The sequence below is a fragment of the Anopheles moucheti genome, chromosome X, assembly GCF_943734755.1.
Source record: "Anopheles moucheti chromosome X, idAnoMoucSN_F20_07, whole genome shotgun sequence".
Classification (NCBI taxonomy): domain Eukaryota; kingdom Metazoa; phylum Arthropoda; class Insecta; order Diptera; family Culicidae; genus Anopheles; species Anopheles moucheti.
In genome coordinates, this window is record NC_069142.1 from 5,496,876 (window position 1) to 5,636,403 (window position 139,528).

General features: G+C 45.8%; 12 protein-coding genes across 22 annotated transcripts in view; 10 read left to right on the forward strand and 2 right to left on the reverse strand.

Moving 5' to 3' along the window:
* The first annotated feature begins 586 nt into the window (after positions 1–586).
* On the forward strand, positions 587–16,698 carry LOC128307331 (syntaxin-binding protein 5). Of its 3 annotated transcripts, none has more exons than XM_053045110.1 (23): positions 587–2,961; positions 5,857–5,954; positions 6,018–6,206; positions 6,399–6,533; positions 6,628–6,691; positions 6,805–7,012; positions 7,094–7,169; positions 7,279–7,439; positions 7,509–7,974; positions 8,056–8,134; positions 8,222–8,338; positions 8,521–8,657; positions 8,747–8,933; positions 10,841–11,177; positions 13,543–13,659; positions 13,737–13,859; positions 13,940–14,065; positions 14,144–14,335; positions 14,413–14,521; positions 14,834–14,920; positions 15,529–15,624; positions 15,716–15,840; positions 15,915–16,698. In XM_053045110.1, exons 1-23 carry the CDS (start codon positions 2,815–2,817, stop codon positions 16,175–16,177), a joined length of 3,639 nt encoding a protein of 1,212 aa, XP_052901070.1. In that variant the 5' UTR covers positions 587–2,814; the 3' UTR covers positions 16,178–16,698. The 3 variants fall into 3 exon arrangements, with proteins under 3 accessions (XP_052901070.1, XP_052901071.1, XP_052901072.1); XM_053045111.1 differs by lacking the exon at positions 10,841–11,177 and adding an exon at positions 11,865–12,150 and having other exon boundaries at positions 588–2,961; XM_053045112.1 differs by lacking the exon at positions 14,834–14,920 and having other exon boundaries at positions 588–2,961.
* Positions 16,699–18,513: 1,815 nt separating this feature from the next.
* On the reverse strand, positions 18,514–24,056 carry LOC128306339 (dnaJ homolog subfamily A member 4-like). 2 transcript variants are annotated; one of them, XM_053043807.1, is made up of 4 exons: positions 23,890–24,056; positions 23,058–23,383; positions 22,203–22,992; positions 18,514–19,849 (listed from the first exon to the last, which is right to left on the reverse strand). In XM_053043807.1, the coding sequence occupies exons 2-4, from the start codon at positions 23,354–23,356 to the stop codon at positions 19,727–19,729; spliced, it is 1,212 nt and encodes a 403-aa protein (XP_052899767.1). In that variant the 5' UTR covers positions 23,357–23,383; positions 23,890–24,056; the 3' UTR covers positions 18,514–19,726. The 2 variants fall into 2 exon arrangements, with proteins under 2 accessions (XP_052899767.1, XP_052899766.1); XM_053043806.1 differs by having other exon boundaries at positions 23,058–23,386.
* An 880-nt stretch (positions 24,057–24,936) lies between these two features.
* LOC128306351 (contactin) lies at positions 24,937–29,952 on the forward strand. 2 transcript variants are annotated; one of them, XM_053043828.1, is made up of 4 exons: positions 24,937–28,416; positions 28,560–28,962; positions 29,039–29,122; positions 29,359–29,952. In XM_053043828.1, exons 1-4 carry the CDS (start codon positions 25,042–25,044, stop codon positions 29,451–29,453), a joined length of 3,957 nt encoding a protein of 1,318 aa, XP_052899788.1. In that variant the 5' UTR covers positions 24,937–25,041; the 3' UTR covers positions 29,454–29,952. The 2 variants fall into 2 exon arrangements, with proteins under 2 accessions (XP_052899788.1, XP_052899789.1); XM_053043829.1 differs by lacking the exon at positions 29,359–29,952 and having other exon boundaries at positions 29,039–29,315.
* Positions 29,953–35,267: 5,315 nt separating this feature from the next.
* LOC128307270 (high mobility group protein DSP1-like) lies at positions 35,268–77,760 on the forward strand. Of its 4 annotated transcripts, none has more exons than XM_053045030.1 (6): positions 35,268–36,088; positions 67,806–69,753; positions 73,978–74,187; positions 74,530–74,693; positions 74,803–74,977; positions 75,095–77,760. In XM_053045030.1, the coding sequence occupies exons 2-6, from the start codon at positions 69,178–69,180 to the stop codon at positions 75,353–75,355; spliced, it is 1,386 nt and encodes a 461-aa protein (XP_052900990.1). In that variant the 5' UTR covers positions 35,268–36,088; positions 67,806–69,177; the 3' UTR covers positions 75,356–77,760. The 4 variants fall into 4 exon arrangements, with proteins under 4 accessions (XP_052900990.1, XP_052900992.1, XP_052900989.1 ...); XM_053045032.1 differs by lacking the exon at positions 35,268–36,088 and adding an exon at positions 56,487–56,647 and having other exon boundaries at positions 67,801–69,753; XM_053045029.1 differs by lacking the exon at positions 35,268–36,088 and adding an exon at positions 59,477–59,522 and having other exon boundaries at positions 67,801–69,753.
* Positions 77,761–92,155: 14,395 nt separating this feature from the next.
* Positions 92,156–112,377, forward strand: LOC128306831 (protein kibra). The gene is made up of 8 exons (XM_053044453.1): positions 92,156–92,280; positions 104,616–104,917; positions 105,000–105,159; positions 105,381–107,587; positions 107,658–107,940; positions 108,255–108,415; positions 108,490–108,814; positions 108,897–112,377. The coding sequence occupies exons 1-8, from the start codon at positions 92,156–92,158 to the stop codon at positions 109,243–109,245; spliced, it is 3,912 nt and encodes a 1,303-aa protein (XP_052900413.1). The 3' UTR covers positions 109,246–112,377.
* A 1,560-nt stretch (positions 112,378–113,937) lies between these two features.
* LOC128306935 (uncharacterized) lies at positions 113,938–116,990 on the forward strand. 3 transcript variants are annotated; one of them, XM_053044610.1, is made up of 5 exons: positions 113,938–114,010; positions 115,273–115,495; positions 115,575–115,913; positions 115,998–116,312; positions 116,384–116,990. In XM_053044610.1, the coding sequence occupies exons 2-5, from the start codon at positions 115,319–115,321 to the stop codon at positions 116,498–116,500; spliced, it is 948 nt and encodes a 315-aa protein (XP_052900570.1). In that variant the 5' UTR covers positions 113,938–114,010; positions 115,273–115,318; the 3' UTR covers positions 116,501–116,990. The 3 variants fall into 3 exon arrangements, with proteins under 3 accessions (XP_052900570.1, XP_052900571.1, XP_052900569.1); XM_053044611.1 differs by lacking the exon at positions 113,938–114,010 and adding an exon at positions 114,966–115,158; XM_053044609.1 differs by lacking the exon at positions 113,938–114,010 and having other exon boundaries at positions 114,966–115,495.
* Positions 116,991–117,644: 654 nt separating this feature from the next.
* On the forward strand, positions 117,645–120,175 carry LOC128306515 (sodium-independent sulfate anion transporter-like). The gene is made up of 3 exons (XM_053044047.1): positions 117,645–117,960; positions 118,470–119,192; positions 119,280–120,175. The coding sequence occupies exons 1-3, from the start codon at positions 117,645–117,647 to the stop codon at positions 120,173–120,175; spliced, it is 1,935 nt and encodes a 644-aa protein (XP_052900007.1).
* Positions 120,176–124,737: 4,562 nt separating this feature from the next.
* Positions 124,738–127,116, forward strand: LOC128306516 (putative fatty acyl-CoA reductase CG5065). Its single transcript, XM_053044048.1, has 4 exons — positions 124,738–125,280; positions 125,347–125,662; positions 126,240–126,372; positions 126,456–127,116. The coding sequence occupies exons 1-4, from the start codon at positions 124,738–124,740 to the stop codon at positions 127,045–127,047; spliced, it is 1,584 nt and encodes a 527-aa protein (XP_052900008.1). The 3' UTR covers positions 127,048–127,116.
* LOC128306401 (BLOC-1-related complex subunit 5) lies at positions 127,109–135,841 on the reverse strand. Of its 2 annotated transcripts, none has more exons than XM_053043911.1 (5): positions 135,651–135,841; positions 133,049–133,484; positions 132,717–132,982; positions 128,008–128,196; positions 127,109–127,923 (listed from the first exon to the last, which is right to left on the reverse strand). In XM_053043911.1, exons 2-5 carry the CDS (start codon positions 133,404–133,406, stop codon positions 127,708–127,710), a joined length of 1,029 nt encoding a protein of 342 aa, XP_052899871.1. In that variant the 5' UTR covers positions 133,407–133,484; positions 135,651–135,841; the 3' UTR covers positions 127,109–127,707. The 2 variants fall into 2 exon arrangements, with proteins under 2 accessions (XP_052899871.1, XP_052899872.1); XM_053043912.1 differs by lacking the exon at positions 135,651–135,841 and adding an exon at positions 135,256–135,284.
* On the forward strand, positions 131,393–132,723 carry LOC128306402 (uncharacterized). Its single transcript, XM_053043913.1, has one exon. The coding sequence runs from the start codon at positions 131,752–131,754 to the stop codon at positions 132,595–132,597; it is 846 nt and encodes a 281-aa protein (XP_052899873.1). The 5' UTR covers positions 131,393–131,751; the 3' UTR covers positions 132,598–132,723.
* LOC128306400 (uncharacterized) lies at positions 134,310–136,598 on the forward strand. Its single transcript, XM_053043909.1, has 6 exons — positions 134,310–134,832; positions 134,899–135,162; positions 135,226–135,323; positions 135,425–135,547; positions 136,152–136,272; positions 136,336–136,598. The coding sequence occupies exons 1-6, from the start codon at positions 134,310–134,312 to the stop codon at positions 136,596–136,598; spliced, it is 1,392 nt and encodes a 463-aa protein (XP_052899869.1).
* A 338-nt stretch (positions 136,599–136,936) lies between these two features.
* Positions 136,937–139,528, forward strand: part of LOC128306705 (paraplegin) — a 3,033-nt gene continuing 441 nt past the window's right edge. Inside the window, exons 1-3 of the mRNA XM_053044291.1 lie at positions 136,937–137,370; positions 137,436–139,454; positions 139,525–139,528. The exon at positions 139,525–139,528 is cut by the window's right edge and continues 441 nt beyond it. Of these exons, the coding sequence (XP_052900251.1) occupies positions 137,463–139,454; positions 139,525–139,528 (1,996 nt within the window). The 5' untranslated portion in view covers positions 136,937–137,370; positions 137,436–137,462. The remainder of the gene's footprint in view (positions 137,371–137,435; positions 139,455–139,524) is intronic.

Here is a 139,528-nt window from a genome sequence, read left to right on the forward strand (position 1 = left end):
AAAAACAGATTTAATCAAAGGAAAAGAAAAACGATATCCAGTGCAAGGAAAACCCCATCAAGCGCGGTGCAAGTAGAAGCAAAATCAAACATAGTTAAACTGTGCTTTAAGTAAAAGTCGCAGGAAAAGCAGGGAACAGAAGAATAAGAAGAAGAATAAGGAGAAAAGGTCGAAAACCCCTCTTACATCATCTCAACTTTACGAACCGTAAAAGGAAGAAGAAAAACACTTTAAAGAACCACAAAAAATACAACCACCGTTAAAAAAGGCAAGGAAACGAAGAAGCGGAAAAACACAGAAAATTCGCATTAACAAAAACAAAAAAACAATTATTTGCACTACTTTTATTTTGTTTTTCTTTTACCTTCCCTTTCCTCACGTGTGTGTAAAAGTGCTGCAGTGTCCGACAAAAAAAATCATTCATTCATACAGCCCCACCCTTTTCTTTCGTCCTTTCAGCAACCACCCCCTCCTCCACCACCCCCTCGTTTTCATTGCCTCTATGTGCATACGTGCACATACCGATGCGGACGCATTTCACGAATTTTCTTCATTTTCCTTTCTCTCCCTAGTGCGCAAGGTGGAAAAAAGTGCTACTAATACTGCACAGGTGTGCGTAGCACCAGTGACTTTCAGTGTGTGCTTGTGGGTGTGTATCCGTGCGTGAATCCGTGTTGTTTCGAAATTGACCGTGCGTGCGTGCGTTATATCTCGTGTCGTCCGTATATGCGTGCGTGAAAAGTAGGCTGCTCGTTTTCACCCTCTCTCACCCTCCCCCACCCCCGCGCATTTCCACCATTCATATTTTCTCTTTTGTGTGTGCACACACGCGCGCACGCAGGTGAACGCATACAAACATACGCAGAGCGAGCCGTCACCGTCATCACACGAAGCCGATCTCGCTGGAGAGCGCGAGCACGAGAGCGAACGGTCGCTCGAAGCGAAAGCGAGAAGGGTGTACTGCTGGTGTTTGCGCCCAAAACCCGTGCCACTCTTTCATCTAGCGCTGTGCTACCAGCCTGAGGGGGGGCTGTCACCATGCGCCATGATGGGGAAAGCGAAACAGCATAACGCATTGCTCACCTGCCGAGCAGACTAACAAGAGAGAAAACACCCCCTGAACGATAAACGAGCGACCGAGTGAGAGCGAATAGGTGCGCGCGCAGGTGAAGGTGAAAAAGAGAGATCACCTTTCGCTCGCACACGTACTCAATTCCACAGCCGACCGAGAGACGAAGCGCTACGCAATATAACGCGCATTAGCAAACACTCTCTCCCTCTCTCCTTCTCTATCTCACCCTCGCCTTCTCTCTCATACCCACAAACTAGTAGCGCCACAAATTTGTTGGTTGGAACGAGCGAGTAAACAGCGAGCGTGAGAGTGCGCGCGCGCGCTCTCACACACCGCTTGCGCAAGAGCGAGAGCGGTATACTTTAATACCTTCACGGGGGTGAAAGAACAAAAAGCAAACCCTAGAGAGAGAGAGCGAACAGTGATGGCGTACGCAGCAGCAGCGACAGTAGCACCCGACCAGTATTAGTGCACCGCACGGTCCGTGACAGCAACACACTGGCAAGGCAGCGCTGAAGCGCAACGCACACGGGGTTTTTTTTTGACACGCGGGGAGTTTTTTTTCGTTGCGAAAAACGCGACCCGTTTTTGTTTTCCTCTGTTTGCGTGCACTCCTTTATCAAAAAAACGCGCCGGGACATGTAAACAGTGCCTATCAGTGCTTCCGGTGTTGTGAAACGGCGCGGGTGTCTGTGTGTGTGTGTGCACGCGTGCGGTGGTACGCAAAACACACGCAGCGATAATCTACCACAACGCCCAAGTGCGCCCACCCCTTCAAAAGCGGTTAACTGGGTCGCCACCGCCGTGTGTTTATAAGGAGAGATTAAAAGGCGCGCTTGAAAGGAAGACAGGGGGAACGCACAACACAGTCCCCAACAAACAAACCAACAAAAACAAAAGGAAAAAAAAAACAAACACGTAATGATGTACTTTGCGAGGCCAACGATTGATTGCTCGAACAAGAAGAACAGCTGGTTTCGCCCATTTTCGATGCGCTGATCGTGACGGCTGCCGAGTTCGATTAGAGCACACTACACACTACACACACACCACAAACACACCACACTTTCATACATACACACCACCCACACTCGGCTACACCCCGTATCTTCGACATCTCCTTGCTACAGTGACACAAAACACACACACACACTTACACGCTCGCAACACAACTCGCCACCTGGAAAAACCAACACCCCCCCCAGAGAGGCTTGAGAACTGTTTGGCGAAATTGTCCGTATCTGTCGTATTTTCCGACTGCAAAACATTACGTGGATCAGAAAGGAAGAGGTAGTAAGGTGAGGAGAACCCTTGCTTCAACCCTTAATCCACACAACATCGCCTTTCCTTCTGACGCTTTACGAGACAACAAAGCCCCCTCATCTTGCGCCTCAACCATATCCTCATCAAGCGGAAGGTTGTAGGACAAACAAGGACCCAAGGACCCCCAGGACGACCAGCGCAGTGCAAAGCCCGACACAAAAACAAAAACCCCCAGAAGCCAACAACAGCAACAGACAGACACATCCTAAAGAAAACCCGTCGATCAACTTTTCCCGCCCCGTCCCGCTCCTGTAGGCAGCTCGCCCGACATCCACCAGAATTTCCCATCCGGCGTCCATCTTCAACACACGCACGACGCACACACGCACTCACGACAACGGTGACGCACCCGCGGGTGTGTGTGTGTGTGTAAGTCGGTGGGGGGGCGGAGGCGGCATTGACACGGAAAGGCGGGAAAGATGAAGAAATTCACCTTCAAGGGCGTTTTGGACGGGTTTCGGTCGTCGGTCAACCAGCAGACACCGGCGGGTGGCGGTGCGGCCAAAATCTGCATCGAGCAGGAGATACAGGAAACGCTCCGTACGGAACACTTTCAGCTGAAAAAGGTAAATCTTTAACACCCTGTAGCTTTGCTTTGCAGTATTCCATTGTGCTTTGATTTCCAGCCGACATCGATACGGGAAGCGGTATTGTGTTTTAAAACTCGAAATTGATTAGATTTTTTGTTGTATTTGGGTGTTCCAAAGGGGGGGGTAAAGAGAGGAAGTACAAATAGCCTAAAAGGTGTGGAACGTCATTTGGGTGTGGTGAGTCTTTTTTGCTTCCTTGGGGTGTGTGCGGGCGCTAGAAGAGATTTGTGGGGTGATGCTGCTTTTAAGGGTGGTCAAAAATCCCCCACCCCCCATCCGCTGAACACACGTACACGGTGTATGTGTGATACATTCCTGTGTGCATCTCGACGCGGCGACTTGCCGCACCCGGCTGCTAACGTCATTTAAAACTGCGCATTCGCTCACGTACAACCTGATGGGGCGGGTTGTACATATTCTTCCTTTCCATCCCCATGATGTCATCCTAGCAAATCCGAAATAGCGTCAAGCGATAGAGAGCGACAGGTAGAGTGAAGAAACAAGCCGGAATCGTTACGGTGGTGCAACATTTTCGCAATCAAACAAAGAGAACCGTCGTCTTCTTCTACAAGCAAACAAACGCAGCCTCGCACAGCAGCTGGAACAATGCACATCTATCAAACGAAAGGCGAGCTCTCTGTTATATGCCCTCTCTACCGTCGGTTTTTTTTCTTGTTTTAGCTGTGCAACTTATTGATTTCTTCCTCCCCAATCCCCTTTCGGACGGATAGTATACAGCTTTGGGGATGAAAATTTCAACCCCGTAAACTTCGGGCACATGCTGAAGCTGACTTGCCAACGTCAATCATCCTGTTTTTGGCTCTGTGCACAATCACATCCTTTGCACGAAGACGAACCAGTTTTGGAAAATTTGAGCGCGGAATACTACACAAAAAAAACTGCATCTCTATGCCATTACGGATCGATATTTTTCCTCGCGGATGAAAGCGCAGGGGGCGGAAAAGAAAACGCGACTCCCACCCTCATATTGCCACCACACGCAGCATCTGGCGGTATAGGAGTTGGGGATAGAGGTGGTGTTCGGTGACAAATTCCGATACATTTTCTCATCAATTGTTTGATGAAACCGTTTGATTTAATGCCTATTCGGGCAACTAAATATGGATAATTGTTTGGGAAGCAATGTATTACAACATTCCATTATTTTTTTTTGTAGGCAATTGGCAGAGGGTGGTTTTATCGGAAAGAAAGGAAATCATTTTTTTCCACGTGAATCTGCTACATCATCGACAATTATAAGACATACGCAGATCCTTGCAGCCGCCTGAATGCGCATGTCCGTTACCTCTGGTGGTGTTCACTTCTACAGCACTACCCAAGATTGGGAACTCTGGCAGCGAAGGAGAGAGTGGGAGCGATGGTGTGTACCGTGTGTGGGTGGACAGGATTTAATTTTATTATTATTGCTTACCCTGCCCACCTTCGCCAAATGCAGACCCCGCAAGTGGGTTTGCTGTGAATATATATGTATATATATATATATTATGTGGGAAAAAGCTGTACACGAGTACACCCTTTAATCGACCCGTTCAGATTGGCGGAAAACAGCCAGCGTTTGTTTTATTTGGTATGTTACTGTATTAGCAAGCTATATCATAAGACACACGCGGCTATTTTCCCCAATCAAGCACCATCCGGCGAAGGTCATCATAATACATCATCCACACTGACTGGAACGCTGCACGAGAAACCGTTTTCTTCAACATATGGTTCAACTTCTCTTATACTCTGCAGACCTGCGAATATATCAGGTGCCAACTAAACACAATAATTTCAACGTCGTCCGTCCGTGATTAGAGTAGAGCGAAAGATAGAGCAGGATAATCAGAAGGGTCAGCAGTTGTTATCCGCAAAATAAAATTCCGTTTACACTCCGTCGGCATACCATTCATCCTCAACCTTACCAGAAAATGGCGAGCCAAACATAAAATCGATAGCCTGACTGGATGATGGGCCCAGCACGATCACACGAAGAAAATTTTGTCCACGGTCATGTGAGCAGCATCCCCCTCACACTTATCAACACCGCTGTACCCCTCCCTCGGGTTCCCCCCGTTGATGCACCGTTGGACATTTTGTTTTTCCTACCCCAACAACGGTACGAATCAATAATTCTTGCAGTTTTTTTTTTTGGCGTGCCATACTAGGCCCGCGCGAGTTGCGCTTTCCCGTTGCTGCCTCGCCCGACGATATTGGAGCAGCTACCCAATTTTCCAGCAGCCTCGCGCACTGCGCAGATGTGCTTTTGAACTCTCCCGCTCCAGGTGGGGGAGTCGTGTGAGGGAGTAAAACAGTAAGGAGGGGAAGAAAATGTCCTCCCCTCAGTTCAGCTTACCGTTACCACCCGGAGTAGCTCCCCTTTTATATCATGAGTGTGCGCACAAGATGCACCGTTTTATGTCCGTGCCCATGTGGTGTAGTTTTTGCTAGCAATCATTTACTACATTTATAAAACGTATAAAACGTTTTATGATGAAAATTGTACAATACTTTCGAAGTATAAGCGATGCACTTCACAGGGCTATTGATTTAAAATCGTTCGGAATTACGATTCTTATCGAAACGGGTACCTTGGGAAGGGGACGTTTTAATACCTGTATATTATGATAATCAATAGTTGACATATTAAGATGATAGATAACAGGTAATAGCTATAATATGTGTTGGGGCTATCGTCGTCCGGAAGATGTCCGGAAGACTACTATACTGATGCCATATGGAACCGGTCGGCAGAACCTCCTGCTATATGCTTTCTCGATATACATGTAAAACTATACACATCTACAATTACTCGTGCAGTCTAGCTCAAACCTTAATTATCTCCCCTGCCTTTCCAATTTTCACCAACAGACCTTTCGCCATGGCTTTCCCTACTCGCCCACGGCGCTGGCCTTCGATCCCGTCCAGCGAATTTTGGCCGTGGGGGACAAGTTTGGCTCCATGCGGCTGTAAGTATAGTGTAGCAACCATTCCCTCAACCGCTGTTCAATAAGCGTTTGATTGTTTTCCAGGTTGGGCAAGTTCGGTGTGGATGCCTGCGTGAAGCACGAGGGTGAATCGGCCTGTGCCGTCAATCTGATCGAGTTCCTGGTAAATGAGGGGTGCCTGGTGACGGCCACCGCCGACGATACGCTGCATCTATGGAATTTCCACACCAAAATCCCGAAGGTGGTGCAGAGCCTGAAGTTCCAGCGGGAAAGGTAATTGTACGAGCGTTTGTAGTGTGGTCTGTTGGAACGGGGGAGATTTACAGTCAACGAGCTTTTTAAGGAAATGTTTGACAACTATTTATTTATTTTTGACAACTATTTGACAGTAAATCTCCCCCCGAAGCTTATCGAAGAAACAAAGAAAGAATCCTCAATGATTTGCTCAATTGTCCATATTCACAGAATATCTCGGCTGCATCTGCCCATCGGTACCAAGTGGCTGTACATTGGAACAGAGAAGGGCAATACGCACATCGCCCACGTCGATTCGTTCACCCTCAGCGGCTACGTTATCAATTGGAACAAAGCTATCGATCCGTAAGGCAATCGCGCGTAGATGTTCCCCGTAGAATGATCCCCTGGTCGCTAACGCTGTGTGTGTGTGTTTTTTTATGTTTTGTTTTCATTCTAGCATTCGCAAGACGCACCCCGGCGCAGTGGTTCACCTGTCCGATAATCCGCTGGATGCAAACAAGGTAAGCTCTGCCCCGGGTGGCATGGGATGTACAGGAACGGGCGCTAATTTTGCACGTGTGCTAACATTTTTTGTCATTCGCTTTCCGTGGTGCGGACTCTGTTCTGAACACAGCTGCTAATAGGATTCGAGTCCGGTCAATTAGTGCTGTGGGATATGAGAGGAAAATGTGCGGAATTTCGCTGGCTGTCGCAAGAGCCGCTCAGCTCCTGCTCCTGGCATCACGAAGGGAAACACTTCATAACATCACACACCGACGGTTCTTTATGTACGTGGCCTTTGAAACTTTCACCAAAACCCTTAACTCATAGTTTTCCTCACGGTAAGTGAACTTGATCAGGGCGGATAATCCCGATATCTTCCCCGAAGCATTCCCCTATAATTGAACCCTCTTTATCCGCAGCTAAAACGAACAAGGAAGGAAAAACGGAAAGCTGTAACTCTATTCAAAAAGTCGAAGTGAAAACGAATAGAATAGGGTAAGGAAGGGCCACAAACTGGTCGCTACCATCAATTGTTTCGAGTTTCGTTTTTACTAATCGACTTCGTTCGTCTTTTCGTTTCTCTCGCCTCTACTTATATCAACAGAGATCAATTTACCATTTTCTCGGGCGGTCTGCCGACGGAGAAATGCAGTCCCAAGTCGCACTGCATCACCGTCATGGTGCAGGGCAAATCGACGACCGTCCTGGAGATGGAGCACAGCGTAGTCGACTTTGTGACCATGTGCGAGAGTCCGTGGGTCAGCGGTACGCTAAATCTACCCAACGCTCAGCTTCATTGAACCTTAACTGAATGCACCCATTCTTTTTCCCCAGACCTGCAAGAACCGTACGCCGTGGCGGTACTGCTGCAGAATGACCTCGTACTGATCGACCTGCTGACGCCCGGCTATCCCACGTTCGAGTCGCCTTATTCGATGGACCTGCACGAGTCGCAGATCACCTGCTGTACCTACCTGGCCGACTGTCCGTCCGATCTGGTGCCCGCGTTCTACTCGGTTGGACGGAGCGCGGCCACGAACCGGCGCTCCGGCTACTCCGAGCGCGAGTGGCCGATCAATGGCGGCGAATGGCAGCCGACCTCCTGCAGCTATTCGGAAATTATCCTCACCGGTCACCAGGACGGTTCGATCAAGTTCTGGGACTCCAGTGCCGGTACGCTGCAGGTGCTGTACAAGTTGAAGACGTCGAAGATCTTCGAGAAACCCCGAGTGAGATCGCTGGACAGCGGCGAGGAGGACCCGTTAGCCATTTCAATGCTGTCCCTGTGTGCGGAATCGAGGTGTGTGGCTGGTTTTGTGATTATTATTATTTCGCTTGTTAAATATATTGCAAGTTCACTGTTTGTTTTCAAACGTTGCAGAAAGCTTTGTGTTGCCTGCAACTGTGGTTATGTCGTTCTGTTCAAGTTCCGGAGAGCCGAAAGCACCGGGGACATTGTGGTGAGTAGCTTGCCCTCATTAAGATACGCAGCCACCGATTCAGTGTCAGACAGTTTATGCGCCGTGTTATGTGCTTTACTTCGGCAGGTTTTGGACATTCCGTTCACCATGGAAACTTTTACCGAATTTGAAGGCAGTCCCGAATGTGAGTTCATACCTAAATCACTGCCAAAAACCGTTGACTCAACCGAGAGCGATAAGAAGGTAGGTACGATGAAGTGCTTTGAACTGAATGAATCAATCTGAATCAATAATTTAAAGATACATGAATCCCCCTCCTACTCCACCGTTAGTAAGCAATGACTCCACACTAAAGATTCATATCTTTCATATCTGATTCTTCTCAAAAGATTCATTAATCATCTCATCTTCTTCTCCCTTAACAGAACTGCAGTTTATTGAAGGTGAAAACTGGACCACAGCGAAAGCCACCCGGGTTTCAAGCTCAGCTGGTATGCGTTCCGTCGTGGGCGTGTGGCAGTGTGCAGATAACTGCGCTCACCATCAACTCCAACTACGGACTGTAAGATTCTCGTACCACATGCCAAACAACAGATGGGTTTTGCAAACAATATGTTATTGTTTTTTGTTTTTTTGTTTTTGCATTTGCAGTATGGCGTACGGCAACGAGTACGGCTTAACGATAGTGGATATTGTGAAGAAAACGTGCGTGCTAAACCTGTGCACCCAGGAAATCTATGGCGCCCAGGACCCGTACTCGCGGACGCCCCGAAGTCCGAAGCGTTTGGAAAATAGTCAATCGAAGGACGATTCATTGCGTTCCCCTAGTATAGATCAGGTACGGTACGGGATATGCCGGCGCAACCATACAATCGAACGAAGCCCTCGTTCTGTGTATTAACCAATCTTCACATATACGCACACATACATACACACCAACACATAAACGGCAATATGCTCATGTACTATATTCAAATGCATCCAACTCGGTAGCCAGTACGGGAACCATTGTATGTGTGTGTGTGTGTGTGGGTACGTGTGTATGTAACGCGTTTCTTGTACAGATGTGTGTAGGTGTGTGTGTGTGTGTTGTTTTATTCACACGCAAGGAAGGGAGCAGAGAGTCGAAAGGATAAAGATTCGGTACCGTACACACCTGACGTTTACTAACCCTCCCTACTAAATCCCGAGTCCGGAAGGGTTGGGGGAGAGGGGGGGGGGGGGAGTCTCCTCATCCGCTACCTTCTCACATTAAACGGAGCAAGGGTTCTAACACTCACACTGGTTGCGCGTCCTGGTACGATCGCATCTCAACCATCTCGTTCATCCCCGTTGCACAGCGCGGTTCACATACACACCCATACCTTCATGCACGTACGCGGGTGGCAAGGGGGGATATGGGGGCATGTACAGTAGCAAACGCGCGGAAAGGGAAAACCTTCATCGTCTCCTCACACTGCCATTTTGTTCGTGTTGATGCTTTGAACGCGGCTGCCTAATAATGCCTAAGAAGCAGCGAGAATACGCCTAGAGTACCAGCAACACATCCACATCACTATCGCCTAGGTTCGTTCATTCTCTCAACCTCCCTTTATCGGCGAATACATCCGATCGGCTCGTATTAGCTAGTTGTAGGTGAAGCACTAACCCAAATATGGCTAGATTAAGTGTCCGTTTCGGGAGCGTTGGTTCCCAATGCGTTGGTGTTTTTATTTTGTAATAGACCTAACGTACTGGAGATCATGGAACGCAAAGAGCAAGCCACGCAGGTCTCAGTTTTGCTGAGGCACTAGGAACTTTACGAATCTTCTAATTGGAGCGGAAAAGTCAAATATCCCAGTCCAAAACAGTTCTCAAACTATCAAACGCTTTGCGTTTCCTGATTCCGGGTGACGATCAAGATACATACGCCTGCAAAAAGCACTATCGACTCCAGTAAGTCAGTACATCGAACACTCATGTGAGGTTGTGCTCTTTCGTGCCCGTACATTGAGAGGGCCGGTGGACAGCACGGTCAAAATTCCTACCGAAGGAGACGGAACCACCTGTTACGATGCCCATAAACAACGCTGTTTGGTGTGCGTCTCCTTCGCCTGCCTTTCACTCTCTCTCTCTCTCTGTTCCTGTCTGAACACGACACGTAAATTTGTATAACAAAAAAATAGAGTGTTGACCAATCGCACCATTTTGATGAACCGGAATGTACAGCAGCGGAAAGTGCGTTTTAGCGTTGGTCCCTGTAATGCGCATATACCGTAGTTGTGTTTTGTTAGCTGGTGTTTGTCACACGGCAGTGTCACGCGTGGGCGTCGTGGGCTACTAGAGCGCTCGGTAGTATAACACGCACCATTGTTTTGTTTTTTTTTAATTCTCCATATATATTTCGTTTTTTTTTCGCCAACTACCAAACCTAGTCGTGCGTCGTATGTTTTGTGCCGTTGTCCTTGTTTGCGTTTGCTCTTTTTGTTTTCCTTGTGTTGCGATCCACTAACCCAATTTGTCCACGTACTCGGCCGCGTACGTGTGCTCCATTAGCCTCTATACATATACTACCGAACCGAAACCTTCCATCGTAGTTCAGCCACTAACCTCCCAACTAGGCCGAATACGGGCGTGGCCAGATGCGCTTTTTCTTTACGGGGAAAACCGGTAGAAACCCCACTGTTTTGTGTGCGTGTGTTGAGAGCGATAGTAGATATGACGAACGAAGATTACCGAAACAAAGCTATCTGTGTTTGACTCCAGACCGGCCACGATGAGCCGGCACGACCGGAACAGATGGGCGAAACGGTGGGTCCCTCGGTACCCTGTCCGGCCGTTCCGCCTTCCACCTTCGCTACCTGCGCGTCGAGTGGTGCACCGGGCACCACCAACACCGTGAGCAGGGAGCCGGCCACTATGCCGGACTGTGATGTGGAGGAGCCACCGCCGGTGATGGGGGCGGTGGCTGGGGTGCCGGGCCCAGCGCAGATGCAGGCACCACCGGTCGACGAGGCGGCTGCGGCGGCGGCGGCGGCGGCACGGCGTGCCAAGAAATCTTTCATAGAATCCCTCCCACTGCCGAAGTGGCTGCGGAGTTTGAGTAAGTACCGTGCCTCTCGGGGGGAGGGTGTGTGTATGTTAACCATCTCGGTAAACTATGGTCCACCGTACCACCGCATACCATCGCGTATATCTCTCATGTGCATCACCCCATCATCATCACCCTCTTAATCTCCACCCCAACCCCCCCCCCCCCCCCCCTGACCTGCCCAAGCCCATTCCCTTCGTCTGGTCTATTCGTGCTCTGGGTCTTGGCGTCTTCCTCCACCTCGATAGTGTCGTGTTCTCGGCTAGCTAGGGCAGCTCTGAACGCTGAGCTCTAAGGTTCTTCCGTACACAGGTCCGCATACACGCAACACAAGAATACACTCACCAACCCCAGGATGTTGTAAGGGTCTCTCTCGGTCAGGTATTCCGCACAATTCGGGAGACTTCTACTCTTACCTCGGGACACGGTATCTGTAGTGGCGTCAATGGTGATCGCTATCATCCACCAGCTGGGCTAGTTGTGCGTGGCACCGGTCATCAGTTGATCAGTCTCTTTTTGTTTTAGTTTTGATAGGTGCCACCAAAATGCCTCATATCACGTTCTGCTCTCTCTCTCTCTCTCGTCATCTTAACATCCCTTGCCTCTCACCAAAAAAAAAAACTACTCTACCTCCACCCCCCCCCCCCCCCCCATTCCCCCTTCCTCTATTCCCCAACAATTAACTCCCACCCCGTACAGATAAATGGGCTCGTCGGTGGTGGCAGTGGCAGCGGTGGTGGAGGAGGCGGTGGCGCCGGCGGCGGTGGCAGCGGCAGCGGTGGCGGCGGTGGCGGCATCGGAAGCGGCACCACGTCCAGCTCCGCGACGACACCGAACGCGGTCAACTCGAACATGCCGCTGTCGATGTACGAGCGAGGCATGAGCATATCAAGTGCCGGAAGTCCGAGCAAGCGCACTGGAGCTGGAAGCGGATCCACGACAATAACGGGTCTGACAGACTCGGTCAGGAAATCACGATCGCAAGGTGCCCATCCAAAATCTTCCACAATTTTGCGCACACTCACACACACTTTGTTTCGGTTGAGTTTCTTTTGTTTTTGTTTTGTTGTTGCTGTTGTTGTTGTTGTTGTTTTTTGTCTTTTCTTATTCCTGCTCTCCTGTTTCCAATTTTCCACAATTCACGATTTCAACATGACACATCACACCTTACACCCACTAGCTTTGTTTTTTTTTTCTCATGTGCTGCTGCTGCACTACGTTTCACCCTTCACCTCCTTAGTTCGTTGCGATTTTAGTAGTGTTATACCTCATGAATCATTTCTGAAGAATCATGCTTAGACATCTTCAGTGAAGTCATTCCAATTGTGAGTCGACATACGAAAGACTCAGTAATCTCCAAAGAGAGATGCATCTTCAAAAGTTCAGTTTTAGAAATTCATGAATCTCTAAAGAATCAACGATTCATATGTCTTCAAAGACTCTTTTGTTTCATAAGATTCATGAATCTCCAAAGAACTTTATAAATAGTAATGGAGAAAAGATTTTATTGCATCTCTAAAGGCAACGATTGATGTATCTCCAAAGATTGATGAATCTTCAAAGATTCAACTCACTTCTAGAATCACTTTTATCGCAAAAGATTCATGTATTTGTGAAAATCATAATAAATAGCTCACAATTCTTCATAATAGAGCTCCAGTATCATTCAATCGGCTGAAGGATTCATCTTGATTGATGAAGTAGAATCGGGCTTCTCGCTGTCACTCCCCTGGAAATAAGTTTGCTTTTTTCTTTTTTTCTTCATTTAGTCCATTCCGCCCATTTCTTAGCGTCTTTTTAAAATGAGTTCATATGTTTGTTCGTTTGTTTTTGTCACCAATGCATTTCTTCTCCCGGTTTGTTTTGACCACAATCGTTTGTTTCTGGGTCTTATTATATTTTAGTTTAGCTGTGTGTTATTTGTTTCTGTTACGTAAAATTTTATCGAACCTTCATTCGTTAATAGATGGTAGTTTTGTTGCGATATAGCAAATTAACCGAACAACTCCAAGCAATCGAACAGTTACTTAGTTTCGTTAGTATATGCCGGGAAAGATAATTTTGTTATGCGCATTGCATACCTTGGGGCGCACGACAAAATTACCTTCTGGACAGCACTATTTGCCATATATCCTTCTTCGCCTCTGCCCTTTAGAACTGGTTTTGTTTGTTTCTCTCAGCACGCTTTCTCCGGGATAAGTTTTTAGTCACTCTGCCACTCCTACTCCCCACTCTTCTGCCCTATTTTTTTATCGTTCACCAAATATTTCGTTGGTAAACAATTTTAAAACAATTTCTAACGTACGGTAACCCGTATACATCGCGCGCATCTCGGGCGGGTCATTCGGGTTGTGGTTTTCCGCTTCTCTATTCACAGATAAATTGGATAACTCATTCTCGAGATCTCGTTCATCTTCTATGTCAAGCTTAGAAAATAATGCAATGGAGGCTGTGACTTGTTTGGCTTTTGCCGATAGTTATGTAAAAAAAAGCGGTAAGTAAGATGTTGTAAGAAGCTGTTAAATCGAATGATGTGATTGTTTTCCTGGGATTGTTTCCTGACATTTGTAGATCCCTCAATGGCGTTGCCTACTGCATGGTTAGGAACCAGTTTAGGATCGATCCTAACCATCTCTCTATCCATTCCGGAGAACGATCTGAGAAAAGCGAACGTGGTCCAGTCGGCACCAACCGGTAAGTGTGTGCTCATGCATGCTGATGGCATGCCCGCAAACGGCGCAGATTAATCCCAAAATCATTCCTTACCCTTGCAGGAGCTATGTTCCGGCTGAAGGGGTCCATCCTTTCGATGTCACTGCTTGACTGTAACGGGGCACTCATTCCGTACTCGTTTGAAAGCTGGCGCGAAGATTCGAAGGACGGCAAAGAAAAGCGGGAAAGTATGTGCAGACAATGCCCGCAACGATCGGGCCATTCACTCACCTTAACGCTTCTCTTCCCGTGTTCCGTTTCCGCAGGGACGCCAACCAAGACATCATCCACCAAGATGAGCCCTACCAATCCGGACGGTTTGTGCGATCGGCAATTCATAGCGATCGCGAGCGAGAAGCAGGCGGGCGTGTTTGCACTACCCAGCCAAAACTGCGTCTACCGGAAGAAGCTGGTCGATTTCGATTTTATCGTGAAGGCAGAAATCATTAGCATGAAAGGTGGGACATACTTTTCTGGGAGCAAATTCACGCTCAGGAGCTTTAACTTACACGCATGTTCATCTACCGTTTCGCAGATAGTGTCTGCCTGATATGCTACGCTTCTAACGGGCATCTGATGGTGTTTACTCTACCGAGCCTGAAACCGCTGCTCGAAGTTGATTTTCTTCCATTGGCCGATCTAAGGTATGTGGGTAGAGGGGTACCGGCAGCCTGCCATATGTAATGCGGTTCGGGTCTCCTTGTCCATGTAACTAACCCCACTAACACACCGGGCCGGCACGTGATACAAAAGATGGAGCTAATGAACAACACCCCCATCATTCATGTCATCTACGCTTACTCCACACTTTTAATTAAACACAAACACACAAACATGCACATTTATATAAATATATATACAAACACATCCTTGTTTCCATCTAGTTCCTATTCACAAACAACCCGACACCCGCACGGCACCGTTCAAGCTAAATAACTCGTTCTCTTCACACACAGTTTCCAAACCAAGTGTAAACAGGGCGTGGTGGATCCAATGCTGTCCATTTGGGGGCAACAACTTATAGTCAATGAAGATTCGAATGTGTAAGTGATGCTTTGCCAACGCACGATCCTTGAACTTGAGCTGCGCGCTTAAGGAAAACGGTTAAAACGAAAAATGCGCAGCCGGTTTCGTTTGTACGTCGGTTTTTCTTCTACGTCGAGTGTTAATGCGATATCGTTTCTTCGATCAGAACATACCACAAAGGGGGTTTTTGGGGAGTTTTTTTTTTCCTTTGCTGGGTTATATATTGTGGGGGTATGAATGTAAAGGTTGTTCGGGGGGGGGGGGATGACTGCTCCTGCTTTATGGAGCAACATCCGCCAAAATGCGTTTGTGTCACACATTGCCAGATCTGCTTCATCTATCATCTCAACACGAACAGCATTCCGGCGTGCGGTTTTGCAAGCTATATATGTATAAAAAAAAGAAATAAATTAACATTCTGGAACGCGGAAAAGTGTTCCAACTCAAACTAACTCACCCACTTACCCACAGCCACTGTTGTGTACCATGCCAAACTAAAACGTTTCCTTTATTTTCCTTCCGTTCTTTTCACCCTTTTCCGGCGACACTCGGCTTTGTTTTCACGCAAAAAAAAAACAACCCTTTCCCTCCAACACCGAAACGTCCCCGTTTTTGTCACCCGCAGGATTTCACGGACGTTTAGCTTTAGTAACAAGGGCCACGGATTGTATCTAGCCACACCCACCGAAATCCAAAAATTTACCGTTTGCCAAGAATTCAGGTGAGTGTTCGTGGTTGGTGTGGAGTTGAGTTGACCTAATATAACCCCCTGTCGTACTACCGAACCTGCTGTACTTGCTTGTGTTATGCAGCCACCAATACAACAATATGCTTGGCGATCTCTACGTACCTCATGAAATGCCGGAAGCACCGAAGGAAAGCTTCTTCAAAGGACTGTTCGGCGGAGGCATGCGCAACCTCGACCGAGAGGAGCTGTGTAAGTAAACCACCCGGCGCCATCCGGCTATTGCGTAACGCTCACCATCATTAACCTATTACCCTCACCTTCAGTCGGTGAATCGAGCGGCAAGGCGAACCGATCGGTGGCGAAACACATTCCCGGGCCGAACGCCAACATCCAGGAGCTGAATGCCCGGACGACGTCGGTAACGTCGGAGATCGGTAAGGCGCACCAGCTCATGCTCGAGCGCGGCGACAAGCTGAGCCAGCTGGAGGAGCGCACCGAGCGGATGGCGAACGAGGCGCAACAGTTCTCCAGTTCCGCTCATCTGCTGATGAACAAGTATAAGGACAAAAAGTGGTACCAGTTGTAAATCACCCCCTCCCCCCTCCCAACAAGGGGTGCTTTTTAACACGGCGTGCGGATACGAAGGACACGCAGGATTTGCGTTATAAGTGTGCGTGTGTGCGCGTGTGCTTCGCTGTGGGGTGCATGGTTGTGACCATACGGTTTTGTTTGCCAATGCTGTTACGGAGTGAAAACCCCTGCACGCAACCATGCACTACCGACACTCACACATACACACACACATCTATATTCACATGCGCGCCCACACACGCACAGGAAAAGAAGGAGACCGTTCCAACGCATCTGCCGCACACCGGTGGAGAGCTAAAACATAATGGCCGGTTTTTGCTTAGTGCCACACACACACCTGGCAACCCCTTCGTTACGGAAGGGGTGTACTGGGAATGGAAGGGGGTGGGTGGTGCAACATATTTTTTTCCACCGGCTAACAACTGGGTGGAAATGAGGAAAGAGTAGAAAACAAACCAATGTTCCGTGGGGCATTGTGTGGGAAAAAATGGGGACACAGACACACCATCACCACCACCACCACCACCACCAAATTACCCTCTAAACCAAGCAAGCACACACATGTTACACAAAGCAAAAATGGAACGGTAAAGCAGCGAGGGGGGAGGGTGGTGGTGCGATACAAAAAAAAACAAACAAACAAACAAACAAAAAAAGCGAAAAAGCAACAAAAAAAACCACAAGCAGAGCAGGGAGCCCAGGTTACACCGTAGAACATTATGTTTACTCGTTGAAAATTTTTAGAACATAAGCATTAAAAAAGGAATCAAGAAGCTGCGGTAAAGCAACAACAACAACAACAACAAAACACACAGAGGGGCAGGCAGGAAGACAAAAGTGAAAGTGTGCAACTAGAGGGAAAGAAAACCCCCGATTGGAGTATAGCTGAGAAATGGCAGCAGCAGCTAAAATGGAAAGCAGCAAACATGTTATATTAAATTATTTTTTAACTTAATAACGAACAAAAGCAGCAACAAAAAAAAAGAAGAGAGAAAGTGAGAGCAACAAAAATCGGAAGAAAAACCAAGTCATTACTCAGTAAAGATGCAAAATAAAGCAGAACAATACAAACGAGAAGACCAGATGAAGAAGAAAAAAGAAATAATGAAGTAGTAGCAGAATAAGCAGATGAAAAAAAAACACGTATAGTGAAAGTGTTTGCCAGGCAGTTTTCGGATCACAAGTGGTGACGCGCCAAGCAGAAAAAAGACAAGAAACAAAAAGCTAAGGGGTTTTTTGCCAGCATAAGATATATAAAAAAAAAAAGCAGAAGAAAACCCGACAAGAACAAGCGGCGGGGGAAAAAAAACCAGCAAAGCCACACCCGCATGTGGCGCTTTTACACAAAACCACACACCCACACAGCTACACAATACACACATACCAAAAACACACACACACACATTCGTCTCCGGATTATGCACGGTGTCATCCCCGGCAAACCAAACCAACACACACACACACACACAGACCGGGTGAACACGTGGCCGGAGAAGAAGCAAAACGTGGAGCAGAAGAAATTACAGAAATTACTGCGCGTTGCGTATCATTTGTACATAGAACATTTTGATATGACGTGTACTGTACATATGTTGAGAAAAATAGCTATTATTGAAGAAAAAAACAAACAAAAAAAAACCCGGATGTAGCGTTTTCCTTCATTTTATGTTTATTTTTGTTGATCAGGTTAAACATTGAGAAACAAAAATAACGAATAACCAAATAACACGAAATACCAAACACAGACGCGCAAGATACATTATCAGACATTTATTTCGAACACTTGTACCGTGCAGGATTCACAGTTGTATCCCTAAATAATAGCAGCACTTGGATTTTCTGTTTTGTTTTTTTTTTTTTACTGTGTGTCTCACGATTTTTCCTTTCCACTATTACTCTCACGTCCCACTCGAACACGTTCAATACAAGACCGGAACAAAATGATCCATCATCATCACCGGCCACTGATCGTTTTTCCATTACATCAAGTTTGGGTCGTTTAAGACCAAGAAGAAAACATAACTCTATAAAACCAACATCATCATATTCGTCAGCGTGCACAATAACGAAAATCCCCTCTATAAACCATCTCAACGATCTCAACGATCATCTCTCATCGGCCGAGGAAAGCGTCTGCGAGCACCCTCTTCTACTAGCCGACTTGTACAAAAAAGTGCCTTTTTGTTCCGACTGATGATTGAAGTCCGGTGGGCTGACCACATAAAAACATGGTTTGCACATAAAAGATACCATCATGTCCGGCTCAATAATTTAGTTTTACCGTGGAATTGATGCATAATAGCAATTCCGGAACTAATTGTGTATGTTCAAAATCCCCGTCCGGACCAAATCCTCTGTACACAGGCCTGACTACGGGAATGGCAGGCGCTAGACCTCTTCAGGTTTTTGGGCCGATAAAGCAGAACTAATTGTATAACCGCCGAAAGACGCATTCGTCATTGCTGTGTACCCCCGAAATGCCTTCCTTGTTCGTACAGCCTTTGTCTTAATAGTATATATTTCCCTGAAGATCCTCCTATCTTTGCACAGCTTTTTGTTAAGCTGCCCTCCTAAAATCCTCTCACTATTCCTCTCCTTCTCTGCGCCCTTTAGCACTTCATACCTAATAAAGTCTTAATATCTAATGAACTTCGAATAATGTTAGGTGCTTTGCTTGAATCAGTTGCAACAACAACAAACAAACAAAAAACTGGCAAACAATACTTTTTCCTGTCTTCATGCTAATCGGTCAGACCGAATTGCTGGCGATTCGTTTAATATAATTGATAAAGAAGCAAGGAAAATCAAAGTTAATGCAAATACCTAATACAAAAACCTTACGATTCGGTTGCACAATTAGGAACCAAGTTGTCGTGCACTAAAGTAAAACGAAATTGAGGAAAGAAAAAAAAACTAAACAGCTGCTGCAACTGACCGAAAACTAGCGTGTGTGTATGCGTCTCGAGACTGCACGATAGCTTTTCTCCTTTCCCTGGGCAGTGTCTTGTCCTCCATGGGGCGAACAGACAAGCTAGTCTGCTTTAACCTTTCCATATTACATCTTACCTAACAGCACGCAGATTATACACGCTGATTGCAGTAACTTTTCTAGAGTGCTATTGGTTTTCATTTTCGATAGCAAAAAAAAAAAGGAAAAGATCCCAAACTAAATTGTAAAAACTTGCACATAGCAAACGGTCCTTCGCGCTGAGAAACACCACGAACAAGCTGAGAAACAAGCGTGGCAGTCAATGTAGGTGTGTGTGTGTGTGTGCGTGTTTTACACTATTTCTCGAATGATCAAAATTAATTTATTCTGTTCGATAAACATCTATAGAACAAAATACTAACGTGAACCGAATTCTGAAACAATTGCTTTGTTTCGGAAGTGAACAAACCCTGATTTGATACAACCAATTAATTTTACCAAAACGTCTATACTGGTTCGAATATGGCTGCATAAATTGTACTACAGCCCCATTTACGATACGAAACATCTATGCAGTATATTCGCTATAGTTAAAAAAGTAACAGTGTGAGCGTTTTAACTCGAGTTGCACGATTGCACGTGTACTCGTTCGTGGCCACCTGGCAGCCGGCCGGAATCTTGACTGTCCTCGTCATCTTCAACGTACAACGTTTGGTGCTGGGCCTCTGTTAAATCCATCTGCAAAGTAAGAGACGTGAACATTAGTTGTGTGCATGTGAGCATGTTTTGTCACGCTTTATCGCTTCATTTCTATCATTAGCTTCGCTGCAGTGGAAAGACAAACAACACTAGAACCGACTGTGAATGCCAAACCCTGCTAGTTGTAATTATGCGCCGCCAAAGATTGAGTAACAGTAGTATGCCTTCTAATTTCTCTCCACTGCACAATTGCTCTACGATAGATTGATAAGTTGCCATATCCTTTCGTTCACACAGGTCGTTAACGTTGACAAACCGTGCAATCACCACGAATTATCGCAGGCCACGTCTGGCCCCATTTACTTTAGAGCCTTTATAGACTTTTAATATAAGAATAAATTATTGTGGCACGGGTGAAAGTAGTCTATTCAAATAGAGATTTGAATCAACTGTAGAATCATGCCCGATAGTCTACGCATTTTACGTTGGGCTTGAACCAATGATGTATGATATTCAAGCCCTGCTAGTTGTAATTATGCGCCGCCAAAGATTGAGTAACAGTAGTATGCCTTCTAATTTCTCTCCACTGCACAATTGCTCTACGATAGATTGATAAGTTGCCATATCCTTTCGTTCACACAGGTCGTTAACGTTGACAAACCTTGCAATCACCACGAATTATCGCAGGCCACGTCCGGCCCCATTTACTTTAGAGCCTTTATAGACTTTTAATATACGAATAAATTATTGTGGCACGGGTGAAAGTAGTCTATTCAAATAGAGATTTGAATCAACTGTAGAATCATGCCCGATAGTCTACGCATTTTACGTTGGGCTTGAACCAATGATGTACGATATTCAAGCCCTGCTAGTTGTAATTATGCGCCGCCAAAGATTGAGTAACAGTAGAATGCCTTCTAATTTCTCTCCACTGCACAATTGCTATACGATAGATTGATAAATTGCCATATCCTTTCGTTCACACAGGTCGTTAACTTTGACAAACCGTGCAATCACCACGAATTATCGCAGGCCACGTCTGGCTCCATTTACTTTAGAGCCTTTATAGACTTTTAATATACGAATAAATTATTGTGGCACGGGTGAAAGTAGTCTATTCAAATAGAGATTTGAATCAACTGTAGAATCATGCCCGATAGTCTACGCATTTTACGTTGGGCTTGAACCAATGATGTATGATATTCAAGCCCTGCTAGTTGTAATTATGCGCCGCCAAAGATTGAGTAACAGTAGTATGCCTTCTAATTTCTCTCCACTGCACAATTGCTCTACGATGGATTGATAAGTTGCCATATCCTTTCGTTCACACAGGTCGTTAACGTTGAGAAACCGTGCAATCACCACGAATTATCGCAGGCCACGTCTGGCTCCATTTACTTTAGAGCCTTTATAGACTTTTAATATACGAATAAATTATTGTGGCACGGGTGAAAGTAGTCTATTCAAATAGAGATTTGAATCAACTGTAGAATCATGCCCGATAGTCTACGCATTTTACGTTGGGCTTGAACCAATGATGTATGATATTCAAGCCCTGCTAGTTGTAATTATGCGCCGCCAAAGATTGAGTAACAGTAGTATGCCTTCTAATTTCTCTCCACTGCACAATTGCTCTACGATGGATTGATAAGTTGCCATATCCTTTCGTTCACACAGGTCGTTAACGTTGAGAAACCGTGCAATCACCACGAATTATCGCAGGCCACGTCTGGCTCCATTTACTTTAGAGCCTTTATAGACTTTTAATATACGAATAAATTATTGTGGCACGGGTGAAAGTAGTCTATTCAAATAGAGATTTGAATCAACTGTAGAATCATGCCCGATAGTCTACGCATTTTACGTTGGGCTTGAACCAATGATGTATGATATTCAAGCCCTGCTAGTTGTAATTATGCGCCGCCAAAGATTGAGTAACAGTAGTATGCCTTCTAATTTCTCTCCACTGCACAATTGCTCTACGATAGATTGATAAGTTGCCATATCCTTTCGTTCACACAGGTCGTTAACGTTGACAAACCTTGCAATCACCACGAATTATCGCAGGCCACGTCCGGCCCCATTTACTTTAGAGCCTTTATAGACTTTTAATATACGAATAAATTATTGTGGCACGGGTGAAAGTAGTCTATTCAAATAGAGATTTGAATCAACTGTAGAATCATGCCCGATAGTCTACGCATTTTACGTTGGGCTTGAACCAATGATGTACGATATTCAAGCCCTGCTAGTTGTAATTATGCGCCATATCCTTTCATTCACACAGGTCGTTAACATTAACTCTTCTTTCATCGGATAGTGATAGAAATCGTGAACGAAAGAAAGGACAGAAAATGTAAATGCTAACGAAACCTACTACTAGCATACTCACCATGTCAACTTCCTCGAAGTCCTCGGGGATCGGTTCCGGCGGCGGAAACGGAAGACACTTGCGAAGTTCAGGCACTATTTCTGGCGGTACCGTGTCCGGAAATTCGACGACGAACTGTATGATCAACCGTCCCTTCTCCGACGGTGTGCGCAACAGTGGCATACCTTCGCCCATGACGCACTTGGTCGAACAGTGCTTCACCACCTCGCCCGGAAACGTTTGGATGACAATATCGCGCCCATCCAGCGTCTTTATCACCTTCCGGAACCCACACAGCGCTTCGGACAGCTGCAGCTTCACATTCGCTAGCAAATCCTGTCCAGTGCGCTTAAAAACAGCGTGCGGTTTCTCCTCCAGCACTAGCACAATGTCACCCGGCCGGTGGTCCGGTTCCTGGTCACCTTCTCCTTTCAGCACGATCCGTTGCTCATCTTTCATGCCCTTATCCACTTCTACCTCGAGCAGTTTGCGGACCCGCACCGTTTTGCGCCCGTTGCATTCCTTGCACCGGTCCTTGTCGTCGATCGTTTCGCCTAGCCCGCGACAGTTTCGGCACCGTTCCTCGCACTGCTGAACCAGCCCTGGGGCGATTTTCTGCACCTTCGTTATCACACCCGTCCCCCGGCAAGGGGCACATTTCTGTGATGCACCCCGCTTACCACCGATACCCTCACACGTTTCGCAGATAACGTTCTTCTGTAACGCCAGCTTACGCTTTGTTCCAGTGTACAGCTCCTCCAGGGTGACGCCAAGCGTGTGAATCAAGTTCGACGACTTGCGCTCGCTTTTGCTAAGAAAAAGGAGCAATTTTATGTAACGAACGGTCGCATACGCATTAACACAACGCAAACTTACCGTCCGGTAAAGCCTCCGTTGAAGAACATGTGGAAAATATCCATCGGGCTGTGGAAGTCACCACCACCACCGGTTCCCTGCTTGATAGCAGTCTCGCCACCTTCATCGTAGATGGCTTTCTTCTCCGGATCGGACAATACCTCGTACGCCATCGAAATTTGCTTAAATTTCTCACCCTCGTTCGGGTTCTTGTCCGGGTGGTATTTGAGTGCCAGCTTCCGGTACGCTTTCTTCAGCTCTTCCGGTGTGCAACTGGGCGGTACGCCCAAAATGTCGTAAAATGCTGTCTCATACACCATCGTGTTGCTGTATTATCTGTAATGCTGCTGCTGTGGGCGAAGAGATGGCAGTACAACACGCATTTAGTATATGAGTGTAAATGAAGAAACAATAATGCAGAATACGTTATATTCCGTTGCAGCAGGTGCCACAACACATTCGAGAATGTTCGTCGCTACGTTACATCGCAAAATGAATGCTCTTCACGACGGGTAGAAGCCACCATACGTTAGGTAAGCGATACAAACTCTTTACGTTTTAATAGACAACACATCCGTCTTTCTTAAAATGTAAAAATTTCGATGAAATGCTGGTAAATTTGAAAGTTTCAATACAGCTTTCTAACCTACAAATGATGCACCTGCTCAGGGCAATTTTTTTAGCGGAAATTATCGCGTCGGGCCGAAATAAAATTAACTGTACAGCAACTATATTTCCACGGTATGACCGTGTTTGTCAATTCTAATTGGCTTTATGTACCAAAGAACACGATCTGCACTTCCGTGCAGTTATCTGCTATCTTGGCACATTGTGGTTCCGAATTCTCACTTACCTTTGCTTTCCGTACTCAAACGATGCCGGTGGCTTTGATTGTCGCAAACCGTACTAACAACCGCAATTGCTTATAAACCAATGCCGTTTAACTACAAATACAACTCACAGCCTAGCATTACAGTTGACTATTTGTCGGGTTTTTCTTAACACTAGAACCGCCTTGATGCACACTCACCCATTAAATGGTTCGATTGTTCTGGAAGCTTCTTCCTACTCTACGCAGCAAAGGCACAATGGGAAGCTGTGGTTCAACGCGCGAGAACAAAATCTGACATTTCCTGTGACATTCGAATCTTCTGATATTGTCAAAACACTGTCTTGGTCCTAGGACATTTTACGCGATAAATTTAATTGGCCATTGTTCTTCCTTTCCTACGGTATGTTTGTCACTCGCTTTTGCTAATGCTTTTTGCAGTTCTGAGGAAAATGACTCATAAAGTTAGAGAATATTAAATTACCAAAACAAAAAAACAAATGATTCCTCCGGCCTACTGTCATTTCATTTCGCCCTGACAGTTTTCGGTTCCCGTGGGGCGAATTGTTGTTCATGCTCATTGCGCTTCACGCGCCACATCCAAAAACCTATTTTTATACAATTTCATTAAGAAACTTTTGAAGGACGAACTGAGAAAAATTTAAGAGTAGTTTTTCGACGTAAATTGGGAACATCGCTTGAATATGTGACGGAAAGAAAACCGTTCTAACTAAAGTATGTGGACAGAAAATAATTTAAATTGTAACTGACAAGCGGTATTGCATTCATTAGCTTTTAAGTTCTACTCGTATTTGCAGGAAAACAAGTTAATTATGTTTGAAAATGTACCCTTTATGATAATAAGGAAACACTCAAAAACACTCTGCTCAAGAAACAAATCAATATGTATCCTTGTTTAAAATTTAATTCTTCATTCGTTTTTTGCTTGGAAATGTCATCCTATGTGTCAGGGGTGGTATAGCCAATATGGCGTCACGCGAGCTAACCTTTCCGTCGTAGTAATGGAAACAACAATTAACGGTGAAACCACACCCCAGCAAATAGCATAGCAGTGAGTCGCTGCATCACAAAGCGCCCAATAACGCGAGTGTGTTTTGTGTACTGCCGCGCCCGTAAGTGATTTTTCCCGATGGTTGACTGGATGCGCACAGAACCATGGCACCTTTATTTTACCCACTTCTTCGGATTGTACTGATCGGTACCGTGCTGCAACTGGTGGCTGGCCAGCAGGGTAGCGGATTGCTGCGCAGCGGCAACAATCCCTTCTACGACGAACCCGATGACTACCTGCTGCAGGCGCAGCAGCAGCGCACGCCCAATAACGTTGACGATATCTTCCTGCGGACGGGCGATCTGCGCAGTGCGGAGGATTACTTCTGCCCGGAGCACTGGACCGCATTCCGGGGCACCTGTTTGCGTGTGCACAAGTCGCCGCGCAAGAGCTGGTACGCGGCGCAGAAGATCTGCCAGGCATACCAAGGCGAACTGGTGAGCGTGGACACGATCGAGAAGCATTCGTTCGTGGTGAAGCTGCTGGATCGGGACGTGAGCAAGCTGAACAGGTACTACGTATCGGCTCGCCAGATTTCGCCCGGTAACTGGGTAAACGCGGACAAAAGCCAGCTGATCGCGATCGAGGATGCGATCAATTACGAGCTGCTGAGCTCGGACACGAACGAGGAGTTTCAGTCGTACTTCGAAGGTGCGAACGTGCGGAACACGATCGAGCAGGAGGAAACGGACGATCCGAGACGGTTCTATCAGTCGGAGCGTTACCGCAACCGTAACTATCTTGTGCTGGGTTTCAACATGCACAAAGAGAAATGGCAGTTCTATCCGGTGACGGGCGAGGAGCAGTATCTGTTTATCTGCGAATCCCGCCCACTGTACAGTGCGGATAACCTGAACACGATGCTTGAAGATCGGCGCCAGTTTGACTACGGGCTGGAACAGACGGATGTGGAACGTATACCACGTGGGCCGTACTTCATTCGACAGCCGGTTGACACGACGTATGATACGGGCAAGGCAAGCATTACGCGTGACGTCACGCTGAGCTGTCTGGCGGGTGGGTACCCGACGCCCCGGTACAACTGGTACAAGGAGGAGTACGTCAAGGACAACCTTACCGTCATTCAAATCGATCCATTGCGCAACGCTCGGCACACGGTCAGCGGCGGTAATCTCATCATACACCGACCATCTCAAAATCTGGACCAGGGCACGTACCATTGTACCGCCCAGAACAGCTACGGCAAGGTGATCTCCGAAAGTGTGCAGCTCAACTTTGGCTACATACTCGAGTTCAATCTGCAGCGTGCACCGGAGAAGGGTGAGGAGAATTGGGGCAAGGCGTTGGTGTGCGAGGAACCGCAACATTATCCGGACGTGAAGTTTTACTGGTCCCGCAACTACTTCCCGAACTTTGTCTACGAGGATCAGCGCGTGTTTGTCAGCCATGATGGTTCGCTGTACTTCAGCTCGCTCGAGGTAATGGATAGGGCGAACTATTCCTGCACGGTAATGAGCACGGTAAGCGATACCGGGCGTAATGGGCCATTTTTCGAGCTGTCCGTATCGCCGTCGCCACATTATCAGGACCTTATCTTTGCGAACTCGTTCCCGAAAGCGTTCCCGAAGGTGCCGCTCGCCGGAAAGGATGTGCGATTAGAGTGCATGACGTACGGCTATCCGGTCGCATCGTACAATTGGACGCGGCGAAACGGTAACCTGCCCCGGATGTCACGGTTGGATAGCTACAATCGCGTACTGCTGATACAGAACGCAACGGTGAACGATAATGGCGAGTACCTGTGTACGGCACGGAACGGGAAGAAATCGATCACGCAGAGCATCTTCCTGAACGTGCAGATGGAACCAAACTTTACCATACCGTTACGTGATCGTACGAAGGACTTCCAGAGCTCGGTATCGTTCCTATGCGAGGCGTACGCAATGCCGGACGTGAACTACACCTGGTACAAAAACGGTGAGCTGATGGAGGAGGACGGTGGCGGTGGTCGGCTCAACCGGGACAAGTACACGGTGCAGGACAATCTGCTCAAGATCAACTATCTCGACCCGGAGGAAGACAACGGCATGTACCAGTGCAAAGCAACGAATCAGCTGAAGGGTGTATACTCATCTGCACAGCTGCGCGTACTCAGCATGAAACCGTCGTTCAAGAAACACCCGCTGGAGTCGGAAATTTACAGCATTGCGAACGGGAACACAACGATCCGTTGCGAACCGGAAGCTGCCCCTACGCCAAAGATTGTGTGGAAGAAGGATGGTAATTTGATCGGTAGTGGTGGACACCGGAAGATCTATCCAACCGGCACGCTGCACATTTCGCCCACGTCTCGTGATGATGAGGGTACGTACACTTGTAGCGCGTCGAACACCCAAGGTATGGCAGAATCGAAGGCACGGTTGATAGTGCTGCAAGAGTTGCGCTTTATCGAGCAATTGCCACCGAAACAGATTAAGCAGATCGGCGAGATGTTGTTTATGCGATGTGACGTCACCTACGATCAGCTGCTGGATGTCGCATTCGTGTGGACACACAACGGTCAGATACTGACCGGGTATGATGACGAAAATGAGCAACGGCGCTATCAGCAACCGACCGGACCGGCACCGGATGGTGCTCGCATCCGCATCCACTACAACACGCTCGAGGTGCACAATCTTACGCTGGTGGATGGTGGCGAGTACGAGTGTATTGCAAAATCTTCCGTCAACCGTATCGTATCGAGAGCGACCGTCCTCATCCAGGGTCCGCCCGGTGCACCGGGTGCGGTGAAGGTCATTGATATCAAGAAAACGGAAGCACTGCTCGAGTGGACGAATGGGAATGATAATGGGCGCCCGATCCTCTACTACAACATACTCGGCCGTACCAACTGGAACCGCACGTGGACGAACGTTTCGATGCACGTGGTGGCCCAGGAAGCGGATCGCTACAACGGTCGTCGCCAGGCAACGGTGACAAATCTCACACCCTGGTGCGAGTACGAGTTTGCGGTCGTCGCCGTCAACGATCTTGGTCTCGGTACGCCCAGTCTCCCCTCGCCAAAGCATAGCACGAACAAGGACCGTCCGTACATTGCGCCCCGTAATGTGGGCGGTGGTGGTGGTAAGATCGGTGATCTGACTATCACCTGGGATCCATTGCAACCGAACGAACAGAACAGCATCAACGTGCACTATCGCGTATTCTTCCGACTGCACGGACAGCGCGAGTGGGCCACCGAAGAACTCCAGCGGCAGGGCAATGTCGGCAAAGCGGTCATACACGTCCCAACCGATAAGTACTTTACGCGCTACGAGGTGAAGGTACAGGCAGTGAATGATCTCGGTGTCGGACCGATCAGCGAACCTGTTGAGATCTTCTCCGCGGAGGATATGCCACAGGTTGCGCCACAGCAAACGATCGCACGCAGCTTCAACTCGACCGCACTGAACGTTACATGGGTTCCGGTTTCCCAAACGCGTGAAACCATCCGTGGCAAGCTGATTGGACATCGGGTAAGTTGAAGGCTGCTGCTGTGGCCAGTGGATTCATTTCGATAGCGAACAAGTACGGTGATAATGCTAGCCGGTAGTCAACGCAGTAGAAAAATGTCTCTTATGTTTTGTTACGCATGTCTTACTCATTTTTTTTTTTTCAGCTCAAGTACTGGAAAAAGGAACACAATGAAGAGGATTCGGTTTACTATCTGTCGCGCACTACCCGACCATGGGCGCTCATCGTTGGCCTCGAGCCGGATACGTACTACTTCGTCAAGGTGATGGCGTACAATGCGGCTGGTGAAGGGCCGGAAAGTGAACGCTACCTCGAGCGTACCTATCGAAAAGCACCACAAAAACCACCATCCTCCGTACAGATCTTCGGCATCAATCCGTCCACGATCAAGGTGACCTGGCGTTACATCGCACCGTCACAGGACGAGGAACCGGTGCAGGGGTATAAGATACGCATCTGGGAGATAGACCAGGACATGTCCAGTGCGAACGATACGGTCGTGCTGATCGGTCGCAAGCTGGAGAAGTACATCGATAATCTAACACCCGGTAAGGATAGTGCGCCGCGCACATGGTGAGCGGGAGTGTTAATCGCTAACCACCATCTTATACTCCAACTCCGCAGGTAAATCGTACAATCTACGTGTTCTCGCATACAGCAACGGAGGAGATGGCCGCATGTCCAGCCCACCAATCCAATTCAAAATGGGTAAATAAACGCGTACTTTTTCAAATTTCACGTCCCATTTTGTGCCACCGAAGTGCAAGTAACGTACCATTTACGCACATTACTACATTACAGTTGAAATATAAAATTCTATACGTATCTACCTCACAATTCGCAACACATCCACGCACGCATCCACAAATACGCACAGTTTTCATTTTCCAATCAGTCACAGCGTCCACGCAATATCGCTTTGTTCTTCTCTTTCTTCTCTACAGGCATCACGCAAACGCCCCTGAACAGTGCCACCAATCTGTCCGTATCGATCGTAACGCTGATCGCACTGTTGGGCGCATTGTTGTGTCTCCCGTAGCCGGCCGGCGGGCCTCTATTCCAGCATTTCCCCCAGCCATTCCACAGCTCCGTGACCTAATCAATCCCGACCCTTGGTGGAATGTGATGCAGGGAGTATTGATCCACACACGGTTGCCTTCAGGGAAGGGCCTCCCCACGATAGGGCCATGGATGCCTAGCTTTAGTGTAGATTACTTTAGTTATTATCTGGAGAAAGAATTTCATGCTAGACAGAGAGTGAGAGTGAGTGTGACAGAAGGAAATGAAGAAGGGAATCAGAATGGTATTTTGACGTGCCGGGTAGGTATAGTGAAACATAAGTATTTACACACAAAAAATTATCAACATCCGTCCGTAGATGAGTAAGGGTAAAGAGGAGAGAGAGAAAGAGTTACGAGAGACGATCCGTCCATAGTGAAAAGCGCAGCGAGGATGACAATGTTTACAATTTATTAATTTACAAACAAACAAAACAAAACTGCTGAAATAAACTAATCATGCGAGCGATGGAAAAGGTACTTATAACACGCAATTGTTTTTACTTTCTTAATTGTAACCTTTGTACACGAATCAACAGTGAGCAACCAACAAGTAGTAACGCAACACAACTTTAAACTGCGCCTAGATGTATGCAAACGCATGGATTCAATGGTTTCCATATTTTACCCTAGCGTTTGGTTAGCGCTCACCTAGCCGAATTTTCCAATTGCACATCAGAGAGATGCTTACAGGTCAATGAACTCGGTGTGCAACTAGATAAAACGTTCAATAACAGGCGCCATTTGATAGTGTGTATCGTTTGTACAATAATGCATTTGTTTAGTAGTAGCATAAATTTACTACAAATAAATTTTTCATAAAATTTTCTTATAATATGTGCCATAGGGGGTGAGTTGAAACAAAGGAGAGTACGGTAGGAAAGGAAAGATATATTTAGGCTCTCTTAATCGTCGCGTTTACACGGCAGCTGTAATAAACCAGGCTCTCGATAGGCGTGTGTGAAGGGATGAGAACAACACGCAAACAATCATCACACGTAGGATAAACAGAGAGAGCGAGAGCTTACAGAGATAGGAAAATGAAAATACCCTCGCACACATGCACATGGCGCGATTGTGCGTACGCTTGTTCTATTGCGTACATGTACGCATGCAACCGTCCGTGGAAACGTGACATTCCGCATTGTTCCTGCAGCAGTCGAAATGTTGCAGAGCGCCAACGTTGCGTGCGTGCGACGAGACACCGTGATGATGCGATCTGTTATTTCGCTCTAATTCGGTCGGTTCGGGACGGCCAATAGACAAATATTTCACCTGCACCCCCAGCATAGTGCCGGCAGTGTATGTGTGCATGGGGGTGTTTCTTCATCCCCGCAGAAGCGCTTGTTGCACGACATGGCACTGTTGTTGCGTGTGCCGTTTGACACACAGCAAACAACCCTCCCTCCCCTTCCGATTAAGGGATGCAGCATCAGCAAATGAGCACCACTTTTCCTAGGGGTTGAAGATGGTTTTTTGTTGCTATATAAAACAGGCATTTCTACTACTCTTAAAGCATTTACGCAAGCCACACACAAAGCGGAACCACACAAATTGTTTGCCGTTCATACATGGATGACACATACTCTCACACACCCGCTCCCTCCCACACAAGCGTGCATACAAACTCGAACCGTCCGTTGGTCAGTGGGGTCGAAACAGATAGCAATACCAAATGGCAGCAGCAGACCAACGGCAGGTAAGAGAGATGAACAATGTCTCCTGTTATTCCAAAACACTACTGCGCCGGTGTATACAGATAGGTTACCGTGTGCGTGTTTAGGTGTGTGTGCCGAACTTGGCATTAAATGATTATGATGCTTTTCGAAAAACTATTCCTCATTCCTACCAGTGGGGTTACCAAAAGCTATACCACCACTAAAGGGTATATCTAAGCGTCGCCGGCCATTTTATTAAGCAAATTGATAGGATCTGCCAGAACAAATAAACTGATGTGCAAAATTTTCCTGCCATTGCAATAATATGATAAAGTTGATGCTCGTCTGTAGAATGAAAGAAGAATGTCCCCTTTGATGCATTCCGACCGTAACAAAAGGAAAAGAAGAAAAAAAGCATACGCATACGCAGGTCAGCTATGAAGCTATGTGACAAGCAGCAATATTGCAGGGGTTTTCATACAAGCTTTTCAATTCTTTCAAATATCTTCAGTATGCTTCAGATGTTGGCGTCTTATAGTAAGTTAAAAGCTTTGCTGTCTTATAATTGTACATGAAGTCCACTCTTACGATGTCCTCAACCATTGAACAAGAAAACAAATTACATCGGGAAAACCCTGCAATACACCCCAGCACACAATTACACAATACCAATTCGCTTCATATTCGCTGTTTCGGTCTCACCTGCTGACCTTCCGTATAAGTGCGTCCTTGCCACTTCTACCCCTGCGTTCTCTTCTGACCAAAAACCAACCCTCTTGGTTTCCTGCCGCCCAAAACAACATTCAATGGCGTTGTGTGCGTCGTAGACCCAACTTCTGGTACGATAAGCACGTAAGAACAACAGAGAGAAGACATGCCGAAACAAGATGGATCATCATTCACAAAAACGGAGTGCAAGCGAGAAAATGGACACAGAGAAAAAAAAGAAGAAGAAATCACACACAGTCACAGTCACACAGCCATTCAAACGAGGCAAGCGTAGGTAGATGCGTATGATGCTAGCGTTACACTCTCATGGGGGTTGAAAGTCTTGCTGCTCGGTTCACTCTCATGTGCAATGATTGTGAGTGGTACGCGAGACGGCAAATACATTGCAACCGCATCACGCAACGTATGGCGTCACGCAACGTGCCTTTTCAGCCCGGGAGCAATATAGCAGCAGTAATGTTTTTTTTGCTGTTGATGTTGTTGATGTTGTTTGTTAAATGAAGCAGCTTCAGAGCAAATAGTAGCTAGACTGGTCAGAGGTGGGCGGGGGGTGAGATGTTCAGGGGTAGTAAGCAAGGGAGCCTGGGGAAGATGCTATCGATCTCGCTCTGTACGCGCGGTCCCCGGTATGGTTATATCACCTTTTTGCGCGGTCTTTCGGTCAGACGGCCGTGTCACGTCGCACGTCACCCGGCTGTCAAGCGCAAGCCCAAACGCAACCACATGAAATGAAGCTGTAAGGAAGGGGAGAGTGTGCCTTTTGAGAGGGTGTTTGAGGCACCTATCATACCCCCTCCCCCTTCGTCCGGACCACATGCACCCCCTTCCCGCCTTCCCAGGGGTAGACCGTTCTACCCTCGACCAAGCGCGCGCTGTGGTGCGACACGACGCGCCGACCGTACCGAGAGCAACGAAGCACTCGTTTTGGGTTTTTGTTGCCCTGTACGAAGCTGAAGCGCAAACGAATAGATACAACACAACAGTGTCCTGTCGGTTTTCTCCCTGGTCCGGTCGGTATGTGTGTGTCTCTCCGAGCCCATTGAGTCTAAGGTGAGAAGCAAGCAGCAGCAGTAGCAACACCAGTAGCAGCAGCAGCAGCATCCAAAAAGCCATCTCAATACAATCCGCAGCCAACCACCAAAACAATTTAAACAAAAATAGCAAGTGAGCAAACAGTTTTACTATTAAACACAAAACAGTGAGAAAAAAATCAACAAACAACATCAACAACAACAAAAAATCAGGTGGGAAACCCTGCAATGCAACAACGCACAACCGCAAAAAGGGAAATAAAAGCGAGAAGCAACAACACAACACAACAAAACAAACAAAACAATCACAAACCGACAACCACTAGTGTACACGATAGCGGTGTGCGTGTGTGTAAAGTGGTTTGAATGAAGAAAAAAAACACACACACATACAAAAAACAGGGGTTGGAGAAGGATATAGGTGAAAACCAACAATTGTGCAACATTGGCGCACTGTAAACAAGCGTTCACTGCAAGCAAACAAACAAATGTGCAACAATCAATTCACTAGCAAAATTACAATACATCACAAAACCAGCAAATAATTAACGTTGTGCGCTTGTGGTGTTGTCGTACGTACGGCGTCAATGCCAAATGCAAATGTGTTCGATATTGGTTTAATTTTAATACGAAAAAAATACACATTTCTTTTTCCGTCGCGTTTTTCATACAAACGTTGGGTGTTTTTTTTTGTCGGTGAAACGAACAATATTTTCCTTTTTTGTTTTGGTTGTTATTGTTATGTTGTCAATTTTCTTTGCAATTGGATTTTCTTTTCCGATTTACGGATCATTATTTGAGGGGTCAACTATGGCGAGTTGTGACAAAGGATGTACAATTATAGAGAGAGAGTGAAAAATAATCATCCTCCACCCCCGAACCACATGTTTACCTCTCTCACTTGCACCACTGTTGCAGGCAACAGTCAGTTCTCCCTGTTTTTGCTACTTTTCTTCGTGTTACAGTTTTCTATCGCTCATTTTCCAATGTTGCGTTGCGCGGGTGGTATACAGCGCGCACACACACACCCCACACGCAAGCAACGCTTCATCATCCAACCATCATTGCGCTCATTAGCAACCCGCCGATCAGGCAAGAATGAGATCGGTAGCATCAAACAGAAGGAAAAAACCCGCCGAAAAAAGCTGCTTCTTTTGCCTTTAGTATTTCCCACCCCCAACCGGTGGGAAAGGGCGGCGGGTAGTTCGTGTTGCAATCCGATCCTCGAACAGGGAGAGAAGGGAGGATAAAGATTTTGGGAACAGCATTTTTTCTTCATCCATGCCATCCTACCTACGCCTCCCCCCCCACCCCCTCTAGCCCACCTCCTTCTCACCCTTCACCGCACCCTTCCAACATACACCCAAAATTACACATTTCAAAAACCGTGCCGTGTGTACCGGCGCCAACCTCTCCCTTCTTCTAACATCTCGTGTTTTGCTTTCTCCCTTTCACCCACTGTCTATTTGGTGTGTGCGTGTGTGTGTGTGCGTGTCAACAGCCGACGAAAAAGGAGGAAGTGAAACAAAACAGAACAAAAACACACAAACGTAAAGAAGACAAGCGAAAGTAGTAAAAAAAACAGTTACGTGAGTGTGTGTGTACGTTCGATTCATCCCCCGACAAACCCTGCGATAAGGGAAAACCGAAGGCGCGTAGCTATTGTTTTTTTTCTTCTCCTTTCTCCGCGACTTTTCCGAATTTTTCCTTTCATTCATTCGGCTGTGTGAGTGGATTGTGTACTACACAATAATAAGCCGTTACGTTAAGAACACACGCATACACCGATAAACGCTAAGTGCGGGCGAACCCTTCCTTTTGCTGTGTGTGGGTGTGTAGGTTGCGTACGCGCGTGACAAGCGAACGGTGTGTCAAAACAAGTGATGCCAAAAAAGTAACAAACGCAATAAAACTACGCTACAACACGGTGTAAGAAAGAGAAAGAAGATAAGCGCGAGAGCGAGAGAGAACGAAATAAAGCGTTCAAGTGCTGTGGTGTCAAAGAGAGCGTGAGAGAGAAAGACAACGTCGCGCTATAGCGCGAGAGAAGCCGACGAAACGAAAGTGATTTCTGCAGCGAAAGCGAGAAAAAGAGAGAGAAAGAGAGTGAGCGTACCACGCAGTTCATCTCATTTTCGCTCGTTCGGGCTTAGGAGATACGCGACCAGTGTGTGTGTGTGTGTGTGTGTTTAAAACCGAAGAGACATCGAAGTCCACATCCCAGCCCGCGCGCTCCCGTGTGTGTGGGTTTGTGCATGTGTGTATGTGGTGTTTGTGCACGGTAAAGTGCTTTTTGTTTTGTATCCGCGAACCCAAAGGCATCATTTTCATTGCTATCGGATTCTAATCGAGGATAAACGTGTTTTTCTCTAGGCCCCGTGTGTCACTCCGCTTGTTGTGTGCCGTTCTACAGACCCGTGCTTTCCCGCGCGTGTAACTGTGTGTGTTTGTGTGCGTTTGTGCACACACACGAGTGTTTATGCACTCGGCATTTGCACAATTGTCGCGTGCAAATAGCTCCCCCCGCCCTCCACCTCCCACTCAATCACCTTCTCCTCTAAACCCACCACCCTCAACAATCCCATCATCTGCCACCCTACCAACCCTGGTTCGTAGCAGAATCGTTCCGAAACATATCACCGGTCGATAGTGTGATTTTTGTGTGTGCGTGTGTGTGACTATGTGTGAAGTGTGCTGAGTGCAACTTTGATTTTGATCCTGGCAAACACACGGTTGACAATTAAAAACACGGCCCGCAAAAGTGCGCAACCAAAGTGACAGAAGCAACAGCAACAACAACAACCACAACGAAAAGCAAAAAAGAGAACCCCGCAACAACATTCAACTGTCCGCAACCAACAACAACCACCTACCACCCATCCAACCTAACCCCTCGTTTTTGACCAATCATAAAAACACACATACGGGCAAAGCGTGCGATACGTCATACGCGTGTGTAATCAACCTTCCCGTTTTGCGTGTGGAGGCGTTCGGCGACGCGCTATCATCTCGTTGATAGCGTCCACTACACAGTGTGTGTGCGTGTGTCAAAGCTTTACGGCAAACACAGCACAGGCCCGGCACTAGAGACGACGACCCCCGGAGAAACAGCGGAACCAGAGACAGAGGACACAGAGTTCTCGGCATATACTATACGGCAAACGGCGCAAATAACAACCAAGCTCCAAGATGATGATGGTAAGTAGCGGTAGCAAGTAGTATGGGGCAAGCATTTCGTGTTTGCCCCAATGTAAATGTTGCTTTTTTTAAATTAAATCTATATTGAGCTATATTTTTAATTGTACTATACCGCAAACATACTACTAGCGCATTTGGGGAGAACTATTATTTAAACCACTATTCTACTTATTAGCGATAAAGCTGTCATAACATGTACTGTTAGTAGACCAAACGTCAAACAGCTGTCAAAAAGAAAAACAAACACATGAGTGTATTTATTCTGACCATGCTGAGGTTATTCTGACCGTCGTATTGAGGTAAACAATCAAGAAGTTTTGTTATTAAAGCCAGTAAAGATGCTCAGGGGACTCCCAGCTGACTGAGAAGTGAGTTCTAACTTGAAAAATTTGACACACAATGATAAAGTACTATTCGTACCCACTAAGACTGCAAAGCGGTCTTCCCTTTCTTAAGAAGAAACATTAACCGTATTGACAAGGAACGAACTGTCAATGATGTTCACCTTAAAGATAGTGGCCATCTTACTGTGGTTGGAGCTCAGGGTGACTGTACTAGCCTCTATTTAGGCATCTTAAAGCAGTCCCCAAGATCCGCATATTGCGAATGTCCGAGTCTGTCGAATAAGGGTATTTATAACATTTTAATAAAGATATTGCATCGCATTCGAAGGCATTACAATCTTTAATTTGAAGAATACACTATCTTGAGCTGTCAAATTGCAAAATCTGAAAATTCCCGTATAACGGATAACAGTTATCTCTCGAGGACTCTATGTATATGCGATCCGTATCTGTCAAAGCCTGTCAAACGCAATTTCTACTGAATCATATCTGTCAAAAAATCAAATACTAGCTACTTGTTGCGAAAAGTAAGACAACAACTTTTTTACTATCTTATTCCGAGATGTCTGTTGTATTCGGCGATTCTGAGATGCCATTTTGTCCTGCACGTTCAGATTTAATTGTGCTTTGTGTTGCTTTTATTGTTCGATGCTATTATTATTCAACATAAAAGGTTTAGTGTGATCAATTTTCAACATTTTAAATAGTAATCTGCTCTGAACGGAAGCAATTCTATAGGAATAATAGTAACTGTACTAACAAAAAAAACAGTTTATTTTTCCTGCTGGAAACAGTAGCAAAATGCGGTTTAGAAGCCGAAAAGGAAGCATACGGGTGATGGAAAAACATCCCCTAGTCGCAGGAAAGGAAACTCGTAAAGTTTTTGAGGGGAGAGGGAAGAATATGTTTATACCCTCGAGAATGGAAATATAAGAACGAGCGACAAAGAGCGCAAAAGAAAAAGAGTGAGAGAGAGAGAGAGAGAGAGCGAATGAGAGAAAGAAAATGGAAAACAGCGAATGAGAAGGAGAGCGTGGTTGTTTCGCATCTACCGTGAAGGTGAAGGGCTTCCACGCGGTGGAAAACTCGTGGCATTCTTCTTCATCGGTCATCGGTCCGACAACCTGGCCCACCCACAAACCACCCGCCCCAAACCAAAACAAGAAAGAAACGCTACTAGCACCGAAAGGCAAAACCATCTTCCGCTAAGCAAAACCCCCCGCCATCTTCCTTCCTCACCCACCAACCTTCAACCATTTCCCTTTCGTGCTCAGGCCGGTCTTATGCTACGGTTATTGTCTTTAAGATTAAGTGTTAAGCAGCGGAAATGGAAACGGAAACGAAGAAGAAACAGGACTTGCGCGCGCGTGTGCTAGTGTGCGTTTTCACCATCCTCCATCCCTCCCCCTCAGCTTCCTACGCTGGGTTTTCCAGAAGTGTCTTCCATCCGGTGAGTTTTCCCCCATCCCACTGCCCTGAACTTTCCGGGTGCTTGGAACGGGCGGTTGTCCTTTCGCAAATATTTCTGTTTGCATGTATGTACGTATACATAAATACTCGGTGCACTTGTGTGCGTGCGTCTCTTATAGGCGCGTAGAATGGCACAGAGGGGCTTGCAAGCCTTGCACAACCGTCTCTGTTTGTCTTGCACTATTTGCCCTGCTTTGCTACCTGATAGCTAGATGTGTGCGTAGGGTGGCCCAAAAGGGAGGGGGGGGGGGTGATTGAAGAAAGTGGAAGACTGTTACTTCTTGTGGTTAACGATGGTTCTCTGTGGTGCCTTTGTTTTGTGCCGCTACCGTGCTAAAGTAGCAAATGGTGTTTTCGTTTATTTTTGTTTGAGGGTTATACCGTTCGCCTCTCTCGCTCTTTTTGGTCACCACATACCCACGCTCGCTTGCGTTTTCCTTGCCATGTGTCCTTTTGCGTTATCCTTTTTTGACAAAACCCGGGGAATCACTCTACCGGGTCGCGCTTTACTTGCTTTCACTTTCTTTCCTGCAGAGTTTGTGCGGAGGGTGGCGAAAAACGGGGGTTGCGACTAGGGGAAGAGACATTCCACTGCTTGTTATGTCTCGCTTTCCTTGTGTTGACTTTAATGCGTACGTGTATGTGTGTGTGTGTGTGCATGTAATAACGGGGGTAGTATCCTTTTCGCGTAAGTATTCTTGCAAAGAAAAAAAAAACAAGTTAAAACCAACCAATAGCCCAGAAGATGAAGATTCGCATGAAAACCTCGCCGAGAAGAGAATGTTGCTCATTTCATCCCTCTTAAAATCAGCCCTTAATCTTCGGTCCACAATCGCAAGGACATACAGCCAAGCCAAAAAGGGGAGAGCACCTAAATTTCACCAAGGCGTGCTCTGGTTGTCCCGCACGCTGGACGGACTATTCCGCTACGAGGTAAATAAAGTCAAAGTAAGCCAGAGATGTGCAGGCCTAGACCTCTTGTGGTTGCTGAGCCCATGAAGAAGAAGTGCTCTGGTTATGTTGGTGGCCGTTGTTGCTGCACAGTAGAGAAATGTCCGTTCCTATTGGCTTGCTTACTCACCTACCAACCGACCAACGCACACCAAGCCTCGACCCAAATTCCCCCCTCTGGACACGATGGTCCGCTCAAGGGTAGACGTCTTTGCCATGGAACAGGTCCATCCGTGGGGGGAGGCGGGTCTGTTTTACTGGGAATTGTTTGTCGCACGCAAACTTAAAGGACAAAAGCACAAGAGCGCGTAGTAGCACGGCCCAGGCACGGTACATAGTTCCGTTTCGCCCATGGGGTTTCCTCTTGTGCAGAGTAAATGTGCGTCGCTTTATGTTGAGTACATAGGCTCGTGGTGACTATCATCCTTTCCGCGTGTACCATGGTATTCATCTTTCGAAACGTCCATCTGTAGCCATTTTGTAGCACCAGAGTTCCATAAGCGCAGAAGGCAAAGCACACACACACACACCTTCTTACGTACCATGTTGGAAGGTCCGGTATATTGAGAGGTATCTTTAGGACTGGTAGACGAGGGTACTCCAAGACATTGGACAAGATGTCTTGCTAATGTCCAATAAAATGTTTCATCATTACGTAGACTTATGAGCATAAAATAAGATACATCTTCAAGATTAAACCTTCGGTTGTTTAGGTGCGTGACTCCAAACCAAATTTATCGCTAAACCGGGAGATTTGAACATTGCACCACGGCTTTCAACTATTTCCTATTATTACTGTAGTGTGAGATACAGGATGATCTCAACACTGATTGATATTTCAAGTCCTTACCGAGAATCGTTATAAATGACACAGAGAACGCGCAGAGTAATGGCGTTCCTTGGTTCAAGAGTGAAATGTCAAGATATAAAACTAAAATGAAAGCCTTATGATACACTATATCGGGTTGTATGTATGCAAGCATTAGTTGCTAGGCGATACCAGTAGTTCTTGGCAACACACCAGGCACCCATAAACCCTACCGCATGTACTTTGTCCACCTAGGTGGGGTTTGCGTGCGTGTTTGCCGAAGAAATAAATTTGCTGACCGGAACATCCTTTTTACCGGTCGGTGGTTTTGTGAGCAGTACCTACATAAAATTGAAGAGGTGTATGTGAAGCCAGTATGACTAATGCCTGCCCTGTCTCACCGTTTGTTGTTCAGCCCTATTCCACCTCATAGACCATCGTCCATTTCTGAACGCAGTAACGGACGGTATGTGACCGTAGTATATGCATTAGCAATTTACACCTCAATTCTCCAGCATTCCACCGCCATTCACGGTTATGGAGGGGGGCGATGTGCAGATTAAAATGGACAGTCGGGAATGGAATCGTTTGTTTTAGACTTGCTTTGGACGCGCGCTTACTGTGTGATACAGGTTCAAGAGAATTCACACCTTTCCTACCGTGTGCGAGAAAATGCCAGTCGGAAACCCGTCAATACCCTTTTGTACTGAAGATGTGCGTGGGGACAGAGTTCACATGCTGTCTCCAAAAACGAGCACCAGATGCTGTGTGACAAATCTTGTTTTCCATAGTTTACTGTGAGCATAACATGATAACCATCAAATAATGAAGTTTAAGTGTATATTCCATGATGCCATAGTTTGAGGGACATATGTTCTAAGTACCACTCTAATATGAAATAGTAATAGTACTATTCTAGTTCTGTGGGTAAAGAAAAGTCTATGAAAAACAGAGTTGTCAGATCAAGGTCGCCGAGGTTGTAGTGTAGCGTACGTCTAGATCATTATAACCTCTCCTCATTATTTGGATTAACAGTCTGCCAGGTTTTCTTCTTGGTAGTTTGGATAGAATTGAGTATTGTTTTTGTCATGTGTACACTTCCAGGCCACCCTCATATCTCATCTGGCATACAATTCAATATTGGATGAATCTAAATGAAGTTTAAAAGACCGAAATAATCTTGAAACTGGATTTATGACTCTGGATCTCTACTATAAAGTTTGATTAATTTTGGGATCACCACAGATTCAGACATCTCTTCAAGATTTTTGCTCGGAAAGACGTGGAACAAACCTTTGTTTTAGCTGCCATTCGCTTAATTTTGCTGTATCTTCGATTTACGAATAAGAATAGCAGCCAAAACAAGTAATATCATGCGATTGCGGTCTATATAGTTGGTGGGTAAGCATTATTTGAGATATACAACCCAAAATTGCTTAAAATCTGATATCTTTGGTGATTTATCTAATGTTTTTTAAACTCTTTTATGGATGCACCTTATGATTTGTACAATTCTAAAGGTTCCTAGGAATAAATCTTCTCTGACGATTCATTAAACACAACAATATTAGAATGACTCCAAACCCAAAGGCCAATACTTGCTACGAATAGCAGTTAGAAATGCGTTTTTCAACACACGATCACAGAGATGTATTAAACCGCACGCCGAAGCAGAAACGCTTGGTTCCCCGCACAGGAAAAGACATTTACACACAAGAAGGAGAAGAATTTCAACAACCCTTTGGTACAACCCAATCTCTGCCACCTCTAACGCTCCTTTCGCTTCGTGCTGCACCGTTGCCGTTGCGGTTTTCGGTATCGTTCTAGCCGGGGACAGAGACCAGCAAACACCGATGTCGCCTGATCATGGGTGTCCGTACGGGTGGCAGTAGTGTGTGTTCTATGTGTTCTGTGCGCACTTCTCGACCCAAACGACGGCCGGTTTTGTACGCTTTGTGTGTAAAGCATCATTTCATACCTCACAAGCGTGTGGGTGCGTTTTTTGGTGAGTGAGCAGAATGGAACTGATGCGCAGTTTAGGCTGGTTACACATGTGTGAACATTCGATACAGCCACAAATACAAGAGAGAGAGAGAGAGAGAGACGGAGAAGGATGGAATACAGGGGTACCAAAGACCGTGTAGAATTGATCATTATCGTACAACTTTTAACCACAGTAAACCCAGTCACTTTATCTTTCATTTTCGCTTACGGCTCTGACAATATTTTATTGTGAATACAACAAAGTAGAGCATCGGAATGGATCGAGAATTCAAATCTTCACTAGGTCTCTAGAAGTAAATATGTATTCTCAAAAGTTACAGTACCATTGAAATTCCGAAGTCATTGTGTTTTTTTCTTATGTTTTCTGTTTTGGTTGATGGATTGTAGCCTCCTATGGGATTGACATCCCAAAACCAGAGAAATAGAATGGTTTTTAACTGAACAAGTTATTTAACAGATGTCATGCCGAATGTGTTTAGTTTTTTACAGTTTATTCGAAATCAGAATCAAAATGAAATTTGGCATTTCGAATATAACTGAAATACTATTTAAACTCAATTTCTTTTCGGTTTCATCTTCTAAATAGTCCTTAATGCACACTCTGCATCAACTCATATGCAGTAGACGTTGTTGCTTTTATTAATCTTTTTTTAGCTTTAGCTTGGAAAAACTGATGGTGTCACGCAACATTAAATATGCTACGTATCATCATCATCATCATCATCATGCTTGCAACATGGTTATTGTTTTATTTTCGTTTTATTGGAAAACAATGGTGGTTTATTGGTGATAAAAAGAGACACTCAATATTTGTTTATTATGTATTAACCACTAATTTTTACTACTGAAAAGTCGTTCGTGTAAAAACGAATACTACAATTTATATTTGGCGTTTATTTGTACTTGCACTTTTGCACGTGGGAAATGTAAAAAAAATCCTAATTGGCAACATTGGCAGAAGTCTCAGGAAAACATCAGAATAACAATTCGACCACGTGCACTGCCGCTGCAACGCGTTTTTGTATTGCACTCCGCCGATGCCGCTCTCTAATGTTTCATTTTGCTGCCTCCTACCAATCCCTGTGCGCCATGGTGTTGGGTGTTTATTTTTTTTTTGCTTTTTGCCCCACACACAGAAATAAACATTCTCGGCCGGCGATATGGCGGTGTGAATGCGCGGCATTTTGCGCGCGCGTTTTTTTTTTTTCGCGTTTCTTCTGCCCGTCTTCTGTTTTGCTTTTATGCCGTGGAGAGCTACGCTACGGAGGAGACACAGGTCTCCATGTATCTGCTGGATGTATTCCGGGCATTCCGAGGTTTCGGCGGGCGATAGGAACACAAAAATACACCCAAAAAGAAGGATAAAAAACTTACCCCTGCTACACACATACATACTTGCGCAGGGGTTAAATTTGCATCGTAAGCAGTAGGAAAAGATTAAATTTGTGGAACAACGGTTTTGGCGGGAAATTGCTTTGCCATTCGCAATCGGGCAATAGTAGGAAACCTGCATGATCAGCAACCTGCTGTTATAATTGCAATGCAAGGATTTCTCCATCATTTTTTTTCGTTACCCTTTAATTGAATTTGCTGCATAAAATGTGTATTCCTAAGTGGTATTTTTATTACCATAATTTATACAATTATTAAATAAAAATGTGGAATATTTCATCCAATTGTGTAAGCCCTGCCTGAGAGTCAACGCACAGCAGTAATGCTAACCAGCAGGTTGTTTAAAACTTTGTACCAAATTGCACAAAATGGTGCTCGCTCTCCCTCTCTTTCTCTACACAGTTGCGTTAGTTTTACAGGTGTGCGTTAAGATACAACGACCGTTTTCGGGTGCTTTACACACAAAGCGCGGCGCATTTCTAGCGACGATATCGATTGATTATCGCCTGACCAGAACTTGTTTCTCCTTTTACTGGACGATTTCAAACAAGCACCCCCGGCCCCTCTTCAGTTTTATTGGACGACGTCCAAGTCTCTTTCACTCTTGGCGGTCCCGGACTCAGCGAGCCTACATATTGTTAGAGGAGGACATCCCTTTTATTATAGGCGCGTGACGTCACAATGCCGGACCGTGAAGGACGGGAATGAATGGGTACACACAGGCCAGGAACACACGCAGATTCTCTTCAGCTCACACATACGCGCACATAATTGAAAGGCGTCGGGAGAGTTGTGGTGGAGGTATAGAAGAGGGGAGATGTGCAGACTAACCAATAATCAAACTGATCAGGCAATCGATTTTTGGACGAGTATACACACACACGCACACACTGTACGAATCACATTACGCTACCCTAGACGTGATCCACCGTCCTCTTTGGGATCGTGATAGCGTCCAGCAGTAATGCTATCTTCTTCTCCATAGTACCAGGGATAAGACACCTTACACGAAGGAACCTTTTCGAAGTAGGAATTACGTGAGGAGGGTGAAGAACTGTTTGAAGAAGAAATTGAGAAAAGATGTACACATCTCACACACATTTCAGACAGAGGAGATTATACCAGCAGTTTTCGTGAAGGGGGGGGGGGGGGCGAAGCTTTGTCCTTTGGCCAAGGTATCGCTGTATGTATTCCTCACCTGCTTCAACGTACGAAGATGTGCGGATGATGGCATTGATGTACCACCCATCCTACCGTGGCGTAGTAGTCCATCCCTCTACCCTAAGAGACCGCTCTAGAGCGGGACAGAGTAGCAAAAAGGCATTCGGTTTGGTGCATTAATTATTGGACGCGCTCGCATGCGCGCCAAGAACAAGACACATCTCCTCCTCCACACCAAACCCTTCATACGAGTGTGTGTATGTGTGCGTCTCTAGAGTGGTACATTCATTGTGGAGTCTACCAAAAAGGGCAAAGGCTTCAGCAAAAGCAGCACGTTTGAAACAGTTCTCATGAGGGACATTGCGGACTTACTCTGATAACTGGACCTTGTTCAGATATGATGCACAACTATACATCCCTTAGAGTTACTTAACTTTCAGATCATCCAATGAGCCTAATAATAATTAATGTCTAAACATTCAATGTTCAAACTCTTGGAACTTTGAAGTTTGGAATAACCGAAATAGAACCTTTACAGATCTAGAGCTCTTGGGCGACGAAAAGCATACAGGAATTCTCAACAAGTCGCAAACTTTCCAAAGCTCTGCAGCATCCCAAAAGCACTCAAATACATTTCAAGCTTTCATCCCGGATTCTGTGGCAAGAATGGCCATGGTAGGAGAATGGTTAAGTCATACATGTCGCTGGACTATCATAGACCAAGAAAAGACACAAAAATATGGGAATAAAACTGCCGCAAACGTGTATTGAACGTGTTGTTTTACGCACACGCATAATAAAGCACCATCCCACTGAAAGCTTTAAGCTTCTCGACTAGACCGTGAACCCAACCGGCAATTGGACTCCTCCCATTCATTTTTTACTCGGATCTCTCGTTCTGGCCTACATGCGACGTGTGAACAAGACGAACATACACGTGATACACACGCGCTTTCTCAGCGACGTAGGCGCTTTACCCAGCGACGTGTGCTCTATCGATCTTCGCATCGTACTACGGAGTCCCGTTTCATGGTAAACCTTCGGTTGTAAAGTATTTGGCAATATTTAAAACAAACAATTGGTTAACTTTTTCGTAGATTACTTTGAAAGTCAAATACTCAAATTCAATGATGAAAACTAGGTATAAATTGATACATTCCTAGGCATTGCTTTGTGGCGATCTGTAACACATGGGGGTATTTAATAACCGCAGGAAAAGTTCAAGTTATAGATACATACATTGTGCTACAAAGTGATTATGATTTAGTAATCTAGTTTTCTTTAAATATCAGTGATGTTTTTTCCTATAATTTTCACAGATTTTTAAGAATAACAAACAAAATAGCAGATATAGATAAAAATGATGCTCTACAAAAATGTGAAGAATAAAATGTTATTATGGTGTTTGCTAAGTTTTAAAACTGGAATAAATTTATTTTTCTCAATATTTTCTATACCCAAATTTTATTAAAATGCCTGAAAGTTTAAGTTTTATTTTAAAACAGCCAATCACTGTCATTTAAATGTTTTTCAATACTTTCAATGACAAAAATCCTTCCAGTCACACATTGTTTATTAACCGCAAGCAGCGCACGTGAACCAGCTACTCGCGCGACCCTGAAGGATATTCCTATTGCTGCTGCTCGATCGATTTAATCCAATATTCTCATTCATTACAACACTATCGCCACGCAAATAGTACGGGAAATAAGAGTATCATTCTCTGATGACGGCTCTATCGAGAGAGCCAGGGAATGATTCTTGCTCACTCCCACTTTGCATAGGATCATATTTTTGCTACTACCCAGCTACGACGCTGCAAAAGCCGCTGGGCGACCTAAGCGGGCGTGGTTACGCGGGGCTTTATATAACATCTCGGTGAGCGTAAAGGTCGAACTCGTCTGACTACCGGTGCTCTATTCGTAGGTTGAATTGACCCATCTTTGACTATGAGAACAAAAGAAATTTGACTGCCTTTGCATGACTGGGAAGTTTACTCACATACCTGACTGAAAGCTTTCTCATTGCAACTGAAGCTTTACCCACACGCAACGGCAAACGGATGAAAGCACGCGGCATTTTCAAATCCGTTTTCCGTTGACAGATCCTTGTGTGGGGTTTGAATTTATAAAGGGACACTGCATTTTGTGTTCGCGTTCATTTACCTTTTTTATAGAATTACCTCTCCTGCAGTGTGGCGTTGGGACTTTAAAATCGAAAAATGTTATTAATTTGAAAATGATTTGTTATTTGGGGAATAATGATTACATAACAAATTATTTTAACATTAAATATTAATTTTATAAGTAAGAGACAGCTTCTATTTCACATTAATGTTTTGTGACCTTTACTTTATTCGAGCGTATGTGTTTCATCTTCTTAAAGAGTCTTTTATTTTGATCATATTTAGTAATTTCAAGTTTGTTTTATTCCGGTTTCGAAGGCACAGTTTTTCGGATACATTCCCTTCTAGCAAACGATCGTTTTAATGGCAAAAACCAAAATAAAGACGAAAATGAAAAAAAACTTTCCTCAACATAGTTCAAGGCGTGCCCAGGTTGGGTATTGCGAGGCCGGTGTTTCGACACGTTTAAGGGTACAGAGGAAAGGCCCGAACTTCAAGGTTTTTTTTTCTACCCTTCGCGCGTTTATGTCTTTCCTTCTTCTTTCCCCCTTATTCTTCATGTTGTTTCTTCCCTGTTTTCAATGTCTGTTATTTTATGTCTTCTTCTTTCCCTTCTTCCTACGTTTGCTTTATCTACGCGCTCTCCTTTCCGTCAAATCGTTCTGGAGTTTTTATTATTGTTTTATTATATGACTTCGTCCGGACTGTTCTGCTTTTTTTCTTTAATTTTACCCTACCCTTCCTACACTCATTCTTGCGTACACCCAGGCAAACCACAGCCCTTGTTTCTCGACCCTCCTGTCCCTTGGTCTGCCGCAAAAGCAACGCAAGTCTCGCTGTTGTGTCTTTTCCTGTGCTTCGCCTTCTTGCATATATCGCCGCATATATTCTTCCATTCCAAGACGGCACATATAAACGGCGTCGTTTTGTGCTTCTCCCCATCTTGCCCGGTGTTCTTTAACGCTTTCGTAGAAACAAAAAGAAAAAGTTGAGGAATTAAAATAAAACAAAAGCAACAAAATAAAAAAAAATAGCTCACGACCGCCCGTTTTGCTTCGGCCGGTTGTTGAAAATGAAGCCTTTATTTGCGCACACACATATGTGTATATGCGTGTGTTTATTTTCTGAATGTTTAACGCTCATATTTTGTTTCGTGGCTTTTGCTTCCTTGAAAAACGGTCCGATTTCGGTGTGCTGACACGGCTCTCAGTGTTAAACCATATGATGTCTTAAAGTAATATGACAAAACAGCGAACCAAAAAAACGGCACAACATTCTCACGCTGTCACGCGTTTAAGGCCGGGAGAATGCGTTAGAAGCTTTGAGCGGTGTTAATAGGCAAATCATTCACCACACACACATCGATACGGTACACTCTCCCCCGCCAGCACACGCACACGAAACACCGAATGTACGTTGGTATTTTCATTATTCCCTCGCAAGGAGTAACCCGTCCACGTGGAGTGGTGTGAAAATTCTTTTCTTTACTATCGATACAAACCAATTTACGACCAAACGGGGAAGGATTGATGCGTGTTTTTGATTGTATTCAACTTGTCTTCTTCTATTTTTTTTATATGCTGGTAAAGGGAGCATAAGTGTGAGCGTAATAAAAGTAAGCCAAGAATTCGATTTGCATAAAAGCAAAAACTTGACTGGCGTGATATTTTTATTATTTTTCTCCCCCACCCTTTACTCACAACCACATACACCCGGCAGAGAACGTCCGTTCCGGTATAAAGCTGTGTTTGCATTTTTTCTTCTTAGAATCGTGTGTACCGACCATGATTCCCTCCCGCTCTCTCTGTCTCACTTTCCTTCTCGCTGTACACATTCTTCATCAATCATACTCGTCCGTGTATAATAATATTAAATATTAACCGAAAAGAAGCCCCCGTGTGTGTTGGTTCTCTTCTCGCTCGCAAGTGTTTTAATCGCAAAGTCGCAATTTGAACGTCGACGCACAAATACAGTGACGCTCTCTTTCCTCTTCTTCCAACCATACGCATTCGCCATCTTTATTGTTCCTCTGCTGTGGAGCTGTTGGAGCCTGTGTGTGTGTGTGTGCTGTGTGGAGCTCAGCGATCCGATCGATCAAGCTGAGCCGCGACGTCGTTTGGTACGCCGCCGTGTGTACTCAATGCCCTCTGGCACAACTAAAAATGAATGCTCGAGACAGAGCGAGAGAGAGTGAGAAAGTTGAAAAAGAAATAGAAACTCGTTGGGCACAAGGGCCTTTGTATGTATAACCCGCATCGCACATCCCGACCCGGAGACATGCCTTATTTTGCGAGCAGTTCGGATGAGAAGAATTCAATGCAGGGTTGTTCAATCGCTCGCTTGTCGGAAGCGTTCAATTTCTTATCATTTATCCCGTTTAATGTAGGACGGCGTGGAACGAAACCGTCTGGACAAAACCCTTTCCTCCCAATGTTCGATTTGAAAATTTAAAAAGCAAACAAATTTTGCATGGAAAACCCTGCATTGAAGTACGGTTACGTACCCTAAAGCGCACACGACGCGCATTTATTCTACGACGCGAAAACGCCGCAGCAAAATGCGTTGCAGAAACGAAATGAAAAGAAAAGGAAAAAAGGGGGTTATTTTCTTTTTTTTCCCTTTTCACGTTCACGATATTGTTCTCCGTTCGCTTGGCGTCGGGAACGGTGTATTTTTCCCGAAAGGGACGCGCGCCGCGCGCACACGGCCACGTAACACGAAAAAAAACCCAGGCGTCGCGATAAACTGTGGCGCACCGGAGTGAGACCGCCTGCACTCGCCCATTCGCTATCCCCCTTTATCGCATTCTGCCGTGCGCAATGTACCGCGACCTCAACCGGTTTTCCTGTTTCCTTCTTTTGCTTCTTTTTATTTTTGTCTTGTTCGCGTTCTTCCATTCCCAAGCGCGGCAGGCCACCGACCCATCATTCACACAGCCTGTACTTGTGCTCTTTTTTCTGTACGTTTCGGGCTACAACTTTCTATAGAAAAGAAGGAACCCGTTCTTCATTGCACAGAAACAGACACAAACACACACATACACACCACGGAGTACAGAGAGATATGTACGCAGTGGAAAAACGATCCCCTATTTTCATTGGTAAACCAGGCAGCGGTAACAGCACGCATCAGAGACTAGGAAACGAGTAAAAACGAGCGAGCAAGCGAAAAAGAGGGAGAGAGAATGATATAGAACTCGAAACGGCTAATCGACAGTGAAGAAACGAATGAATAACCCTGCAAAAGAACCGGAATAAAGCAGGAGAAAGAAGAAGGCAAACGAAAATCCTTGGTAAAGGTGCTGTCAGAGGGGTGCAGTTCCACGTAGGTAACGGGAGGAGATACAGAACAGAGTGAGCAAGAACAGGAAGGCAGGAAGATATTATATGGGAGAATATGACCATACCGAAGGGGTCATAAATTATGAACAGTCAGCCCCTGTGCAGCCGTTTTGCCACATACACTCCCTTCCCTTATTTCCCTTTTCTCTCTCACTCTCCCTCCCTATCTCCTTCTCATTTGCTCCTTAGGGTTTCTATTTTATAAACTTCTACCTGACAGAAATATATTCCACCTTTCCTTTGTGCTGAAGCTAGTTAGTTTCATGCACCCCTTGCTTTGTAAGCAAACTGTTACTGTTCTTACGAGTGCTAGTCGATGGCAGTATGATAAATGCTGCACTCTTGTACGTCAGTTGGCGTGTTCTACCCGGCAGGCCAACATTTTAGCCAAGCGAGGTGTAGCAATCGTTGCGATACGACGATTAATAAGATAAAAACGGCATCCACCTACCTGTCGATTGCACATAACGATGTGTTATGCAGAATTAGTAGGTAAACAAGGAATCTCTATTTAAAAGATTCATGGATCTTTTAAGATCCTTGAATCATCGAGAAGACTTCTACTATCTAAAGTAACATGTCAAATGTCCACGAAGGACGGTGGTAAATAACATATCGAATTTAAGCGATATCAGAGTATACACAACATTGGTTTGTTAAAACTTTCACTCACTCGTTGACAGTCAGTTTGACAGCTGTCAGAAGCAACAACTTAACTTGCTGTTGACGATTGTAGCTAGGATTAAGGAAAAATTTAACCGTGACAGCATGTTCTACAAGTGCTAGTTGAAAGTCGATCTGTAAGATACGTCAGGCATCTCATCAACAACAACTAACAGAGAAACAAGATTTTTCTACCAGTGCGTGCCTCTAAGGGTGATCGTATCACGAGCACTTGTTTTCCAATTCGATCGATGGCCGTGTGCACTGACAGAAAAAAAGAAGGAAATGAATGCGTCAGCGTTATAACCCAAGCTATCGCTTCTCACATACAGCTACACCTCCGAAGCTTCGCAAGAATTGTACATTTTATATTGAGTTTTATGGTGGCACAAAGGGCATTGTGGAGGAGCGAGGATGGAGGGGTAGAAGGAGGGTGGCCAAGAACACATGGTGCGCGCTTGTTGGATCCGTGTTCTGGCTCTTTTAGTCTGTTTGTGTGTGTGCAGTGTAATGTGGAGATACACATCTGCCTTCCTCTTTCTTCTAACCCCTTATTTCCATCTCCCCCCCTCCCCCTTCCTCATCATATACTGCGCAGTTATAGCACGGTCCAATGTTGCTGGTTGGGTAATTGATGGAGGTTGGGGTTTGTTGGGAGGGGGGGGGGGGGGAGCATTCGCATGATGTTGCCAAGTCTCTATGGCGCGTGCGCTCGCATTCGTTACCCAGTAGCCCCCCGCGCCAAGCACAATGTTCGATCGATGCTCAGAAAAGTTAGTACAACGCCATGCTCTAGAGCGTTTAGTGGCAACAGAAAACATGCTACCACCACTACTGCTGCACTCATACCAATACAGACACACACAGCCATTACAGATGCGTTCGTTGGATAGCGACGGAAGGGATGGACGGGTGTAGCGACTAAAGCTATTCTATACCGTGTGTGTGTGTATATATATATAAATATATATGGAGGATAGCCGTACTATGTACAACACATGCGTGGGAACCAGCATCTAGCGAGCGTTGCTGGAGATAGACCCAAGGAAGGAAAAACGCGACATGAGATGTGTGTGCGTTGTCAGCCGTTGCTCACCGAACCCTCTACGTTCCCCAAAAAAACCGGTCATCACCGGGTGTGTGGTCACACATCTCGTGAGTTCTCAGTAATGCAATGTTAAATGAGTTGCTCGCCTCCCCCTCCCTCCCTTGCACTCTTCATCCATAAGATGCCACAGAAATGGGCGAAACTATATCGCCGTTGTCGTATGTACTGGGTACAGCCTAATAAATTGGAGCCGGATTTGTTTTTCTCTCATACCACATTCGCATATCCCCCCCCCGACACAGAGACATCGAAGAACGCAAACATTTTCATTATGTTCCCGCTGTGCATCTGCCTGCACTATGCAGGGAAAGTGTCGTGGCCTGGCATAACTTCCACCCGGAGATGAATTTGCATATTCTTGTTTGTTTTCTTACCATTTCGTATGTATGTGTGTGCCTGTTTTTTTTTTATCTTGAGTCTTCTATCGTCTCTCAACTCGGCTCACGTGCGCCAACCATGCCAAACGCATTCGAAAACAGAGAAGATAACATTTGGAAATTTTGCCTTTTCTTATCATTCGCCGCAATATTGATTCCGTCTGGGGCCACACAGCCTCACAGTGTGATGACCGCTCCCGCGTATGTTTGTGTGTGTTTTGGCTATACGTAAATACGGCATCGTTAGTTTCACGCGTGCATCTTTGATCATATTTGTGTCGCCCCGGACCACAACGGTTTGGACAAAAGCAGCATTGTTGCATACTTACATTTCATTACACTTTTGCCATCTTTGAACACTAGAACTACCGGATCTGTCGTTTTGAATTTGTGCGTTAAGTTTTAAATAAATTAATTTTTAATCCAGTAATTTAGTGACTTCATTTGCTTTTTATAAACAATTAAATTAAAATAGAATAATTCTCCAGTTGATGAGTATAGCCAGTTCCCGAGATACGCTATAACCGATTTTAACACCTTTTTGCTTAGATTTTTTGCTATAAGCTATCTCAGCTGTCAAATTAAAAAAAAAACGCGTTTCTCCGAATCTACGTATAAAAGGAACCGCGTATCTTGGACACTGCTGGTACTTCTATTCGTTGATTTGACTATAAAAAATTAAATATATTACTTGGGACATGGACAACGTAAAATCGAACTGACATGAACATTCGAATCGCCTAATCATGGCTTTAAGTGGCGCGTTTGTACCGGACTCTGTGTTAGCGCGAGTTTCGTGCAACATTTGTCGATGTCTAGATGCCGATCGCGGGACAGCAAACGAAATCCTACTAGCGACGGATCATCTATGGTTCCTAGTAGTAGTCCTGTAATAAAGAAGACCTGAGCTCAGTTGCGGCTGACTTCTAATGCTTCTATGCCCAAAAGAAGGCAACGCTGGATCCGTCTGCCCAACCTAGCTTTCTTATGGCGTATTGTGTGAATCTTTCCTGTATTGTCTCAAGTCAAGAAAGTATAAGTCGTATAGATGTAATAGTAAACCGACAAGTCACAATTGAACAGTATTCCAACAACGGGCGAACCAACGAACAATACAGAGATTTTAGACAATGTGGATAATCTCCAAAAACCCACCGTACCAAGGACTGACTATCGGGCTACGTGGTAAAATACGTGTAGTAAACCAGAAATGGCAGGCATGACCTAGTAGTATCATCAAAAGGAGTAGTAGGAGTAGGAGTAGGAGTAGGAGTAGTATCATCAAAAAGAGAGAGAGATGCAATAAAAAAGTATAGAGAATTAATTTTAAGAATGACATTACGAAAATTTACCTTTTAGCTGGACTGCCATATGTTCGAAATGTCGGAATCTAAAACATTTTGAGAATATCTATGGACATTTATCGTTACCTGTCGGTTTAACAAAAACCTCTTAAAACGCTCCGTAGCTCTAGTGCTAATCTACGCCCGGAGATGATGTTTTGGCAATTGGTACACTTGCTGGGTTGGCATTTTTGCTCGTTGTGGGTGCATTCCATAATGAAGATGTGTGATGTGTGCATCATTTTACTCCATCTCATCATGTTTTGGACGTAGCATATGTCAAATTCCTACATCTATACGCTTTGTATCTAAATTATTATCGTGCGGGCCTGTAAGAAAAAATTAATTTATAGGAGAGAGCGAGCAAAGAGAAGGAAAGAGAGAGATAGAGAGAATAAAGCGTGCTGTGACCGCATGTGCATTAGCAGATAAGATTGCGACCGGTACACACCATTGATGCGCATGTGTATGTTTGACGTGTTGGGAATGGATCAAATTGTACATACTCTTCGTGCGCCCGTTGTACAGGCATTTGGGTAATTGGACGGGGCTAGAAAATTGATGCATGGAAGGCGCCCCCGGTTTATTTCTTTCTTTTTCGCATTCATGCGGAAACCGGTCGATTTTGCCGGTTTGTTTGCCTGGCGTCCCTGTTTGCCTCATTGATGTTTTCCAATCGTTCAATAACGTTTAAAACACACGCCGCGAACGCTTTAGGGCGGCGGTGTGTGCTCTTTAAAAGAGGATGCTGCGGCAGTATGTTGTTACTTATCACTCGTAAACGTCAACTATTTAAAAATTTGATTTCCTGCATATTTTTTTTTAGTACATTGAAATCCGCGTATTTCTCAGGTCTTAGATGTACAAAAAAACGGACTCTACATTCAAATGATGTAGTTTTGATAATAATAAAACAATTGAGAGCGAATATTTCAATCCAATATCGAACACATTAGAACATTTCTATTTTGCTATCTGCTTAGGATTTGAAATTAATTAGACTGTCAAGGATTTGTATTGTAAATGACAGATGACAGTCCCAAGTATCAAAATTTGAAAAATCTTATCTAACTGTCATATTTGACGTTTGTTTTAATCTAACTAATCTCCAATACTTTGTTATCAGTTTCGTTATTGATGATGATTTAGCAATATTGCTTTTTTATTTACAGCAGCTTGTTGAACATAGAACCGATAGAATGTGTTGACGGTGCTTGTGTTTTTCTATTGTCTACCTTTCAGTGATGATTTTTATGCTGACAATGATGCTCTGGTATCATTGTTTTGTTTCACGGGCAACAAACAAAATACAAATGCTACCACAGATTGTACGTGCGCGTGTGCAACAAAAATACACCCTTGATTCATACTCCTATTCCTTTCCTTTTTACTCCTTACCATTGCTTTCTTGGTTGAATGTACAGAGGTTTCCCTAGGCTCCGTGGATCGATATATGGGAAGGTAAAGCCCGCCGGTCTTCGTATGCATTTCTTCGCACCAACAACCAACGCAAATCTCTTTCGAATTTTAGAAACCTGCGAGATTCTCTCTCTCTCATCAGAGGGGTTTAGAGGATTAGAATAACTCCAGCACGGAGTTTTTTTATTTAGCTTTTTACCTTTTATCTTTTTTCCTCCAACAGCTTTTATCTTCCATTCCTCTCAATCATCTGGGGGTCAAAGGTTTATACTTGGGTTTCTGCTCTCTTGTCGTAGTGTGTTGAGGCGAATGACGCATTCCGTAATACACAAGCAACAAAGAAATGCTAGGAAAATGTTCGATTGTGGTATTGGAGAGAGGGCATTCACCAAAGCCACCCCTCAACTCAAGCCCTCTGAACCATTCCCGAAGAATATATTGGAATTTTCGTTTGTATACATTGCGGGGGGTACCTTTTACTTAAGAAAGGAATAGAGAAAAGACCTGTTTATTTGTCTTTTTTCCAAAGGAATTGTAGATCGTTTTTCCTGGAGAAAATTTGGTAACAGTCTGGCGAAAATGTAGCATCCTTCTTTATATCTATTTAAGTTCCAAAAGCCATGCGTTTGCGCGCGCTTAAGTATGTGTGTGAATGTTTTTGCCGAGTTGGTGTTTGGGGGAAGGTTGGGGGAGTGCGAGAAGATTTAAAAAGTATTAGAGCGTATATCGGCGTTGTCCTGCCTGGTGTTTTAGTATTACGCTTCCCCGTTACGCCATAGCAATTTCTCTATCCGCTACCAAAATCTTCTCACGAGTCAGAACATGGGATAAAAGAGAAATGTAAACGTGCGGGTGAAATGGAATATGCGCACCCTGTGGAAGAAAAATTGAAGTGTGCTTTTGACACCGTTGTGCCTTCTCTTTTGCCAAAATTTTTTCTTACAATGTAATTAAAATATAGAAAAATCAAGCAAGGAACAGATCAACGCGACCTTAAGCGTAACTCGTGTATATGCAACTGAAGGTACATTTATTTCATTGGAATATTAACAAACAAAAGAAATGACGCCAACATACACAAGGCCTCCATCTCGGGATGGCGACGGCGTTGCTTTTTCGCAGGCAATTAAACTTTTCACACACAAACACATACGCGCGCACAAACAGTGTAAGTGTGTGTGCGTGTAGTGTTTTTCCTCATTGTTAGCAGTGTGTGCGTGCGTATTGTTTCCGATTGAAATTCACACAGCGCGCGTGAAAAAGAGAGAAGACGAAAGAAAAATCCAAACTGTGGCTTGGGTATTACTTTTAAAAACTATCAGAACCGCAGTGATATGTGCAAAAATACACGGATATGCCGTGACTTTTGACGCCTTGTTTATTAGTATATATTCGTCATCAATTCTTTTATTTGTCGAAATAGTATTTGATGGTGTGTTGAAAAATGGAGGAAAAATTCACACACTGTCTTATCCTCTCTTTCTCGTTCGAACAAGCAATCGTACACATACACCAGAGAGTCGATGTGCAGTACGATACACACACATACGAGGAGAGGTAAGAGATAGGTTGAGTTTTTTGAGTAGGTACATGAGAGGAGGGTTTGGTGGAAGCGGTGTGCAGATAGCGCTGTCCCGGTCGCACCACCCTGACACCGTATGCACGGGTAAAGTATGGTTTGCTTTTTTCCTTGACCTCCGTCGGGCTACGTTTGTGAATGCTTACCGTATTTTCCCATTGTACGGTGAGTGGAGTGAACATACAACAGCAGCAAGCGCGTGCAAGCACCAGGCAGCAGCCTTAGCCAGCATAGCAGTGGGAAGCAGTAGATGCCAAGTGACTATGTAGGCAATAGACAGAAGAGAAGAAACCCCGAAAAAAAGGCAGGCACACAGCAAGGAGGCAAGCACACGGTGCAATTCGAGCTGCCACGAAAAAGCACGAGGTGTTCGTGTAGCGGCTCAAACAGCTTCCCAGAGCGGTTTCACCCCGCAAAACACCCACCTTCGGATTGTTCTTCGACCCTTCAATTCCCCATCCAACTGGACAGCAAGTGCGTGTGACCTAGAGTGTGTAGACCCCCTAATGGGTGTGTGTGTGTGTTTGTGCGGGTGTGGAAAACTTGAAGATGGTGGGGTGGGTGGTGTTGAGGATGTCCTTCCCGTTAAAATTATAGCCTTATGCTCCGCGTGGTGCTATAATCTTATCCATCCTTTATTAAACCATTGCTAAAACAAAAAGGGTCGTGCCAGTAACCTTTCGATACTGTGTTCGTGTGTGTGTGTTACAGTGTATAATGCGTGTGTGCGATGTGTTTGTGTAGGGTTACCGATCCTGTAACTCAAGAAAAAGCAATCGATACTTAATCCACTCTATCAAGCATTAAATACAAATGTTAAGAATGTGTTAATCCAAAATCGAAGCTATTTGACAGAAAAAAACTACTGTCGAAATCTGATTTTGGAACAAAAAACTGTACAATCAACGCGTTGTGAGAGCGCACACACCAAACAAAAAAAAACAAGCGACGAGACACTCACTTTAAATATTAAACTATGTACATACGAGCGTGTGTGTTTGGAAATAACGTAACAGTAACTAGACCAATTTTTGTGTAATAAGGGTAAAATAAGTAAAAGGATCCAATTATAGGGCGCATCTCGCAAGAGCAAACTCAAACAATCATTTCGTTTGGCTTACTGTGCATTCAATTCTACATTCAAAACACATTCCCAATTATCAAACACCAAAACAAAACAAACCATAGCCGAGAAGTGTGGTAGCGTGTAGGGAAGTAATAGCGCAATAGTAATAGGTAGTCCCTAGCAATGGGCTGTGGTTTAGTGTGTGCGGCAGGTCAACAGCGATCAAGCGCTTTTGCCCCAGAACACACAGCGCCACGCCGCGCATGAGTAACGTACTAAAAGTAAGTGACGTACCAAAATGAGAGGAAAACAACCCGCGCGCGCTCTCGGTTTCTCTTCAACGAGAGAGCGCGTGCGCGCACACAATCTCTCGCTTAATGCACACGCTACTTGATCCGATAGTCGTGTGCGTGTTAGTAGTGGTAGCATTTAGTGCTTGATGTGTGTATTATAGGGGATGAACTAGTGCCAAGTGTGCGAAAATAAAACCAAACGCAAGAAACAAAGCGTGAAAAGCCACCCGCTATTTCTCACCCTGGATCATTTTGCAATCAGACGGTGACAATTGTCTCTGAGAAAAAGCCTCCGAGACTTTCTGCCTAAGATTTCGATGAAATACAATGAAAAATCAATAAATAAAAAACAGCGTCACGTTTTCATCGCGTGTATGAAGTAGCTCAATTTTATCTGTCGTTCTGTCGTCGTTTGTTCATAAGTACAAGTTGTATCCATAACCACAAGTCATTTAAAGTTGTGGCATAAAATTATTATTTATTTTATTAATTATATTATTTTTACGATCGCAGGATACCATCCTGCGGAAAGATGATGGAAAGAGTTGGTGTAAGGATGATGATGATGATAATGGCAAAGGCGTCTTAAAAAAATAATATAAAAAACTTACTTTTATTAACTTTATCACTCGCTTTTGTGCAGGATTGCGCTACTTCAAAAAGTCTCGGAGTAAAAGTGTCCGGGACAATTGTCACCGTCTGATAGCACGGTTACACACGTTACTATTAGAACACGATTATTTGGTAACGGATTAGGCCGGTTTGCCTAGAAGCTAGCGAATTCGCGTAGCTTATTATGTTTGGCATTTTTGCTTTATTCTTTTGACGTTAAGAATTGATGAAAAATACAAACAGAAATAAAATGGAGGTAATTTATCTTGTCTACGACTTCGATTTTGTTGAAATTTGATCCAAAATGGGACATAAAAATAGTGCATATGATTGTAACTTGAGGAACAGTGTATTATAAATGATTACATTTTTGCAAGTAGATGCACTTAGGAGAAGGATGAAAGCAAGGCATAGATAATTTCAAGACCTTCTTTTTGTAGACTAGAAAGTAAATGATTTTAAAATTTTTGTTTCAACTTAGATAAAGCATACTATGGAATTCTTTTAAATATTTTGTTTGTCTATTATTTTGCCCTTCTCACATAAACTCACCTATCAGATGATAAAAACTGCGTTATAAAAATGCATATAGCGCACATTTTGCTTGTTTTCCTTCTGATGAAAAATCCGTCATTTCGGGTGCATTTTAGAATATGAACATGGAGAAAAACAATGCGTTGCTATTGCTTTCCATTCGACAACAAAACAGCAGGGCAGCTGCAGATTCCTCCAGATCGGTTGGTGGATGTGAGATGAGAATAGCTCATTACTCACCAGGTCGAGCTCACAACGAGTAACTCAGAGAGTTTGATTCTTTGCACTGAAAGGTGTTTGACACACTGTGTAAAGCGCCAGTCGCAACCAAATGGTGTGTGTTGTTCCCAGTTTTTCGTGTGAGATGAGATGAAATTTTGCTTGCGTGTTTTCAGTGCTCACGCACACAAAACTCACACTTGAGGGACGCGCGCTCGATAAATGAGATCATTTTCTGGCTACGCGCGTGCCTGTGACACATCCCTCTTTCCCGTCGCGTATGGTTGTGTGTGCTTGTACACGCGCGTGAAAAAGATGCTAGCGATGGCGCATCCCTAATTGTGAATGCGCGCACACCACACCGTGTGTGCGTCAGCAGCACCAACATCGCGCGCGTCATGTGTATCGACCCAAAACACTCACTGGGCGTTCGATGTACTTTTTTTGTTTGCAGCGTTCGCTCTCTTGCGCGCACATTTCTCACTGACGGGTGAGTACCGCTGGTGGCTTCGTCCCCACACTCATGACATGGCGCGCGGCCCGTGTAGAGCGACCGTCCATTGGCACTGTACAGTTGCTGGTCGACAGCGGGCAGAACAGCAAGCAGCAGTGTACGGTGTCTACTGTAAGCACTATAAAAGCGTTACCAGCATCATTAGTATCTCGTTCTCATTCGCTCTCACCACGGTTGGTGCGCAGCTGGTGATCCGCGCGCTCTCTCTATCTCTCTCGCTTTGTCTCCCGAATCCCGGATTGTGGCACTATTTGGGCGCTTGGGAATCAGGATTTTTTTAAACAAAAAAGGACATTTCAAGATCCCCAGTACGAGAAGATTGAGCGCATGTGTGTGTGCGTGCGTTTGTGTATATATAAAATATGTAAATGTGTGTGGAGTTATATGCGTTCAAGGCAAAATTGCAATCGATTTTGTGTGAAAAATGGAGCCTTTTCTCCACCATTTTCGATTAATTTGGGATCCAACAACAAGAAGAATACGAAGGTGTTAAAATAGTTTCGAACATAAAATGGGAGGTTGCGTGTGCGTGTGTACGTTGTGTTTTAAAATTAGTGAGGAAAAAACATCTGAATTGCAATAACCCTTTGGCAGATAGACCGCAGAGGGAAATATTTATAAGTTAATAACAATCAAACGTAAAATTGAATCAAACTGTGAAAAGATTTTTTTAAAATGACCTAGAGCTAATGTTGGAACCACGCGGCCAGATTGGGAAAGGAAAGAGAATGAGAGGACGGAAGAAGCGCAGCAACTGCGTCGTCACGTCGCGTGAGAGGCCGCACATTCTCTCAGTGGTGTTAGTTTCCGGTGTACATGAAGGCCTCTCTGTAGGGATGTACCAGTAGTTTTGGCAGTGTCTCTTTTCTAAGGATGGTGTGAAAAAAGTTGGAGGATACCCGCTTAAAAATCCGCACAATTTAAAATGGTTTGTTGGGTAGCGCGCGCTGCCATTTTGCTTGCTTACTGCAAAAAAGGACAGCAACAGCTACTATTACTACCCATCACTACTACCACTACCGTGCCCGGATCGTATTTGCGAAGCGAGTTACTAAAAATGGAAGTGTTGTATACTAGCCGCTAGCGACGCGCTACTATGGCTTCCAAATTTCGTGCGTCCTCGTCGCTCCAACAGTTATCTCTTTTGGTCACAACACCACCCGTCTCTCTTGCGCTTGGCACCGGATTTTGTTCACTATCAACCGCTCAAAAAAAGCAGCAGCAGCAACACCACTACCAGCATCACACAGTGTGCCAGTAGCAGTAGCAGTAGGCAGCGTTCCTTAATGGGGTGAATAAGTGTTGTTACGTGAGTGCCGGTGCGAAAAAAAAAGATGGGAAGAGAGATCGGTGGCGCCACCGGTTCAGGTTTTTTTTTTATTTTTTAATTGAAAGGAAAGGAAGAATGTTTGGAATTTTCAAAAACCCCGGATTGGTGTTTAATCGGATTGGAATGCTGTATTTTAGTTCGAAAATTATCCGGTCAAACGAGAAAACTACGCACAATCAACCTTCATTAAAATGACACCACACAATTCAAACAAATGCCCATCACCAGCTAATGGGCTTCCCGAAGCTGCAGCGACCCAAGCAACAAAAACAGCAGCAGCAGCACCAGCCTTCTAAAAAGAAAGCAAGCTCTCATCCCTCATTTAAAACGTTTTTAAGGAGGTGCGGGAGAGCGCTAAAAGAAGCTGGATGAAACCGAAAATGAAAATGTTTCGTGCGTGTGTGCTCGGTGTATTGTGTGTGCGTGATCTACAGTGTGTTGCTCTCTCTCTCCTTCTCATACTATACACGATTTTCGGGCAAAAATGGAAATGCTTGTTCCAGAACCACAAATTGAGTAGTAATTTTCTGTAACCCTGAAATGAAACAAGAACTTGAAAAGATTAGGAACAGTTTCTCACTGCAAAATGTCGTAAAAAATCTTATGCTTAGTAAATGCCGGAAGTGTTAGTGCGCGCCCGACGTGTGAGAAGGAGTGGTGTATTTCACTGTTGGATTTGCGTACGAGTTATATCTCGCTTTTTCACTCTATCTCATCCATGTAGCTCCAAGTATCACACACACATACACATTTCACATAAACGGGGTTCTCTTTCCGGTGTCCCGTCTCTTTCTAATGTATTTGGGGTACATTTTTACGCTATGATGTGTGAGTGCTTAAACGTGTGTGTGCGCGCGTGTGTATAGGTAATTTTTCTTCCCTCCGCACTGTCGTTTTCTTTTGTTGAAAAAAAATGGAAGTCGAAAAAGAGAAAAACGTGGTTTATTTATTTTCTTGGTAAAAAAGAGTTAAAAAGCTTACTTAAACTTACATTCCCTTAATATGAATCGATGCATATGCGTGTTTAGAGCGCTTGGTTGAAAAATGCTTCCCATTTTCTCTTCCAGTATGAATGGAAAATGAAAATGAAGAATAATACAGCAATGGTGGTGGTAAACTCGTATTAGTTCGTTGAACTTCTCTCAGTTTAATGGAAAAGGAGACAATCATGGTGGATACTACGAGTTAGATTGCAAAAACTCCACATATTGCATATTGCCAAATTGTGTTAGCAATTTGTTTTATTATCCTCTTCTGATGGTTTAAATTAATTTTAGAATGATTAAAATAAAAAATATCATCCTCATTATCACTGAATTTTTTTTCTCTTAAAATAATAACATAAATACTATCAAGTAGCGTTAATTTGTGGTGCAGCAAAAAAAATAATTAAGCGCGCGCTCGTGATTAAAAACACATTCACTAAGAGGTGCCCGCGCGTTGTTTGGTCGGTTGTGCGTGCGTGTTATTTTTTTGTCCTTGATCGTTTCCATAGTGAACGGTTCAATCGTTGTCCGATAGAAGTAGTGAGAAGACTGACTCACTCTCATGTTCGGCACTCACGCTCCCATCTCACACACTGGTTGGGTTATTCTACTGAGCGGCGGCGACAGTGCATGACTGTAAGCGTTAAAACCACTCATACACTCTCACAACACTTCGCTTCGTTCGCTCACCGCGTGCTGCGTGCGCAATGGCGTCCCTGATCGGGTTTTCGGGGCCGCCATTATATATATTATCTTCGTTTTTTTGCACTTAAAAGAGACGATACATACGATTTAATCGAAATAGGTAACGTTTCGAAATTGTTTACTGTTTTTTTTGTTTTAACTTTTAGAAATCTCCTAATTTGACAGCTGTGTGAAGCTTGGGTATCATTTTTGGACTGCTTGTTTTTTTTCGTTACCATCAATTTGACCAAAGGAAGTGGAAACATCACAAACCACGTTTATTTAGGATGGTTTTTGAGTTACTTTTTAATATAATCGATGCACACAGCCATTATCCAGATGCCTGGTACTTATAGTGAGAGTTTGTTTTGATGTTTATACTTGTAATTAAAAGCAAAAGCAATATTTTTTAAACCTAATAAGCTAAAAATAAAATCAAAAGTCATCATCATCATCAAACAAAAAAAAACTCTATGCCAACACAACATGGTGGCTAACAATCTCGCGCGCCCGCGTTTCGTGGAGGAAAAAGAGAAACTAGAAGAAACATCATGAAAGAGCGAGACAGCTCGCATATGCAACAAAGAAAAAAACAACGGGCGATGTTGGCGTTGCTGTGTGTAAAGTCTTTTGGGCCCCTTTTGTGGAGGTATTATTTTCGAGTAGATATTGAAAAATCTGTTGTGGGATTTTCCGCGTAAGAAACGTAGCAAATGCGCATCAGAAAAACACGCTCGTTCTATTTTGAATATCGCTTTAATATTACATAAGTTAAATGAAATGAACATACACCGGGATATAAGGCGAACAACAAGAAGCAAATGCCTGGAGAAATATGTACTTGCTTCAGCCCAAATGCGGCTAAAAATACGGCAAAGGGCCGTCACCATCAAAATAACTGAATAAAATTCCATAAAATATCCCACCCTTTTTTGGGTTATTTTAGGGATACGAAATCGTGTCCGTCTTGATGCGTTGCTCCCACATTGAACGGTTCTACATCCAGCGTAAAAGAAAACGCAGCTGCAATTCGCGCGCGCTTTTTCGGCTGCTTACGCGTAATATGACGGCTGTGTAAACGCACCACACAGCATGACACACACTCACATTCGCTGCCGCCATGATGGTTCGCGCGCGCATTTACCAATCTCCTCCTTCCTCCTGACTCGCTGTACCACTTAACGCTTAATACGCGTCTTACGGCATGTTATTTGGGGGAAAACAAGGAGCAGACATTCCGTTCCCAGCAAGAGAATATTATTTTCGTCCTAATTTCAGCAAATAAATTTTAATTTAATTATTTCACGTTTTATTTCTGGTGTACGTGACATAATTATCCTTTTATTGCTTTAATGATTTGGCTACTTTTTTATAACCCATCGGTGCATTTGTGTGTGTGCGAGGGCTCGTAAAGGAGCGGAAACCAAAACCCTGTAGCATTGGGTGCTATCATCTTCAATTCATAAAAAGGAAAAAAAAGACTTGAATAAAAAGGGAAATTAGGTTGCAGTTTAACAAAAGCGAATACTAAACAAGTGAATACATTCTAGTCTAATGTTTAAAAATAATTCCAAATGTGTTTACTTCTTGGAACATTACGTTGATTTTGTTTTTATTTCAAACGCGCGGCGCAAGTACTCAATTTTTGGATCGATTTTTCACTGAGCACCTTTCCCGCCTGGCTTTTTCTCAGTTGGCCCTCAATTTGCCATTTGTCCTGCTTGCGCTCACTAACACACTGACGGGTGCTCGTGTACGAATGTGCAGTTGTGTGAGCGTCTCCTCTGCGCGTGAGAAAGAGTGCGCCCGCGCGCGCGTGTGCTCACGTTCCGGTACATGATCATACCCACACTCACTCACTCTCTCATCCGGTACGTGGTCGCAATCGAGTATGTGTGTATGCGTGCGTGCGGTGTGTTCCGGCTTGCGTTGATGAGCGCGCGTGTGACGGTGAACACACGATAGCCCTTCTTGCTGTCTCGCTTGCACTGCTGCCATTTTGTGTTCGGCGCGGTCAATACACAGCGCGCATCCCCATGAACGGAGCGCATCCATTATTATCCGCCCCAGAAGCAACACACGCACACACCAGAAGCGGGTTTGTGGCACCCTCTCCGGATGAAATTGTTTTGTGACCTTTTTGTTGTTATGATTTGTTTCGAGAATGCAATTTAGTCACCAATATATGGGCCCGGTCGCGGCTAAATACCGAAACACAACGCTCTAACCCGGGCTTGTAAACAATCGGCATGAAACTCTAAAGCGTTATCATCACCACTGTACCACGGGGCACACGCACACACAACAAAAAGGCACGCGCCTAAGCCGTGTCCATCGTGGTTTTTTTTATAGCGATGTATAAAAGAAAATTCCTTTATTTTGAGCGCTTCTAGGAATGTTGAATTATTTTCATCTTGCCTTGGGGTGCGTGCGTCTGTATTTTGAGCACGTGTAATTATATGTGGGTAATACTTATTGTATTTATATTTCCATTATGACGGCATATATGTGGGTAATATTTGTTAAATTTAATTCTGCTCTGCTACAAAAGGATTGAAATGGGAATTTGGTGGATGTTCGAATAGGAAGTAACCGCGACGGAATTATCCTTGCTTCCTCACCCTTCCTGTGATGCGTCCACCATTTTGGCTGGAGTGTGATGATGGTGTGCTGCCGTTGCTATTGTACACACACACACAAACGCACATCTTGGAGCCTCCCGTATTAAAGCGCACACATTCACACACACACACACGCGCACGCACGCGTATGGCTATTGTTACTGTTGTTGGTTGCTCAAAAACTATTCCCCGAAAAGGATACACCTGGGTCATACATAGTTCTGGGTCATACGTGACGAAAACAAAAATTACTTGCGTTTTTAATCACCAAAACAGAGGGATGAAAATAATGAAAAAATAGGGTAGAAGAAAGCCCTGAAAAAGAGGATGAAGAAATTGCATCCCCTTTCATTTCACTATATGTTTGATATTGTAAAACTCAAAGATTGTATCTCTTGTGTGCTTTTTGTCTTGCATGTTAGTGTAAGTTTCTATTGCGTCTTGGGAAGAACGCCGTTGCTCATGCCGTTTTTACTTACTTTCGGGTAAAACCTTACACGTAAAAATGGAGGAAAAACGTTAGAAACTGTATCAGAACACTTAAAACACCATACGCGTCTCCTTTTTGTCGCACTAAGTTTTGTACCGTGGTGCCCTTTACACCACGGGCACGTGGTTTTACGTGGTACACTTTAGAGCAATTATTTCAGCTACGCTTAGCTCGGTAAGCAATCCAAAACTGTAACTTCGGATGTAATTCCAATATAAAACAAATCACTTACACGCAAACTTTTCCGCAGAGCACGTCCTAACACGTCTGCGTTCACCGGCGAAATGACACCTTCGTGTGCTAATTTGATGCCCAAAACTGAGTTGCGCGCGCTCTCGGTGTGTGCGATTTTGACTTGGCGACGAACGCCCAACCGCAAAATCAACACAATCGTTTCGATTGTTCCTGGACGCTACACATGCCGTCTAACAAACGAACGATCGAAAAAGGAGAAGGAAACATTTCAAGTGTGTGTGTGTGAGTGTGTGAGTGTGTGGATGGCGCGTTAAAATTTCGACGAAGCAAAATTCTTTTCTTTTGTCCCACGTTGCAATTTGTGCAGAAGCGGAGAAATAGCTTGAAATATTACTGTTTATCCATTAGAGAAGATGCTATTGTTTTATTTTTCTGTTGAATTTTGCGAGGAGGAATATCAAAAGCATTCTTTCATGGTGATAATGAGGATACGCTCATGATAATTTCAATAATGTTTCGAACAAACTTATGCAGGGGTGTGCACCATAATACGAATTTTAAAACGTTATTAATTTTAAACCCGCTATGGAACGAAAGGGCACCAAAACTTAATGCAGTTGGCAATGGCCTATTTGGATAATGCGATTGGTTACCACCCGGTTTTTAGTAATTTGAAAGATGGATGGATTCGATTTACGCGGATTTCCGGGTTATAGCGCACCGCTATAATAGAGTATCTCGGGGACCGCCTGTACTTCCATTTTTATAGCAAAAGTATTTAGAGTGCATAGTGAATTATGCAAACCTCTCGCAATAGTGATCGCTGGAGGGAATGTTTCGAACTTAACGATGATGAATGAGGAAAACTATAACATATTTTATGGCAATGTTCGAATAGTCGTTTTCAGCGCGCATCATCCAATAAAGAAATTGCATCACTTACAGAAATGGATTTTTTTAACGACGCTGTGGAAGCAGGGTTTTAAATCCCCTGCCCGTTTTATTATCGGCTGCTCAAACGAACCGGACAATCAAACGCAAATGCATATTATTTGCTGTGTCGCCCGCACCGGCCTTCAAAGATGCACCGGCAAAGCAGGGTGTCGGGGAGGGGGGGGAGGGCTCCGGGTTGAGGGTGCAGCAATGCACAATGCAATAAATCTGATGCACTGTGAAAAGGGCACACACATCACACAATCGTGCATAAGACGTTTGTATTTGAAAACGATGTGTTAATTTCATTACCCAACAACCGCACACACATGCATACACACACACACACACCAAGAGATGATGGAATGGAATAACGAAAACCGGGGTGTGCGTTAGTCATCCTCTCACATGGCAATAAAAAAAGCAATTTACATAAATTGTGCAATTTGCAACCAATCACATCACGGTGTGCTAAAAGTGTATTTAAATTTGCTAATTGAAACGTCATAAATATGTGCTTTCAAACCCTCTCTCTCACACACACACACGCACCCACAGAAAGGCGAGGCGCGCTCTAACTCACAAAGAAAAGTGCAATTTTAAGACTATTTCCTCTTTTTTTTTATCTTCACAACTTTAAAACCCTGCATACACAGTACAAAACCAAATGCAACTGTAAAACCCTGTGGGGAATGGGTAAATATTAGTTTGCATCTCGCAACTCGCCAGACGGTGTTAAAATTAACGATCCCTACCAACCAACTGACCCAGCTTATGTGTTCTTCGCCATCGATTAATGAGAAGCCGTGCATGGCTGAAAGACAGTAGTGTGCTTTTTTTGTAGTTTTTTTTTAATTGTTCCGGAAGTGATAAATGTACCCAATGCAAACACACGCACGCAGCATCCCCAAAAATGATGTGATAAATTCGATACTGTTGTAAATATTCGCAAAATTCCTGGGGCGTTGCAGGCAGGAATAAAACAATTCAATCTTGTAGTGTATTGGAATTTCTAAACACACACAAATATTATTTAAATGAAGTGACACACACACATACACAAATACTCCGCGCGCGCATGAACTTACTCCGTTCGGTTGAATTTGTGCGTTTATATTAATGATTTTGTTTGTTTATTATTATGCAAAAGTGCAGTTAGCGAAACAACAGAACAAAAGCGCACACACCCTTCGGTGCGTGTGATTGATATCGAGTGAGTGTGAAAGAGAGAAAATAACACAAGAAAAAGTAGCAAAACGAGAGTTCGCGCACGCGCCTGAAAAAAAAAAAACAAGTGCATCCGTGCTTGACCGTGTGCGTTTAGTTGTGTGGTGATGATGTTGTTTGTGAGAAACAAAAACAAACACGCGGAAAATTGCTAGTGACACACGAGCAGCGAGAAACAGTTTAGCGGAAAGGAAACAAGAAAACGGTTCCTGCAGCAGCAACCACACAGCACAGCAAAACAGTGAATTTCATCAAAGCGGCGAACACACTATCGGATAACAACTATACACATACATAATACGCCTCTCTCCCGCTCCCACTTTAATCCTTACACTGATGCACCGCTGGCGCGGACACTGTCGGGCATCGTTGTATCGTCGCGTCATCGTAAGCAGCGAAAGGAGAAGGTTTGTCAGTGTCTTCTCCGTCCGGACGCGATCAAGAAGGGAAACCACGTGGACGCTTGAGTAAAGGCTGCGCGGTTTTTGTGGAGAGCGAGAGATACCAGTAGTACTGCTGTGATCTGGTGTTGGTGTTGTGTGTATCGTACCCGGAACCAGCAGCGGGACACCATCCTTTTAGGATGAGTAGGAGCAGTGGCCGAACGTCGAAAACATCTATTTTGCCTTCAACCGTCAGTGCAGCAACAGTGGCAGGAGCGAACATTGACAGAACGAGTTAAGCTGGCGTCGAAGCAGGGTTGTGTCTCTTAAGTAACAACGCCAACTAACAGACAAGCCACCAGTTATTCCCAACGTTTTCCCAACACCCTGCAGTTTCGCGTTTGTTTTTGGTTCTTTTCGCATCGAAACCCAGTTTAGTTTAGAGTGTGAACGTGTGTATGTGCGCGTAATCCATCGCTTCCGACAACACCGGACAAACACCGCGGGCGTCACCCTCGAAACACAAAAGTAAGCAGCGGTAACGGTTGCGGTACAAGAAGACACACTCTCCGTGGCAGGTGTCAGAGAAAACTCTCCCCTTATGTGCGGAATTGCTTGGTTCGTTTGCTGATTTTGGCGATCGTCGGTTGTCGAGAAAAACGGTAACCAGCAGCGCAGAGGAGCAAGCAGACAGCAATCAAGTTGTTTGAAGTACCGTGAAGGCATTCACAAAGTGCTAACAATCAACTCTTTCGATCCCGACAACCTTCCCCCTCCTCCACCCCACCACCACCACCACCAGCCAAAACTCTCACACCATCTGCATTCCATCGTTTCACGGGTGTGTGTGCGTGAGTGTACGATAGCCGCCAGCGTGCGCGTACCGCGTGTCGTGTGTCGGCTAGCAGCAGAGGAAGATGTCGGAGCACCATCGCGGTGCTTGGGGTACGCGTGAGGACGCCGTCTGGTGGCCGGGTGGCATCTCGTCGACGGAACAGCAGACACTGCAGCACCATCAGCATCTCATCAACCAGCACCATCAACAGCAGCTCGCCCAGCAGCAGGCGGCCCAATTGCAGCATCAGGTCGCGGTACAGCAACAGCAGCAACAGCAGCAGCAGAATCAACAGCAGCAGCAGAACGACAGCGCCCGGAACAACAGCACAACGTCCACATCCGCTACCCAGCAGCTGTTCTCGTACAAAATGGCCAACAGCTTTCAGAATCCGGTCACCACCATGTCGGGCGTGACGGTGTCCACCTCGAACGCACCATACGACTACCGGCTCGGCATGAGCACGGTGGTGGCGCGGCCCGGTGACCCCCCGACCATGTCCAGCACAGCACCCACCACCCAGTGGTGGTATCCGGGTGGCCAGAACGCGCTTGACAACTCCCTGCAACAGCAGCAACAGCAGCAACAGCAGCAACAACAGCAGCAACAGCAGCAACAGCAGCAACAACAGCAGCAACAGCAAACTCAACAGCATCAGGTACGTGTGACCGCTTCATGCCAAATCTGTCACAGCCACAAAGATACAACGCGCGTCAAAAACAATCGACCAAAATAATAAGAAAACATTGTCGTACCCCGTTTTATAGTTTCTTGATCTTGGTATTAACACCATTATGTAGCATTTGAATCGTACATAAAAAAAAGAACAAATCTACGCTATAATCATACATTGGAGGAACTGATTTGTTAATGTGGATTGCAAAGACAGGCGAAAACAGGCAATCACCGCTTTAGTAAAAAAATAGTTAAAATTACATGTGGTAAAATACAATAAAACGCAATGCAATTAATTGTACCACAATTCTTCGACGCTATACTGAAGTATGATACACAGTATGAAGAGCACAACGTTTATTAAACCACGTTATGACCCTTCATACTACGAAGCACCCAACAGCCAATGATTTTCTTGGTTCTGCTTCAATGGAGGAAAATGCAACTGCTTCAACACCAAATATTTCAGACGCGGCGTTGTTGATAGGCTACAGAAAAAAAAGAGATGTCCATCATATATTACAAGATGGACAATCTCAATTTCTTTTGTTCCCCGCAACAAATGTTTTCCTGGTTCTTCTGCATCCATGGAGTGAAGTGAGTTTAATGAAGATCACTTACCTTTCCACTGATGTTTGAGTCTTCGACGATGGCCTCGGTTTTTGATGGAACTGAAAAGATAGGAGAAGATTGATAATCAGAATCGGATCTGGAATGGGAGCTGTTTGTGTAGGAAAATTCGGAAAACTAATGCAATTATTAGTGTCACAATTCTTCGACGCTTTACTGAAGTATGATACACAGTATGAATAGCACAACGATTACTAAACCACGTTATGACCCTTCATACTACGAAGCACCCAACAGCCAATGATTTTCTTGGTTCTGCTTCAATGGAGGAAAATGAAACTGCTTCGACACCAAATATTTCGACGCGGCGTTGTTGATAGGCTACAGAAAAAAAAGAGATGTCCATCATATATTACAAGATGGACAATCTCAATTTCTTTTGTTCCCCGCAACAAATGTTTTCCTGGTTCTTCTGCATCCATGGAGTGAAGTGAGTTTAATGAAGATCACTTACCTTTCCACTGATGTTTGAGTCTTCGACGAAGGCCTCGGTTTCTGATGGAACTGAAAAGATAGGAGAAGATTGATAATCAGAATCGGATCTGGAATAGGAGCTGTTTGTGTAGGAAAATTCGGAAAACTAATGCAATTATTAGTGTCACAATTCTTCGACGCTTTACTGAAGTATGATACACAGTATGAAGAGCACAACGATTACTAAACCACGTTATGACCCTTCATACTACGAAGCACCCAACAGCCAATGATTTTCTTGGTTCTGCTTCAATGGAGGAAAATGCAACTGCTTCAACACCAAATATTTCAGACGCGGCGTTGTTGATAGGCTACAGAAAAAAAAGAGGTGGTCATCATATATTACAAGATGGACAATCTCAATTTTTTCTGTTCCCCGCAACAAATGTTTTCCTGGTTCTGCATCCATGGAGTGAAGTTGTTGAACAATGTCGTATTCACCTGTAGATCAATTTAAGTTGGTAATCATATATAACGAGAACATACTACAAACTAAAACATACACAAGCTTTTCCGCTTCGCCTAAAATATGGCGCACGGCTTTTAGCAATTCGGCGACGACAATTTATTTTAATTCGCTCGCACATTTCATAAAGCGAGACGCAAAAATTAGCTCGAGCAACTTTCGTTTCACGAATCGTTTCAAGAACAATCATGCCCATTGTTTCCAACGTCGATGACAAATGGCGTCCCGTTCGACAAACGGACGCCGTACATATTGGCGCGAACTTACGTTTTTGTTCTAGCGAATAGATCAGATCATGTTCACCACCACCGTCGCCATTCCATGCGAATAGGGTTAGAAGAAAAGGGCGAATGAGAGAGACAGTGAGAAATGTAACAAGACTGACACTTTGGTGAAATACGTATCAATGTTGCGAACTTTGTTCATTACGGGCAATATATTCACACATGAAATATCGAACTATTGTACAATATGCGTCGCTTCAATTCGATAAAAAAGTCCCTTTTTCATGCCAGAGAAAAAAAGGGCACATTTTTAACACTGTGTGCCCCCGATTTCCGATAGGGAGAGAGGCGAACAGCAATTAGGCAGTGATAGTACTTACTTGATACGGCCAGGGTGAAAAATTGGTCGATGTTGCACAAATTCACTTCACCACTTGTGATAATGTACTGAGTAAATCCGCAAATCGATGTAAATTAGCTAATCACTTTGATGAAGCATTCACATCAAGCCTTTGTTCTACACTTCACTTCCACGCACAGCACCTTTACATGGTAACAGTTCTTTCCTTTGGGGGAGAGCACGCGTCCAACACGACCACTCAGTAAGCCAGCACCGGTGAAAAAGGGCGATTCGTCTGCCGGAAGCCAGCTCGCCCGAAGATGCTCTTTTTTTAAGGGTCCAATCAATCACCGCACATTTGAAGGGAATGACATTTCCAGTACCACCGCCCGCACCGCGTCCAAGGTGCACACAACCAAAAGCCCTTTGACGGGTGGTACTGTGGTAGTTGTTCGGTTAGATTAAAAAAATAAAATTTGTGTGCGCATTCCAACATCGATGCACCAGTCGGATGAAAATTAGTGCACTATTCATGTTTCTATTGCTGTTTATATATTGCCGCATCTTAAAGACGTTTTTCTTTTATTGGTTCTTCAAAGTGGGCATGATCCTTACAAAAAAAAAATACGATAAACCGGTAAAATTAATTATTCATATATTTCGCACAATTTGCACAAAAAAATTGCATCTATTTTTTCTAATGCCTTATAATACGATTCTAATATATTTTTTTACAATTTTGCTTTTAGTAAGTACAAAGTTACTCATGGTCGTATCACACGATCCGATAAGCGGTATATAGAAGTAGAAGAAGAAAAAAATAGAAAATAAAAATTTGGAAATATTACTAAAGACAACAATATAGAATACATAAATATTGGAAAAGAGAAAAAATTGGAAAAGCACATAACGAAATGAGAAAAAAGAGGAAAAAACAACAAGAGATAACAAAAAACAAGCCATACAGTCGTAAAGAGACTTTTGCGAATTGTCGTTTTGCACTGCACAGAGAGAAGAGAAGAGAAAAAAACAGAACAACAAAAAACTAGAATACCAAAAACAAACACAAAGAACATATACAAAAAAAATATGGAAAAGTAAAATAGGAATAGGGAAAAAGGGCCAAATCGCAATCAAAACAAAAAAGAGAATTAAGTTCTAATTATCTAGTACAAATGGAAAAGTGTCACGTCAAGAAAAGTGATGGTTTAAAAATAAATTAAAGGATTTTTTCCAAGGGCTGAAAATTGCTAAAGGTTTTTCCAAGCTTGAACAAACCCTAGAGCAAAAAACAAATGTAAAAAAAAAACAAATTGAACGCCGCCCTTTCAAATACCGATGCCAAAAAAGAATCCAATTTTAATTAGAAAACATAATTAGAAAACATATATGGATTTCGTGGTTGTTCATTGTCGATACTGACTACTTCACGGACTTAGAAAAAAGCTCATAATAAGAATCTTATTTATGATTTTTTTTATATCTTTTATTTTTAACTTTGATATCTTTTATTTATGATTAAAAAAATAATAATAATAGTACGAGGAATCAGTGGGTGTCATTTAGCTCAAATCAACTGTGGCCTCAACTCAACTGTGTAGAAAAGGGCTAAAGGGCTTTATTGTCTGACAGATCTCCTGACAGGAATAGGAAGTTGAATGTGACATAATCTGCCATCCTAGGTTAACATACATACTGTCGACAAAGGAGCCCTTGAGCGATTGTTCTTTCTTTTCGGTGTCGGTGTCTGTAAGGTGTGAACGTCCCTTGTGAGATTCGTGATGGCAGAAAATTCGGAAACCAGTGCAGAAGACTTACGGCTCGTGATTAAAGCTTACGATATTGGAATGAACAGGGTTCTATTGGTTTTTCTTGAAAAAAATCCTCGAATGGTATCTCCTGGAATTTGGTCTGCATTCGGGACATTAGTCTTAAAACTCCAACCCGCCCCAGGATTTGTCTCAGTATGTTTTGCGGCCCAAATTCAAGCGATTTAACACTTTCAACCCCCTTTTTTCCGCTAATTACAATCTCCTTTTCTCATCCTGTGTTATACCATTTTATCTTTTCCAGAGTCAAACGCATGTTCAGAACAATGTAATTCTGAACAAAATGGTCACCGGCACCGTTGCTGGTGGTAAGGTTAAAGACAATAAGCCGAGGGGGCGCATGACGGCGTACGCGTTTTTCGTGCAAACCTGCCGGGAAGAGCATAAGAAGAAACATCCAGAGGAGCAGGTCATATTTGCCGAATTTTCCCGCAAATGTGCCGAACGATGGAAGGTAAGTAATCCGGTGTAGCAGACGGGATGGGTGATTTTTAAGGTTACGTAATGGGGTATTACGGAAAGGGGGAAAAAAATCTTTATGCTTTCTCGCTCTGCCTATTGAACTATTGCTGATTATGATAATGTCAGCATGATGATTTTTTACACTGAAATGAGTTGGGATTAAGTTTTTACAAGGTGTAATTAATATGCCTTCAGAGGGTGGACGAGAGCGAAAGTAGATGGGGGAGCACTGATTGACTCTATGGGTTTGAAGTTTTCACTCCCGTGAGTGTAAACGTAATCATCATCATTATACCATTCCATACGGCTGCTCTACCCGATTTATTCTTTACAGACGATGTTGGACAAGGAGAAGCAGCGTTTCCACGAGATGGCTGAGAAGGATAAGGCTCGGTACGAGCTCGAAATGCAAAGCTATGTGCCTCCGAAGGGCGCCGTGGTAGGACGGGGCAAAAAGCGGAAGCAGTTTAAGGATCCCAACGCACCGAAGCGTTCGCTGTAAGTACAAGTCAACGCCGTCAATATGAGTCGACCGCACATCCTTCTCATCTTGTGCCGTGTGAAATCCCTGTTCCTGTTCATGTTTATATGCTTTGTTATTTTTTAGTTCGGCATTTTTCTGGTTCTGTCACGATGAGCGGAACAAGGTTAAGGCGTTGAACCCGGAATACGGTGTGGGTGACATCGCGAAGGAGCTTGGCCGAAAGTGGTCCGATATGGATGCGGAAATAAAGCAGAAGTACGAACAAATGGCTGAAAAGGACAAGCAAAGATATGAACAGGTAAGCTACACCGATTCGTTGTGTTTTTTTTTGCTTCGTCGCTGTTTTTCGACAATCATGCTAACATATGCTCATGCTTATTTTGCTTTCTTCTCTTTGTATATGCACCACTCGTAGGAGATGACCGAGTATAAGCTGAAGTGTAAAAATGAACAAGGTGGCGGCACACCTGGTTTGAACCTGCCGCAACAGTTGCAACAGGCAGGGCTTCAACATCTCCCGCAGCATGTGCAGCAGGTGGCCGCCGCCCAGCTACAGGCGCAAGTCGTCCAGGCGCAGCAGGCCGCGGCCGTTGCCGCAGCAGCCGCCGCCGCCGTGCAACAGCAGCACGACGATGACGACGACGAGGAGGATGGTGATGAGGACGATAATGAGTAATGTGTGTCGGCGGGTTAGGCGGCAACACCACACCCATTCACACACCACCTCACACCTTCCCAGCGCATCCCCCTTTACAAAGAAAAACTTCATATTTTCATAACCGTCTCTTACTTGCTTCCTCCCGCACAACCAAACATTATCATTTCTTCTAACCCTGTTTCCAAAATATAAAGAAAAACACAAAAAACAATAGCTTTGTCCCGCTCCCTGCAAATTAGGCACCTTCACAACATCGATGCTCATAAAAACATAAAAAGTACGAATGTACTTTAGGCGCAGGCATTATTTTTATTTGTTTTTTTTTATATCATATGCCACAACCCCATGATAAACAACACAAAAAAACAAATTCCGGAACAGAGCAAACAAACGTAAAATCGTCTATAAATCGATACATATTTTGCACACCTAGGTTAACAGCGGTGAAACTACAACATACAAGAGAGAAACAGAACACAAAGAGAAAATTACACTACGTTTGAAAAGGAGCGAACTCTAATCTAAGTACAACATAAATGAAAGGTAGAGAGAGAGAGAGAGCGATAAAAACATATTGGAAGCAAGAAAGGCAAAAAGGAAAGGAATTAAGTAAGAAGGTTTAGGAAACTGCATCGTTTATTATAAGCAATTTATGCTCTAGAGATTCCCAGTCCTCTGTGTCCCCTCCCCTACCCAGATGAAAAGACCCTATAAGCAGACAGGTGTTATGGGAGGAGGGAAGGAGGAAGGAACACCGCAGATCAGCATAGGATAAAGAGAGCGAAACCCCCCCCCCCCCCCCACACGCGGTGGGGGTGGGTGTCACTGTAAAGAATTAAAGCAAGCAAAACTGAGGGAATTATATTGGTTTAAAAAAACGTGCGTTGTATGCGCGCGTGTAATAGTAGCGCTTTTTTTTTTAAGGAGCCCCACACAAACAGACAGGTTCTTAAATATTACAAGCGGTGGTGTAGCACATTATTAAGCGCTAGCTCACGGATAACGAATTGACACGATCACATTCTCATTTGATCGCAAATCTTATTCGTTTTTCTTTGAAGCTATCTTGTCGCCCTTTAGAATGGTAGCCCTTGGAAGAAGAAAGATACAAATGGGGTGTATCCTTTTGTTAATTTGGTTGTTTTTTTTTTTGAAGCATGAAAAAAAAACGACTAGTGTCTCTTCTAAGACATTCTTAGAGCGTTAATTTTAAGTTATTTCACATCGGACTTTTACACCACCAAAACTCTCCCTTCATCGTTTGGTTTTGGGGTCGTCCGATGTGCAAAACGAATGCATTATTGTGTCGCTGTATGCATCATTATAATTTTTCCTTTTTTTTTCACTTTCTCAAATGCATCCCCATTTTCTTTAATTCATTACTTTTCTTTAAACAAAATGAATACAACAACAACAAAAAAAACAGCTAAAGCCTCTAGCGAACAACCCCTCCCCCCGCACGGGAAAGGATTCGGATTACAACCTACAACACACACAGTAGGAAGAAAAGGCGTTCTTCTGCGAGATCGTATTTCTGGAACGCGCACAGTAAGAACGAGCGACGCTTGTCGTAAAGGAAAATTAGAATTTCACTTGAGCCTAGGGCCAGAAGGACAACAACACGAATTCGGCAAAACGAAATGTTCTAACAAATCAACCATATGTAAAAGAAATATAAGTAATCCATATTTAGAGGACAAGCGCGCGACAAATGGTTTTTTTTTTCTCTAATCTCCCTCTCGTCCTTCGCTCCTGCCTTCCTTCACCTTCACCTCCTTTCTTGTCTTGCTTGCATTCACTCTCTTATACGCTCTGGAGAAAGACTGCTTTGGTTGGGAAGAACGAGTATAAGGACTAACCGTTAGCGCCAAATGATGATAGACAAACCGTGTTTCGGTTGTAGATGCATACATCTTAAGTTGCGTAATGTTCGGCATTAATTATAACAACTGATAGACGCCTTCTCTTCAACTACGTTTGTTTTTCCCTACCCCTTGCAATACATTGTTTGATGTGTGTGGTGGCGAACCGTTTACTGTGGGACAGCAACTAGTTGGTGGCGGGTTTGTTGCGGGTGGTGTCACATCTCTCTACACCTTCCCGCAACCTTCCTTTAACGCTATATACCGAAACACCCCCCCTACCCCCCCCACCAATCCTGAACTGCTCCTCACAATTCCTTGCCCCTCCGCCAAATGGGGTGGTTTCCTGCACTGAAAGAGGGGTTTGTGCGTGCCGTGTGTGTGTGAGTGTGAGTGTGTTGCAGTAGATTAAAAGTAAGCAAGCCGGACGCATTATATTAGGCGCTAAAACAAAAATCATATAAGGGAAGGAAGAAAAAAAAGAAAAACATACAAAACATCCAACATAATTAAACACAACCAAGCAAACACGACAAGTACAGTTTAAGATTAAGAAGCAAATGAAATGAAGATGAACTAAATAAAAAACCGCGACGTCCAGACCGTTTTTTGTTGTGTGTGTGTGGGTGCGTGCCCATATGTGTGTGTGTGTGTGTGTGTTGGTATGGAGCAGCATCATTATAGGAACAGTGAACATGCCCATTGCGCATCGATAAATGGTGTCGCAAAGAGAAAACTAGATATTTGAAGTGCCACAACACCACCACACGTCCATACACGTACACGCACACAAACAACACACACAATTTTCCTCCCCAATCCCCAATTTCCGCTCCCTTCCCCTTCCTCCCATCACCCCCCCCCCCCCCCCCCCCCCCACATTGCAAAGTGCGAGGCGGAAACATTGTAATAAAATTTGAAGTAACATTTTATAGGACAAAACAAAACAAAAAGCGTAAGAATTAAACAGTTTTAGTACACGGGGCTGGTAGAGGAATTAGAAGATGATAAAAACTCGAAAGTACTAATGGAGGATGCGGAATGGGTGCGAAAAAAATAGGGAAAAGATGGACTAAAAGGTTGGACAATTTGACGATGGAACAATATCGTGGAGAGGGATAGGTGTCGCACACAAAAAGGGAGAAAGAAGGTAGGAGTATTAGTCCGAATTCAATTGGAGAAATAGTTGCATTATACTTAACGTTTAATTTCGTTTTTTTTTGTCTCTATCGCCCCCGTTTTCGTCAGTCTTCATGAATTGAACCATATTTTTTCATTTTTATAGGATTAGTGAAAAACCTACACACGTTTTTTTTTTTTTCAAATAAGTTTTAGTTATTTTTTGCCATCTGCCTCTCGCGTCTCGCCGCGCACGACGAACGCGGAGCCAGACCGCGCAAAGGACTTAGGGTAGAGAAGTGGAAAAAAAAAACATAACACACTTTGAAGGATGTAGAGAAAAGTGTGGTGGAGAGGCAAGCGATAAAAGAAAAAAAAAACTGATCACAAAACTATAGGAAGGAAACGATATTAGTAGAAAGCGATAAGAATTCTAAGGCCGCGCGCAGAGACAGCAAATACGGCATACAATAAAAAAAAACTATTGAAAGGTATAGTACGTACGCATACAACAACAACAACAACAACAAAACATAAAACACTCAAACACACAATACAAAAATGATTAAGAAAGGAGTAAAACAAAAGCAACAAACAAACAACAAAAACATTAATAAACAAATATAAAATCATCATAAGCTAACAAATGCGCACCGTCTGCCACCGGAGAGAATAGTGAGAAAAGGGAAGCGAAGAAAGAAAATTTAGATTAAAATATCGTGTGGATGTTTGAGCGCGCGCGAAGGTGGGTGATTCCTATATGGTGTGAAAGCACCGGGAAAGCTCACAGCACAGAGAGGTAGATGCGGAATTCATAAAAAACAACACAGTAGAGTTTGTCAAACCATGTACAAGTTTTCATGTGCGTCATCTTTCGGTCATACTTGCCCTGGAAAGGGTTTGGTTTTAGTTAATTCCTCCTCGCTTGCAATGATATTCGTGATATTGTATATCGCTTATGTCAAATGTTTTTGGTAAGCGGTGCTACTTTGTATGTGGTGCTAGTACACTTACTGTGTTGGAGATTTGGACAGTTTTGGCCTTTTAATCTTTTGTGAGCACTGCTAATCAGTATCGACATTCAGTATCGACATAAACAAAGACAACATTAAGTACTTTTGTAATGTCGACTAATATGATCCAAAGTAGTCCTGAGCGGCACAATAGAAGCAACAGGTGTGTTGAAAAGTTGATCATCTGTTACAGCGTTGTCTTCCATCCCTCTGTCGTGTACATTTCAGAAATACAGTAAAATTGGTTAGGTTTTAACTTTCTTTGTAATTCCCTGGATCAAATAGGTTTGTTATTTGAAGTTCTCCATGCATGCTTCGACTTCCTTCTTACCTTACCTACCATAACGCTCCATCCGTTCGAGACTCACGAGTACCAGTACTAACACGCGAAAGTGGCGAAGAGGGGTTGAAGAAATCAAACGTGTACATGTAAATAAAATCAACATATTTAGTGAAGCAAAACAAAACAAAAGAAGCAAAAAAAAACACGATTAGGGCCAACGTTAGGGGAAGCCTGCATAAAGCAAAAGTACGTTAAATCAAGTTTAGTAGCCAATAATGGAAACAGTTGGAAATGGGATGGAATTAGGAGATATGATGCTATTGCGTGTGTGCGTGTATGTATGTGCGTTTGTGGTTGTGTGTGTGTGTGTGTGAGTAAAGGGTTATTACCTCTTGATATCTCCTCTCACCTTTCCACCCCATCCCTACCAGAATTAATAGCGCCACATGCACAATTACATTGCGCACATTAAAACACGCAAACACACCCACATTTGAAAGTCGTCCAATCTTTGGGCGTCCACACGTAGAACTTGTATGGCCGGTTAAGCGGGAAACTCTACCGTCTCCTTCCCAGTACGTCGATCAGCTGGTTTGTGTCCATTTAAAGATAGGCCCAAATGTAGTCGCCCCTTTACTAAAACACACACACACGATTAAATTGCATAGAATATACATACATAGATACACACGTGCACACACGTACAGAATGGAAGGTTAAATGCATATATACAGGAGGGGGATGGCGCATATAACAACAGATCCTTTTTCCTAGCGCTATAAGTCTATAGAAGTATAGTAGTAAGAAGAAAACAGCAAACAACAACAAAATTAAATAAAAAAAAAAAACAAAGCAGAAGGGAAGAAAATCAGACGCAAACCTAGCTACATCTTATGCTGAAATAATGATAATAACAATAAAAAACAAATACACGTAAGAAAAGAAAGGAAACACGGGATTCACTCATCCATATTCCGATGGGGCCGGAAGACGAGAAATAAATCCTTGTGTTACAACTGCTCAGTTATTAATGGACAGGTAATTAGTTATGATAGTTCTATGGACGTTTTTGGTTTTTATTAACGAATAGTTTGTCTTCCTTTCAGGTTTGCGGACATAATGCACGACTGGCAGAGTAATTGTTCTCTTTGGGTCGAACATCGCCGTGCGGGTTCATGGGTGAACCTGATCTGGGCATTCAATCAACCTCAATATGATTCAACGCTTCGCACTGTAGAGGGTAAAAATTGGCTACATGTGATTCGCAAGGCAATGAATGGGACTATAAATACCAACACGTGATTTGAAAGGGTCTATAAATTTGAGAAAAAATGTACATTTAAAGCGCCATCTAGTTGGCTTTTTATTTTGATTTAGCGCACGTCTTTCTCTGCTTTATCTTCTCTGGTGTTTCCTATCACAGACACAAACCATGATGCTGTCGGCGCCATCTACTCGGTAACAGTCGCAAGCTATGCTTCGCTCTCTTTCTGGTGACAGCTAATGCTCTTGAATGTTAAATTCACATTCTCGCTCCCAGAGTAACATTGTTAAACGCTCTCAGGGCAACAGTGTAGTACGTTTGTTTGGCACACTAAGCTAAATAAATTCATGTGCATTGGCAATAAATTTGCAACATAGAAATGATTCAACTTTAATATCGTTGTGGCGCAACGGACTTCAATGCAAAGGTTATTTTTTAATTTTTCAGTTATATTCACTTAAAGTATCAACCGAGTATGCTCGGAATAAGCCAAATTGCAGGGAGGAAATGCTTTGTAAAATTGTACACCACTCGTACACTACGGTGTCGACAATACGGCGTAAACCGTCATAATGGAAATATAAACAAATAAATAAATCATTATTATTAATTATTATTAATAAAAAGATAATTATTTCACATCCATTTATTTTTTCTCTCTTCTCAATCTTTTTTACACAGGAACTAGAAACGAAAGAATCATTATTAATTGTTGAACAATTAGACAATGAGTGCTTCTTAAGAAATTCAGGATTATGTTTTAACAGTTTTTTTTTATTTCTACTGCAGAATAAAAGTTGTGCATATACGTTATATATATTTTTTTCGTTACAGTTAATATGTAATACCACAGACAGTCCGGAAAAGCCCTGCAGCACACTCGAATCCTACTGAGTAGCCCTGTATTTATCTTCTCTACACATCTTTCAGCTCGCTCTCATGTACCACACGGTTGAGAGAGATGGAACAAATAAAAAAGAGAAAACCGAGAGCGCGTTTCAGATCCACTGTACGCTCTCGCATTCCTTCATTTCAATCTAACCAGTGTAGTGGCGGGTGCGTATGTGCTGTGCTGCCGTTTTTGTTAATTAGGTGAATATAGCTGCTGTTACCCATTATTGTGCGAAAGGTTTTCGGTTAGATTTGTTCTTGTCCACATCGGTATACGGTACATCGGATTGTGCATTCATCAACACGCATTTTTCTCCGAACGGACGCGTCCCGGAGCCCAGGCAAGTCGTGTGTGCGGGTTTCTTTTCGCTGTGTACAATTTTTCTTGCGTGCTCAATTTCGTGTCACCGTTTGTCGTCGTTGTTCGTCGTGGTGCGTGCTGTTGCTGCTGCTGCCTGGCCCCAATTTGCTGCAGCCCTCAAAGCTCTCTGGTGGAACATTCGCTTCGTGTACGTGTGTGTGTTTTGTGCTGTATGTGCGCTAGTGATGGCAGTGTGTGTGGGTGCGTGTGTGCGTGAGTGTGCCCACCATCAAGGAAGAGAAGGTGCTTTCATTTGCACACGGTGCGTTGTTTGAAAATTTTGATCTTTTCAAGTGGTGTTTCATTTCTCACTCTTTCGCTCTATCCTACTCTTTTTAACCTGTCGTGAGGATCGTGTGTTAAAGTGCTTTGTTGATCGGTTTGTTGCTCACACACATAAAAAAGGGAAAACAGGCACACACAAACACACACACACGTTCGCCCAAATACAGATGCAGCTGCAGATCGTGTAAAATTTGAACACACGCATCATGCTGTCTACTCGCCCAGATTCGGTACTTTGACATTTTTTTGGGCTGCGTGTGTATGCGCGTTCCTTCCCTTCTCTTTTGTTTTCTTCCTCCCTATTATTCACATCAAGGCTTCTATCGGGAGTGAGCTAGCAAAACCATAGCAGGCACAGAACAAAATACCCTGCAATAACAGCAACGAAGAAGCTATCAAGAAAGCGAACCACGGTTGTAAACGCGTCACGCTCTGATCGCGACCGATCGGAAAGAAATATTTTGTCAACAGAGTCAAAGCACACCCCAAGTAAACCCAATCCTTTGCAGCTTTACAATCGAAGTGGGTTGAAATTTAGACACGCATGCACACACACATTCATTTGATTTTTAATGCGTCAGTGTTATATTAGTGATCGTTCGTAGGAGAACGCGTGCCTGGAACCGGGACGGAAGGGAAATTCTCGCGCAAATATGTAAAGCATTTTCTTATGCAGCAGCCAGCCGCAGCCGCCCGTCAACATTCAACCATTTATCCACCACCACCAATATATGCACATTCAAACGATCATCGCTGAAGGTGGCAAAGGGGTTAACGGGTGGGAACGACGCATGGCCCCGTGTCACCAACCGTAAATTACCACCACGCCACGACTGCACCCGTATCTGTCTATCTCTCTCTCCCTCTCAGTCTGCATTTGATATCAGATTAGAGCAGGCATGTCTAACATACGGTTGAAAGCTCTTCCACTTCAGGCACGCGATGGAATTTTAATAACTGCGGCTATTTTCTGGATAAATCAGAAAAACATTAAATATTATCTAAAGTATTAGTGGTAAAGTGCAAACAATACCTGAACAAGAACATTAAAGCATCGCTCGAATTGTGAATTTTGACACTATACAAGCATTAGGTGTGATTTGGTCCTCGAAGGAAGACTATCAGGATGCCTGTTGTATGTCCCAATTGGTTTATTGATTTGGCAGCCAATTATCGCTACGTAAAAATTAAAATGCATTATTTATGGCGAGAACAGGTCGGAAGGGATGAAAAGGTGCCAAATACAGCTTATAAAAGATGAGAACGCTCAGAGCGCGTTTCTAGTACGCGGTTTACAAGGATGCATTTAGGTTGATACATGCGAATAATTGCCGTGGGCATTAAAACGCAGCTTGGATATGGAATTCGCGGGATGATTCTGATACGGTATTTCCAACTGACCCATCATTATCAGTCATCATAAATTGGGTTTTTCGGAATTGCCAGCAACAACTGAAATTTTGTTTCTATCTGGCGGTTTCATGTAGTTCGATCACGGCTAAATAAGTACGTTTCAGTACGTACGAACTGAATAAATGAATCTGAATCTTTCTGTAAAAGATTTATGATCTCCAACTTGTCCGCCATCCTCCTTCCAATTTGATCCGCCACTGAGGATTCATGATTCTTTTGAGAGTCGATTGCTAACTTGAATGACTCCTCATTAAAGATTCATGTAAATGACTGTTCAATATCACCTTGGAAGGTGTAATACGAAGCACGGGGCTAGATAACTACATCCGTGGACGATATTTTTCCGGTCTCTCCAACTTCTTGGCTTAGTGGATGATATTCATCATTGGAGAGACGACAGTTAAGGTGTGTGAGACGTACACCAGACTTAAACACGAAGCAGCAAGAATTGGATTGAGAATCAATGCGACGAAGACGAAATACCTGGTTGCCGGAGATTAGCGCTGATGGTGCGCCTATCAGTCAACTGCGACAACCTTTAGCTAGTAGAGGAATTCTGCTATCTTGGGACGGTCGTTACATCGGACAACATCACCAGCGAAATCCGAAGACGCATTGTGCAGGGAATCGTTCTTACTACGGGCTTCACCATCTGCTGATATCCAAAAGACTTCGAGACCGCAAGAAATGTGAGATATATCGCACATTGATCCGCCCAGTTGTTCCTTTATGGACACGAGTCTAGGACCATCTGAGCGGAGGATGCAAACGCTCTGGGCGTGTTAGAGCGACACATTCTCCGAACCATCTTTGGTGATGTGTTCGAGCATGGAGTGTGGAGGAGAATGATGAACCACGAACTTTCTGCGCTATACGACGATCCGGACATCCTGACGGTGGCGAAAGCCTGAAGGATACGATGGCAGGGGCATGTAGAAGGTGTTCGATAGCGACCCTCAGTTCAGAACGCAGTGCATGTGGACACAGCGAGCTCGTTGGTTGGATCAAGTGAAGCAAAGCCTGTTGGAAATCGAGAGTCTCCATGGATGGGAAGCTGCATCCTGGAGAATAATTGTTGACCGAGCCATATCACGACGACGTGCTCCATCGTGAGCAGGCCAATGAGAAAGAGAGAGATGAATGACTATTTACAAAAGATTACTTAAGGACAACACTAGTATGTTTATCATCGCCGCAAGGAACTCGGCTCGCAAGATAAATTGTGCGTGCACAAACCGAACTACGAGCCAGAACGAGTTTGACATCACTGGCTTAGAGGGAAGCGAAACGCGAGTGAGATAGATGACGGAGAAAGGATTGAATAATGGCTGGGTGGGGAAGGGCAGAGTGTGTGCACTGTTTAGTGGGGTGCGCGGGGGTGTGTCACAAGCAGCAATAAGGGTGGTGTGTGTTTGGGGTGGTTCGTGGTGCGAAGCAGAGTGATAGAGAAAGAGAGGTATTATTAAATACACCTCGCTGTTTTTTTTTTTTGCAACGTTGTTGCATTCACAACCTTTTGCGCTCACCACTCTTTGTGTGCAGCGGTTTTCTGTTTCTGATCCCCTCCTGCGCATCTCCCATCCCACACAAACCTAACCTGCTTTTCGCGCCTTCTTCCTTGTATACGGAAAAGGGTCTTGTTTCCAACATCACCACCAACAAACCCCGCTTATTGAGGGGTGTTTTAATGTTTTGTTGTTGTTGTTTTGTTAACCATTCCATTCCCTTCTTTTTATTGTTGCCTTTCCATCAGAATCCAATATATCAGTGTGTGAGTGTATGTATGTTCCTGGATGTGTGACGGGGATGAGAAAAGGATAACACATCCAACATGTATTGACAACATGTACAAGCACGCAAACACGCACGGTTGTCCTTGAGGCGAATGGTGTTGCCAGACAAAAAAAATCCAGCAGATTTTGAATAGCTTATCGGATAAATTAATGTCTCCTGTGTTAGGGTGTTCAAGGGGTTTAACAAGGATAAGATTATTTATAATTCCTTTTGTTTTTTATACAATTATTACAAGATAATTCGAATTGTGTAGACTCTTCTAGAAATTCTAAGACTGTGTTATCCGCTGTTCGTGTTATGCTTGTCGTGGTCCTGCTAAGCTGTCGTACATGGCCAAAGTTAATGGTCGTGCCCAAACTATTAGAGAGTATATTGAACACCCAAGCTGCTAGACGATCAGTCGGTTTGCAAATCAAAGATCGCCAACAAATGAATTGCTGAAAGATCAACATAAACCACATTTTTCTGGCATTCAAACACAACAAGCTAAGGAACCATTCGTCCTGGCATGCATAAGCGCAACCTCTGAACTGCAAACTGTTGCAGTCTCAATATGCAATTTGGGTGGGCAGAATGGATCGGCTTCAAGTTGCACCAAATGCGCGATAGAGTACGCGAAAAAGCAAATTGCCCTCTCTCCCCTCCCAACACTGCGCGTGGTGGTCGTTGTGTGCGTTACTGTGCGTGACAGCGTAACCACATTCCATCGCTTGTGTTTCCCCCTGTGCACAGCACCACAGTATATGTGTGTGTGTGCGTAATGAGGGACCCAACAAACATGCGTGTTTGGTCACAAAAGCGATGTTGTGTACTGTGCTGTATTGCAGGCAAATTCTTTACAACCCACCCCCAACCTCCTCCTCCCTCTCTTCCTCAACAAACCCATCCCACACTCCATACCACCTGTGTATCTGTGTGTTTGTGACTGGTTTTGGGTGAAGAGTCAGCATATTCCGCATATGTTTCGTACCGAAAAACGAAACGGGCGGTAGAAGCACGCAGCCGTATATTTCGTATGCGCATCAATTTCAAGCCGCGATCATGCCTGCTGCGCGTCTGTTTCTCGTTCTTTTTTTTGTTTGTTAAGCGAAGACGACCCGGGCACTCAAACCCGCAGTGAGTGAACCCGTTTTTTCGAAGATCCGTATTTGATCGCTCATCACGCATCTTTTCAACACACTTCACCCAAGTGTTAGATGGTTTTGTTAGATGCGTAAGCTATCATAAACAATCACCGCCCCGAAAAGGAATCTTCACATCCTGTCGTGTAGCTGCTTTTCTTTGCGGGAGAATTATTGTTTAGATAACAGAGATTACGAACTACGCACACATTTAAGTTATGGAGAGAAAAAACAAATATTGTAACTGTGTGATGCCGATCGTGACACTAATCATCTCTGCTCTGTAAAGAATCTGGTTAATTGTTATGTCATCGCTGGGATCGGCTAGGACGCTTGGAACGCACATGGAACGTCTAATGTGCATGTGTGCATGTGTGTGTGTGTGTGGGTAAACACAGCAATGCGTGCGTACAACCAGCAGCACTGTGCGAGATAAAATTTCAACCAGCCAAAACAGTCGCATTTCCTACGGGGAAGGAAGGGTAAGAGCGGGGCAGGTTTTTACAGCAAAAGGCGCACATGCACACATACACACACGTCACCCATGAGGGTTGCTTTTCGTGTAGGCAACGCAATCCACTCTCCGCGTCACACTGCATTCGGTTACGCGTCCAGCCATTTCCTTCCACCCGTGGCCAGAAGGGGAAAAACGACAAGATGTAAAAGCTGGTGGTGGAAGGTATGGTAGCAGGTTTCTCTCTCTCTCTCTCTCTCTCTCTGTCGAAAGACTATCAATTCCGACTGGCACGCTGGAATGTCACATTGCCACATTGGCCACATGAACACAAACGAACCGCACCAAACTGTGTGTGTGTGTGCGTACGCACAACGATAGAAGGTGCGCCTTCCAATACAATACACGCACGGTTCCGATCGGTTCATTTAAATGTTCAAGCCGACCGCGACCGGGCAACCAAACAAGTATGGCAACAGCGCGCGTCGTGTCCGAACAGCGAACGGTGTACGCACTCACGCACCCCGAAAAAAAAAGAGCACCCTCCGCAACACTCACACGCCCACTCAAACAGCTCGGTGTGAAGAAGGCAAGAAGCGAGAAGTAGCGGCCAGCAAACGAGCGCGGCCCTCCTGGGCCGGCTGGTAATTATATCCAGGCGTTCTCTATTTTCCTTTTCCGTTTTCCTGCCTGTTCGCCTGTTTCCGTCGTTTCGTTGCCGCATTTTTGTCCCTTGGTGCTGTGACGTTTTCCAGTCGTTCGAGATGTAGTTTTTTTTTACCCAGTAATGAGACAGTGTGTGTTTACTGCGCTACAGGTAGAAAAATGTAGAAGTCTCAGTAATAAATGATCACCCAATGTAATTCCACTTGAGGCTTTGAAAGGCTTCCGCCAAGACATGAAACATTCTTGGGCCCATGTTCTAGATATTTGACTGACCTATCCTAATCGCCAAGGTTCGATATGCTTCATCTTGGCGTAACGACCTACTAGAATAGGTCATAATACCACCGTGACTGGGGAAAACCATTAGTGAGCGGAGTTGTTACTACGGATTAGCTTCCCAAATATGCAAATTACTTCAAATTATCAATTTTTGAAGGTAGACAAGCAAGTTCAACATTCCTTAACATTCCTTGGTTAGCTTCTGAAAGTATTAAAAAAAATGCATCATGCAGAACTCAAAATCATCTGGGAAGGGTAGAATCATTTCTGGTAGACTGGTATAACTGGTAGAGATCTTCGAGGTCGAAGTAGAGAATGCGTTGGAATTCCTGAATCTTATTCATTAGCTTCTTCAAGCTAATTCTCCAAACCTCTGGTTCCTCTGGTAGGCATCGGTCATGCTGGACAGCAGTGATGTCTAAGTCATCAACATAAAGAAAATGGTTTCTGAAACTTTCATCCCCTAGTATCGAATAACTTTTTCCAGTAGTCTGGCAGCAGCTAAGGACACTGAAGAGTTGGTGAATGTCATTCTAAGAAACCTGATAAACTTAGCCGGAATTTCAAACGAACTCTTTGCGTCGTAAATTTAACCCTGAATATGCTAACATAGGCGGCCTTGAAGTCGACGAAGAAAGGGAAGGAGTGAGTCAGTTGCTCCAACATCTTCTCCAAGATATAGCGCATGGTGGCAAATTTCATCTGGTTTGATCGGTCTTTGGCTTTCAATTTCGGTATAGTTTCTACTAGTTTTTCTAGTTTCTACACACTAGCGTAGTGTGTATTTTTGAAGAGTAAGATCTTGTTTGTGTTTCTCGATCCGAAAAAGAATTAACACACTCCTCAGATAATCTCCAAAAGCTGCAGACTATCGAAACCGCATGCTTCTATCAGCTATAAATGCAACGATGATGATATGCATTTGACATTCGGTGGTTGCTATCCCAGATGTCTTGTTCGGAGAGTCTGAGTCTGAGCTCTGGAGATGTCCAGTTGAAGAAGTTCTAGTGCGTTGCGAGTTCTCGGGCCGTCACCAATTAACTTACCGTAAATGCCAAGATACTCGTCCACGGAGCTAATCCACGTACGTGTGAACGCACCTTAATGTGGACTCTCTCCCGCTTCTCTTGTCTGTCTTCTCTGTCTTATTCTTGGATGTCCACTGCATTGGAATGCCGTGTACGCTGTTGTACGCGTGGCGGGAGAGAGGCTTAGGAATTCTTTAATTATTAACCAACCTTCGTGTGTGCGTCGGCCTCCGCCCAATCGATCCCCTTTGCCCCAGCGTGGCCGACCGTCTGCATCTCGCGTGTCATGCGCCATCTTGCTTTCTGGTCTGCGACGACTGTTGACGTGAGTTCCATAGTCTCGGCCCCACAAGAATTTCGTTGCATTTGCAACAGTCATTGCTGTTGTTTCACGATCATCCGCGGACTCTTCTACAAGTGTGTACATATATACACTTCCATCTCTGCTGTTATCGGTTCTCGGTCATTGTCGCTTTGTCCCTATTCGCCTCAAGGGGTTGATGAGAGGATCCGTTAGAATTGCGATGTGTTTTTCATGGGGTGTGTATGAGTGGTTTTATATGCCCGTGTACAGGATGAAACCTCCGTTAGTTTCGGGTTCCGGGTGTCTCCCGTTTGTTGTTCTTCGCTGCGTCGTCGCATTTACGTGACACCACGAGGCCCTTCGCGGGGGCACAGTTGACAAACGGCTTTGTGGTGTGGTGCGGTGTAATTAACAGCTTCCGTTCGCTTCCTTCTTGGCAGCCAATGAAACGTTGCTCCTAAATTCGCACATTATTACATAAAGAATCGTCCTTTTCGTGCTTAATTTTTCCATCAACTCAACTACGAAACGGAGAACAAATGCATAGATCACAACGAAATGAGTGCTTCAAGTGGAAAGTGACGCGTTGCAGCATAAATTGCTGGTACGGTTTGATTACGCGAAACACGCGTGATGATGCGATGAACACCGGGCGAATGAACGAGACCACTAGAGAAGAAAGAGGTGTGTGTGTGTGCGTGGGAAAAATCGAAGCAAATGCAAAAAAAAAAAAACGGGGGCACACAAGAATGCAACCGTGTGCAACTATTTTGATGCAACGATGCATTGGGTGAAGCCCTCTCCCTGTGTCTTCCATCTCACTTGCATCTCTCTGTCTCCCTTTCCGGGCGACTGTTTGGATCGCACACCATTACGGGGCTAGGGAATTGGATACATTTTCGCTACCATCAGCTCGATTCAACTGCAAAAAAAGTGGTGGTACAAATGTGTGTTTGTGTGTGCGATCCACTGGCTCCATTCCGCGTTGCAAACGTATGTTGTTATATTTCGCTGCGAAAGGGCAAATTGGAAAACGGTGTTGTGGCATTAAATGTTGCGGCGTAACCGAAGGCGAAATAATACCACACGATAGCGAAGCGAATTAAACACTAGCATTAAACAACTAAACAAACTAAACAAACACAAATAAGGCACGGCTGGTTGCAATGTTTTTTTTTTACTGTAGTTATTATAATTTTAGTTGATAAAAACGCAAAAGAAAGAAATTCACTAGTCAACTACAGGTGTTTATATTGGGTTAAATTAATGCTTTCATACGTTTGTGTGCAGCGCGTATTTACTGTTTCCTTTATTTCCTTTTTAACTCCACAGCGAATAATGTTTGCCCACCGTGTGTGCGTTCAGCGCGGCCGGATCGAATTCGCCAGCACAATCGATTGAGCAACCCGTCCGTGCGCAACATGCAATCAAACAGCAACGCAACGCTTGCGATCGTAGTTTGCACCAGCTCGTGTATTGGTGTGTGTGCGTGCGAGTGTAGTTCGTTCCACGGAAAGGATCCACTGAACTGATAACGCTGTAACCCCCGCGAGGGTAGTATGCGAGTGCATTTACAGTGCTTCATCCCAGCGTAGTGATTGTGTGCCTGAGGATGCGTATGTGTGGCGTAGTGCAAGGTGCTAGCGCGAAGGAATATATCGGTACGTGTACAGTGTGCGGAATATAATAAAAGAAAAGAGAGCCTAGTGTTAGTGCGTATTGCAAGACGTGGTTGTGTGGTGTACAGAGGATATTGGCCATTTGCCGTACGGTCCTTCTGCTGTTGCCATTCTAATCCAATCAACCGCAGGTCTCCAAACTCGCGTATGAAAGACAAAAGGCATCAACATCCATCGATCAACCTGCAAGTCCTGCTATTCCCCCCCCCGATCGATCAACATAACAACCCGGCGAAGCGTAAAACAGGATTCCCTTTCACCCACGCAACGGATGCCCGCCTAACCGTCGCTCTCGTTGTTGTCGCGCGGTCACTGCGCGAGAGTGCGTAAAAAGTGAAACCCCCGGCCGATAGTGCCGTTGAGGCACGCACATACGCACTCCGCAAGCACCTGCCGCACTTTTACACTATTATGGCAGCAACGTCACCGCCGTCGACAGTGTGGTTGTCTGCTAGCGAGCGTTCCCGAACAGCGGCCACTATCCGCATCCAGTGCCCCATCCACCCATAGCCGATGACCAGCACTGTGATACGGCGTGAGTGCGTGCTGGTGCGAGCTAGTGGAGGCGTGTAAGTGTGAGTTTGCCAATGCAGCTGTGTCGTCGTCCTTTCGACGATCTCGATTGTAGTGCGGCCAACACGGCAAAGGTGCGGCAGTGTATGTGAGAAGGAAGAAAAGCGTGACCAATAAGTGTGTGTGTGTGTGTGCGTATGGGAAGTAGAGGAGGGCGAAAACAGGTACCTCTCACGCTGTGAGTACGAGAATTCCCGCTTGATAAAGGAGTAGGATATAGAGGAGGTATTCGGGTGGCTCAAGAAGAACAACAGCAGTCACCCCAAACCCTGTGGACACCTGCCGTCCGCCGCGTCATCAGATCAATCAACCCTCCTCCCTTGAACTAGTGGTGTCTTTGAGTGTTTAAAAAGATTAAAACAAACAAAAAGGACACAGGACGTGCGCGCGCACCCACGTGTGCACGCACACGAACGAAAGTGCTAAATTATGCCAAAAAGCTCCAGCAACGCAGATCTACCACTCGGCTGGGAAATTAATACCGACTACGATGGCAAGGTTTATTTTATCGATCACATTAACAAGAAGACGACGTGGATCGATCCGCGTGACAAGTAAGTAACTGTTGTCCAAACCAAATTCTCTGAAGTTCTCTGATTTATTTCAAATTGGAAGATTATATTTAGTAGTTTTGCGACTTGGAATACTTCTAGAGAACTACTTCTAGAGAATCCAATATGCTTAAGACGCAAAGTATATTTGTATACCTTAGTAGTCCTGAGATTTGTGAGAGATACATTAGAATGTCTTGAAGATTTTCGAATGGATATTAAGGTCGGTGAATTTTAGAATAGTTATTTCATTTTTGAAGATACCATCTAGTAATTGTGCTGCTCGAGATCCATCTAGACAAGCTGATATGCTTGTGACGCACAGTATACTTCAATACCAGAACGGTGCTCAGATTTATGATGCATCCCACAGTATACCTCAAGGATTTTTGATTAATTTTTAAGAGCCTGCGTGATGGTGTATGCGAAATTGAGGCAGATGTCACACAGGAATAGTGCCGCTGGAGATGCACCCAGAGGATCTTCAATGCTGGAGAAGCTCAGTGAACTTCAATACCTCAACAGTTCTCAGATTTCTCAGTTTCTTTTAGGGTCGGACAGGAACAGAATTCATCGGCTTTGAGAATTAAAGATCAAAGATTCTGAAGTTTCTTAATCCATAATGTATTCTAGTATAATCTATGTCATCCTGACAATCGCAGCTAGTGAGCGAACAATACTATACCATCTCGTTCGTTCGTCAATTTCATCTTTAGCAAGAGCACAGGTTTATGACGTCTTCACTCGACAGGACCGGTCCAAAATCTCATCTGGACGCAGAAATCTCCATGCTTAAAAAGCCACAAATGGCAGATCTAGACCTTTTGAGGCTGTTGTGCCGATAAAGAAGACAATGAAGAGCTCAGTTTCGGAAGGCTACCACAAAATGGCGTACTGTGCCACTTCCGCGTGTACGCTTCTGTTAGTCCGAAACATATCCTTCAAGCGTTCGAAGCTCTGTCAACCTATCCATCCGGTGGTGGAATTTATGCAAACAACGTTCGCCATCGGTGCCGTTAGCGACCAGAATAGGAGAAAAATGTAAGCTTTTATTAGTGTGATCTTGGAGCATCACGGCAGGCAGGAATGTTGTGTATGGCGTACAACAATGGGGAGTGAAACGATATCGTCGTAGAATAAACACAGGCAAAGAATTCAGGCCACAGTCATAAACGGAGGAGAAAATGGCGAAGAAAAAAAGAAAGAAGAAGACAAATGAAGCGAAGCTAAGGTAAACACATGGCATGCTTAATTTGCATATTTGCATTAGGCTGGAGCCGTATGTCGTATGGTCGTCGTTCGCCGCTGCCTTCCGCGTCTTTATTCCACCTTCTGCCCAGTGTTTATATATCCCAGTGATCAAAGACAGCACCATGTTGGAATTCGGCGTTCGTGTAAAGGTCAGCACAAAATGAAAGCAAACGCCTCTATAGAATGGGGCCGCTGTTTTCCACTCGTTCCTCTCCATCCCTTTAGCCCACACTAGTCCTGTTTCGCCTTTTGCCACATCTTAACGCAAATGGAAGAATTGCAAATACGGCAATAAATCCAAAACTGTGCGGTTTTGTGCAGATTGTATAGAAACCAAGGTGGAATGTGTGTGTGTGTGTGAGAGAGAGAGAGAAGGGGTGGGCTTACTTTATTTCATTGCCTCTGTCTCCACTTGATACCCGATATGTTAGTGACACATCTTTGGCATCTACGCAACGGTCTAGTACATGCGGTCTGGTGATGGTCAATGCTGCAGTATCGTGGAACGCTTGGCCACTAGTGGACCATCGGCAGGAAGAGGAAGATTGACGTCGATTCAGATGGCGGCGGTGCGGTGTACGATGGCGCATTCTATACATACGTTTCTGCGCTTGTATGTACCCTTTTGGAGTAAAACCAGGGTGAGATGCGATAGAGGAACATTGCAAAGAGTTAGCAGCTCTGGTCCTTCCCGGTCCCTCACCGGCAGCACCAACGCTCCGCACATGTGTGTGCGGCTGCAAACCTCTGAGTAAACAATCAACACATTCCATTCTTATCAGCCCACACACCCCGCCCGCTTCCACAACCCTCTTATACGCTTCCGTTCCATCTAGCAGCGTCAACCACCCACAGGAATGGGTGAGTAAGTTGCGAAGATTGCGTTTATGTGTGTGTGTGTGTGCGCGCGATCCTATTATCAGTTTATATAAATAACAAATATCTCCTCTCCCGTTACTCATTCCTGCTATAACTTCTTCATCAAGCGTCATCTCAGCGCTCAGTACTCAAAACCCCACTGTTTGTCGGCGTTATTCTTCGGAATGTCTGGAAAAATCACATGTTTGTCGCAAAATTCTAGCACAATTTAACGTCTGGTGTTCTGGACTCGCAGAGTTCCTGCTCCCAGAGCTCGAATGGAAGTTTGAGAATAGTCATTCACTGACGTCTTGAGGAATTCCAAGTGTGTTCACGAATTCTCAGAGGGTTTTGCATCTTTGGGCAACATTAGCAATTCATTACCTTCGCGAATCCTTGAACGATGTCATATTCACGAATCTTCAGATATTCTATTTCCATTTGAGAAACACGAATCTTCGAAGATGTATCAAACAGAAGGTTTGAAATTAAGAGTCATGCTCAGTTGGGTTCAACAATAACAACATTCAACGCTGTTGCGAACTCCTTGAATGTTTTGGACGTCACGAATCCTCACGATTTGTATGCATCTTTGGAGATGCACAACTAGAAACGGGTTGTACCATTGTAGTAGAGAGTCAGCGTCTTTGATTTGGCTTATAAAAGTAGAAATTGAACACGTCTATGACAATCATGAACGTTAAGATACTGAAGAATCTCTAGTCATTGATAAATTCTTGGAGAGTTATGTATCATTTAGCGATAACATCAATATTTGGAAATTGAGCAACCTTCATGATAATCATTCGGAGCCATTCTCACCACTAGCAGATTTCATTTAAATCTGTACTCAAAATGGCGCCCACAGCAGGTATCTGCATTCCAAGTGAGGGGGGGTTTCGTACTTTATTATCACGGAAATGTAAGCAAGGTGGCAGTGTGGACTCGACAATCATGCACCTAGGGATCATAAACAATCATACGAGAGCTGCATGGTGGCGTGTGTCATAACCTGAGTTAGGTTTACGTTAGATTTATATAATTTATTAGCTATTCCCAGGTAAAAAACCGTAAACTTTCAGGTATATATGTGTGCGTGATATTGCGAGAGCAAGAGAGAAGAACGATGTGATTGATAAGGCGTTAAGCGGTATTGCGTTTTTCGCGGTGAGCAAACCTCGCCGTTATCAAACCCGGCTGTGTGTCATTTTATATCTGTGTGAATAGGGAAAAGATGAAGGAGTGAAGGAGTCCCAGAAGGGGGAGAGAAGAGAATTTTACATCTCGCTCTGGTTGTTTAAAATTTTGAAGCCACACAGAACAGATCGAAACAGAGGCCTTCATTTTGGGAAAATTAAAACCGGGTGTAAGAGGAAGAGTTGGGCTGAGAAAGGAAACGTCGGAGTCTTATCCTCGAGCAACGCTTTGCAATCCTTTATACCCTTTACACGTGTAAAAACCCTGACCTACCCTAAACCTGTGCATATTTGGGTTGAGTAAGAGAGAGAGAGACAGAGAGAAAAAGAAGAGAAGGAAGGGTAAACGGCATAGGCTTATTCGCACCTGTCACACAGCCTTCAGGTTCATCCTTCTTCACCTTCATTTACTTGCACTACCCTTTGCTTATTCCCCTATGTTGATGATGCAGTAGAACAGTAGAAGAATAAGCAGAGATGAAGGGAGAGAGAAAAACCGTTCCAGGGTTCGCTAAGAATGCTCGGCAACAGGCAAGAAGTGTGTCAAACGAAATAATGGGAAGGGAGCGGTTGGTGATAATGAATGAATCTCTTCCCGATTTCCGTTTTTTGCGAGACGGTGCATAAAAGAAAAGTGCACAAAAGCACTGCAATAACCGGTAGGATCAGTTGTTTCGATGGGGTGTAGAGGATGCCACCGCGGTAGCTTTGGTGCGAGCGGTAGGATGAATCCATCCATCTGTTCCCTGTTTTTTTTCTGCACTGTTAAGTACGAAGTACGCCCATGGTGACCATCTTTTAACTTTGATGCGATGAGGGGCAAATAACAACAACAAAAAAAGGGGTTTCAGCACGGTGGAGGATCAAGTGTTCGGCGGGTGGAATGGTGGACGTCACGTTGGCCTCCGTTGAGGAAGCGCCGGAAGGGAAAGTAAGTGGATGTGGCATTGACCGTGGTGATCAGAATCGGAAAGAATCGGTACAAATGGGGGATGGAGGGGTCGGCAGGAGACTCGAAGCACGAAAGTTCATTGGCATCAGCGGTTCTTGTTGCTTGCTCTTTGCCTATCCCCATCTGAAAGACAGCGTGTGTTGCAGCTGCAAAGATGCATTTTACGCCAAAAACTAATGAAAAAAGAGGCACGTTGCATCCCAGTTTCCCAGCTGCATCTTGCGAAGTTGTGTGCAGCGTTAAAGGTCGGTCGTTAAAACGTAAGCACCGAACCTTCAGGAAAGACACATTGCAGGGTTTCATCAACAGGGGGCAGAGCACGGTATCCAAAATCGTGCCGGGGCTATACATTACACGTAATTTGGATCTTAATTGAGGTAGATAGCAGATAACTATGCCATAAAAATAACTAACCAGTTAAAATAATTCAAAAAAATAAAATAATAATAAAAAAAAATAATTCACTTCATACATTAAATAAGTAAGTCTTTCTCGGAAACACAAGTTTAAAAAATAACCTGCTCATTTCTGTCTTCACTCTGTAACCTGTTGATATACATATGTCACCACCTGGCTTTTTAAGAAAACTTTTGAGAAGTATCATTCATTTGAATCTATAGCTAGGTTTCATTCCAATCAAGAATCGGCTCTCTCAAAAGGTCCATAAAACTTCAGAGCCCATACCGCGGAAAAGTTCCTTTTCTTGTTGTTCGGTACTGTTGATCATAATCATCAGATTCACTTGTGCGATTCTTCATGGACGAGGGGCGCTGTATCGAAGCATATTAGCGAACCCTGCAATTGAGTGAACAAGTTGTGATGTTGAGGAATTGCAACGGAAATTGATGTAGATACAGGGTATGCGAATCAGAGAGAGAGAGAGAGAGAGAGAGAGAGAGAGAGAGAAAGAGGAAGAAATAGAGAGAGAGAGAGATAGTTTAAATCGTTAAAGATTTCATTCTGACAACGGTTGTATAGCGATGGAAATGAACGAAACAGCAGAAGTGCAGAAGGGTTGAAGGAGTATGGTGCAGAGGAAGCATAAGTGTTGTGAAGGACTCCCGATTGTACCAAGGCCGAGAAAAGCAGAAACACGATATGAAAGCCGCACGCATACAGAAACACCCAAAGATGAAAAGAGAGGTTAACGTTTTCTACTTCTATTAGCTTCTTTGCTTTTCTATTCATTTTCTTCTTTCTCGCGCGCGCGTGTGTGTGTGTGTGTTTGTTTTTTTCGTTACTATCCTTCACCACAGTGCACCGTTTTGTTCTGTTTTATCTTTCTATTTTTATACCTTCTTCTTTTTCTTCTTTTTTCCTTCTCTCTTTCTTCTTCTTTTATTCTTCGTTTTCCTGCTCGAATGGTGTAATTTAATTTCCTCTTAATCAGGTTCTTTCCTTTTTTTTGCTTTTTCTTCCTTCCTTTTTTTTTTTGTTGCTGCTACCCCTGTCTCGCTTTTCGCCCTATTCTCCTTTCTTCCTCGCAAACTCTCTTTCATTCACAGGGGGTTATTTCCACAGCACTGTTCTGGGTTTCGTTCCTCCCTTCCAGACATGTTGTTTTGTCTTTTGTTCTTCAATCGTAATGGGGGGAGGTTTTTGGGGGTAGTGTAGAAGGGAGGGTTGGTGGGAAGAGTGAAGAAACCTTTCTTTCGTCCCCTTCAACTTCAATTTTACACCCCTCTCCCCAACCCTATTGATATTGGGCTCCATCATTTGTTTTCGTTGCACTTCTAGATGCGCTGTTTATTTACTTTTAGTTTTATGTTTCCAGCGTTCTTCTATGTGCGGACGTGCGCGTGAGAAAACTGGTTGTTTGCAAAGGGGATGATGAAGTGGTGGGAGAAGGGGGGGGAGAGGGGGGTGGCAATGGGAAGGATTTAGGGTAACTGCACTGAATGCATCTGGTTTTCTGGCCGTTTGTACAACTAGGGTACACCAGGCAATTGGAGATGCACGCGTTAGTGTGTGTATGTGTGTGTGTGATGCTTTGCGCTAGGGAACGGATCAAGTGCGTAAGTCGAGCATCAATTAGTTGTTTCCAACGTTTCCAAGTGTTGGTGCATTTTCACCTGACAGGTTCTCTGCTACAAACGCGTGTTCTAGTGGGGGATGGGTAGCCGTCGTGCAGAAGGCGAAGCAAGACAAAACATTGCATGTGGGGCATTGCATCTACCCCTTCCCCCGTTCCTCTAACATAACCTTCCCCCTTCGTTTCCTTCTCTAGTGACACTCTGGCAGAGCAATGACTGCCGGCACCACTGTTACACGAACCTTGGACAAGAAAGGAAAGAAGTGGGGGGGGGGGAAGGGAGGGTGGTGTGCAGAGGAAGCAGAAGGTCGACTAAAGAGGAAAGGGGGTGGGGGGGGGGTGGGAGGGGTGGTTGTTAGATGCATTCTTTTCCAGTTATTGACCCGTTTGTTTGGAATAGTTCTTGCCCCGGCGGGTGGTTGATGGGGGGGGGGGGGGGGAGGGGGGGTGGAACGCCGATTTGTGTCCATTTCCCTTTTCCACCACATGACACTCGTCACACCTTGCACCCCCCACTCTTCCTTTCCTCCACCCAACCACCGTTTCCTTCCGGCTGTGGACCCTGTGTCAGCAAACAGGTTGACCGGGGGAAGGGGGGGGGGGTGGGGGGGGGGGGGAAGGTGCAAGGGGGTTTAGAAAGGTGTGCGGAGATGATAGAATGGGAATGTGAATAGAGAATCTCTCACCTCCGCTTTTACACCTCGAACCCCCCCCACCCCCCCCCCCCCCCCCCCCTCCTGCCCTTGCGAACCATTTCCGTTTTGTCCATCGCCCATCCATCGCAACGATGGAGGGTTCATCGTCCGCACGATGAAACCTTCTTGGGTTTTGTTTGTTTGTTGTTGTTGTTTTGTTTCGTGGGGATGGTTTTTCAGCTATTGGACGTGACGCGGTTTTTGGTTGCCTTCTCAGAGCCTAGCCGGTTGGCTGTAGCGATATTGTGTAACAAACCGCATTGAAGCTGTCGAAGGAATTCAGAACTATTACCGATGAAAGAGGGAATATTGTCAGATATTTATTCTTCAACTTTTTTTTTAAACAAAATTCTACGTACGATGACAGGTCATCAAACGGACAATGAGGAAAAATTTGGATTTTTCTTGTAGCTTGCACCATGTGGCATCTAGGATGTCCACCCTTCAGCAAGTTCACTCGCTGCTGTGATGTAGTGGCGTTAAGATTTATTCACTGCAGGCCAGCAAACTGGCCACAGTGTTAGCATCTGTTTTCAATTTTGTGTCATACATTTATGGTTGTTTAAAAATAATTCCGATGGTCACTAATTTTATTGTGTACCGTATGAGTTACGACTAGCGCAGTTGAAACCACTGGTAGCGGCTCGCCAAACGAAACGATCTAGCTTTCTAATCCCCATATTCCCACCCCACACCATGCCACACAAATCCGGTGGCCCAATGCAACCAGCAAGCAACGATCGGATGTGCAATCGTGTGCGGCGGTGGTCGCGGTAGATGTTGGAACACCGAAAAGACGCCAGAAAGCGCTGTTATTTTCGGAACCGTACCGAGATATTTCTTGTCCATTTTTTTGTTCTTCTTGGAAACGGCTGTGTAAACTCTGATCGCGGTGGACTCACGAGCAGTGAAAAGCAGCAGCAATTAACACTCCTGTTTGGGTAGTTAACGCCGGGTCGTAAAACAGGCATAATTTTACGATTTGCATTCAACTGCACCAATATGCAGCACATCAGCACCGCCGGTTCCGAATGTTCCGAATGTGTTCCGTCCGTCCGGGTCCCGGTCCGGCAATGCTTAAAAATCGGACCGGGCGGGAGTAATAAAAACCACCCATCGAAAGAACGGGAGCGGCAAGAGTGAGAAAGAGGGATCACAGGTGCGGTATTCTGGGGGGGGGGGGGGGGGGGGGGGGGGGGGGGGGGGGGAGGTGGTGGAAACAACTTTCCGTTATTTGCTTGCTAACGCGTTAATTAAAGCAAGTGTTCCTCAACCTTTTCGAGTTCATTCCTGCAGCATCCCCCACCTACCGGAGGGCGTTTTCGGTCTCTTTCGCACTGCCGGAGGGGGGGGGGGGGGGGTTTTGTTTTTTTTTTTGTTTTTGCAAACCAAGCACTAAAGTAACTGGCGAAAGATGACTGGCAATCGAGGACGAAACGACACACAACACTGGCATATGTTGGCAAGTCGTAAAGATTCGTCCTTCGGCTTTTTCCTATTGTGCCGTAAATTGGAGAATAGTGGGCAATATAACCGAACTCTGCTGATATGTACAGGTGATCAAAACACTGGCAACTCCACGCCAGCGGCCAGTGTTGCCATCTCTCGGTAATTGGCGGAATGACATTCCCGAACGTGAACAACGTTATCTAACTTCTTGCAGGATAATTGCAACCCTCCGTAATACGCCAGGAATTGTTCACGGTGAGCTCATAAAAGTTGTGACGGGAGTTTTTTTTATTGCAATGGAATGTGCAAAAAACACACGTTCGATTGCAGCGAAACACATATTAATCAGGCATCAATTGAGTTAAATTGACTAGAACTGGTATGGCAAAACGACAATAGACGTCAGTCACACCATTCTACAGTGTCTCACTCCCTTGCGGCAGGAGAGTCGTGCACCTTTAAGAGATATATTTCAAGCGCTAACTAGATGTCAAGCTGCTAGTGTCTGACATTTGTTTCTGAAGACCTAAAGCTATGTGACTTACTTGCTTCAAGTATCTTACTCTGAATCTGTGTTAGGAAGTTGCATGAATCTCCAACAATTTAAGATGTTAGGTCTTTTTATTCTTAGTTTAGGACATTACGGTGTTGAGTTGTACCTACGAGATATTCTCCCTTATTAGCAGTTCGTCTTGTGCCATTCGTCAAAAAGAAGCTTGAAGACTATCAGAAGGGATTCCGAGACGGGTAATCTACCATTGATCAGATCTTCACCATACGGCAGTTCTTGGATCTTTCATCTATTCATCGACTTCAGGGCGGGCAATGAGCTCTTTTGGAATTCCGGCCAAACTCACCTGACATGTACAAGGACTTGTCTACTCCTCAACCTAGCACCTAGCGAGGGTGTGATCTGCAAGTAGAAACTTCAGAGAGCACGTAGACATTATTGGTTCGAAGATTAACGAACCAAAACCCAAGTTGGTGGTGACACTACCAGCGACCCTCATAAAAAATCCCAAGTTACATGGAGGTGACGTACAGACAGAAGATCACACTTTCAAAGTTGTCCCTAATTTCACCTACCTCGGGTCAAAGTACAGCACCGACAGCAGCATTGGGGTTGCGACACGCTACAGTCTGCGCAAAACACCTGTCGAGACGAACGAAGTTGGGACTATATGGAACTCTTATAATTGCAGTACTCACATATGCTTCTGTGACATAGTCTCTGTCCAAAACTGACTAAGGAGCATATTCGGAAGGATTTTTGGTCCCATTTGTGCGTGGTAGGAGGAGTTGTTACAATTACGAGCTCTCTGTCGTACAGTGGATTAGACTCGTTAGGCTCCGGTGGGCTGGGGTCATGTAATGAGAATGACATCGGACAATCTAGCCCGTGAAGTCCTTTTAGGTCATCCACATGGACGGTCCGGATCTGTGATAGGCCCAAATTGGAGATGGAATGATGGCGTGGATTCTTCGTCTTTATCGTTGTCCTTAGTAAATCTTTTAAGAAAAGTCATTTAGGTGAATCTTCTGAAAAGAGTCATTCATATGAATCTTTCGAGAAGAATCATATGAAAGAAGAAGATTCATATGAATCTTTAATGATGAGTCGTAGTGAATCTTCGAAATAGAGATTCAGATTCATTAATTCAGTTCAAAGATTCATTCAGACTCATGAATCTGAATCAGATGCCCCCAACAGCAGTGAATATTGTTGCGTATTCTAACCGCTATGCCTAACAACTCCCAGATCCCACTCCCCACCATGTCCAGCAAGCGCATTCGAGCTGGTTAGTACTCAGTGACCTTCGCGTCCAATTACCGACGAGCAGCCAAAGAAAGCAAACACAAAACAACAAATCAAGCACACAAACCATAAGCCCCGATGTGTTTGCACTGCTCGCTCGAATAGAATTGTTTGCTTGTTTGTGTGTTTGTGCAAGGAGGCGCGAAGTGTATCGAAAGGAATTTTTGCGCGACCGTTTTTTTTTGTAGTTGTTGCTTATGCTATCGTTCATCTCAATTACCTTCCGATAAGGAGCAAGTCGCACCAGATGTAGGGCGCACCGCTCTGCATCACCACACCAAACGTTTGTCCAGTGTGCGCAACGATGCGCAACGGTGGTGCACGTACAAAATGGGACAAAGGTAACAAAAAAAAATGGAGTCATTAAAATAATGTTGACATTGCTATTGACTATTCCCACCGTGCGTTGTGATTCTGAGTGATATAAAAAAATACTCCTCAACGCATAACATTTCGAACGCATTAATCTCCACCAGAACCGTGCATATTAGTGTGTGTGGTTTGTTGTTGTTCGATGTGTCATTTGCTAAAAATATGGCATGGCTCACAACACCGCACGGTGGACCGCTTCTGCGTTTGTGCGTTATGCAATTGGGCCGAGAGCGGTGCTTCGCTATATTTAAACCCGACCGCACGCCGGGACCCATCGGAAGGCAACCTGTTGTGTGCCTGCGTGGAAACCGTGTGCTGTCACCAGCGCAGGAGAGGAGTAGCGTTGTGCCGAGAGGGTGTAGGGAGAGTGTCAAAGTTTAACTGGGTGTGCGGAGTTGGAGCGGTCTCCGTAATTGACGACCCGAAGATCCAACTCTCATTCACCCGTCCTGTCACCCGTTCTACTTTCACTGTTTTTTTATCGTATTGATTGGCAATGTTGCTCTTTCGGTGGTCATGGTGGAGAGCAATTTGAAACGAAGCGAAGGACACGCGACATTATTGGCGTTCCGAAGGAAATACATTGTGTTTGATTGAGCGATACACCCGGAGCGGGGCTGTTCCAGGAAGCCAACCGCTATTGTCCAAGTTGGCTCATCAAGTTGGCAAACTGTCTACGGAGCTGAGATTCGTGGAATTGCATCGTCCCGGTAACCTAATAAGATGGAACAAATGGACGGTTACATCTTCCGTTTATTGGACAAGGTTGAAGAACTACACCCTGGAACTGCTTTACCTGTCGTCCTGATATTGAAGGACCTGAAGATATTACTTTGTGTCAACGTGTTGTTTCGGTAACGACACCACGAAAGATTTCCGCAGACGCCTTATTACTGAGGTCCTTCATAAGATGCTTCTAGTCTCCTTCTCTATCCTGTCTTCTCCTTGGATCTCTGGATCTTTAGATCTCTGGAGGTTTAGTAGTTCTGGAGGAGTAGCTTTCAGGTCTTGTTTATACGACACGCGTATCGATAGTAGGATCATCGGCAATCTATTCGTCCAGGAGGGTGAGGTACTTGTTGCTTTCAGGGAATTCTTGAGTTGTGCGGATATGATGCGGATTCCCAACCGTTTCCTTAGGTTTTCGAATAGCCGCAATTCAAAACTAACATCCGACAGTATCTTGCTCATGTTTATTAGCGTGCTATTAAATTATACTTACTGCTGGATGGCAAACATTCCCTTTCCTCGTGGGATGCATTTCCATCCTGTGCGCTATAGAATTTGCTATGACTAACCACAGCAGTAACGCTTCCAACGGCAAAACCTTCCACCAGCGGTCACATTGGCGGCAGAATAAAACACCGACCTTCACAGTGAATGTTTGGATAAAAATAAAACGGCTTGCGTTCGCGTGCTTTTATTGACGATTTTCCTCACGCCCGCGGTTGAATCATGAAAATTTCCCAGCTTCATCATCGCTCGGATCGGGCGCAGTGCCAGCTGATGTAGGTCGCCACAGCCACACACGGTTTCGTACTGGCGCGTAATAGTGCCAGTAATAGTGGGTGGGACGGTTAAACATAAAGCAAAATAAATCGTAATTTTAATGACTTGCAAGCAGCAGTGTCCATATTGTGTATCTTGCCCCTATCATATACTTGCCGGAGGTTCAGTTACTAAAACTGCTCTTTTTATGTGTTGTTGTCATCCGCAGACATACGAAACCGGAAACGTTCGCCGACTGTATCGGGAACGAGCTGCCATTCGGGTGGGAGGAAAGCTATGATCCACAGATCGGTACGTACTACATCAACCACAACACGCAGACGACCCAGCTCGAGGATCCACGGCTGCAATGGAAGAGCAAGCAGGACGAGATGCTGCGGGAGTATCTGTGCTCCGCACAGGACACGCTGGAGGCCAAGAAGGAGATACTGAGCGTGAAGACGCAACGGCTCCATCTCGCGCAGGAAGAGTACAACCATCTGAATGCGCTCGCCGCAAGCCGCACTAGTCGTGAGTATTGTTCTGCTGCATTCGCCCAGGGTTGTTCCTTGGTTTGTACTGATCGGAACGCTTTATTCTACCATTCCCGCAGTGTGCTCATCGACGAGTTCCTGCAGCACCAAGTTTGATCCGGAGCTGCTGCGGGCGGATCTGGCCATCGCGAAGGAGCGTGTATTCCGGCTGAAGAAGGAACTGTCTCGCATACAGAAGGAGATGCACAGCACGCAGAAGGGCGTGGACACCTTGGCCAGGTAAGTGACAGGAATGGCTCACTGAATCTGTTGAGAAGCGCCATTCATATGCATCTTTAGTCAATCAGGATTCGACTCCAAAAAGATGCATGGTTCCTCAAAGATTCATCTTGAGGATGTAAGAAGATTCATGAATCTTTGAGAATTGGTGACCCTTTGAGGATTTTTGATTCTTTGAAGCTTTCTAACTTTCTTTTTGGTTCATTTTTATTTTCTTTTAGCGTGGAACAAAAGCTCAATGCACACGTGAACGGTTGCTACAATATTAGTGAAGCGCAAGCCATTATGGAGGAGGTGAAAAAGATACAGAAGTCGCTCATTACTGGTGAACGGGAGAAGAAGGAACTGATGAAGAGTTTAGCGCAGGTGAAGGACGATCTGACGCGGTTACAGTTGCGCCAGGAAAGCCCGGACGCGTCCACCTTCAACCTGGCCCAGGATCGCATCTGTGCCGCGTCCCAGACCGACCTGTCCTCCGAACACTTCCCGATGGGGGCACGTGAGATGGCAAAGATGCGACAACGGTACGACGAGTGGCGCCGGCGCGTGAAGGAGATCCAGGAGCAGCTGGCAGCGCTGGAGGAAAAGATACGGCCCGGTGAGCTGGAATCCGACCAGGACCGGTTGCTGCTGTTCCAGGAGAAGAAGCAACTGTTGCTAGAGTACCGCAGCATTACGCCGAAATCCCGTTCGCCGACGGAGATGCGTAGAATTCAGAGCGTTTGCCGGCAGCTGGAGGCGGACCTGAACATGGCGTACGAGGAATCGAACCAGTGCATCGCAAACCGGTTGAAACTGCACGAGGAAAAGCAGGCGCTGCTGCAGCAGCTACTGGAAGCGCTCAAGGAGTTTACGCATCTCGAGCATCAGTTGAAATCGCTGTCGGCGAGCACGCTGTCGATAAGCAGCAGTTCCAGCCTGGGATCGTTATCGACCGCATCCAGCAAGGGTTCGCTGAGCGGGCTCAGCTTCACCGATATCTACGGTGATCCGCTGTCGGCCGAGCCACAAATCGATATGGTCGACATGAACCGGCGCGTCCAACGGTTGTTCCATCCGAGCTCGGAAGTTTCGTCGCTATCGCCGCGCAGCAGTCTCTCCACCGAAACGCCACCTGCGTCACCGATGAAGCTTGACTGGGTGGCGGCAGCTGCTGTGGCAGCGGCCGCACTGTCGTCGGGCAATCCATCGTCATCTGCTGTTCACGCTGCCATCACCTCTGCCAAACTGGTCGGTGCTGGTGTTTCCACCGTTGTGCCTAGCTACGGGGCACCGTCCGCATCGGGCGCTGTGCCCAGCTACGCCGTTGCGACGGCTACCACAAGCACAGTGGCATCCAATACCGTCTCCTCCGCATCCGATTATAATCTCGACCGGCAGCGGCTAGAGGAGCAACTGCAGGAGCTGAAAATCCGTCAGCTGGGTATCGCTGGTGGGCCGCTGTCACCGATCTATGAGAAGCCAACCTACCTGGAACCAGCCGCCCTGCTCAGCCGCTCGTCATCCACCTCCAACACGCGGTCCGTTTCGACGACGGTGAGCGACGAATCGGTGGCGGGTGATTCGGGCGTGTTCGAAGCGTCCCGTGCTCCACCCGCCCTGCAGACGAAGGAATGCGCCCAGGTGCAGATTGGACTGCGCTATGCAACCGCCGATACCGCGCTGTGCATCACGATCGAGCGTGGTAGCAATTTGGGTGCGCTTGGTCCACCTGCCGGTTGTCAGATATTCATCCGCGCCATGCTGCTACCGTCCGGATCCGGTGGCGGTGGACCCGGGTTCGTGCGTACCGGCACGGTGACGGATTGGGTTCGACCACTGTTCAAAACGATGCTGGTGGTACAGCTGCCCCTCGACAAGGTGTACGCAAAATCACTGCACGTGAAGGTGATGGTGCTGCTCGGTCAGCGGGAGGATTGGATCGGCAGCACACAGATCAGCCTGGCGGAGTTTAATCCGGCCGACGCGACCACCAGCCGCTGGTACAACATCGTTAGCCGGAAGTCGATGAACGAGTCGGAGCTGCTGGAGGGTTGTGCTGGTGGCGCACGGGAAGAATCGTCAGACGAGTCGACCATCATCTCGTCTCAAACATCCACACTGACGCGGAACCAGGGACAGGATGAGCTGCAGGCTGTGCTGGAGATGGTGTATGACGAACTCTCGAACGACGATGATGATGAAGACGATGAGGAGGAGGAGGAAGAGGATGATGACGAAGATGAAGAGGAGGAGGACGATGAGGAGGTGTATAAGGATGAAGGGGATGAGGAGCGGCAAGCCGGTCTACCGACGATGGGGTTGGTGTGCCGTCGGCGAAATAAACAACTGCAAAGGCTAGTCCACTCCGTCGAGGAAGAGGACGAAGGGGAGGAACATCAGAAGCTGCAGGAGGAGGAGGAGGAGGAGGAGGGTTGTGCATCCGCGGGTTAGTAAGCGTAGTAAGCGTTTTTTTTTTTAAAGACCGAACTCTAATTGTTTTCTTGACTCGCTGACAGAAGCTACCGAGCTGATGATACAGGAGTACATGAACAGCGTGAAGGAGGGACAATGTAGCGGTGACGGTGGCAGTGGGGATGATGGAGATGAGGGTGTGGGTGTACCACAAGCACCGCCCGTGCAGCGGGTGGACAAAGAAACCAACACCGAATGTGCCTTTTTGCCGGAACGGAGCCGCAGGCGGTTCCCCGATCCGAACGGTCCAACGCGCTCTTCCACCATCGAGGAGGGTTCGGTCGTGGACGATCGTTTGGTGAAACGATCGCAAACTTTCTCACCAAGGTAAAACGGGTCTTCTGTAAAGAGTTAACCTTAGAAGAGTTAAGAGTTACATTCACCTTAAAAAAATAATTCAATAATCTTGTAAAAATTCAAAGAGCACACCAAAGACAAGACGAATGATTTTACTTAGTTTAATTTGGGAATTTATGTCTTTAAAGAATTTTTTAACATTCGTCGATCATTAGATGTTCGTTAAAATTCAGAGACAGACAGACTAGTTCGATTTGCTTCAGAATCAGATTCACGTAACGCTAAACCAAAGTTTGTTACAACCTAACCTCACTATCTCGATCACTTTTTCGTCGTCCGCACAGTGCCGTAGCTAGCAAAGCCCGATACATCTGCCGGTTAAACCGGAGCGATTCCGATTCGGCCATGCACTTCAACAATCAGGTGACGCCCCACCCGTTCAAGCGTGGTTCGGTCGAACGACGGTCGCTGCGCTACCACAATCGCGTATCTAAGATTTATCACAGTAAGTAACTGCCACGATCGAGGAGTTTCTTTAATTTTTTACTACAAAATCCCTTTCGATTTCTCTTTTTGCAGAGATGCATCCGGCAGTGCCACGCACCAGCCTTGATCTCGAGCTTGATCTGAAAGCGCAGCAAACGAAGCTAGAAACGCTGACGGACGAGATCGGGCGGTTGCGAGAGCTGAAGCACCGACTCGAACAGGCTCGAGACAATAACGACGTAAAGGTGGCGGCCTGGGCCCTCGAGAATGAGGACTTCCTTCGGCTGGTAAAGACGGTAAATGCCGTCACGCCGGAGGAGCGTCAGCTCGCGAAGCTGCTGATGAAGACGTCCAAGGAGATATACAAGCTGCGCAAAACGAAAGTCGGCAAGGGCAAGCTCGATTCGATCTCGTTCAAGTGAGTGCCAGTGTGTGGCGTTGCAGCCGAGCGCAAACTGATGCACATGCCAATATATGTTTTTTTTTTTAATTCACCACAGAGAAAAGATGGCGTTCTTTACGCGTCGCGGTGTATCCGTACCGGAGCTACCGTCGGAAATATTCCCTGGCACGGCTACCGCGCAACCGGGTGCGACGTCCTCCGCACACCAGCTAGATCCAATCATGGATCTACCCGCGGGCGGTGGTTTGGAGCGGGATAGGGAAGAGTGTGGCGGTAGCAGAACGCCAACCAATACAGAGCTGATGCCGACGGATACGGTCGAATCGTCGACCGTGTGCGGATCGTCCCCGGCAACTACAGATATCGGCACCGGTACGGAACCGGAATCGGATCCAAATGCCTTCTCCTACAGCGACGTTGACCGCACATACGGTGTGGAGGTGTGAGGTATCCAAACAAATAACCGCACACGACGTACAGTGTGTCACGTTGTCAAAAGTGCCTTCATTTTTTTAACGTATAAAAGAGAAACGCTATAAGGCACGCATTTCGGTAGGGCACAGTGTTTAAAGAATTCTGATTTTTTTTTACAGATATATAATATATAGGATTATAACGTGTGTCCGTGCAGACAAAACAGCGATAGGCGGCAAGGGAAAAAAGCAAAACAAACAGACAAAAAAGCAAGTTTAAAGAATGACCAAAGGTCCTGCATGCATTTAATCGTTAAGTTGAGATATTTTTTTTTTCGTTTTCGTTTTTAACAGAGTTAGGTACTTTTTTTACTATAAATATTAATATTATTATTCTTTGTTTCGCGTTTAGTTTAACGCGTTAGGAAAAAAAAGGAAAACAATCTAAAACTGTCCCCACCAATATTACTTTTCCATTCTCTTTCCCTTTCCAATCTTTTCCTCATATCAAATTTCTGCATTAGGAAAACAAAAGGGGGTGTTGTATGAATTAGTTGGCAAAAAACGAGCACTTGCCTTATTGCTCACCTTTTATTATTCAAGAAAACAACTGAATGAAACAGCGGAAAATCCCATTTGAAGACTCTTTGCCTAGATGTTGGGATTGTTCAGCCCCATCCTTTACAGATACACCCACAAACCGTATTAGCATAATTTTGTTAGCGTTAACACAACCTGTCGACACTGTACGCATCGCTGCCTTAGTAGAAACGCATATGCTTGGTTTTGTATGTTTTAACGCTCCTTTCCAAAGGTTTCACCCTGCACACACCCCTCTCCCCCCCCCCCCCTCAATCTCGCCAAACAAGCCCACCACCTTCACCTTTCCCTCACCGGTACGAGGGGACGCCATCTTCATGTTTAGTTTTAGTACGGTAAAATAATTTTAAACGTCGCCGCAAACGTTAGATAGAAATGTTCATAGAGACGCATGTCAAACCTCTAACCTAGCTGTACACAGGAATAGCAATTAGGTCATTATATAGCCTATATACATATACTACTACTATGAACTACTACTATATTATGCGTAGTGATGCTGCCTCTTTTTTAAATAAGCAGAACTAGTTAGGGAAGACTAGCAGACAGTGAAGGATATTAAGTAGAGGAGCGTATTTTTGTTTAAGTGTACGTTTTATGTGAGTGTGTGTGTGTGTGTTGCCCAAAGAATATCACCACCCAAGGCAGAACAGTGATACAGGAGGTTCGAGAAGAAATCAACACAGCAAAGGAGTTCATAAGCTGTAAACAAATGAACGTTAACTATACAAATTTAGATAGAAAATCTAGCAGCGCAGAGGAAAAACCTAATACATACACAAACACACTCATACATATACACACATACGCACATATGGAGTTTTCTAGGGTAAATATTTGTTAGCGATCGAGTGCAGATTAGTAGCAGTCATTATCCAAACGTGCAATAGCGAGAATATTTTCAACCTTGTTATAACCGATTATGATAATACTTTACTATTTCTATTTTTTCTTTAAAAAAAAAACTACCCGCGTGAAAGGGACGGGAGGGAGTGTAGCTTTTGGTTGATGTGCCAAAACAAGTCATCAATCGTAGCAATAGTGTACGTTTGTTTGTTAGAATTACAATATAGAGAAAAGCGATCATTTTTCTTCCCTTTTCTCTCTCTCTCTCCAACTCTCACACGCACACACGCGCATTATTTTCCCATTTTATGTTTTTTTGTTTGTTTAATGTTAGCTTAATTCTTGCTTCTGCCTCATATTTCCATATTGTAGGGGTACCCAATTTCAGCCAGTTTTATGTTGTAAACGCCACTTTGGTTTTTGAATGCGTGAAACGTACAGACATGCGTCGTATTGGTGCTTTTGCACCGCTTTATAGTTGGCTGTTCTATTCGGCTTGGAATGAACCAAGTTTATTGTTGCATTGTGAGTGTGTGTGTGCGTGTTTGTTGGTAACAAGAAAAAATTAGTAATTTTATCTTCCGCTTTATACTCCTAGTATGTTGGGAGATAGTTGCGAATCCATCATGTATGCTAATAACATTCAACTGGTATGAAAAACCCAGTAATGTATCCGGCTGATGTTAATGTATTTCTTTTTTCATACCTTTTTTTTACATTTCGTCTACTTCTGAGCCTGTTTTTATCTTATTTTTTGCGTTATTGATTATTATTTCCATTTCTTAAACATAGCTTAGGTAGAAATCCCTAATTTTTTGCTCTTGTTGCGCTCTTGCGGCGCTAAACATATCTCAATATACCGCCTAATATAAAAAAAAGATGATCGGGAGCAAAACATTGGAAGCAAAAGAAGGAAACAAACATAAATGCAACAGGCCAAAGGAACGCAGCACTAACAAAACAATCAAGAGAGAGGGAGAAAGAATGATAAAAACAAATAGAATGCTCCAAAACAGTTGAGGAAAACGAAGGCTCGGCAAGCGAGGACACGAAACGAAACTCCCTTTTCCCCGTACTCGGTTTACGATTGGTTGGGAAAATGCGTGCCTTTTGTCGGCACTCTGTAACTTTGTTGGGTGGTAAGGGTGGTGATGGGAAATACTGCATGAAAATCGGCAAACTTCCTTATAGACAATTAACGATGTGCCTTAGATGAAATTGTTTGCAATTATTATTGTGTGTGTGCGCGGGATGGTTAACGTTTGTGTTGTGAGGGCGTGAGCGAAGATGGAAACCGAAGAAAACAAAATGGACATAAACTGTTTTGTGAGATGAATTAGTTGGTTAGTTGTGAAGGATTGCAAAAGGGGTTTTGTAAACACTCTTAATCAACCCTGTTTTCTGCCTGTATATGGTATAGAATGGATAGTTGTTGCCCAATCTTCTAGCGAAATGCGAAGATAAAGGCGTTAGAGAAAGAAATTACAAACTAATACAAAAAAAAAACAGAAATAAATATAAGTAGTTATGTGTGTATATATTAGATACAATATATACATATATACAAATACACATAAATTCTATCTATACACATATACAAAACTATTACGTGAGCTATATTCAATAATACGTTTTATATATAAAGAGTCAGTTATTTTATCACTGTAGAGACCTTCTTCAATGAAGGGACTATAGCTGCTAACATATTAAGGGTTGTCACATGTATGCTCTATTTTATTTGTTTTGTTTGTAAGAAGATGTGAATATCACACTATGAGCCATCACTATCACGTTCGGTTGGCGAATAAAATCCTTCAACTTCTTCTTTCTTCAAATGCTCCAACGTTGTTCGAAAGTATACCGACTGTTTCCGTAAAGATCTCCACAAGCCTGTAATACCTGAACTGAACACGTATCTGATCTGCTATAATGCTGAATGATAACATGCGAAAGCGGAACAGCTGTATGCACGCTGCAGGGGAACTAATGTTATCTCTTGTTTTGGATGCTCTCCTGGTATCAGAAATCAGGAGACGGCTCGTTTGTATGGAAATTCTTCATTTTCCATTGCGGTTTATTTTTAGCGTAGGAAAATTAGTCCACCGGGTTTCTCTTAATTTGTCTTTCTTTCTGCACACCTCATTTTGAGGGTGTTGGAAAGAAATAAAATGCCCTTTTTCGGTATTTTTATATTATTTGTATTTTTTTTTTTTGCACGCAGTTGCATTCATTTATTGGTTGTTGTAGATGATGCTTCACAGACACACACGCAGGGAGCTGTTTTTCGTTGATTACGCCTTACATTTTGTGTTTTATATAACGTGGCGTCCTTGCGTCTCGTTCACTCATTCGGTTCAAAGACCCTTGCATTAAGACTGCGGCACCCGGACAAAGTCAATTCCTGGTGTGCATTCATCTCGCTCTGTCACAAGGCTAAAGTGCACCACCATTTTCCAACCCGTAACATTCCAGACCGGCTTTTCCACCCACCGGGTCGGTGTGTGGGTGTCAAGTAGAAGCGATAGATGTATGTATGATGGTGAGTAAGTGTGCGGGTTGATGTGTTTCATCCTTCATATTTAAGCCGGTGTTCCATCCAGACGCATGCGCCGTATGTTAATAACACACGGCTTGCCGGGAGAAGGAAGGGAGTGGGAGGTTTCTCAAGTTTTCCCCCAAAAAATTTGCTCTCTGTAGGTTGATGCACCATTTCGGGTGAATGTTTTTGGACGGCGAAATAGCGGGGTGTATGTGTGTGTGTGTGTGTGTGGGTAGCATTCCAACAGATGTCAAAGAAGGTTCAGGTCAGACTCAGTGGAGGAGGAGGAAGTGGTGAGATGGAGGGGTAAGAGAAAGGGATGGTGAGGGAGAGGGGTGGGGGAGGGGGAGCCGGGCCACACACTGGAAGAAGGAGAAGTTGCGAAGAGAGGAGCAATGTGCACCAAGATGCATTTCTGCATACTGCGCGCACCCTCTTCGCAATCCCACCTGTACCAACTCGATGGCCAGGTGCGCAGAGGATAACGTAGAGGAGCATGGGGGAAAACAATGCAAGGAAAGGCAGGCGCGTGGAAAAACGGGAAAAGAAAACCCTGCGTACGGGAAAACTCGGCCAATCGTGCGCGCTCCGACTTTGCGCAGCGCTCAGTAGCAGAGTAGTAGCGGCGCTGGTCGGATCGTGTGGTGCGTTTTGCCGCAGCATTTTCCCGCAGAGTTACAGTAGGCATCTCTTCTTCCGGGGGGTTATTGGGTTTGTTTTTTTTTTTTTTAATTTGGTTTCGGTAGGAGCTAGTGAAACAATTTTGTTGAGCATTCCTGCCAGATTTTGTTCCATCGCAGCACACAGACACGGGTAAGTGGTGTCCCGTTTTGCTCAAGGGAGGGCTTGGCAATTGTTTAGCTGTGAGTCATCATCCTTCGCACACGATTGCTTTTTTTTCCGGTGTAAAGCAAACTGTTTGTTTTGTGCGCGAGTGGGACATTTTGGGGTAAAAAAAGACCTGCCCGGTATCTTTGCTATGCAGCGCAATCAACCTGACGACGGACCCGTAACGTTGAGGTTAGGCCACGTTTCCTCGTGCTGATGATTATATACACATGTGTGTATGTGTGCGTGTGTGTTTGTGTGAGTGTGCGGAGAGAGAGGAAATATTGGAGGAGATGAAGATGTGACGACTCACGTCTTTTCGACCAAGCCGTACCACCAATTCTTTTCCAATTTTCACGCATCCATCCTATAAATAGAGGAGACCCGAGTGAGTGGAGTGAATGAGCCGGCAGTCTCTCACACACACACACGCACACACACATACATACACAGAAACAATGCCATGCGAGACAAAACAGTGAATTGCGGTTTAACCAAGTGCACAAGTGTATCCCCAACTTGGGTCCTGCCTAGGTGCTTACGCGTTCCAACGAGGATGAAGTCACCGCTCACTGCTGTAGTCACCTCGCGCCTCCTTGTACAGATCCGTTGCAGGTTAATGTGCGTCCGAGAAAGAATTGCGGAAGCGCAGCCCTGGTGCAGTTTGTGCCCTTTCGATGTTGTGGGCACAGGAGCGTTTTTAAGAAGGGAAGGGTTGAGCGGAGCCGGCGCAGGTAGGCTGACGAATGGGAGGCAATTTCGTGTGCCGTACGGAGCACAGAGAACGAGGGTTTGGCTAAAAATAGTCTTACCCGCTCTCCCGACATGGGATGTCGCGATTAGGGGGTTTAGAAGAAGCGGAGGTTGACTCAACAGTTAGAACCGCAAGCAATATGTGTGCGCGTAAGCCAGAAGTAGGGCACATACGCTTTTTTGCTGAATGGAGAATCATTCCGAGAGTATGTCGTGGGTGTTGGGACGCGTGATGTGTTGTGTGGGATCTGCAACAGAGCAGACGAGGTGACGAGTTCCGGTGAATGTTCTTCAGTAGTTCCTGGGCGTGGGGATCCAAGCTTCTATCCAGCAGCCATTCACCTTTCAATACAGCATTCAACCAATGAACGGTCTATCAAGTACTTCAATATGTTGCCCCGTAAATTACTGCACATTGTGTCGGAACTCGTGGTGCATCTCATTGCCACGTGGCGCATACCGCCTAATGCAGTTGTCTCGTAATTTTGTTACAGTCTCCAGATCGTAGCCGTTCAGACAAGTTCACACAGACAGAGCAGGATGTCGGATACGGAGGCAGATGCACAGGCCAGCACGAACGGCGGTACCACGACGAACGGCACGGCTCAACCACTGTTGCCCTCACAGAAGGTGCTTGAGGAGGAGGAAGCGGAACGGTTGGCTGAGGAGGAACGCAAGCGTAACCGTGAGCCACCGATCATCTTCACCGAGGTCGATGTAAGCCACCCCGAATGGAGTACCTCCACTTCTAGCTCTCACCACTATTTCACTATCTCTGCCCGGTTACAACACACAGTCCAAGCTGGAACTGGAGCGTCTGGTCGACTTTGTCGATGGGAAGCTGTCAGAGGACGAGCAGGAAGCGGTAGACCAACTGCATCAGTACCTGCTGCTCGGCGAAGGTGCCTGGACATTCGGGGACTGTTTTCTGGTGTTTGTGGGCCGCATCTTCCGCGATCAGCAGTGCTTCTCGACAGATGTCCGTGTGCATCTGTTGCGGGCGCTTGCCAATGCCGCACTGAAGGAGGACATCATACTGCTGCTGCACCAGGACCGGAAGGAGCATGTGCTGATGAACTTCGCCCAGGACATTGATCGACATCCGCCCGAGGAGCAGCAATCGATCGCACTATTTGTAGGTGGTGCATCTGCTCCACTGGCAAGAGTTATTAACACCTGACAACTCTTCTTTTCCGTTCTCCTTTTTTCGGTACGCCAGATGTGCAACTTGTTCGAGAATAACAACGCATCGGAATGGCTGCTGTACATCTCCGAGTGGAACTACAACGGTTTGACCACGTCCAATATTCGGGCGACGACGAAGGTCGCGGTACACTGTCTGTTAGCGACCTGTCCACGATTGCTGGACATCGGTACCGCGCTCGTCCACAACATCGCCTGCAAGGAGGTGAAGACGGTTGTGTTTGATGATGTGGCGGTGGAGATCTCGATGGCGTTGCTGCAGTTCTTCAACAGCTCCCCAACGGAGGAACATCTTTTCCGCACGATGAAAGCGTTGGCCAAGTTTGTGCAGGTACCGTGCAGGTTCGTAGCTTTTTCTTGTGGTTACTAACGTTCTCGTGCTCTCTTCTCACATCCACACAGGTGTCACCGGATGTGCCGCAGTTTGTGCAGATGATTGGACCACATCCGAAGAATTTTAAGGGCAAAAGCGAACGGGTCGACGGACTGATCGATCAGATCAGCAAGAAGATACGCTAGAGCTATCCCAGCTCACAATCCATCCGCTTTTCCAACCCACTTTCGTTCGGTGTTCTGTTCGGTGCCGTAACTGTGTTGATGATCGGTAACGATCGTGATCAGTCCAACACCGAACGTAATCACCTTATCTTAAACTCACACACTTCTAAGCAAGATACATAACACTGTTTCGTTCCGAACCTAATCACCTGTTTGTGCTAAGCCGCTAGTAACTGCGTCCGCTCGCTTGGTGGCGTTAAGGAACAATGATGAAATTAGTAGAACATTTGCAAAAGAGGGAAGATAAATAGAGAGAGAGAGAGGAAGCGAGAGAGATCGATGACAAAAAGTAATACCTTCCCGGTGCAAGTAGAGTGTAGTGGCGAATGACATGACCTTACGTCTGCTTGAAGACGTTAGCATTCAATTGCTGATAAAAGAAAACACAATACACACAACAACAAAAAACCTGCGTAAAAGAATAAACTTAATGTAACCAGTACTACTTATGATTAAACGGATCTTTTTACTAGTTGCGACCTTATTCTTGCTCAGGGAAAGAATTTGCCCACTGTGTGCTGTGTTGGGAATCTGTTGTGACATTCAATCAATGTAAAAAAAAACTCCTATAAAGTGTTTGTTTGCAGATACAAAACTATCCCGCAACAGAGAAACACAGCCGTACATCTCCCCCAGCTGAGTAAACAGTACGTCCGTCACGCACATACTCGTCCGCACGAATATTCGCTCAAGTGCCGAATTTCAATGAGTCTTAATTTTAGTTTCCTGGCCCTGCAGCGACAACACCCCGGATGCAAACCATGACCGGAGAAATAAAGCAATCGTCTCAAAAGCAAACGTCTGCACCAGCGTGTGGGCGAAAGCTAACGAATCAGATAGCGCGCATAGAATGGACGTAGTGAGCAGTATCTCAGGTGCACCAGATGATAACGATTCTGGGCATTGTGTGCTTTATTTGTTTCGTGTACTGGCAAAGAGGAAGATGTGGGTCGCCACTCATCTTTGCCGCTACTGTACCACGTGGAAGATGCGCAGATCTTTGCCTCAAACAGGTCGCGTGTGATATCGTTTATCCGTAGCGTATCAGTACGGTGTTCCGTGTGTAGTGTTGCGGATCGGTTGAAACAGTGGCTATCTGCTTGTAATGGTGGAGGAGGCGGAAGAATTGCGCTCTCTGCAGCAACCTGCACGGATCGCCACATTCCAGGACGATGGTAAAGATGCTGGTTCCAGCAGATCGTACAGGTCCTCCGGCAGGTGGTGGAAACAGCTGCTTCAGGGATGCTCGCCGAGAAGACGTCTACCGATACTGACCTGGATACGGCGCTACGATGGCGAAGACGCACTGTCCGATCTGATTGCGGGTATTACGCTCGGGCTGACGATGATACCGCAGAGTATTGCCTACGCGACGATTGCCGGTCTACCTTCACAGTACGGTCTGTACGCAGCGTTCATGGGTGAGTAGTACCATCAGGTCGCTTCCATGTGTTGTGGTCTGTGACAATTGTGCTAGCTCGTGAAACCCTGTCAATTGACGGATGGATATTAGTGTAGCATTATTAATGAAACAGAGTCTCAGACCTCACAGATTAAAATCAGTGTAGGTGTTAAACATCATGTCGAGAGCTAGGACTCGTAAGTTAGCTCGCCCAACTCACCTGTCCTAGATATTGGACACAACACTAGTAGTACTAGTATCTCTAGTATATCTCACACCTGTTCATTCCACCTGTTGGCTATTAGATACGCTAGAGAGTGGAGAGCTAGTCGGCTCAGCTCACCCGAAGTAGCCAGTCGACTCAATACTACTATTACACACCTGTTCATTCTACCTGATGTCTATAACGCAACAGAGTAGAGAGCTCTTCGCCTCTCGAGAGTTATAGCTCAGGAGCTATCACCTTCATCTCATCCAAAGTCAACTCTCAACACAGTACTAAGGCACATCTATCACGACTCGTTACAGGTTCCCTGGTGTACGTGTTCTGCGGGACTGTGCGTGAGGTATCGATCGGCCCAACCAGCCTGATGTCGCTGCTAACACTCGAATATACCGCCGGACGTCCGCATCAGTACGTGATCGTGTTGGCGTTCGCATCCGGGCTGGTGGAGTTGGCGATGGGTGCCTTCCGGCTCGGATTTCTCGTCTGCTTCATCTCGGCACCGGTAACATCCGCCTTCACCTCCGCCACCGCCCTCATCATCATCGGTGCGCAGCTCGGCAATCTGCTAGGTCTGCCACGTCTTGCCGGCAGTGATAGCGGGTTCTTCTCCACAGTGTGGAACATTCTGCAGCGACTGCGGCAGACAGCGTTCGGTGATGCGGCACTCGGGTTCAGTTGCATAGTGGTGCTGGTAGCTCTGCAGCATCTTCCCCGGTTGGTACCAGCGGCTCGGAGTCGACCTATCCACCGGTTCCTCTGGTATGTATCACTCGCACGGAACGCTCTGGTTGTGCTGTTTTCCACCCTGCTAGCGCACTACCTCTCCACCGCTCAAGGTGGAGTTCCGTTTCGGTTGTCGGGAGTCGTGGAACCGGGAATACCCACCTTCGAGTGGCCCGTACGGGGCGTCACCGTCAACAACACGACCATTCCCTTCCTGGAGATTACAACCGAGCTGGGTAGTGGTCTGCTGCTAGTGCCGCTCGTAGCCGTCCTTGCAAATGTTGCCATCGCGAAAGCATTCGGTAAGCCCAACGGAGCCCTCGTCACTGCTTGCTAAAGTACTCCGCAACTTTTACACCTTTGTTTGCACTTCTGTTCTTCTTACGCAGCGACGGATGGAGTCGTGGATGCCACACAGGAGCTGATTGCGCTCGGGCTGTGCAATGTGATTGGTTCGTGCTTCCGAGCCATGCCGACCACCGGTGCCTTCACCCGGTCCGCCGTCAGCCATGCGAGCGGTGTCCGGACGCCCATGTCCGGGCTGTACTCCGCCCTGCTTACCCTGCTGGCGCTCGGTGTGCTGACGCCCTACTTCTACTACATCCCGCGGGCCACGCTTGCCGCCGTACTGATCACGGCCGTCGCCTCCATGCTCGATCTGGCCATTGTGCGCCGACTGCCCCGTCCGCCCGCCTCCCTTGTCGATCTGTTCGCCTGGACGGTGTGTTTCGCGGTTTGCCTAGTTCGTGGCGTCGAGGTGGGTCTGCTGTGCGGTATGGCGGTTAGCCTGCTCGAACCACTCCGGCACTGGGTGTGGCCCCGGGCCGACTGCACCACGGAGCGGGGTCCCTCGCTCACCTACCGCCGCGTCCGTCCCAACGTCGGTCTGCTGTATCCGGGCGTCGACCGGTTGCGGACGGTCGTACTGACCGAGGCACGTCACTGCCCACCGCTACCGATCGTGCTCGACTGTGAGCGGGTCGTCGCATTCGATCACAGTGCAGTGCGGTCGCTGCGAGAGCTGGCTGATGAGGTAGAACGGCTCGGGGGCACACTGATGCTGCACAACGTTCAACCCACGTGGCGTCAGGCGCTACAGCTGCACGACACTGATCACGGGCTGGTGTTTCGCCGACCGGAGGGAAGTACGGCACCGTCAGTTGCCCAAGACCCCCAGGTGGAGCTGGAGATTACACAAACGCGACAGGTAAGAACACAAAGCCCAACGTCCCTATTGGCGGTCCGCCTAAAGCGTGCCGCCCGCAATGATACAATTGTCGCCTGAAAGTAGGCAATCCGCTTGACTAATCATGCGCATTTCGCCTACCGTTGCAGTGAACATGTGCAATCGGACAATCCAAACACACGCACACACCAAATACAGTAGCTTGCAGGTTATTAGTAGCAACACAAACCGAGGAGTCAATAAAAGGAACACCCTTAGGCACTAGAATGTGGTTATCAAAACAAAAAAAAAATTATGCATCCTTCTCCAACTGCGCAAGGTTAACGAATGCCTCTCAATGGTAGCACCCGATTGCATGTGGCATTGTGCAAAAATGGCTGTCGGCGAAGGGTTGATTCGGCGTAAGAAGACTGACTGTGGCTGCATCGACGTAACCGATGAATTACGCGTAGCCTGGAATGTGTGTGGCTGCAATGGGTTTGAACGGTGCGGAAAGAAAAGAAAGAAGCAAGCGTCACCCAACCCACCCCTCCCCCTTCCACACGCTTATTCTCCAGCCGGGGCTGGTGGCTAATGCCAAATGTAATTCGAATGCACTTTCGGCGCTTGATTTGCTTGCTTGTGAATGCCGCCGCACCATGCGGCGAAGGTGAGCGTTTGCACTCTTTGGCTCGATGTCCACTACTCCGCTTCTATCAGGGCTATCGCGCGCGCCCGATTACCCTAAAGAGAAAAGGAAGGTGGGCATATGTTTGTCTGAGGCGAAACGAAACCAAAAGCCACGTGTTTTGCAACGGCACGAAATGCACATTAGAGCTTTCCCGGGATGCAACCACGCCCGGCGATGAAGAACGGTAGCGAAGAAGACGGCGGGCCTGCTTGAAGTTTAATAATCTCGCTGCACATGCAACCTGCTGAATCGTTGCTCAGTAACACGAAATTTAGACAGTGTTTTGATTTTCGACTCACGAGATGACTCCCTTACATTTCGAGGTGAAGAGCAAGCAGGCGAGAAAGTTGTTGGCAATCTTATTTTGGTGCGTTGAAGTGCACTTAAATATCGTATGTTTGCAAACAAAGCTAGAGAAATTCCTTGAAGCGATATGTACCAGCACTCTCTTTCCTTCCGTTGGGAGTCTCCATCGGATCGCGGAGATCAATTACGGACACTACGAGAACATTCCAGGAATACATCATATCTGAATAGCAGGATGTATCACTAACCCTCATCCCCTATCTGAGCATACACGTGATCGATCGGAGCGTGAATAGTTCAGACCAATCCTTCATCTTTTTCCATTCCTTTATCCATTACAGTGCGTTACATAAGTATAGAAATGCTTTTCGGTTTATCAAAATAGGCTCTTGACGTGTGCCTTCAGAATAATATGTTGACGTGCCTCAGAATATAAAGTTTGAAAACAGAAAAATGCCAAATAATGCTAAAATACTTACGTTGGTGAGACGTTAATTAGGGTTTGCATAGTTATGCAACGCACTGTATTGGTTCACGGAAAAGAAAGAGATAAAGTATTCACTACTTTTCATCTAGTGCATATCATACCGATATACGATACTAGCCGATCTCCTCTCTTGCTCGATGATGACGCGCTAAAACGGAACAGCGATATCTACTACCAAAATGGCGATGTGGAGATTAGCAGCCGAAACAGGCTAATCACTAGCGCTAGTGTTCGTGGACCAGCTCATAATCGGTAAAGAATGCACTTGATCAGCGCTTATCGAAGCGAGCTATTTGATATAGCTGGAGCACCCAAGCTGCTAGTGATGATCCCGGATGCTCATTAGCGCCACATGTTTCTAACCTCAAACGTGCGGAGTGGGCAGTGTACAGGTAGCGAGGGTTGATAATTTACCTCATTGCCCACATAAAAATAAACAAATGTGCAGCCAAGGGGTCGCCCAAGAGGATGGGCGGTGGCGGAGCTGGATAGCAAAATTGTGCCGCACGGCACGGCACAGTACCATTTCATGGCGATGCGGTAAAAACTGGTATTAGGCATTGGCCGTTTTCTCGATTTTCTTTGTGCGCGCGCGGAAAAAAAGGCTTTCTTTTGAGGAGTGGGATGGGTGGTTGCAGGTGCCACCATCGCCACCCAGCGGCGGTTACCCAGCGGCGTACTGCACCTTGGCCGTTTTGCGAGTGCAGCGGTGCGTAATGCAACCGTACCTGCTAGATCCTTGGGGGCAGCGATGGCTTGCTGCGGTGTGCCGTTCGTACGCGGCGGTCAGTCGTCTTTCGAAGCGCACCACTAGCGGACCATCACCTGAAGGCTGAAGGTGCTTAGACGCAGCCCTAACCGAGCGAACCGCGGATCGTTGACGGGCAAGTGTATGCGTGTGTGTGTGTGTGTGTGCGCGTGTGTGGGTTGGTGTATCGCCGAGTGAGTGTGTCACTGTGGCGTTTGGGGACAGTGTGTCGTTAAAGGCGATCCAGCGGGATCCGAGAAGGAAAAGAGAAAAAAAACACACACGACAAGCAGTAAACAACAACATCAAACCTCCAATTTCCACTATCAACGCCATCGTGGGATTGTGTGTGCGCCCGTGTGTCAGTGTATGTGTGTCTGTTCTTGTAATCATTTATGTGTGAGTGGATGGGAGTGTGTGCATCTTGAGTGCGTCTCGTCACTTTGGGTTCAGGTCCCAAACCAACGGAGACCGTAAATTAGCACGCCACTACCATCTCATCATACCGATCAACCGAAGCGGTGCGAAGGATCCTGCCACCTAGCCACGATATCCGGGCTAGGTTGGACAGGTGTTGAAGGCTTCAGAAGGGATTCAAATCCTCTATACAGCACAGTAAGTATGGGGCGATCGCATAGAGCAGTTGCTAATATCAGGTATTAATGGCACAACCACACTGGGTTCAAGCCTCGACTAGACCGGTATTCTAGACCCATAGTAGTGCCATATTCTGATATGTCTTTGCGAAAAACAATCCCATGCTGTCCAAGAATTGTAAATTGAATTACTAAGCAAGTCAAGATGCAAAACCTTGAAAGTTCTAATAATGTAACATCATAATACCCAGAATATCTTAGAGCCTTGAGAACTGATTGATTTGAAACTTTCACCAGATATTCTACGCACCAGCCTGCGGGTACGCCTTTACTTTTCAAACTGATGTCTGTTTATTATATAGACAAAATAGTGTCAGAATTTTCATCCATATAAGGTATTTTCAACTTTAAACGCGCACGAATTAGACATCTGCCAAAGATATCCAAATCCGCTTGAATTGGAGCTAGGTGCTAGGATTCAGGTGTCTTCGTTTGACATATTTTGACATTTTTCGACAACGACTATTGCTGGAGATTCTTTCAGTTGGAAATACTTCTCATCTACCTGTTTTTCGAGCTTTCCTTATGTGAAAGTATGAACGATATAAGGGATTCTTTATGATCCTTCCATTCCTCACGAAGAGATCTCGAAGATCATGTTGAAATTTCTAACGGGTAACATCACTGAGATGCAATGCAAATATTTCAAAGCAATATCTTAATTTCCCCCACAACTCGACTATTCACCAGAGTTTAGGCAGCTATGAGTTCCTCCCTTTACGCTAGTAACCTACAACTCCGGTTACGCAACGGATGTATTAGATGTCCATTAACCGATTCTCCCGTATACCTCCGCCAGCCTCCGCCAAAACCTTGCCCGCACCGGTTACGCAAGTGTCCCGCTTCTTTTGCGATCGTCATAACAACTCCTTTACGATACCGTTGTCGTCTCAATAGCGAGGAAAGCTAGATTTTCCCGCAAACCGTAAAACCCACCGGACTGAAATTGCTGGATCCTGCTGCTGGCCGATGCCACGATCGTGTAACTGCAGACGGTCCATTGCAGTTGTTGCCTGTTGCTGTTTCCCCCTTTTTTTCCACCCAACCCGGGGTCTTGTTCTCGGTCACTTTCACGCCAGGTTTTGCAACGGGCCGGTTTTATTGGCGGCATTAAATATGGGGAATTTAGTGAGAAAGAGAAATGGGAAAGAAGGGTGGGAGATTGAGATTCCTGAGACGTGCGAAAAACTGCATACTTTCGCTCTTTTTCTCTCGGTCGCTGGTGCAAACTGGTTCGGATGATGGGTAAAATGCAGGTGGGAATGTGAAAACCTGCAACCAAGCAGGCTCGTTACGTGCGCGGCACTATGGTTTACAAGAAACCCCACCTTCCTCCACAGGCTGCCATCTTTAAAAACGGTACCGAGTTGCCTAGGTGTACGGGGGCGGTTTATGTGACCGTTTTGGTCGGCTCTATTACGCGGCGCACTCACCGTAGGCGCTTGTCTACCTACATCTCAACACCCAAAACCCCGGAAGTGATGGTCCATCAGTTCAGGGCCGCATTCAGCTGTGTTGGTCCGAGGTTGCTGAGGCGGGAGATGGTGGGCCTTGAGTTGTTTGGTTGGTCACGAGATGGCCACATTAGCTGATAGCACGGCTCACTGCATTCGGTCACTCAAATGCGTTTGTTTTCATCCGCAGATACTACGCACGAGATTAGAACACTCAACGAGGTGGAAACCCAACATCGGTACCACCCATCACGCGTCATGCAACATTGCTGAGTGTGCACGCTGAACCCGCGCAACAAGCAATTCGAAACGCCAACGAAACCATCCCAAAAGCGGCAGAATGTTGACGGCAGCGCCACTAGACACGGAACATTCTTTGCTCCCGCTTAAGGCGAAACACCTGCAGCTGGACGAGAACAATAATGTGGAGGAGTTGGCGGAGGTGACGGACGCGCTGGTACCGTTCTACGACGGGAAGAGCGTGCTGGTAACCGGCGGGACCGGATTCCTCGGGAAGGTACTGATCGAGAAGTTGCTGCGCGCCTGTGAAGGTGTCACCGCCGTCTACATCCTGCTGCGTCCGAAGCGTGGCCTTACGAGCGAACAGCGCTACCGCGAGTTCGTGCGCCATCCGGTGTTCGAGCGGATCCGGTCCAAGACGCCACAGCTCCTCACCAAGCTGATATGCGTCGGTGGTGACATCTCGCTACCGCTCCTTGGGCTGAGCGAATCTGACCGTCGGACGCTGTTGGAGCGGGTGCATGTCGTGTTTCACGTCGCCGCAACGGTGCGCTTCAACGAAGCGCTCGTCGAGGCGGCCATTTTGAACACGATCGGCACGAAGCAGCTGCTGGAACTCTGCACCGGGATGCGTCAGCTGCAGGTGAGTACGGATTATCGATCGGGTGTGCCGACTGCATTTGAACTCTTCTGCCAATTTCTTTTACAGAGCGTGGTGCATGTCTCGACGGCGTACAGCAATGCGTGCCGGCGTGAGGTCGATGAGGTGGTGTACCCACCACCGATGGATCCGGAACGCTTCATCCAGTGTGTGCAGCTGCTGCCCGGTGAGGTGATTGGTGCGATTGCCACCCAACTGCAGGGTGCCCATCCAAACACGTACACGCTGACGAAGGCCATCACGGAGCAGCTGGTCGCGCAGTACGCGGAACGGTTGCCACTCTGCATCGTGCGGCCCTCCATTGTGACCGGAGCAGTCGCCGAACCTTATCCGGGCTGGATTGATAATGTGCACGGCATAACAGGTGCGTATCTTGGCATGCTGCAAGTATTCTTTGTACTGATGATGGATCGAGTGCGCTACTCTTTCAATCTCAAATCCTCTCGACTTTGGTGGTGGTGGACGCAACGCCATCTCTCCAACTTAATTTGAACTACTGCCTGACCTAAAAAGGATTCACGAGTTGAGTCATCCGGTGTCTACCGGGCATGCGTAGTATACCGAATTCTGACCGTAGTCTAATTCGGAGATCTCTGAATAAGATATTAAGAAGATTTCCGCAATGTCCATGCCTCTATAATCAAGAGGACACTTTAATTCTAACTTCGACAGATATTTTAAGTGGAGAAAGTAGAGGCTATCAATGTTTTAGGAACTCAGTCATTCAGTGGGATGACTAATCTTCTGGACTCCTATTCGGAGATCAGTCTTATACAATCTGAGTGTGTTAAAAGTTTTAATTTATACTCTCAATCTTCTAAGAATCCCGACCTCGACATACCTGCACGACAGGTGTTTTGAGAGGTTGCCTTACGATCATGATCATGATACCTCAAAAACCCCTCAGAAGCTTTGCAGCTCACACGTATCTTCGTTCGCAGGAATCATGATGGAAATTGGACGTGGTACCATCAGCAGTATCATGTGTGACGAACGTTGCACAATGGACGTCATACCGGTCGACATCGTCTGCAACACACTGATCGCAGCTGCCTGGGAAAACGCTAATACCACGTACGGCATCCACCGATCTCCTTGGGATTGTTCGAACAATTTCCCCAAAATCACATACGCGCACTCTTCTCACTGTTCCACAGGGTAACACCGATACGCGTGTACAACTGCACGTCCGGGCAGGTGAACGGCATCAAGTGGCACGAGTACGGCCGCATCACGCAGAGCTGTGCCGTCCGCAATCCCACCAAGCACGTGCTGCTCTACCCAGGCTTCCGGTTCCGGACGAACCGGCTCGTCCACAAGCTGGTCGAGCTGCTGCTACACTTTCTGCCCGCCTACCTGTTCGATGCGCTCGTCCGGGCCCGGGGTGGACAACCGATAATGGCACGGCTCGCCCGACGTTTCCAGCGTGCCGCCGACACGGGGGAGTTCTTCGCCATGCACGAGTGGACCTTCCGGAACGGGAATCTGCGTCGGCTCGGGGACCGGGTACGGCGGGACCGGGCGGCCGATGGCTTCCGCTGCGATGTCGCCGGACTGAACTGGGAGGCGTACATCGAGGCGTACATGCTCGGAATACGCCGGTTTGTGCTGAAGGACGATATGGACAGCCTCGAACAGGCGCGGGCCAAACTCCGGCAGTTGCTCTGGTTTAAGCGTGCCCTCCAGCTGGCCGGGTTGCTGCTGGCGTACTACCTGTGCGCTCTTCTCTTTTATCCGAGCGGAGCTTAATGGTCGGATGTACTTGAGTGTGCGGACAGGAAACATGGAAGTCGTTTGGTTTTTTGTTTGTTTTTAAGACTAGCTAAAACAGGGGAGGGTATTATACATAGCGAACCGAAACATAGGACAATATGTGGAGGGGAAAATGTGGGTGATAAGAAGGAACAGATTAGTGTCACCTTTATTAGTACGTAAATGGGTTGGCCGATACCATTCCATTAATGAGAACGCTCGTACTACAGCAATTACAACTATACACCACTTACACAACGTTGTGTGCTCTGCGTTTGTTTTGTTTCTTAGTTTGCGTTCCAAAGGCTTTTGAGAATGGCGTTCCACTACAATAGCTCCAATCCAAATCATTACACTATACGTTACATTATTGCTCACCCTATATAACTTCTGCATTGTATCTTCTGTATTGCACGCGCTTCTTCGACTAGAACCATCACGGTGTATCGAGCGTTAGTTTGTTACTGCTGTGCTCACTTTCAATTTCGCAAAGCAACTACCACTCGGTTAGCTTATTACCTTGCCCACCTTCATGCTTATATCACTAATCATCAGCACTGCCGAAACATTCCATTACTTATGCGCTTATACTATCGTGTCTCGCTTCGCAAACCCCTGCCTGCTTGGTGACGCGTGCAGCTGTCGACGCGAAACACTTTACTCGGTTTTCCACACGAACGGCTCGAGGCGATCCTCCACGCTGAGCAGATTGTTCAGATACTCCATACTTTCGATGTTTTGATTGAGTATGTCGTTGCAGCGCGTCAGCTGCTGGGAAATCTGACGCACCTTCGAGAACGTTTCCGCGTACGACGTGTAGAGCTTCTGCTTCTGTACCAACTGTGCCAGTGCGCTCGATACCTCCTGATCCACCTGCAATGAAAGCACAGTTGAGCAAACACTCATTGCAGTGCCGTGTGTTCGGAATTGGGTGCTAAACAGCAGCGCGCCCTTTACCTCCTTAATACGGTTCGTTATCTGCTGCTGCTCGGACGATACGTGGATGGCGCAGGTGTTAAAGTGTGACTGCAGCCGGCTGCACATGTTGATCAGATGTGTGGGCTGCAGACGTTCTAGAACTTCCGGGTCGCGGTTGGCCGGCAGCGTTAGCGTCCCACGCATGACCGGCAAAAACATCGGTACGCTCTGTAAAGAAAGGGAGTACAGCACACTGCTTTGGTCAGCAAACTGCTCTGTTCCTGTGTGTGGTAGAGGGCGCTAATGGTTAACACCGATAGCGAAGCTGTTTCCATTTGCTGTTCCGATAGAGGGCGAAACTGTGCAACAAGATCGAGCCAAGACACACCTTTTACCTTCAAATACGTCAATAGATGGCGCTGCTAGCCATATTTCAGCTGCACCAAACAATATCGCTTATCTCTCGCTCGGCAATCATTCAGGGTAGGCAGCTGCATATCATTTCCTTCCATTTGAGGGAGTTTGCTACCAGAAAACTACATGCCGAACTATATAGTCTTCTTTCTTGTCCATTTTTAGCTCATCCGGACTGCGCATACAAAAATCACATCCATGTTTAGACTCCCGCAATAACGAACAAATGGCATTACATCGCACGGAAGAGCCGCACCATATGTCATCAAGAGGAGATGTGGGCGATGGACAACCAACACCGTATCCAAACCAGAACAAAAGAAGAAAAGACCGACAAGGGTAATGATGGAAGGTCTTTTTCAACAGGACTGCGCACTGCTGAGAGAGTGTCAAGGTTAGTCATTATATGAGGCAAGCTCATAACCAGCCCCAAAAGCAAAGCAGAGGACGCGGGGGCGCATTATATGGTCGGGTTTGGATTTGGTCTCTCTTCCTGTCCACAACTTCCCGGGAGGGGATGTTGAAAGACTGCCAACTTTACAAACCCAAAAACCGCCTCTCCTAAAAATCGTGGTTCGGTTCCCCACGGCCATATTTGTTTTTGCGTTTCCCGGACTGCTTTGCGTTTGGGAGTTTTTGTTTTGTTCAAACGCACTGGAAGGTCGAATCACCAACATCAATAACCGAACGCCGGAGAATGAGTAATAGTGTTTCAGTGCAATACTTCTCCAGGGCATCAATATTTGAGGTTTTAAATGGTTTTCCCCGTGGAGCTAGGGTACTGTTTGCTGTTCTAAAAATACGGCTAAACACCAATAACGAGGGTCCCCAACTTCCTGATGGAGACATTTAATTGAGTGTGCCTAGAACTTCACATTGTGGCTAGTTCTTCGTAAGGCATGGTCTTCGTTTTGTGGCCCATGCACCTCAAGATTTCTTGTTGACTTTATTTATCCTGGAGCTGAATTAGATTTCGTACCAGGTCTTTGATGTGAGGACTTGCATTACTATATCTCAAGATCTTCTACACATCCAGCTACGAATTAAGATATAATCACATATCTGAACCATCTCGATACCATTCCAGAACCGAACCTGGACAACCTAACGAGGATTGAGAACTTGAACAGATTGACGAGGTTTTTTGTTACCTAATTTCTGTTCTCAAGTAATTCCTCCCAGAATACCATTTCCTATATATTCCCACAGACTTCAGATATTGGAAGTTGCTTGCCTTACTCCAACTTCCGACACCAACCAAAAGTGCAAAGCGAACATCATTCCTTCAAATTGACATAAAAACTCCAATTTTCCCAAAGACACAAACGCGCGGCACCAGCAGTTCCAAAGTCTACCAGAATTCGTAACGTCTTGCGTAGGCGTGCCACCAACTTCTCCTCGCTCAAAACACCTTGGTGTCTCGTTCTACACCCATTGCCCCACACAGTGTGGCCAATTTAATGCTCCTCCACACTTCCACCGCAGCAGCTCATTTGCATACAAGATCGTGCACGGTTTGCCTTGTTGCTGTGGGGCGGAGGCGTTAAAATCGCCGTTCATGTCGAGGGTGTGTACGGTGAGTGTTGCACCACAAAAGGGCCTGCTCCACACACCACACCAACACACCGTTAACACACCGGCAGCCGAAAATAGTTCACCGCGTGTGTTTGTGTGGCTGTATCCACGGGCAGATTGCAACATCGAACCATCGATGCATTGCGGTGGCGAAGAACCGTCATCCACCATTTTAACGGTCCCGGTCCCTGCGGTGTCTAATCGTATGCAGATGTCTACGTGGGATGCAGATGTCGGATTGGGAAGTGGGGAGCCCTTTTTAAGGGGGTATGCACCGTAAAACGGGTGTTCCGTACTGGTGCAAAAGGTGGGACAGTAAGACGTCACCTAAAACACACCACAGCCGGAGTACTGTGGGGAAATCGTTGAATGGAGATGAAAGTGAGAGTGAGACGGTGGCCCAAAGAATGCGGCCCAGAATATATCGACGACCTCTCCGGGGTATAGTGTGTCAGTGGGATTCCCTTTCCTGCTAAAGATTTTGCTAAAGAACAAATATAATTTAGACGCAATCGAGTATACTACTCCACTACGATAGTAGTAGGAACATTCGGGTGACATATTAGCAACTTCATGATCTGCAAGAACCTCGTTTGCTTTACAAGATTACGATGACTACATCGTTGGGATCTCGTCTAGCCCAGCACAGAGCGAGATGGAAGGTAAATCCAGTTATTGGGGGAGATGCCGTTCGAGCATGTGCATTTTTTTATGAAGGGAAACTGCATTGAGCATCAGCCGTGTAAGTTTATGTGTCGAGACAAGATGACGAGATAAAGTAATTCTTTTCGTCGCTAATAAAATAATAAATTCATTTCATACAAAGGACCGAACATGCCCGGGATAAGGCAAATTGCAAGGAGGAAATGCCTTGTAAAATTGTACACCACTCAACACTACGGTGTCGATAATACGGCGAAAGCCGTATAAATAAATAAAAAGTTCATACAAAGTTTAATACAAATACTTCTATTCTCCACACCGTTCTCAACATGAAAATCGGTTCGATCGGTACATTCTGGTTGGCGGGCACCAACGGTATTCCACATTCGTTACGCGCACAAATAATTGTAGAGAGCGCCACCTAAAAATGTGGATGCAAACGGATCGATCGCGCATTGGTGCGAGAAAAAGAGAGAGAGAAAGAGAAATAAATAGAGAGCGAGACAAATGGCTACGGATTGCGCTGATCCGTAGGAAGCCCGCTGCCTTCGGTGTTCGGTGTGGGGCGCACGTTCGCTCACTCAGGTGCGCACAGTGGAACGAACCGGACCACTTCTCGGAGGGAACACTGTATCCGTTCCCCGTGCACACAGGCATACACAGTGTTGTTTTTTGTGGAAGGGCATATTAAGTGAAGTCAAAGTCAAGCATGCAGGCAAAGAAATAAATCAGCACGGAGAAAGGCATAAAGCAAAACCCGGTGAAACAGAAAGAATCCGTGTAGAGTGTTGCTTTTTCCCTGCTTGGAATAGCACGCAGGAAACAGAGCGGAATGAAAGTGAAATGCGGGACGGTGATGGACGGCAAGAAGTAGTAGTAGTAGTAGTAGTAGTAGCAGTGGTGTGGTAGTAATACGCCCACGCTGCCACCGTACGATTTTCCAAACCCTTTCGGAGGTTCCGCTCCGGGTGGTTGTGCTGTTTGTGGTGCGCACTTGTAACGGTGTAGTGATTTATTACTGGAACGATAGTACTCGAAACCGGTCGAGCAAAGTACGGCAATAGCAGTGATTATTGTTTCGCCGTTCGTGTGTACGAACGGAGAGTGTAAGGTGTTTGTTGCGCCACTGGTATGGCACAGCAAAAGTTCTTCTCGGGCTTAACCGAGGGTATGATCAATCGGGCATCCGGTGAGCGACCCGATCGGCAGAAAACTCAATTCTACTGGCCGGATGAGTACGCACCGGAACCGGAACCATCGCCCACGATCAATGGTCGCCCAGTCAACCGTCGTCCGTCCGGGACGCCGATCGGTTCCAACCCACAGCCAACCACAGAACGACGCATCGATCAACACACCGCCAGTGAACCGCCAGTCGCACGGGACCGTCTGCCAAAGCACGCCGAATCGCACATCCAGTTTTACGACGGTGTAGGTTCGTCGTTCGGTGAGCTGGAGCGCACCAAGGCACACGAGCGGCTGCGGATCGAGCAGTTTCTCCGACAGCAGTCCGAGGAAGACACGGGCGAAGCGGCCCGCGCAAAGCGACTCAGTACGCTCCAGTCAAAGATTGAGTTTTACGATTACTGTGCGCCCCTCAATGGTGCAACCCGTCGAAATGGTGGCCCATCCGGTCGACACAGCAACGGGTTTGGCGGCAGTGAACACGACCGTAATGGGGACACTGCCTTCGAGCAGGATCCCGGTGAGGATGAGCTGGATTTCGATGATCGCAGCAGTTACCGCTCGAGCGTCTGCTCCTCAACGCATACGACCCCGACGAGTGGCCACCGTCACCATCACCAGACCGGATCGGAGCTGCCCGAACACAAACGCAACTCCCAACGGCATCTGCGGTCCAGCATCAACTTCCACAATGGCTGCACCATCGCGGACGACAGTGAGGACCCGCGGAAACCGGTCACCGTGCGTGAATCGGCCACGACGCGCGTTGGCGTCGGGTTGCCGAACCTGTAGCCGAGCTGTAGCCGCACGCACGAAACCGCTCCCTCCCCTCTAAAACTCTTGCTCTCTGCTGTGTGTATGTACGATCGGTGTGTTTCGCTACAAGTACATCCCCGGATGACGTCACGTACCTGAAGACGGACGATATCGTCGTCCTTCTCGATGCCAACGTCACGTGCAGCGGCCGACTTCACCACCACGATACTGTGCGCTCCTCCGGCAGGGCCCGTCCCGGGCCGACCACCCCTGACGCCACCCCGCCCCTCCAGATGCTGGGTGAGATGTTGCTGGTAATGGTGCTGCTGCTGTTGCTGGGCAGCCCTGCTCATAATAATCGCACTGTTCGGGCGTGCCTTTGGCTGCTTCGATTGCTGCTTGTTCCGTAGCTTGGGCGAATCTACAAGAAAACGGGATAACGATTTAGTACCATTCGCCTATTGTACCCGGGGAGGGATACACCTACCGCCGATAGGTTTGTCCGTGTATGATATGTAGGGCAGGTCGGAATCGGAGCAAACGCTCATCGGTGGCGAAACGGGGCGGGAGTCACAGATGTACGCGGACGATGGTGTCACGGACGAGGTGGAGTACCCGTCGTCTAAGGTACCGCTCGTTCCGCTTGGGGTTGTTCCCGTCACTGCGATCGTATTGCCCCGCTGGAGCTTACCACCGGTACCGGATCCGGAACCACCAGCCCGACCGGAGGAGGATGCCGTGCCCTGGTTGGTGGTCGAGTGTCTATGTAGACTACCGGTTCGCAATGCACCATCCGCTCCACCTGCCGATCCTTGCTGGAGTTGTGTGGAGTGTTCCGAACCCATCGTAGATCAAGAAAGGAAGGAGAAGGCGAACAAGATACCTGGGATATCCCGTTGTATGGAGCGTTTGATGATTCGGCCCTGGAAATGACGAAAGATGGAAAGACACACCATACCGATTACTCACTAGTTGATACGTTTAAGGTTGCTATGTTGTACTAAGACACTGCTCTAACTGCTTCTACAAAACTGACAAATAAATCTTAAGATTATAAACTAACTAGTGAGTACTAGCGATTGGTAAAATCCAGAACTTCTGATTCTACTCCGAAGATGTGCAGAGAACTTCGGATAATTTCTGGAAGTCGCATACAGTTTTTCAGCGTAGAAGTTGAAGTGAATTCATGACTCAATATTGGGTGCAAACCTACAAGGTCTTATTTTTCAATTTTGTTCTTCTTTAACAATCTCTCGGACACCTCCAAACGCAATGAGATCATGTACGATGTCTCTTGGCTTTCATGTTCTGCTTTCTGTTCGCTTACGATTATTACATCCGAAGTATCAGCAAACATCGTTAGAAGTGTTGCCGCCAACCAGCTCAGGTAAAAGGAGTAATCAGGTTTACCCTTTCTCTTATAGCCGTTTCAAGACCAACGCACCATACCGTGTCGTTGTCGAGTACTTCGCGCAATTAACCGCTAATCGACACCGTAATCGAGCGATAATTATACGGCACCTCGTGCCGACACGGTCAAAAAGGAGCATATGCCGCTTGTTCGTCTCGATCTACTTCTCTGTTTAATACATCCGCACGATGCATTGGATTCCCAATGGATATCGTAAAGGACAGTACCGGGTGCTGGATACATACACACCAGACCTAGTCCAGCGGTGGCAGCAGCATACAGCGCGCTCAGTTCGTAGTGATAAGAGTAACTGGATGAACAGAAAAAAAAACACACAATGCCATCTGTATGGATCGTCTGGCTTATCGTTCAGGAGTATGGATATTCGCTGATTGCTTCCAGTAAACTGTACGGCTCAACGATCGTGCCGGATGAAGTGCATTGCCGGACTGGTACCAATCGAACACTACCATCGTCCTTCCCAGTCGACTATCAACGGTTGCAGCCGACCAAACAGCAGCAGTACATCGATTACAAGCTGCACTACGGTTTGCGATACAACCCGATCAAACCGAACGTTCGTAACAACAGCACGCAGGAGCAGCATCCTTTACGCGAACGTAAAAAGTTTTTTCCGCCCAAGACGGCGTACGAACCACCATTGCTGAGCGTGTTTCACATCATTTCGTTCGTCAATGGGCCGTGTGTGCCTCGGCGGCAAGTGTCTACAGTGGAGGGCAACGTTGGACTCGACAATGGGACCATTTGGACTGGCGTCTGCTACCACGAGCAGGAATGCAACCTGCTGAACGGCACACCGATGGACAGTTGCGCTGGAGGATTTGGTGTGTGCTGCGTGTGTAAGTGGCCAAGCAGGAAGTGACAATAGTGGAGACGATTCATTTCATGTTCACGATGGTTTACAGTTCGGTTCGGGTGCGATGGTAAAACGGAGCAGAATGTAAGCTATTTTCATAGCCCACACTACCCACTGCCCGCCACCGATGCTTTACCGTGCGGCTTTACACTGGTGTTACAGCGCACGGTCCAACAAGTACTGCTAGAGTTTCTGTTCTTCGAACTACAACCACCACAGCTGGGTAACTGTGTCGAGGATCAGCTTATCGTGTCGGTGCAGAACGACCAGCGTGTTTACCCGGTGCTGTGTGGCATCAACACTGGACAGCACAGTAAGCATTGTTTGTTACATATTTCCGCAACGGGTCTCATCTCCATTTCCCCTTTTAAACCAGTGTATCTGGACATCGATCGAGCATACTCACACCGTCTGTATCTGAGTGCCGTGTTCAACTCCAAACAACCGCGAGCCTTCCTCGTAAAGATAACGCAGGTATGTACAAAACAGTCAACCGTCTACGGATTTGACACGATCTTCATTTTAGGCTGCAGGTTTTTTTTTTTGCCTTTCCTTCAACGTCTTATCTTTTGCAGCTTGCAACGCGTCGCGCTCCAGCCAACTGCCTGCAATTTCATCAGGGTGTGAGTGGAGTACTAAAATCGTTCAACTACGACAACAACTCGGTTCTGGTGACGAACCGCAAGGCAAGCTATTTAGTGAGTAACCAATCTGCCCATTGCGGGCGTACTCCACTGTACTGCAGAAGTCATCACAGAAACTGATATCGAGTTACTGAAATAGGGGTGGAAATCTACTTACCAAAAGAAGAAGAGGGGTAGGAGTAAGCGGCACTTTAGCACACTGTCCTGTAAACTATTCTTATTCTCCGTGTCATAGCTGAGATGCTCTGTACTGGAGCAGAACGAAATTATCACAACCACTTAACTTTATTTTATTCCAGTTGTTTGCTTTTCAGGTCACTGCATCAATATGCACCGACCCTTTCTTCCATATTGGTTGCTCTGGAAGAAAAGATTTTCTTTTATGAAAAAAAAGAACTGCAATTCTCGATGCTTGACTCCCTTTTGCCCTGCCCGAGAAGCTTATTGATGAGGAGATTGCAACTTTTATCTTTGTTTATTTAGTTATTTTTATCTGTCAAAATTAATGTTGACATTTCCTTCCAACGAGATGGGAAGCTAAATTTACAATCCATGCTTAAAGATTTGAAGGGGAGGTATAATTTTAAAAACAGTTTACATGCGTTGCATTCCCTTTTGTTGAGACTTTACATGAATTCATCTGCCTTTTTTATTACAGAACAATCTTAACTATGCCATTTGCATCCGAAGGCAACCAATGTTCTGTAAAGCCGTGCTGGCCAACATCGACACAACGAACGGGAATGAGAACACGTTTCAATTGGTTAACATAGCGGACGGTATTGTTTGCAATTTCCCACAACGTTCTTCCATAATGTATTAAAAATTACCTCCGTGTTTAGATGGTAGCAGTATCGTCCCACCCAACCAGGCGGGCGCGGAAGTGTTTAGCTGTCCGGATGATTTCATCGCCATCAACTTTGTGCGGCTGTGTGGCGAGCGTTTGAATGACGGAAGTTTGGTGGCTGATGCCAGTATCAACAAGCCGGTTACGTACAGCAGCGCTGGTCCAATTGTGATAGCTGTGCAGACAGACCAATCCACCGTTGGCCGCGGATTTAAGCTCACATACACGCAGCTCGTCTGTACAAACAAAATACGTTAGCTAATAAACCGCTCTCAATTTAAAACTCGATCAGCTTGTTGCTGTTGATGTTAGGTCTGTTGTGAGATGTAATAAATATAATACTACACAGCTTTCCAACCGTTCCATACCTAACTCTCACTAGAACACGCACTAGAAACAATAGTTATTTCTTTTTGTACGTGTTTGATTGAAATATATAAATCTCCCCCAGTGGGAACAAAAGGTACAAACTGCCACAAAAACGTAAACGTACCGCGCTGGCGGATTGTTGACGTTGCTTCGTGCGTTTATAGTGTCGCGTCAACTTGACGGGTGATTTCACAACGGACAGCGAAATAAAAACATTGACACCTCTCGCCGCTGCTTTCGAAGCAAACACAGCTATTTTTATTACCAATCCTCGCGAAACGGAGCATACCTCCGGTGTGAAAGAATTACAAAAGCGGTAGTGTTCAGTGTTCAGTGTTTCGCTTCGTAAAATAGGTTATCACTTCTAGATCGGTTATCGTCTTCTCACCAGAACAAATACTGTGCGCGTGTGTAAATTACGTAGGTTTCCAGTCAACAACGTTAAGGATTGTGAAATACACATTCCATTGCAACATCGGGCAGTCGGGTGTTGGGGAATAAACACTTCGGCAAACCAATTCGACCAATTCGGAATGTCCTTAGTGACTGAATGATGAAACATAAGTTCCTGTAATGCTCTACCAAAACAAGTATCGATCCCGATAGTCGCTGTTGTTGACAAACGCCGTATGTTATGTAAACGGGTTGGCTCAATTTTACCGTAGGTTGGCAAACATAGTGATTAGATTAACTGCTTGATTCTGAGAGTATGTTGCTTTTTTATAGATACCAACCAAAAATCCTCCCCACAAGATGCATCATTTGGAAAGATGTAGGCAGATAATAAACAACACGCTCCTGAAGCAAGCAGTACGTCGATTAGAACCTGCCATCTCGATTGTACACCGTTCCGTAACTAGTCAACCGAATCGTGATGCATTTTTGCGTGCAATACAGAATGTACCCTGTAGCAGAGCATTCTCCCCAACTCAGAAACAGCTACGTCAGTTGCACGCCGAACAGCGTGCATTGTTGCGTATGCTGTGCGACTCGACCTCTATCCCGGCGTACGTGTTTGCACGCCATTTGCACACAACCGCCCGCAATCGGGACAAACAGCAGCCCCAGAAGCAGAAACCAACGGATCGAGATGGTGACCCGAACCGGGGCAACAAAAAGGATGACGAGGACGATAAGGAGAAGATGATGTCGGTGGTGACGAAAACGCTCATCTGGATGATTACAATCTATCTGCTGGTTGGCTTTCTGTCGATGGTGTTACCATCGCGCAATCGGCCCGAATCGGCCACCCGTTACGTCAGCTGGCACGAGTTCGTCCATCATATGCTGGCAGTGGGCGAGGTGAAGGAGGTGGTGGTGCACCCCGACATGGAGATGGTGACGATCATACTGCATGACGGGGCGATCGTTAAAGGCCGCCGTGTGCAGTCGAACATCTTCCACATGGCGGTGGCCGACGTGAACAAATTCGAGGAGAAGTTGCGATCGGTCGAACAGCGGCTTGGCGTGACAGATGGTGTATCGGTGCAGTTTGAGCGCAGCGGCGATGTAAGTGGACGGATTTTGTTCACCCTATTTGCGACCGGTGTGATTATTGCGCTGCTTAGTCGCATCCGAGGCGGCCGCAGTCCAATTTCGATGGATAGCTTCACGCAGATGGGTCGCGCCAAATTTACGCTGGTCGATCCGATTGAAGGCGGACGGGGCGTGTGGTTCCGAGACGTGGCCGGGTTGCAGGAGGCGAAGCAGGAGGTGATGGAGTTTGTTGACTATCTGAAATCACCCGGGCGCTATCAACGGCTGGGTGCGAAGGTGCCAAAAGGGGCGCTGCTGCTTGGGCCACCCGGTTGTGGCAAAACGTTGCTAGCGAAGGCAGTTGCGACGGAGGCACACGTGCCTTTTCTCAGCATGAACGGGTCCGAGTTTATCGAGATGATCGGTGGACTGGGCGCGGCACGAGTGAGGGATTTGTTCAAGGAGGCGAAGAAACGTTCGCCGTGCATTATCTACGTGGACGAGATCGATGCAATTGGGCGGCAACGTGAGGGAGGATCGGCTGGCGCAGGCGGTATGAACTCGGGCGAGTCGGAGCAAACGCTCAACCAGTTGCTAGTTGAAATGGATGGCATGGCGAGCAAAGAGGGTGTGCTGATGCTAGCCAGCACAAACCGGGCCGACATCCTCGACAAGGCGCTGCTCCGGCCGGGTCGGTTCGATCGGCACATTCTGATCGATCTGCCAAATCTAGCCGAACGGAAGGAAATCTTCGAGAAGCATCTGTCTGGCATTGCGCTGGAGCAACCGCCCGCAACCTATTCGAGCCGTTTGGCCACCCTTACGCCCGGGTTTTCTGGGGCTGATATCGCGAACGTGTGCAATGAGGCGGCACTGCACGCTGCCCGCACCAACCAGAAGATGGTACGGACGGCAAACCTTGAGTACGCCGTGGAACGTTTGGTGGGTGGAACGGAAAAACGATCCCACGCGCTGTCACCCACCGAGCGGCGGGTGATTGCGTTCCACGAGTCAGGCCACGCGCTCGTCGGGTGGATGCTACCGAACTCGGACGTGCTGCTTAAAGTGACGATTGTTCCCCGGACCAGCTTGGCGCTCGGGTTCGCCCAGTACACCCCCAAGGAGCAAAAGCTGTACACACGCGAGCAGCTATTCGACAAGATGTGCATGGCGCTTGGTGGTCGTGCTGCGGAAAATCTTACCTTCAACCGTATTACCACCGGTGCCCAAAACGACCTCGAAAAGGTGACTAAAATGGCGTACGCACAGGTAGGAAGAGAAAAGAAAAAAATTGTATAGGAAGTACTAATGATTAATGATTTGTTTGCATTTTCGACAGATTA

Excerpts from the sequence above, each read along its gene's own strand:
- LOC128307331 (XM_053045110.1), top strand. The coding sequence starts at position 2,815 with ATGAAGAAATTCACCTTCAAGGGCGTTTTGGACGGGTTTCGGTCGTCG. Across the intron at positions 7,975-8,055 it reads TCCCTGTGTGCGGAATCGAG|AAAGCTTTGTGTTGCCTGCA; the intron begins GTGTGTGGCTGG and ends CAAACGTTGCAG. Across the intron at positions 14,921-15,528 it reads GTCAATGAAGATTCGAATGT|GATTTCACGGACGTTTAGCT; the intron begins GTAAGTGATGCT and ends TGTCACCCGCAG.
- LOC128306339 (XM_053043807.1), bottom strand. The coding sequence starts at position 23,356 with ATGGTGTATGAGACAGCATTTTACGACATTTTGGGCGTACCGCCCAGT. Across the intron at positions 22,993-23,057 it reads AACGGAGGCTTTACCGGACG|CAAAAGCGAGCGCAAGTCGT; the intron begins GTAAGTTTGCGT and ends CCTTTTTCTTAG. Across the intron at positions 19,850-22,202 it reads ACTTCGAGGAAGTTGACATG|ATGGATTTAACAGAGGCCCA; the intron begins GTGAGTATGCTA and ends CTTACTTTGCAG.
- LOC128306351 (XM_053043828.1), top strand. The coding sequence starts at position 25,042 with ATGGCACCTTTATTTTACCCACTTCTTCGGATTGTACTGATCGGTACC. Across the intron at positions 28,417-28,559 it reads GCAAGCTGATTGGACATCGG|CTCAAGTACTGGAAAAAGGA; the intron begins GTAAGTTGAAGG and ends TTTTTTTTTCAG. Across the intron at positions 29,123-29,358 it reads ACCAATCCAATTCAAAATGG|GCATCACGCAAACGCCCCTG; the intron begins GTAAATAAACGC and ends TCTTCTCTACAG.
- LOC128307270 (XM_053045030.1), top strand. The coding sequence starts at position 69,178 with ATGTCGGAGCACCATCGCGGTGCTTGGGGTACGCGTGAGGACGCCGTC. Across the intron at positions 69,754-73,977 it reads AGCAAACTCAACAGCATCAG|AGTCAAACGCATGTTCAGAA; the intron begins GTACGTGTGACC and ends TATCTTTTCCAG. Across the intron at positions 74,694-74,802 it reads AACGCACCGAAGCGTTCGCT|TTCGGCATTTTTCTGGTTCT; the intron begins GTAAGTACAAGT and ends GTTATTTTTTAG.
- LOC128306831 (XM_053044453.1), top strand. The coding sequence starts at position 92,156 with ATGCCAAAAAGCTCCAGCAACGCAGATCTACCACTCGGCTGGGAAATT. Across the intron at positions 107,941-108,254 it reads TCGCAAACTTTCTCACCAAG|TGCCGTAGCTAGCAAAGCCC; the intron begins GTAAAACGGGTC and ends TCGTCCGCACAG. Across the intron at positions 108,815-108,896 it reads CTCGATTCGATCTCGTTCAA|AGAAAAGATGGCGTTCTTTA; the intron begins GTGAGTGCCAGT and ends AATTCACCACAG.
- LOC128306935 (XM_053044610.1), top strand. The coding sequence starts at position 115,319 with ATGTCGGATACGGAGGCAGATGCACAGGCCAGCACGAACGGCGGTACC. Across the intron at positions 115,496-115,574 it reads TCATCTTCACCGAGGTCGAT|TCCAAGCTGGAACTGGAGCG; the intron begins GTAAGCCACCCC and ends TACAACACACAG. Across the intron at positions 115,914-115,997 it reads AGCAATCGATCGCACTATTT|ATGTGCAACTTGTTCGAGAA; the intron begins GTAGGTGGTGCA and ends TCGGTACGCCAG.
- LOC128306515 (XM_053044047.1), top strand. The coding sequence starts at position 117,645 with ATGGTGGAGGAGGCGGAAGAATTGCGCTCTCTGCAGCAACCTGCACGG. Across the intron at positions 117,961-118,469 it reads TCTGTACGCAGCGTTCATGG|GTTCCCTGGTGTACGTGTTC; the intron begins GTGAGTAGTACC and ends GACTCGTTACAG. Across the intron at positions 119,193-119,279 it reads TGCCATCGCGAAAGCATTCG|CGACGGATGGAGTCGTGGAT; the intron begins GTAAGCCCAACG and ends CTTCTTACGCAG.
- LOC128306516 (XM_053044048.1), top strand. The coding sequence starts at position 124,738 with ATGTTGACGGCAGCGCCACTAGACACGGAACATTCTTTGCTCCCGCTT. Across the intron at positions 125,281-125,346 it reads CCGGGATGCGTCAGCTGCAG|AGCGTGGTGCATGTCTCGAC; the intron begins GTGAGTACGGAT and ends TTTCTTTTACAG. Across the intron at positions 125,663-126,239 it reads TAATGTGCACGGCATAACAG|GAATCATGATGGAAATTGGA; the intron begins GTGCGTATCTTG and ends CTTCGTTCGCAG.
- LOC128306402 (XM_053043913.1), top strand. The coding sequence starts at position 131,752 with ATGGCACAGCAAAAGTTCTTCTCGGGCTTAACCGAGGGTATGATCAAT.
- LOC128306401 (XM_053043911.1), bottom strand. The coding sequence starts at position 133,406 with ATGGGTTCGGAACACTCCACACAACTCCAGCAAGGATCGGCAGGTGGA. Across the intron at positions 132,983-133,048 it reads CACGGACAAACCTATCGGCG|ATTCGCCCAAGCTACGGAAC; the intron begins GTAGGTGTATCC and ends GTTTTCTTGTAG. Across the intron at positions 128,197-132,716 it reads ACGATATCGTCCGTCTTCAG|AGCGTACCGATGTTTTTGCC; the intron begins GTACGTGACGTC and ends CTTTCTTTACAG.
- LOC128306400 (XM_053043909.1), top strand. The coding sequence starts at position 134,310 with ATGCCATCTGTATGGATCGTCTGGCTTATCGTTCAGGAGTATGGATAT. Across the intron at positions 134,833-134,898 it reads ATTTGGTGTGTGCTGCGTGT|TTCGGTTCGGGTGCGATGGT; the intron begins GTAAGTGGCCAA and ends GATGGTTTACAG. Across the intron at positions 135,324-135,424 it reads TCCTCGTAAAGATAACGCAG|CTTGCAACGCGTCGCGCTCC; the intron begins GTATGTACAAAA and ends TATCTTTTGCAG.